The 143,326-nt window shown below is 43.2% G+C and overlaps 6 protein-coding genes across 15 annotated transcripts; 4 read left to right on the forward strand and 2 right to left on the reverse strand.

The window, feature by feature from the left end:
* Window positions 1-486: 486 nt before the first annotated feature.
* On the forward strand, window positions 487-22,612 carry atp10d (ATPase phospholipid transporting 10D). Of its 5 annotated transcripts, none has more exons than XM_062469247.1 (23): window positions 487-765; window positions 2,061-2,488; window positions 2,909-3,103; window positions 7,155-7,359; window positions 8,180-8,265; window positions 9,212-9,318; window positions 10,707-10,838; window positions 11,696-11,808; window positions 13,444-13,696; window positions 13,922-14,115; window positions 14,242-14,418; window positions 14,657-15,353; window positions 16,321-16,427; window positions 16,629-16,755; window positions 17,443-17,627; window positions 17,822-18,077; window positions 18,343-18,419; window positions 18,796-18,921; window positions 19,023-19,223; window positions 19,322-19,402; window positions 19,625-19,729; window positions 20,036-20,223; window positions 21,197-22,612. In XM_062469247.1, the coding sequence occupies exons 2-23, from the start codon at window positions 2,199-2,201 to the stop codon at window positions 21,429-21,431; spliced, it is 4,137 nt and encodes a 1,378-aa protein (XP_062325231.1). In that variant the 5' UTR covers window positions 487-765; window positions 2,061-2,198; the 3' UTR covers window positions 21,432-22,612. The 5 variants fall into 5 exon arrangements, with proteins under 5 accessions (XP_062325231.1, XP_062325233.1, XP_062325232.1 ...); XM_062469249.1 differs by having other exon boundaries at window positions 14,672-15,353; XM_062469248.1 differs by having other exon boundaries at window positions 2,064-2,488.
* A 290-nt stretch (window positions 22,613-22,902) lies between these two features.
* dapp1 (dual adaptor of phosphotyrosine and 3-phosphoinositides) lies at window positions 22,903-27,844 on the forward strand. 3 transcript variants are annotated; one of them, XM_062469259.1, is made up of 9 exons: window positions 22,903-23,147; window positions 24,509-24,631; window positions 24,737-24,870; window positions 25,018-25,148; window positions 25,264-25,311; window positions 25,444-25,506; window positions 25,780-25,865; window positions 27,254-27,341; window positions 27,500-27,844. In XM_062469259.1, exons 1-9 carry the CDS (start codon window positions 23,122-23,124, stop codon window positions 27,521-27,523), a joined length of 723 nt encoding a protein of 240 aa, XP_062325243.1. In that variant the 5' UTR covers window positions 22,903-23,121; the 3' UTR covers window positions 27,524-27,844. The 3 variants fall into 3 exon arrangements, with proteins under 3 accessions (XP_062325243.1, XP_062325242.1, XP_062325244.1); XM_062469258.1 differs by having other exon boundaries at window positions 27,254-27,844; XM_062469260.1 differs by lacking the exon at window positions 25,444-25,506 and having other exon boundaries at window positions 27,254-27,844.
* lamtor3 (late endosomal/lysosomal adaptor, MAPK and MTOR activator 3) lies at window positions 25,325-30,715 on the reverse strand. Its single transcript, XM_062469261.1, has 6 exons — window positions 30,122-30,715; window positions 29,758-29,792; window positions 29,244-29,302; window positions 28,799-28,932; window positions 28,619-28,682; window positions 25,325-28,169 (listed from the first exon to the last, which is right to left on the reverse strand). Exons 1-6 carry the CDS (start codon window positions 30,134-30,136, stop codon window positions 28,096-28,098), a joined length of 381 nt encoding a protein of 126 aa, XP_062325245.1. The 5' UTR covers window positions 30,137-30,715; the 3' UTR covers window positions 25,325-28,095.
* A 62-nt stretch (window positions 30,716-30,777) lies between these two features.
* On the forward strand, window positions 30,778-36,833 carry pomk (protein O-mannose kinase). Of its 3 annotated transcripts, none has more exons than XM_062469256.1 (4): window positions 30,778-30,974; window positions 32,047-32,140; window positions 35,034-35,306; window positions 35,503-36,833. In XM_062469256.1, the coding sequence occupies exons 3-4, from the start codon at window positions 35,046-35,048 to the stop codon at window positions 36,274-36,276; spliced, it is 1,035 nt and encodes a 344-aa protein (XP_062325240.1). In that variant the 5' UTR covers window positions 30,778-30,974; window positions 32,047-32,140; window positions 35,034-35,045; the 3' UTR covers window positions 36,277-36,833. The 3 variants fall into 3 exon arrangements, with proteins under 3 accessions (XP_062325240.1, XP_062325239.1, XP_062325241.1); XM_062469255.1 differs by lacking the exon at window positions 30,778-30,974 and adding an exon at window positions 30,988-31,519; XM_062469257.1 differs by lacking the exon at window positions 30,778-30,974 and adding an exon at window positions 31,027-31,046.
* Window positions 36,834-38,537: 1,704 nt separating this feature from the next.
* hs1bp3 (HCLS1 binding protein 3) lies at window positions 38,538-47,684 on the reverse strand. Of its 2 annotated transcripts, none has more exons than XM_062469254.1 (7): window positions 47,542-47,684; window positions 43,107-43,272; window positions 42,599-42,806; window positions 41,858-42,038; window positions 41,519-41,559; window positions 40,133-40,328; window positions 38,538-39,843 (listed from the first exon to the last, which is right to left on the reverse strand). In XM_062469254.1, exons 2-7 carry the CDS (start codon window positions 43,203-43,205, stop codon window positions 39,615-39,617), a joined length of 954 nt encoding a protein of 317 aa, XP_062325238.1. In that variant the 5' UTR covers window positions 43,206-43,272; window positions 47,542-47,684; the 3' UTR covers window positions 38,538-39,614. The 2 variants fall into 2 exon arrangements, with proteins under 2 accessions (XP_062325238.1, XP_062325236.1); XM_062469252.1 differs by lacking the exon at window positions 47,542-47,684 and adding an exon at window positions 47,124-47,499.
* A 560-nt stretch (window positions 47,685-48,244) lies between these two features.
* apoba (apolipoprotein Ba) lies at window positions 48,245-73,091 on the forward strand. Its single transcript, XM_062468922.1, has 29 exons — window positions 48,245-48,368; window positions 48,583-48,624; window positions 49,545-49,657; window positions 49,833-49,978; window positions 50,055-50,202; window positions 50,511-50,663; window positions 50,897-51,021; window positions 51,156-51,232; window positions 51,394-51,850; window positions 52,210-52,318; window positions 52,500-52,646; window positions 53,069-53,280; window positions 53,439-53,646; window positions 53,723-53,902; window positions 54,628-54,831; window positions 54,951-55,118; window positions 55,940-56,142; window positions 56,618-56,797; window positions 56,884-57,011; window positions 57,297-57,501; window positions 57,591-57,763; window positions 57,870-58,045; window positions 59,346-59,461; window positions 60,182-60,555; window positions 60,863-68,416; window positions 68,528-68,639; window positions 69,077-69,106; window positions 69,700-69,886; window positions 71,416-73,091. The coding sequence occupies exons 1-29, from the start codon at window positions 48,314-48,316 to the stop codon at window positions 72,622-72,624; spliced, it is 13,191 nt and encodes a 4,396-aa protein (XP_062324906.1). The 5' UTR covers window positions 48,245-48,313; the 3' UTR covers window positions 72,625-73,091.
* The last annotated feature ends 70,235 nt before the right edge of the window (window positions 73,092-143,326 follow it).

A 143,326-nucleotide genomic window follows, 5' to 3' on the forward strand; every position in this document is an offset into this window, starting at 1 on the left:
ACATACAGACAGACAGACAGCTAGCCCGTCCAATCATTAGTCTCGGAACGGTCTTAATTATTTCTCCTGTTTATTACAGGCCTGCGACTCCAACATATCGGATTGATTTCATATTACCGTCAAACCTTTAGATGTATTGGTTGCTCTGGATAAGAGCGTCTGCTAAAAAATGACAAAAAATGCTATCAAGATGTGAAATTTATCTTGTAAAATAGCCTGACAAAAACTGCTTCTCAACAACATTCTACCATCTTAAACTGGCATTTTGCTTGGGACATTTATTTTGAACAGCTACGATTTTATTGTCAGTGATGTGTTCCTAAATAGTTGTGAATCAGAATCAGAATAGTGTTTAATCGCCAAGCAAGTGGTCACAAACAAGGAATTTACTTTGGTGGGCAGGTGCATACAATAAACATAAACAAGAGAAATTATGTTTACTGTGTGCACCTGCCCACCAAAATAACAAGTACGTCTTTATGCAATATATACACATCAACCTTCAAAGGTAGGCCTACGTTATAATGAGACCAAGTGTGAAAAGGTAGTTTATGTCATATGACCTACAGAGGCTCGTGATGTACTGGATCCGACGCTGGATACCATATGCTTCGCAAGCGCCTTGTGCGTTTTGGTCGTGTCTGTGCAGTAGCGTTAGTTGGTTAGCTAGCTAGCTACTAGCTTTATTACAGGTGATGCAACGGGTGCGGCAGCTCTGGATCGTTCACCATTCTCAAGACTTAAACACAGGAAAAATAATGCAAGGTACGTTATTGTTTGTTTGGAGCCTACTATAGCATACTATAGAAAGCATAACTATATGCGTTCTCTTTTAGAAGAGTAAGTTGGCTGCTGACAGATTTTCTGTGATGCATCGCAGCTAGTTGGCTAGCTAGCTATAAGTTATAGGAGTAGCAGTACAGTACTCGACATGTCAAACAAACTCCTAGCCTAGATGACAAGGGCAACCACACGTAGCTGCACATGTAAAACACAAAGTGTGCAACGTTCATAATTTAGGTATAGGCTAGCAGGGAATAGGCTAACACTAAACAATTTACGTTTAGCTAGGCTACTTCCCTGACATTTCCGGGGCAACCCCGATACTCAATTTTCTAATATGTTGTCTTTTACAGCAAACAATTGCATGGCACTTTGAAGTGCGTCTGTCAATTCCCTCATGGGTCTATGATTGCCTCGTAAATATGCTGAGCAAATTCATTAAGCGTTGACTGTCATAACGCGCACAGGCACATCAGATGAGCATAATATCGTACCAGGGTGCCAAAGTGGTTGCCCAAGGGAGTTTTGGCCTTGGACAAGTCTCTGTTAATAGCTTAATATTTGTGTATTATAGTGACATAAACAACGTTTTTTACTTCCACAGGAGAACTTAATACATTCTGTTCCTCTTTTTCATGAGTTTAAGAAGGGTTTTGGGCACAAAAAGAAAATTGAGGAAGTTGTCTTAGTCACTGTCTGCCTTAGTCTTTTCAGTTTTGCTTTGGTTTTTATACCTGGCCTGAACATTTAGCTCCAAGTGTATCTGTAATCTAAATCCCTGTTTTTAACATGTGATGTGTGATATGTTCCTTTAGAAAGATCTGGACACAGAGAGACTAATATTGTTGTGTTTTAACAAAGCCTTTGTTAATGACTGCTGGCTGATAAGCAAAGTCAAGTTCTCAATTCACCTTTTGTTTAGGCTAATTTCTTTCAACAAAAAAAAGACTTCTTTCAAAAAAATAAATGATGTTACTAAACGTACAGCTGGATCTATCTTTTAATAGAAAACTAATTAGTCATGTTAACCCCTTAGGTGTTTTCTGGTTGTCACGCATCACTTATTATGAAACATAGACACTTTACATGTTGTTTATATTTTGAAGTGATTAAATAATATTAGATTGGTCTTAGTGTAGATGGGAGCATCAATGGCTTTTTACATGTAGTGACTGCTCTACAAACAGGAAGTAAATAACCTCATAGTTCTGATAATATCTATGTTTTGTACTCCAGTACTTTCAGAGGCCTTCTTGTACCAACATATTTTTTCTCAGCAGGATGATGGAACAGTGAGAAGCAACACAGGGCACCGGAGCAGCATCTTGCCAGCGTGCAGGCGGAGGCAAGGGGAGACAGACACACCCCTACAGGTCCCTTGGTGTCGGCTGCTCCTGTAGCTGCTCACTGTGGTGATGGAGCAGATCCACTGGGTCAGACACCGCTGGCAGCAGCTGGTTTCTGCTGATTCTGGGCGAGGCTGGTACTCTTCCCCTGAAGCTGTGCGGACCAAGAGCTCTCCTGAAGCCCACATGCTGACACACGATCGTTTCACTGGTAAACGCAGAGTGGTTGTTGCCCGTCACGGACCTCTTCAGTCGGAGTACAAAATCATTTCCAAGGGATGCAAGGGCAACGGCATCCGTACTACCAAGTACAACTTGCTGAGTTTTATTCCTATGAATTTGTTCCAACAGTTCCACAGGTGCGAGGAAATTATGTTTGATTTTCTCAAGATTGTCATTGCATCCCTCAGAGTGCATATAACAACCATACCTACCCAATAATGCATCTTTTGCCAAAACATTCTTTGTGGTTTGTCAGCTCAATTTTCAGTCCTTGCCTATTTCATAGCATCAGTTCTATCATGGGAGAATGTACGATTTTATAGTAATATTATTGCTATTTTCTTACTAATTGTTTGGTTGGCACACCATTTAAAATCCAAACATACAGCTAATTAGTAACTCAGATTGCTATCCCATACTGCCACATTGAGGCCGTCACGTCAGTCCCATTGAAAATGAATGACACATTTACGTACTCAGTCATGTTCACAGGTTAACTCAATGAAAGGAGAAGAAGTCCAATATCAAGATCTCTTCTTCCCTGTCTTCTGTCTTAGGGCAGCAAACCTGTACTTCCTGTTCTTAGTGATGCTGAACTGGATACCGGTGGTGGAGGCCTTTCAGAAGGAGATCACCATGATCCCCCTGGTGGTGGTCCTTCTTGTCATCGCATTCAAAGACGCCCTGGAGGACTACAGACGCTACCGCTTTGATAAGATGGTCAACAACAACATTGTCAGCGTCTACAGCGGGTGAGTTATATGAATGCTGTGTATATATCAAGAAAATTTATAGGAACATTTTATATATTTCATTCACTATGATTGCTAGTAATCTGAAGGTTGCCAGTTCGATTCCCGGACGTGAAAAATGACCTTGTGTCCTTGGGCAAGGCACTTCACCCTACTTGCCTCGGGGAGAATGTCCCTGTACTTACTGTAAGTCGCTCTGGATAAGAGCGTCTGCTAAATGACTAAATGTAAATGTAGAACGCAGCAAAATTTGGGTTGGCCCCACGAAATCTCACTCCAAGGTTTTTTGAAAAGTTGGCAGCCCTGTGCCAACGGTAATACATCTAACATGATGGGGTATTGCATACGTTCACAACCAGGACGAACTGGGAGTAAAAATCGGCCCTGGACTTTGATCCAGACCGGCCCACCAGATCCGGCCCCCGTATACGCCACCACAGCTGCCCTGCCAATGCATGCACATTCTGTATTTGATGTGATGCTAGTTCGGCAGTTCCACACAAAATGCAAGCGCGCATGGCGCGCAACATTTTTTGGCTTTTATTTGAGCGCAAAATAGTTTTTGGAGCTTTATGTAAAATAAACATAGCCGTTTTTCAATTGGTAAAACCTTGTCTAGTGAAGGTGATGTCTTTTTGTCTTTTAATTTTTCAGCCCCACCCTTACGTTTCTTAGCCTGGTTTTCCATCGTTATATAGTCTCTACTAGCTAGCTTTCGATTTGTCAGTGTCACTGTTTGTAAGCGAGACAAAGGGGGCGGGGCAAAGGGCTGCATAGACGTTCATTTGGAATAGACCAACCGGCCTGGGGGAAAGGGGGGCCGGCCAACCGTGTCACTCAATCTTCTGCCGACATTTTCATTAGTAGTTAAAAAAAGTTAAAAGGCAAGCGGCCCTCCAGCCCAGAAGTGTTTCGGCCCACCGAGAATTCTCCCGGTGCTCCCGATGGCCAGTCCGCTACTCCTCACAAAGTTCCCTATTCAAAACTACAAATGTCTACAGTTACTAAATTACATATTTGAAATGAAAAATTACATTTGAGTTTGTTTTGACTTTGATCTGTCCTATAAATGCCGAAGCCTCTGTCATTGATTAGTCAACTGTAGGTAGCACTTATTGGGCATTACGCAGATATGGACTAGCAGGGGCTTGGAGATAATGGGACTACAGTAGTACTCCTATAGATCTTATGCAAGAACACCAACCACCAAGCCTAACAGATGGTGGCACAAATATCCAGTTTCTTATTGACCATCCCGGTTGGCCTCTCCTCAATGTTGCAATACGTTTTTGAAGGAAGTTGTAAAGTTCAACTTGGAGTTTGTTTATGACTTGAGGGAGTGTGACCCTTCAAAGGAGTGGCTTCACATTCTGTCTCTAATGTAACTAGATGTAGTGCTAGAGAAGAGTTCTTCGAAGCACTACGACTTAAGGATGGCTTATTCTACAGGGATTCATTTGGCAACTGAACATGAAAATGGACAAAGACGCTAGAAGAAAATCGACATGTATCTTGGAAGTAAGAGCTTGGAGTGGCCTACCGAGGAATACAAGGGTTGAATTACAACAAACTGTAGTGGTCGGTAACAACTTCCTAGTAACAACATAACCGTGAAGACACAAACAGGCACATATACTGAACATACTGGTTTTGTGGACCCGACCAATGAACAGATTGAAACTCTCCCCCTGGTCTCGTTCCCCCAAATATGGACTGGGGATGAGGAGGAGGACAGTTGTTGCTTCCTGCACAGAGGACAAAGAACTGAAGGAACTCCTTGAGTCCTATAGCAACAACAAAATCTCAACCACCAAGTACTCTCTGTTCTCCTTCATCCCTAAGAATCTGTTTGAGCAACTTCACAGATTTGCCAACATTTATTTCATTTTCTTGGCGGCTTTGAACTTTGTGCCTGTGGTCAATGCCTTCCAGGCAGAAATCAGTGTGATTCCCATTGTCTTGGTGTTGGCGGCTAATGCGATGAAGGACCTCTTTGAAGACTACCGAAGACTCAAGTCAGACAATTTAATCAATGGACTCATCTGTGATGTTTACAGCAGGTACAGATTCTGAAACAGCATTTTTTCTTGAATGTTTGTGTGTCAAATGCTGACAATAATTTACAACTAGTCCAACTAAATATATTGTAATGCATGTTATTTCACATTATGATGACACAATAACAGAAGGAAAAATATCTGGTTTTAGTGAATTTCTCCCACTAGGGAGGACTATGTGAGGGATTTGGCTGAACAATGTCACACCTCTATTTGTGGATACTGTGTTACAGGTTGTTTAAACAGTTTGCTGGTGAATTTGTGTGTACAATAGTGTGTATACTAAAGCTATATTGAAGGCAGCAGAATTTAAAGTCGGTACTGCTCTTTTTTTTGTATTATAATATTTTCATTGTGCTAAATAGTTATGCCTATTCACCCATGTTTGTGTCTACTTGGTCTTGTCCATTGAAAGAAATTATCTCCCTGGCTGTGGGTTGCCAATGTGTCTGACGTAGGTTTATCTTTTGTTCTTGTTTTATGAGTATAGGAGGAGACTCAAGATAGTTTGCCAACAGTCTTTTGGCAATAAAGTTATGGTATTGCCTCAGTGATAGCCCCTCTCATAATGAGTTGCGGCAGTTTCTAGTTGTGTGTATGTACATGTTGACTTGGCACAGTAAGTTGGCGCAGCAACTCTTGTCATTGTAATGAAAACCTTAGACTATTCACTCTTTCATTAATATGTAATTGTAGAAACTCATTATGGAAAGTCATTTGTCCTGGGTTGTCATTTGTCCTGGGTTATCTATGTACATTTATTGATGCAATTCTTCTTAGTCATGTGTTTTACAGTACCTTTTGGCTCTGTCATTGCCAGGAAAGGTTGAATAATTAACTAGCTGTTGTATTCACTCTGTGTGGTGTAAAGCTTTCAAGTGTGTATTGTGTCAGAAAAACGTTCAAGTGTGTAAACGTTCATTTAATTGAGTCCTTCCCTCCCTAACATGAGAAACATTAGGGGTTGGTTTATGAAATACTTGCACATACCTTCTGCATCTGGTTCACTGTATTTCATATTTATGGTATCTGTGTCCTAGCCTAGTTTGTTAGGCCTACATTTTTAAAAGATCTGAAGTTTTACATCTGTGCCATTCCAATGTAATGCAGCATCATACCCCCTCAACACCTCAGAGTTGAATGTATGCGCACTATCACAGACGCAATACCTATGCATACATGATCATGCAGAAAAGATTAACCCTCATCTGTCACAATGACGCCAAGATATGGATAAAACACTTTTGCATGCATAAGGTGTCAATTCTAGATAGTATTGGGTTTTCTGGATTGAGTTTATTAGGTTATTTCATTCAAGAATTAAAGATGTAGCAAAACGGTTCCCATCTTTATTTAATCTTGACGTAAACACAGATTGCAGCCTGCCTATGCAGCCAATTCTCCAGATTATCAAGCTCTGATGTCTGTAAGGACCTCCCTAGAGAAGAACATTGTTATTCAGTCAGATGGCTGAGCGGTTAGGGAATCGGGTTATTAATCAGAAGGTTGCCGGTTCGATTTCCGGCGAGCGAAATGACGTTGTGTCCTTGGGCAAGGCATTTCACCCTACTTGCCTCGGGGGGGAATGTCCCTGTACTTACTGTAAATCGCTCTGGATAAGAGCGTCTGCTAAATGACTAAATGTAAATGTGCATGGACTATAGAATTAAACTATACCTATTAGGGGTGGGAATCTTTTGGTACCTCATGATTCGAATCGTTTGTTGGGGTCACGAATCGATTAAAAATAGTTTCACGATAAAAAAAAAAAAAAAATTGTTTATAAAAAATAAATGATAACATAAAAATAAAAAAATAAAACGATTTTTTACATTTGTGAATCGATGTGAATTGCTAGAAGACTGAATCGCGTTTCAAATGTGAATCGAATTTTTCCCCCACCCCTAATACCTATTGCATTTGCTGGATTGCTAAATGCCTTTGCCTGAACTGTTGGTTACATTTACTCAATGTCGGGTTTTTTTGTGCTTCAGAAGGAAACAGGCATATGTAGACCAACGATGGCGGGATGTTCGTGTGGGTGACTTTGTCCATCTGTCTTGTAACGAGATCATCCCTGCTGACATGCTGCTCCTATACTCATCGGATCCCCATGGGGTGTGCTACATCGAGACTGCTAACCTAGATGGGGAAACGAACCTTAAGCAAAGACAGGTGGTCAGAGAACTCCTGCAACAGGTGTGATAGCATTGTAATATCAACATAAGCAGGATTACCATTCAGCATTGTAATATCAACATAAGCAGGATTACCATTCAGCATTGTAATATCAACATAAGCAGGATTACCATTCAGTGTTGTAATATCAACATAAGCAGGATTACCATTCAGTGTTGTAATATCAACATAAGCAGGATTACCATTCAGTGTTGTAATATCAACATAAGCAGGATTACCATTCAGCATTGTAATATCAACATAAGCAGGATTACCATTCAGCATTGTAATATCAACATAAGCAGGATTACCATTCAGCATTGTAATATCAACATAAGCAGGATTACCATTCAGTGTTGTAATATCAACATAAGCAGGATTACCATTCAGTGTTGTAATATCAACATAAGCAGGATTACCATTCAGCATTGTAATATCAACATAAACAGGATTACCATTCAGTGTTGTAATATCAACATAAGCAGGATTACCATTCAGCATTGTAATATCAACATAAGCAGGATTACCATTCAGCATTGTAATATCAACATAAGCAGGATTACCATTCAGCATTGTAATATCAACATAAGCAGGATTACCATTCAGCATTGTAATATCAACATAAGCAGGATTACCATTCAGTGTTGTTTTCAGTGGAATCAATATGGACCCTTATCTAGAACAACAAATGACATGTCATTCATCTTTGTAGAGTAAAGTGTGTATGAAGTATATGACACAGTAAACTGGAACACCTGAAGGGTTCGGAATGAGAAGGCATTGCAATTGCAAAGTGCAGTTGTAGCAATGCACTGTTGACTTTTTGTCTTTTTGTTTGTAGGGATCCGAGTTGGCTCCAGAGAGTTTCAACAGCCGTATCGAGTGTGAAATTCCCAACAACAACCTTGGCAGGTTCCGAGGTTACATGTGAGGCTCATTGTACCCTATGTAACGTATCATACTTGTGAGAGTGTTGAAATTAGGTGTGGCACTGCTGCCTGTATGTTAGTGTTGTAGAAGGTTTTTCCAAAGTTTTGGCTAAGGCCATCCTGTCCTAGATAACCCCAACATGCATGCGCACTCACTATATCTAATGTCCCCTCAAAACATCCCCTCTATGTTCCCATTTTTCCTGAGACCCAAGTTCATCCCATACTTCCTGATCAACCCACGTCCTCCTTAACGAGACCCACATCCTTCTCTCACCACATTCTTGGTTAGGTCAGTTTGACCTGCCACTCTCGCCTCCTATTCCCTCCTTATGGGGCTTCATCGATCCCAGATTTTAAGGCTACTCCTCCATTCCCCCTTCAAACTTAAGTCTTCCCAGCTGCTAACCCTCGGAAGCTTGAAGCCTGAACCGATGTTATTCACTCTTAGCCTCATAACAACTCCTTTTGAGTCCATACAATCCACAACAGTCCCAGATAACTCTTTCACCCCAGTCTCCCTTTCTCCTTCAACAGCATTCCTTTCTGTACTGTTCTTGCTACAGTTTAAGACTTTAGGCATTCTCCTTTCACCTTATGTACCACACAAGCCTTTCACTCTGCCCCATTAATCAATAATCCACAACATTAGTTAACATGCAACTAAAGCTATACACTTACTTACTAATTACAATGCCTAATTTCTGTGCTTACGAGAGTAATGTCCAACTTGATATTATTATTTACTAACAGGATGTTTCATCCATGTCACTTCTGGAGGTGTGTACTCGTTGACACTAACAAGAACAATGTTTCCAAAAACAGCTCAGTTTGTTGTTACTAAAAACCTCAGCAAGGTGTTAATGATTTTGTTACTAAATAGTTTTATTTACATTTGATGGAATTATGTTTGATGTTTAGTAGCTGACTTTGTTGTTCCAAAGGGAGCTCCCTAATAAGGCTCGGGTGGGCTTGCACAATAGCAACCTTCTCCTGCGAAGCTGCACCATTCGCAATACAGAGACTGTGGTTGGCATTGTGGTCTATGCAGGTAAGGTCATATAATTATCCATCATACTCTCTGGTTTACCTGTTGTCTACAGTTGTGTAAATTGGTTTACCATTCATATGTAGTTTATTAAATGTGAAAGTGCCTTTTTACACGATCATACCATGACTTCATGGTATGATCATGACTGATATCAAACGTTTGCGACATAAAATCTATCTAAATTACCCCAATAGAATGATAATAGCTACGTAAATTGTTGTGTAATAACCAGTAATATTGTATCTAAACTCATATGTCTTGATTCTGTTTTGTGACACATATTTTTCACGTGGCCGGGAACATTGCTGCTCTCTCTTTACCATTACTTTGATCGATTTGATCCATATTCGACCTCTCGGGCTGCTTATGAACAGCATGCCTAGCAATTATCTTGACTACAGTACAAGAACCTGTCTTGAATAAGTCTGATTGCGTGAACTTGAATGGATCTATAATTAGAATTCAACCTTGTTAGCCCCTACTGATTTGTTAGGTTCAGTCAAGTCAGGTTTTCAACTTTAATCCCCACTTTTCTTAGTGCATTTTATGGACAGATCCTGGTCTGTCTATTGTTTGTGGCAAAAAGCAGGGTCTGTTTGAGTGCTGCATGGAGGTGGTTTAGGGCTCCTTTAGTTTTTTGGGGTATGTGTGACCTGGTCCTAGTTCCAATGCCAAGTTGATACCATCAACTCCAGGTAGTTGCTGAGGTGTGAGTAACACCAATGACCTGTTGCTTATCTGTATGATCGTAGGCCGGTGTACACCTCCCCTACTTCCTGTTTGCTTTGTTATTACTAGAATCACTACAGAACAAACGTGTTTACATTTACATTTAGTCATTTAGCAGACGCTCTTATCCAGAGCGACTTACAGTAAGTACAGGGACATTCCCCCCCGAGGCAAGTAGGGTGAAGTGCCTTGCCCAAGGACACAACGTCATTTGGTTGGCATAGCCGGGAATCGAACTAGAAACCTTCTGATTACTAGCCCGATTCCCTCACCGCTCAGCCACCTGACTCTTGTTTGGTCAGTCAGGGAATTTAAACTATTAAATCTGACCCGATCTGCTGCAAAAGGAAATGTTTTTTTAATGTTGTGTCTTTAACATATTTTTTGTTGCATTATGTCTGCATTATCTTCTTATAAAATGTAATGTCTTTTTGAGGTGCTATTCATGTTAGTTTAAATAGGCCTGTAACAGTTATTTCATAATTGGTAAACAACAATTGTTTGACATAATGGCGGTTTCTTTGTTGAACCAATTTAGTTTAATAGGATGGGTCAAAGCATGTTCACACTATCATTTGCAACCATCAGCTACGTTGCCAATGCTTGCAAACTCAGTAGGTCCTTTACTAGGTATTGTTTTACGTTATGTTTCCAAACAGGGCACGAGACTAAAGCCATGATGAATAACAGCGGCCCGCGGTACAAGCGTAGTAAACTGGAGCGGAGACTTAATGTGGATGTGATGTGGTGTGTCCTGCTCCTCATTGTTATGTGCGTAACTGGTGCTGTAGGTACGTATCTCAAAATGTATCTGACCATTTTGTGACTAATTGCAGTTTTATCTATCCAACACAATGGCTACATGCTGGGTCATGCCACTTACATTTACATTTACATTTAGTCATTTAGCAGACGCTCTTATCCAGAGCGACTTACAGTAAGTACAGGGACATTCCCCCCGAGGCAAGTAGGGTGAAATGCCTTGCCCAAGGACACAACATCACTTCTGATTACTAGCCCGATTCCCTCACCACTCAGCCATCTGACTCACTTGACCACATGTGGACAAACACACTGTTATTTTACAGGTGCTACCAGTCTTCCCCTTGTGAACATTACCAGCCATATCCTACAAATAATAACTTAGTCACCAATAACCAGATAAAGCTTTATTGAGATTGTATACAGAAAAATAGACTTGTTTACTTCTTGACAGACAGAAATGATTTTGTCTGACGTGTGTGGGGATTTTCCACACCAAGCAAGGAGATCCCATATGTGGGAAAAAACATGGTATTTTTTACTGGGTTAGAGCTAACTTAAAGTACAAAGTCAATTGCAACAACAATGTTTTTTCCTCTACTTTTAACCACTGTATCCTGTAATGTGTGGCCATGCATCTGCATTCATACACACACATTAATTTACAGGAAATGTGCATTTGCTAATACCACGGCACGTAGCAGTAAATGTGTTGTTGCTTAAACCGTGGAATGTGTTGAGCACACCTCCTACCCTGTGGTTCAGATGTATCATATTGGGGCATCTCACAGTCATGATGTTTTGTTTGGCAGCCTACTCAGGCTCTTTGTTTATTTAATTGTTTGGACTTGAGTAGATTGTTAAAAGAACACTCTTGTGCCTTCAGGTCATGGTCTTTGGCTCCAAAACTTGAAGGATTCTCCGTACTTGATCCCTGACCATACCTCTCCAGCCTTGGCTGGTTTTTACCTCTTCTGGACATTGATTATAGTGCTACAGGTAGTACAAATGATATTTAAATTAGGGCTGTCAAGCGATTAAAAATATTTTATTGTGATTAATCGCATTATTTCATATGATTAATCGCGACTAATCGCAAATGTATTAAATGTATTTAATCTGTCCAAATTTTACCCCAATTATAGATTTGTGAAATAACATTAAAAGGGTGTACTTAAAAACTTCAAATAAGGTGTGGGCATTGCTTGCTGGCATTCTGAAGGAGGAGATTTGCATTACATTTACATTTAGTCATTTAGCAGACGCTCTTATCCAGAGCGACTTACAATAAGTACAGGGACATTCCCCTGAGGCAAGTAGGGTGAAGTGCCTTGCCCAAGGATGCAACATCATTTGGCACGAACCAGCAACCTTCTGATTAATAGCCTGATTCCCTAACCACTCAGCCATCTGACCCCCCCACAGATGCCCCCACAGCAACCAGTGCAAACAGCAACGTCTGAACCTCCACAGAAGAAAGCAGCTCTCTTAGCCACTCATGATTCTGAATCTGATGAGGAGGAGGACTGTATTGAAAAATCTCTTGAGCGCTATAGAGCTGAGCCTGTCATCAGCATGGAGGATTGTCCCTTGGAGTGGTGGTCCAAACATGCTGGGGCACACAACAAGTTAGCCTGCCTGCTCGCAAGTACTTGGCAACGCCTGCCTGCTCGCAAGTACTTGGCAACACCTGCCACATCAGTACCATGTGAGACCCGGAGGTTGACGCGTAACATTGCCAAGTGTTGTCTGCGTAGGCCTATACTACCGGAGCGAACGCTGCTGCTCCTACCGCTGTTGCTGCTAGCTGTGTGCTTTGCTTGCATATGATATTTAAGGCTGGAAGTACTCCGGTGATAACTTAAGTCAACCGAGCCATCTGGCAACTTTTTAAAATGAAACTTCCCATTTAAAATCCCTCTCTTCAACATTCACTATCATTCAGTCGAAGTCATATGGGGCGGCTGTGGCTCAGGGGGTAGAGAGGGTCGTCTGTTAATCGCAAGGTTGGCGGTTCGATCCCCAATTCCTCCCAGGCCATGTTTCGAAGTATCCTTGAGCAAGACTCTGAACCCCAAGTTGCTCCTGATGGGCAGGCCAGCGCCTTGCATGGTAGCTCGCTGCCGTCGGTGTGTGAGTGTGAGTATGAATGGGTGAATGAGAGGCAAACGTTGTAAAGCGCTTTGAGTGCCGCTAAGGTAGAAAAGCACTATATAAATGCAGTCCATTTACCATTTACCATGTGACGACAGGTGATTCCCAGGGTAAAAAAGAAACCTGCATTAACGGCACTATTTTTTTTATCGCGTTAACGTGAGATTGCGTTAACACGTTATTATCGCGTTAACTTCGACAGCCCTAAATTAAATATAACAATGCTTTGTCAATATTTCTTGGATGGTTCACAACTAGCATTGCTGCATTTTAAAGACTTGCCAAATTTCATGTCTTCTGCAAAATACAACACATCGTGCATTGGAACTAAGTTAGAAGGGGGAGAGTTTTACGGTATACCTCAGTGGAGCATTAGACTGCACATTAAGAGCTTGCAGTTTCAAAACCCCCTCTGTACATCACTTTAGATAAAAGCGTCTGCTTAATGAATACATACATGTCCCATTTCCTCAATGACAGGTGCTGATCCCCATCTCATTGTATGTGTCCATTGAGATTGTCAAACTGGGCCAGGTTTTCTTCATCCAGAATGACATGGATTTCTACAATGACCATCTGGACTCAAGAATCCAGTGCCGAGCCCTGAACATCACAGAGGACTTGGGACAAGTCCAGTATGTGTTCTCTGATAAGACTGGAACGCTGACTGAGAACAAGATGGTGTTCCGCCGTTGCACCATCTTTGGAGTAGAGTACCCCCATGAAGAAAATGGTGAGATACAAGAGGACTGTTTTTTTACTGAAACTTTCTTACCTTACTGGCATTGTACAATATTTGATTTGAAAATTGCTTTACGTAGAGCTGAGCTGTTGATTTTGTTGTTGTCTGTTTTCCTTTTTGTTTCCCACTTAATCTCTGCCCCCCTCCCCCTACCTCCATCACTGCTCACCCCACATCCATCTCTATTCTTCTGCTCCTCCCCGCCATGTCTGCCAGCAAAGCGATTGGAGTTGTATGAGCCAGAAGAGGATGAGGTGGGCCACTTGCTCACTCTGAAGTCCTGCAGCAGTGCAAAGTCTCTGAGCCGGCGCTCTCTCAGCTGCAAGGTCACAGGCCACGCTGAAGAGGATGGTACGGACCAGCCCCCCAGCCCCACCATACCCTGCCACAGTGCCTTCAGTAGTCGTATGGTCAGTCTCTCTCACATACATAATGTTATTTCTTTCTCTGTGTGGATGAACCTTTAGTGGTAGGTATTGAAATAGTAAGACACAATATTGAGTGGACACTTTATTCTGACTCTTTGTGTCATTCAGGCAAAAGATGTGATCCCAGACCCTCTGCTCGTTCAGAAGCTTAACTGCCTGTCCGTGTCGCCCCTGAGAGAGAGCTCATCCCCCAGCCAAGAGCTCACCTACATTGTGGATTTCTTCCTGGCTCTGGCTATCTGCAACACTGTTGTGGTATCTTCTCCCACTCAACCACGCCATATAGTGAGTAAAGCTATGCAAGAAAATACATGTTTGTGCTAAAGATGTTAAAGAGCTACCTAAACCCTAACCGTTGATATTCTGCTCAAACTCAATTGTGGTCCAGTCTGTAATGATCCACATACAGTATATAATAGCTACAGTCATCTAATCCCCCCCCCCCTGCACCTTGGGGTCTGCCAGAATTTTTCAAACTGCAGTTTTCTCACAGTAGAACAAGGAATTCATGCCATTTGTAAAGGGATTCTATTCACAGGTGCGGGTACCTGAAATATCCCCACTCACATCTCTGGAGGACATCAAGCTCATGTTTCAGCGCTTTGGTCGTTCCCGCTTTTCTACTGCCTCATCTCCCCAGGCCTCAGGTAGCCCCCGCGGCCTGGCCAGCAGGCTGTTTGCCAGGGGCAAGGCTGGGTCCACTCCCAGAGAAGACAGCAACCCAGATCAGGAGCCAGACCTACTGGGACACAAGCCAGGGGTGGACAGAGCCTCTGGAGAGGAGGTGGAGGAGGAAGGTGATGGGAACACAGAGAACAAGGAAGGTGAACAGGAATTATCAATGGTGTACAATAACTTGTTGGTAAACCGGGGAGAGGGAAGGGACAGTGTGGAGGGCTCCACCGGAGGTCATAATCAGCCCAAAGAGCATGGCGTTGAAGACAACACTGTAGTGTACGAGGCCGAGAGTCCGGACGAGGCTGCACTGGTGCACGCTGCCAGAGCCTACCGCTGTACCCTGCAGGGACGCTCTCTAGAGCGCCTCCTGGTGGAGCTGCCGGGGGTGGGCAGTTTAGATGTGCATCTGCTCCACATCCTGCCCTTCGATTCCACACGCAAGAGGATGTCAGTGGTGGTCCAGCACCCACTCACAGGCCAGGTAGTGGTCTATACTAAAGGAGCTGACTCAGTCATCATGGACCTGGCTGAGTTGACTACAGGTGAATGTAATGTAGTGTAGTGGATTGTGTCTGATCGTCACTGTTCAGATTAGTTACTTTAGACAGTAAAATAGCTGCTGTTAAATAGCTTGTTTTATTGTAATAACTTGAGCTGATAGCTTCCTTAATAACATTGGACAAAAACTATTGCCAACAAATGAGAAATATAAGGATAAATTAGATCAATTCCATCCTGGTGTGTGTGGTTAGGGTTAGGGTTAGTGCGACTACTAGCTGACAGAACAGATTACTGAGCTTTAAATAACTTTTTGTCAAAGAAATTGTGTTAATTGTGTACATTCATATTCACTCGTATACATTAATTTACACTCATACACATTCATACACACTCATATACACTCTTATACATTCAAATACACTCATATCCAACAATGGTAACACTATAATAACTAAACAATATGGAGCATTTGTAAAAAAAAAAAAAATGATTTCTTCAAAATGAATAAAACTAATATATTGATACATAATTAAAACATTTCTGGGTTAACCGCTTTACCACTGGTTTGTAACTATTAAAATACTTAACTTAACCATCATTAAGGTATATTTAACAATTTATAAAGTATGTAAATCCAGGTTCATTCAACACCTTGATGAACCTATTAATCAAAAAATAATTATTTTGAACTGTATCAATGCATAGCATAATGTTTACATTTGATTTAAAAACATTTTTATCATATTAAATTGTTTTATAAAATATAAAGTAACCTACCTACTTCTTTACAAATGCTTCATATTGTGTGTTACCATGTAACTTATTTCAGCTTTTTATTTTTGATTATACATATACATATTATACAAATTGGTGTTGCCATGAGTTTACAACTTTATGCTTCCATAGCAGGGATAGTCTAACAGCATTATTATTTCCAGGGCCTAATAGGATATTTGATCCTCTATCCCAGTGCCACCTCCAAGTCACCCTCTTCCATCTCTCCTGCAGATGCAGAGCAGGCAGACAGCAGGCAGGGCCACATCAGAGATCAAACTCAGAAGCACCTGGACAGCTATGCAAGAGAAGGACTCCGCACACTCTGCATTGCAAAAAGGGTGACAACAATTTGATGCTTAAAATAGCTAGCTGTTTCTGGTAACACTTCTCAAAGGCTCATTTAGCATAAAATGTGCAACAACAAAAAAATCCTAATAAGAATGTTAACATGTTTGATGGTGTGTGGATTTGTAACAACAAGAAATCATTGAACGTGTACCAAATGTACTGAAAAGATAACCAGAGCGTTTCTTCATCAGGTTCTGGAGCAAGAGGAGTATGATAATTGGTTAAAGCTTCAGCGTTTTGCAGAGACTAGCATAGAGAACAGAGATGAACTACTACTGGAATCTGCACAGAGACTGGAATGCAAACTCACACTTTTGGGTAGATGCTACTCGTTTCTAATTACATTGAATTGTTGCACCCCTAATACTGATCCAATCAGCCCACGGTTCGGTTTTATGGGTTTCGGTTTCAGTTTGGTTTGTTTAGCACATTAGGGGGAAGAAAAAAACACCATTTCAGTGTTCTCTCTGTAGGGTTAGGGTTAGGGTTAGGGTTAGGGTTAAACATGACCATTTCAGTGTTCTCTCTGTAGGGTTAGGGTTAGGGTTAAACATGACCATTTCAGTGTTCTCTCTGTAGGGTTAGGGTTAGGGTTAGGGTTAAACATGACCATTTCAGTGTTCTCTCTGTAGGGTTAGGGTTAGGGTTAGGGTTAGGGTTAAACATTACCATTTCAGTGTTAGGGTTAGGGTTAGGGTTACCCCATCAAGTACCCCTTTCACGGGTGTTCGCGCGTCTATGTTGCTTCACACCGTGTGCCTGCGCCTCCTCCATTACTGTTTACAACATTAGCGGGACTACATGGTTGGCGTTGCCTTCTCAGTTTGAGAAATACAAGGTGTGGCGTAATTTTCGGGGGTTTGGTTTTGCACCCCTAATCAGTATATTGATTATGGTACTGACATCATGCTGAAATAATTCTACTGTTATCCAATATTGGTCTTTGGAGAAGATATACAGATGGACATGCAGATGGTTGAGTGTGCTTGTCCGTTCTGTATCCAGGGGCAACTGGAATTGTGGACAGACTCCAGGAGGAGGTCCCAGAGACCATTGAGGCACTTCAGAAGGCAGGGGTCAGAATATGGGTCCTCACAGGGGACAAACAAGAGACTGCTATAAATATTGCTTGCGCTTGCAAACTGTTGAGGCCCAGCGACCAACTGCTGATAGCTAACTGTGGTAGTAAAGTAAGTTTGGAAAGTGTGATTGAGACAAAAATTTATCCCATTCAAATAGTTACTCTACTGTATATGATTATAAGGATTTGTTGCTAAAACTAAAAGGGAAGTGCATTATCATCCCCCTTCCTGTAATGGTATTGAAGCCATAGTAATGAAGATACATATTTGACTGTTAACTAATTTAATCTCATATTTTCCAGGAGGCATGTGAGGCCTTGTTCCAAGAATTGCTTGCGGAGGTTGAACACAATCAGCTGACATCAGAGGCGACTGGCTTCACATTGGTCATCAATGGGTACACTCTAGATTTGGTTCTGCAGGGCAAGCTAAAAGAGGAATTCCTGGAACTCAGTAGGCATTGCAAGGCTGTCATCTGTTGCCGCTCCACCCCCTTGCAGAAGAGTCAGGTGGTACAACTCGTGAGGGACCAGCTGGGTGTCATGACCCTAGCCATAGGTAAATATTACAGGGGGTACAGTATAACAATTGCTTGTTATACTTAACACTTTATTTTTTGCCTTGATTTATCATTGTGATGTCTTGTTTTTGAGAAACTGGATTGTCTGCCCTGATTTATCTACAGGTATTTTAGTTGTTGTATCCTTGCTTTGATCTGGTGCAATATGTAAAGTCTGCTTCCTCGTGTCCTCAGAACTGGAAGCTCATGTTACAACTAGACTGGGTGTTTAGATAGATTCAAGTGGATCCTTTTCTTAACCAGGTGATGGAGCCAATGATGTCAGCATGATCCAGGTGGCAGATGTGGGTGTTGGAATATCTGGCCAGGAGGGCATGCAGGTACAGAGATAGGGATAAAATGCAGGTACAGTCCTCCTTGTGATGGTGAGCTGATTATTGATCAATCAGTTAGTCAGTGAACTGTTTAAAAGTTTAAAAAGTTCAAACAATTTTTGTAGTTAAACTAAAGTATGTGCTATAATTTACTTCTGGAAACTCCCATCAACCCATCCTGAAGTTATTCTAAGTAACGTCAATTAAACAATTTGTCAAGAGCTAGGCTATGTTTCCTAGATGCACCTAACTTTGTAATACAGCTTTTTGAACACGCCCTGCTCTGTTGATATTTTTCTTGTAACCCGACATGAATTTACCAACATCATTTATTCTTTTCTCACTCTCTCTTACTGAAACACTTCCCCTTCTCGCTGTCCAGGCTGTTATGTCCAGTGACTTTGCAATCTCCAGGTTCAAGCACCTTCGTAAACTGATGCTGGTTCACGGCCACTGGTGCTACACACGCCTCGCCAACATGGTCCTTTACTTTTTCTATAAGAATGTGGTAAGTTTTCCCCTTCAGTCTGTCCAGGATTTAGGACCATCATGAAGATCTGCCGTATTTATGACTCTTTCTCTCCTATTTTTCCCCCCACCCTTGTCTAGATGTACGTCAACCTGCTGTTCTACTACCAATTCTTCTGTGGCTTTTCTGGAAGTGTCATGACCAACTCCTGGGTCCTCATCTTCTTCAACCTCCTCTTCACCTCAGCCCCTCCACTGCTGTACGGCATCCTGGACAGGGATGTTACTGCCAGCACCCTCATAAAGTTACCACAGCTTTACAAGTTGGGAAATAATTCCATGGTGTGTATTAAGGTGAAAATAACATAAACATAAAATGTGAGTAACATAAAACATTTGTCCATTGAATATGTTTCTGTATGAATGTTGTTTCTCTCTAGGCCTACCAGTCTTCTACCTTCTGGCTCACAATCCTGGATGCTTTCTACCAAAGCCTTGTTTGCTTCTTTGTGCCTTACTTTGTAAGTAGATTGACATTGAAGGGAAAGTTTCGATTAGTAAGGTATCTGGACTTATGTTTAGGACTTTTATCACTTTGCAAAATAAGCAAAAATATATCATGCTTTAAGATGGTACCTGGCTATGGGTCTTTAAGCCATGATTTTTGCCATCTCCTTAAATATAAAAAATAAATACAAAAAACTAAACCTCTAGGCTGGTTATGATGTGTTGTTTTGGGGCAGGCATATGCAGGGTCAGATGTAGACATCCTTTCCTTTGGATCTCCCATCAATGCCTCTGCCCTCCTCATCATCTTGCTGCATCAAGTACTCGAGAGCCACACACTGGTAATACACAAACTTACTCAAATTACATTATGTTACAAGACAAATACAATTCTTTGCTAATGAGTGAATTTGACAAAAAGAATTGGCACCTGGGAGATGCGTAGTGGGCCTATGCCTGCTATAGGGTGTTTCTGAGGTTGTTTGGATGTGGCTGTGAGACAAACAAGTATTTTCTACTCATATTTTTCAAGATTTATTTACTGCACAATGTCTTACCATTCTGTGTGTCTGCAAACCTGGTATTTGGTGTGTGCATTTAGTGTTTGTTTTGTTTTAGAACTGTTTTTATATTTGCTCTTTCCCCAGACATGGTTACATGGGCTGGTGCTATTGGGCAGTGGTCTCTTCTATTTCGGCTTCACCTTGGTCTTCAGCTGCCTGTGTGTGACATGCAGTCCACCGACCAACCCCCTGGGAGTTGAAATGCTGCAAATGTCCCAACCCCTTTTTTATGCTGTATGCACCCTCACCACAGTCCTTGCACTGCTACCAAGGTATGACACTCACTTCTCTCACACACACACACATACCAGGGTTAGGGTCAGGGCTAGGCAGGGTTCTTACCTGGTGAGGGTAATACAAACACCCAGCAGGACAAACTAGGCATGGCCGTATTCCAGAGCACCTGTCTGATGCACATCAGAGGCTACCCAGAATTTTTGACCACATAATTCAATTTATTTGACACTGTAAACAGTTGGGCCTATGTTCCCACCAGGCATGTAAAAAGCAAGAATGTTTTTCAAAATTCTTTACAATATCTCTGATACAAAAACTCATGTCTTCTCCAATCTTTAAAAAATAGAATGTCACAAATCCATGACCAATAGTCACCAAAATTCATGCTTTTTACCCCTGTAATACCTATTAATGTCATGACATGCCTTACTCACTCATACCATACTCACACAACATATAGCCCATATGAAACAAAAATGTGCTTCATAGTTTATTCAATAAAATAATTGTTAAATAGTATTTATACATGCTATACATAAGCTTTGCTTCAAATATAGCCTGAATCCTATACACATCTGAATGACAGAAAACTTGTGTGAGGGAGGGAGCCTCTTGTGACATCTGCTAAGAGAAAAGAGAATCACAACCTTGGAAGCCAGGAAAGAAATTGCCTAATGGGAGGTTGGCAGCAATTTCACAGAAATAGGTGCAACAGGGTTAGGGTTATTGCTTTAAACTAGCTCATCCTTGTTGGATTTTGAAAATGTAAGGATACTGGGTTATAAAACTCCCAAATTGAGGAAAACTCATGAAAAAAGGGTCCTGTAATTTGATTGAATGCAGAATTATTTGTTGTATTTCCCCAACTACGGTCGAATGACTGGCACTTTACACATCTGGTGTTAATGGGGTGCTGGTTAGCAGGGGGCTGTATTTCTTTTAAACTTCCCAAAGTGAGTGAGCATTCGAATATGCTTCTTACTGGTTTCTTCTCCCTCTCTGCTTTAGAATGCTGTTCCATGCCTTGCACAACACAATATCTCCCTCCAGTGCACTGGCTGCTGCTCAGATGGACAAACTGAACCCAGAAGAATACTGGAAAAGGATGCAGCGCTGGAACCACACCCAGGCCGAAGCCAGAAGCCTTCATGTGGACGACCTGGTCCTTCAAAACCCTGATGCGGAACTCATTACCCAGGATCTTCAAGAGTGCAACACAAATACTGGCCCAGTTGTCTCTTGATGTCTTTGCCTTTTGCAAGGAGTGCAAAGCCTCTAAATTTCGGACATTAAAATTGTCCTTTCTCTAGGATTGCTTGTGTCTTGTTTCGAGACATGGAAAACAGAAGAGATGTACCCTTGTTTGATGGGTGAGACAGTTACAGTTGCCTTAGCAACTATAAGCTCTAGCTTAAAGACATGAACACGTTGAAATAAAATGTTTGTTCTCACTGTGAAAGCACATTGATTATATTCTGTGTTTCAATGTGTCCATGTCTCAAACCTAAGAAGGTTCGTTTTGCTGCAATGTGTCGGATATTCTCTAATCAGTTTTGGGTACCAGTTACCAAAGGCTTAGGTACAAGGCCTTGCTACAAATAACTAGCTGGGATGCCAGCTAGGATGAGAAGCTTGTGAGTGTGGGAGAACATGGAGAGGCTAACTCAGAGAAGCTCAACAGAGACAGAGAATATTTGAATGTTTTGTTCATGTTTTTTTTTTCTCCAGATTGGTTGCTGTGTAATAATGTTGTGTTGAATTTAACTCGGTTGAAATAATCTGTGGCTGGCCATAGAAGCAACATTATAGCACTCCACCTTCTCCCAGTCACATCCTTCAGTTGGCTGTTCATGGAATTCTCCACTGCTGGGCGTAAACACAGATACTGGTGCCTGTTAAACCATAAATAATCACAGATGCTGTTAATTATACTGAAGTTACAAAATATGAATGATGAATGAATGAAATTATTTGTCATTTGTTTTTACTGTATTCAGATGACATCGGGTGTCTAAATTGACTCGAATGTAATTGGGGAAAACACTGACACTTGTATTGACTAGTATGACATGAACAAATACAACTCCATAAAGAGCTGGGTTAACTCCATAGGCCATTTATGAAAGAGATTCTAACAGACTGGGGAGGGGGTCTTCTTATACCTTTATTTTGTACTGTTATGAACATGTTGCACTGTTTGCAAAGTGTTTACAATCATTGAAATGTGTACAATGTATCTACTTTCTGTACAATTTATCATGAATACAGCTTTTTTTATCCACAATATTGCATCTTAATGTGCTGAACTGTACTATTATGCATTTTATGTGCTCTGGCACTATGCTGAAAGAAGAACATCTGTACAAGAACAGTATTGTCAAGTTGACAGTGGTGTGATGACATTAAACAGTATCTAAATCCACTACTAAAGCAGCAAGTATCATCACCCTGATATCATCTCTAACCCAGAGTAGGCCTATGCTACATGATTACCGGTTTAACGACCATTCCAGCCTAGAACCATTACCTCCATATGTCAGTTGAAAATTGCTACTAGGCTAAACGATACGAATATTCAGAAAATTGCCTTGGCACAAGTCAGCTAATTTGTATGGGGTTACTATAACAATGTAAACATGTAAAGTAGCCTAGTGAGAGGTAAGAAGAATGACGTAGGAGGATACTTTAACAGAATTCAGATTAAGGAACGATACGGCACGAAATGTCGCAACGCATTTAAACGATTATGTATAACATATTTACAGTAACGTATTTCCTTCATTGCGCGTGCGGGCGGGCGTGTCCTCTCGCTGCTGAAAACCTATTTTAATCCACTGCCGGCTGTGTCCTAGAGCCTTACGGTAGTTCTAAAACTACAGGTGCATTTCGCCGGCATTGATCCACCTCTAGCTTCTAGAACTGGTGTTGTGGATATGGACGATGAATTGGAGACATTGGGGTAAGAGGAAATGAAGAGCCGTGTGTAATATTAGATACATATTGAAATAATTTATTGGAGTTCAAGGTACAGTATAATTGTAATGTTGGTGCGACCGTGGACATGGAGAAAGTGATTTAAAGGCTACGCTCTAGGCTTCATATTTGGATACGTGCCATACTATCATGCCCTGCAGGTTGAGGTTGAACTAAAGCCTACAATTGATAATTTTTTACATTCAATGCATTTAGCAGACACTTGTGCAGCAGAAGATCAAGGATCAGAAGTGTACAGTTCTTCCACAGTGTTTCGGTGGTCAAGGAATAGTCTGTATTTCCTAGTCAGATAGCAAAGTAAACACACCTGACGTGGTGAATCAAAATAAATAAGACTATAGTCACCTAAATGCCCTAAATATGCAACCACAACATCTTGATGAACATCAGCTGATGTGTTTTCTTTGGTCATGCCCCATGTTGTTGACACTAGTCAGCTGGTACTTCTTGAGAAATAGATTTTCAAACTTCAGAAAATAGGTTAGTGGTTTTTAAATTGAAAGTTAATGGTTACGTCGCAACACCAAAATACTTAAAAATCGTTTATTACATGTCTCACTTATTTCCTGAAACTTTATGTGGCATGAACCCTGTAAATCAGAGCACGTCAGAACCAGAAAGTCAATTACATGACATTGCACCCTTTCACATTAGTTATTTATATGTAGGTTAGCAAACCTAGATAGATAGCATATAAACCTACATTATACTCCGCAGGCCACGTATCAAAAATAGCTTATTTGGTTTAGCAGCACACAGCAATGCAAATAGCACAACTTTCACATCCCTATCAATGCCTCTTGCATCTGCAGCTTGTTTTCCTCTGCTAACCTAAAACACAGTACTGACATACATGCCTCAACCACATTGAGTCTGTGTCCAGGAAACCAACCATACAATTGTAGTATTTGATAGTTTTAGATTGAAATTGGAAATAAGGCGACTTATTTTATTTTAATCCAATCAATCACTCATTCCGAAATTGCTTTACTACATCAGTACATGAGTCAATACAACCACAGGGATGGGATCTGAATCCAATCATTCCAGTGTACATCATTACAGATGGCAAATTAACTCACAACTTCATTTCAGAGGTGTTTTGGGTTAGAAGGAATGACTTTCACAACAAATTGGAGTGTTGATATTTTGAATGTGTACATACTAAATATCTGTGCATAAGACTCGCACAAAAAAAGGGTCCGAACGGGACACCCTTGTCTGAACGGGACGCCCTGGTCTGAACGGGACGCCCTGGTCTGAACGGGACGCCCTGGTCTAACAACCTAGCATGCTGCTGCTAGTGACGTGTTTTACACCTCCCAGGTGGTACCACTTGGGCCTGTCCCGTCACACGGCTGAAGCTCTTCTGTTGTCCAATGGCACGGATGGCAGCTACCTCCTGAGGAACAGCAATGAGGGTCCTGGTTGCTTCGCTCTATCTGTCAGGTTGATGCTCCCATCCTTCAAACTTGAGCCCCCTACTTTATCCCCCACCTCCATCTAATATGCAGTTTTACATTGCCTTTGATTCTGTTTTGACCTAATTTACAGGGCTAAAGACTCAGTTAAACATTTCCATGTGACACGAACAAGCAATGGTTACACCTTTGGCTTCAATGAATTCCCATCTCTGCAAGATTTTGTCAAACATTTTGCCAACCAACCACTGCTGGGCAGTGATACAGGTGTATTTGGAATAACTTTCTCACGTTGAAATGTGTGACATTTTATTATATGTTTTTCTTCAAAAGACATTCTCGGCCTTTGGGATAGTCTTGTACTTATCGTCATTATAAAATACCGCAAAACTTCTATCTCTCTTTTTCACCCAGGTACACTCATTGTCCTTAAAGTCCCATATCCATTGCGAGTGGAAGAGCCGTCCATCTATGAGTCTGTGCGGGTTCATACTGCCATGCAGACAGGGAGGACAGAAAAAGACCTGGTGGCTAACGCTCCATCGGTATGACTGCTCGGCTCTTTCCAAACTGCAAAACACTTTTTACTAACTAAATTCTCGCATCAGCCGACCCCACGGGAGTGTGACCTTTATACTAATGCAGTGGAACATTCCACAGCTTGGCACCAAGGAAGGCTATTTGGTGAAGCAAGGAGCCATCATAAAGGTGAGTAAATGAAAAGGGTTTTTAGTTTTTTAATCCTTATTCCATGTGAACGAAAATTTGACACGTGGAATTATTGAGCACACAGGTAGAAAATGTGTATTGCGTGGGTGAGAGCATGTTCATTTTCTACAGAATTGGAAACAGAGATGGTTTACATTAAACAGATATGAACTTAAATACTTCAAAGACAAAATGGTGAGTCTTGCCAGTTTCTCAGCAACACCCTCCAGTACTGCTGTTTTCTACAATACGATTTTAGTCTCTGAATTGCAGTTATCATTGCCATAGTCAATGTAGTGATATTCGGTGATATCAATATAGCTACTAAACACCAGACGGTGTGTGACTATTACATAAATGCTGTACTGTAACCCTAACCCAAGACACACTGGGGTTGGTACATTATTGTATTTAAAATGTTTACAACAAAAAAACAACTGTCTCTCTGATGTGGGGGCCTTCCTGTAGTTAGACGAGCCCATTCGCACCCTGGACCTGACGGCCTGCTCTGCGGTCCAGTTTGACTACACGCAGGACAGAGTGAACTGCTTTTGGTGAGTGGGAAGAGCTCAGTATGTTCTGTGTTAACTGGTGAGATTTAAATAACTAGAATGACTGAATGTTTCCATAGTTCCATATTGGTGTAGAACATTGGCAATACATTTCCAAAGGTGAGTACATTGGGGTCGGTTTTAATCAGCATTGAAGACCTAGATTTGGCATTAATTGCCTGTGTTGTTCTTCAGTCACTTCAGTGAGGCCAGGAAGAAGGCTTGTTTACCATGTGACACTGACAATTTTATAAAGCAGTTATACCTTTCGATCTTTCTGCATTGTGCTACAACCATTCTACTCATCTAGCCTATCTGCCACCATTGTTCTCTGAAGGGATGTTGATCTATGCACTGTTAGACATTCACCAAATGTAACCAGTTGTACCTGAATCAAAACAATTGTCATGAGACTTGAAAACCAACAGGTTTTTTGGCCAATGTGGTGCAAAATGTACATTTAACAACAATATCAGCAGGGAGTTTGAAGGCAATGTTTACAATGTATACACTACATTGTAAACATTACCTGTACTGGTATAGTTTACCTGTACCTGGTATAGTTTACAAAACAAACAATTCTAGAAGTTTCCTATTTAATGGTTTTGTTTGTAGACACTATGTATAATAGAGCTATAAACACTGTGGATGTGGGGGGGGAGGGCGTAGTGTCACTTGGGTCCCAAATAATATCAGAAAACAACCTTTTGATATCATGGTAAGCATTATGTTTAAGGCCTTTAATAGAGGCTTAATATATAGTATAATTAAGTAATAAAGGATTAGTAAATGGAAATAAACCATTTTAAACAAAGTATCATGGATAGTTATAGTAGTATAGTTAACTCTAACCCTAACCCGACAACAAATTCTGTGTACGGTACATCCAATAATTATAATTAGGTTTCAGACTGTATTTATATGAAGCAGCTTTCTACACAGATCAGTTGGTTTCACTTCCTCTGGGAGAAAGATGAAATATTGACACAGTGGCAGAAAAAAAAGAGAAGTATCACTAACAGATCAAATAAACAAATACCCTACTCTTCCAAGATGCTTTTTGTTATAACAATAATTAGTTATTCAAGCTACGGTGCAATAATGAAAGCATATAACATAAAGGACTGTTTTTTAAGTATGAGTATGTTTACCCAGTCCACTTGCATGCTTTTTTTCAAATTTAATGCTACGTGTAATGCAAACCAAGAACTGTTAAAAAGTTTTGAATTGCCTGGATGACATTGCTACAGTTAATTTATGCCTAACACAATTATTTGATTGCCTCTTACGCCATCTTACTATACCAGCGACTTATCTGATATTTGTATTCCCAGTTCTGGGTTGCTGAAATGGGTTAGTTGCCATTCAGTACTAATACTGTGTCTTCTTAGTCTAGTGTTCCCAGAAAGGATATTTTATCTGTGTGCCAAGACTGGTGTGGAGGCAGATGAATGGATCAAGATATTACAATGGAAACTGGTGAGTTGCCTCATAATCTGTAGACTGGCTACAATGCAAGCACATCATCTGGTGTTGTCTCCTTAATTGTACAGAAGTTACATTCTGATGGTGACAAATAAAACATTACCTTAACAAAAAAAATGCTTATAAAGAACTCTATTACCATTTGTTTTCAGTCACAGATTAGAAAGGGACGATGACAGTGGGAAGAGAAGAAGCAGAATATTCCTGTACTGCAAGTTTTAAATTGAAGATAGCAACTTGACTTCAGGCTATATTAATAGTTAATGTGGCTGGTATTGTGACATTATGAGTTGTATTAGTATATCATTAAATGTGACTACACCATGACTAGAACATACATTCAGCAGAGCACTGAGGACTGTTTTGCAGAGCTAGCATAAGTTTAATATTTTACGGTTTCTAAGTAACCTTGCTTTCTGTAGGGCACTTGGCTGAATACATGTCTTAGTACTTGGATGTGTTATTTTAATACAATAATTAAATGATGACATTTCTGTTTTCTGAATATTGTTTGAATGAATACAAAATTATAATCACACTATTTATGAATCTAAAATTAATAGCAAGAGAGGAGCATCTTTCATATATAAAAGATGAAGGAAATTAAACTATAATAATAATAATACAGCATGTTAAGAGAAAAGTCTTTCTTTTGGGTGTTTGTGTTGTGTGTGGAACAGAGTTTCAGGAATATTATTCATGATGTTCTCCAGTCTTGATTCTGCGATGGGCGATTACCATGGTGACCTTAAGCAACCTCCACTACTTGTCTCAACTCCTCAATGAGTGGCACAAGATCATTCTCCAGGGTGATTATCAAACCTGCATCAAAGATGTAAAAGTTCAAGCGTTGCATCCCCAGACATGTTCCTCTCAAATCAATCCAGAGCAGTCATGTACTGATGTTGTTAATACTTCATCTCTGTTTCACAATGCCATAAGGCCTAAAAATATATATAAAATTATTTTGTACAGAAGCTCAAACCCTACAGTGCTTCAGAAGCACATACAATCCATTAATGATACATCAGGCAAGTTTTTATACTAGGTTACAACTAAATGTAACATTTTACCCTGCTTTGCCGACTGAAAAAGCAGTAGGAAATATCCAGGTTAATGTCTTGTCAAGGAGCATTTTGGTATATGTATAATCACAGGTCGACATTCATGCCTCCCAGCCACAGAACTCAGTCACCAGAGTACTGAGTGCTCTCTCTCACACACACCTGCATGTTACAACAAAAAGGTTCTCATGTGAAGTTTGATCTCACCTGTGTTGGCACTACTACATGCAATGAAACTGATAACCAGTGGTAGTCGATTGAACTGCACAATCTGAGAGAGAAAACAACAACCATTGGAAAATGGATTTGACTAATGTGGGCACTAGCCACAAAACCATGTTAAATAGTAAAGTAGCAGAATTGTGTGTGCAAGAGAGGGGACCTCACCTGATATGTGCTGTAGTAGCAGATGATGCTCTTGTTTTTGGAGAGGCCCAGCTTGCTGCCCTGATCAGTGGCCAGGGCGAATGTGGAGAGGAACCCGGGCCGGAGAGCGTATTCGGGAGCGTTGTCATTTGCAACTGCCAGACACACATCAATGTTTGTTAATGACAGCTGCTCAAGTTGTTGATCTGCTCCACTGCCCAACACAATTAAAACATTTTTATTTGTAGTGGACAGTCAGTTATACTGAGCAAGGAATTTAGCAAGGTGACATATTTATGGCCGTCTATACTGAGAAAAGCATGGTAATTGACCAGTGCTCTACTGAATTATTAGTGCATAAACACAAGATATACTGACGGTGACGGGGGCTGCATGTGTGTGTGTGTGTCCTCGGGATGTGTGTGTGGGTGTTGATGGGCGTGTGGCTGTGTGTGTGTGTGTGTACCTTTAATAACTGGGACACCGTCCCTGTCTGTCACCACTATTGCATGAAGACCTTCAACACTGAATGGAAAAACACAAGAGGGTTTCTCAGTTGTCACAGTGAGCACAGTGCTAAATGGAAAACAGTCAATTTGACAGGAGGATTTGGTTAACTCAACCGTATTGGAATCGTCTAATTTAACACCAAAAAAATGTATTGAAGAGCTACAGTACCATCCGGTTCACTCCAACCACAGTGCTAACTAACTTGCTTAATTGAATCTGATTACTGATTATTATAATGCAAACAGGCAGCAGTGGAATGTCCTACTAGGCCAGTGGCATTAAAAGAGCCGCGTCGACGAGTGTACAGAATAATGACATTTTCTGAAGCAATGTTTACAATACCCACACTTTTGGGACAAATCGTTTTTGGTTAACATACTTTGACTGCATTCGACACGAATACCATGACAGTAAACATTTTACTGTTTGACATATAATTGGTCTACGCATGCAATACTTTAGTAACAAACCTTGGTAACTGTTTGTACAGGTATCTCTTCAAATCCTGAAACAAATGTACGTTAAAAAATCATTTTTATATACCACTTACTTAAGCTTTAAGAACGTCAAAGTTGTCTAATGACAACGCAAATTATAGTTACTAGTAAGCTTGCAAACAAACAATAATATTAGCAATAGCGTACAGCAGCTAGAGCTAGCTTGTACAAGTGCCCAAAAATGCTAATCAGAATCAGAATTGTGTATTCATAAACAAGGAATTTGCTGTGGTGGGCAGGTGCATACAGTTAACATACAATAAACATATTGAATCTTAGTAGAGCTAAATATTCAATATTAAATCATGTCAAAGATAATAAATTCAAGACTACTTACATCAGCCAAAGCCATGTTTGGGTTTCTTCGTCGTCCCTTGCTAACTAACCGAGGAAATGTTTGGAAAAGCTGAGCTACAGTAGCTGTTTTAAGCTAGTTTATGCTATTAAACATGCATAAAATGTCCTTCGTTTTAAACAATTAGCCAGCCTAGCAGCACTATCTAGGTTCGTGGATAGCTAGTTAGCTCTAACGTTGGCTAGAAAAGGTTGTCAACAGTTAGGATAGCTGGGTAGCTAGTCTAACATTAGCTTGCCCAACTCCACAGATCCCCCAAAAACGTTTTCTAAAATAATTCTAGACTAATTACATTTTACTGTATCTTTACTGTTTACTTCGTACAAAGGTTCAAACGTTGATCAAGTTAAAATGTTCCTTTGGTGGTTGCGAGAGGGCCACAGTCAGCAATGGAAAATTCTCGAGACAAAGGTCACGTGATAAATGTTTCCGGAAAGAAGTTAAGATTCTAGTGCAGTGTATTCTAGTTCTAGTTTCAAAAAAAACTTTTATGTGCCAAGTTTTGATTTGAGAAATACCACACCAATCTATATAATAACCACCACAACTGTCGTATTCCGACATTCCTATGCAATTATGTGAATGTACCAATACAAATGGAGCTTATCAACGCCTCGCTTCGATTGGGAAAAAAACACGTGATCATCCAAACAAAGCTTCATTACGTCACGCAAGAAGCTGACTGCGTCGAGCTACTTGAACTGGCGTCTAAACCTGTATAGCCTTCTATCTGTTGAGGTTAGGGAAAATTGCAACCACCGTTTATGAGGTGCATCGCGTGATCGAGGCGCACTCCAACGACTATATACAGGAGTCGCCATTGGTTAAATTGAAGGTACCGTTTTTCCACGATTTTTCAATGGAGGTTTTGGAGGAAGAATACAATAACAAATCTGACGATATAGCTGTAAGCCCGAGCCAACGAGCCATTTTAGAATAAACAAAGACGCCTCTCGTGAGAACTTCGATCTGTGTTCTCAAGTAGATGGTAGGCCCAGCGAAAATTACATCTAAGGGAACAAAAGATAATGGTTTTGCAGGTGGTCGCCACAGACAATTGCTCTCTCCTTATCCTTCCTGACTAATTCTCCTCTAGTTTTACATTTTACTAGTGTCCTTTTCACTACTGGTAGCATGAGGCGGTAAATGCAGCCCATTCAGGTTGCACAGGTAGTCCAGCTCTTCGAGGATGGCACATTCATACCTGCCGTCGCAAGAAGGTTTGCTGTGTCCCCAATACAGTGTATTGTGTGGCTCAAGTGACAAGTCCTCCATGCGAGGCATAAGCTCAGTGTTCCATGTACCGCATCTTCAGGTTTTTTACAATAAAAGTCAACTTGTTTTGTACTACAATCATCTGGATTGTTTCACAGAATTCAGGTAATCCAGATAGAGAACTATACAACCCTAACCCTGTTACTAAGGCTAGTTGTATTTTACACTTTTAGTGCGGCACACATGTACCCCGTTTGTATGCTTCTGCTTCACAGCAAGTTAATGCCTTAGGACCCTTGAAGAAACTCAGTTCTGGAGAATGCTCCAAAAAAGAGCTGCTTTGGGCTCAGGATTCTTGTAATTGGAAACCTCTTTTGTATCTTGTTCTGTGATCCAAGTTCGTAAAGCTAAGATAAGCACGAGAGATCTCCATGTAAACCGGTGTCCCTCAAAGTCATGGGCAACAGAAACATGGAAATGGGAGAGTTTTTGTGACATAATACACCTTTACATCGTAATAGTTTAAAAAAATGTCCAGCATGTATTGGACTGACATAGCATTGTTAGTGGCAGCTTCTCAAGTGCAATTGGTCTCCAGATTCAATGTGAAATGTGTGTGCTGATGTGCGAGTATGTGGGTCTTGTTTTTGTATATCTGCACTTCCAAACTACATGTATTTTATTATACCCAGGTCACAGCACCAGAGATCCCAGAGGATCTCACACTGATTGCTGTATACCATACTGCTGTTCCCGGAAAAGACTCAATTCTAGCCTCTTATCTGGGTAATGAAACCTTTTAAATCAAACATTTAAAGGGAATGAAATTGAGTGAATTTCAGTATTGTATGAATGAATGTATAAAGTATTGTATTTAATGAATGTATAAAGTTAGGTGAAAGAAAATCTCTGCATTTTTACCTCAATTGCCCCCGGTCATGATATTGTGGGTTTATTGTAAAAATGCTACACAAAGCTGTGAATGTTGCGTAGCCATCCCTTTAAGTCATTTCGATGGTGCTAATTTACATTTCACACAAGGTTTGAAACATAGTGATGCAGTTTTGGTCATTCAAAGCAAATGTAATATAAGTACATAGAAGCTATCATTGCTCCCCACCCCTACTCCATTGAAACTAGTTCACACCAAACTAGGTGTAGAGTCAACCAGCATCATAAATACACAAATACATCGATTTTTCAGTGTTTTAGTGGTAATTAATATTAATCCTAAATGCAGCTTTTTAAAGAAATATATTGTATTTTCTATACAGCCACAGTGTCGGTGTGGAGCGAGAAGAGACAAAAAAGCTCTACCTCGTGTAAACGGCTCTTTAAACTACTGGTCATACACACCTAATTTGAATTTAAGTCAAATAAAAAAGACGTCTTTTGGAAGTTTCCAAATTTAAAATGATGTCAGTTTTTTATATGTGGACATAGTAAACATATATGAATTGTAAACGATCTTGGTAAACTAACGTTTGACATTGCGTTATATTTAACCAGAGAATGTCTAATATGGTGAGAACTGCCACTCTCGGGAAACTTCCGGGTTCTGAACTGGTTGCAGTTCCACACTAGTTCCAGATGAGGGCGCTAACGGGCGAGTGCAGAATGAATGGAGGTCTATGGAGCTATACCCCTCAAAATCCACATTTCTCAGGATATAAATTTTTGTCAAGTAATTTGAATGTTGCATTCGAAAGAGGAGGCAAAGAAAATACACACTGCTGGGTGTTTGGTATTTTTAAAGTAACTTTTTTGTCTTAAAAAGCCTTTTAAAATGTCAATGACGTCATACACATTGTACGACCAGAGATGCTGCGTTATGGCAAGCTCTGGTCACTTCCTTTTTTCTCTCAAGGCATCGACAACACAGCTGACAGGTTAGGCTCTCCCTGTCCAGTGGCGCCTTAATGCACAGGCTTACCTGGGCTTAAGCCCAGGGCCTCGACCAATCAGGGGCCTCTTAATAATAATACAAAATAATAATAATGATAAACGTCCGTATTCGCGGTGTCATTATGCTCTACAGTCGCATCTGGTGGTGGATGTGGAGGGTTAGGGTAACTTTTCAGATTTGGGAGCAGGTTGTAGCGCTAAAACATCTTAAAATTAGGACTGACGCCCATAATTTTGTATGCGTTTCTCCAAAATCGGCAAGTTAGGAGCTACTTTTAGCCTGAAGATGTTTCGTGAATACGGCCCCAAATCTGTAACATTTGCCTATCGTAACTGTTCCCTGCAGGGTCGTTGTTAGACATAAAACTCATCCCTTTTTTTTCTTTCAAGCTTGCTGCGCACAATGCACTACTAGGCTATAGAAACTCCCCTTGTTTAACCCACTATACACAGTTCAGGGACGCAAGTTTGATATCAGCTTTGGCCAGGGCTGGACTGGGAATCATCTAAAGTGAACCGAAAATCGTCCAGGGCCGATTTTCGGTTCACTTTAGATGAGCCGATTTGATTGGGTCAGGCGAGTGCCAATTAAGGACATTAACCAATGGGCCGCTGTCAGTTCTCTATGGGCCGGCCCGACCAAAAACAAAAAAAAACAATGGGCCGCGGTCAGTTCTCTATGGGCCGGCCCGACCAAAAAAACGAAAAATACAATGGGCCGCAATCAGTTCTTTATGGGTCGGCCCGACCAAAAAACATACATTATATCGGCGAGTCGGCCCAAAAGTGCGTCGGCCCATCGGGCAAATGCCCGGTATGCCAGATGGCCAGTCCAGCCCTGGCTTTGGCAGTGACATCAATAGTTAATGCGAGAGCACACATTTTTTTCGCATTCATTTGAGCGCAAATACTGTTTTTTTGAGCTTCATGTAATATTGTTTTTATGTTTTAGGCAAAATAAGATAATTGGTAGGCCTATCATTTAGAAACTTTCTTTAGTTTTGTAATGTTTTCTTAGCCTATCAATTCTAACTTGTGTGCCGAGTCCGACACCTGGACTTCTGTGTGCGTGCTGCAGTGGCTATTTGGCAAGCTCAGAAGAGCGCGAAGACATGCATCGGTTTGTGTTTTCGGTTAAACTGCTTTGATTTTACAAGCGTTGATTGGGATATTGCGTTTATTTTTTCTGGGATTATCAATCTAAATGAATGCATTGACGAATAAAGTAAATTGTTAAAACTCAAACTTATTAGATTTTACTGGGGCACAGCAGATTTATACTGGGGCAAGTGCCCCAGTAAAAAGGGTCTAACGACGCCCCTGTTTCCCTGCACTTCTGTGATGTGAACAAGTTGTCAGTGTGCTTGGGATAGGCCTACGGTCTCGTCATGAATCAACAGTGTTTGAACTTGTAATTTAACATTTTATATAGTTCACAGTCAAATGTGCATAGCTACTTGAGTATTTACTATATTTACTAACCCTAACACATTAGAAGAAAGTGATTCTTGGGAATAATCAAGATTCTCTCCTCAAATAGCGCAAACAAGCGTTTGCAACCCATATAACCGTATAAGCGATATTGCCTGCTAAGAAAAAAATAAGACATTTATAAATTACTGAGCTGGGTATATTTCTTAGAGTAGGTAGCAATTTTGAAATCCCTTTTCATGCAGCATCTCTGAAAGGTAATACATTTTAAAAGACAACAATAATACAGAAAACACTTGATAATATGTGACCTGATGTAACAGTACTCTCTCTGTTGATGTAGGTGCCGGTCGCGATGGGCCGCGGCAGCCCAGCCCGCAGTGTACCAGTGGTGTTGCTGTGCCTCGGTTCTCTGCTCTTTGGGAATGTGTTAATCTACCTGTACATAGACTCACTGCACCAAACTGGCAACCATCCAATGCAGCCCCATGGCCCTTGCCTGCCTCACCACTTCAAGATTTCATCTATGAAGAACTGCTCCCCATGGTTGCTGTGTCAACAAATTAACACAGAAGTTCGCAAGTTAAAGATGATCGGCCAAGGGGCTGTAAAGAAGGTAAGCCACCTCAAAGGACAGCACAGGTTCCAGGTACAACGTGATGCACGGTAGGGTTTGTGTCTTTCAACCACTTGAGGGAAAATTATTTTGAGGGCTCTGACCATTGGCATTGTAATGAATGTGGGACTGTTAGCCAACATTACTTAAAGACATACACTTGAATATCTAGAACCTTGTTTCACTTTTCTTGCAGATTTATCTCTCTGAGTGGAAAGGTAACAAGGTTGCCCTCTCCCGGCTCTCGTCCCCTGAGTTCCAGCAGGACCTTCTGCACGGCCTCTCCATGCTTCAAGCCCTGCAGGGGCCCCAGGTGGTCCAGCTGGTGGGGCTGTGCCCCGAGGAGTTCAGCCTTGTCACAGAGTACCACCCGCTGGGCTCCCTGCTCAACCTGGACACCGTACTGGCCAGTGAAAGGCATCGCACTCTGGACACCTGGCAGACCCGGCTGCAGCTGGCTCTGGACTATGTTTCCATCCTACACTTCCTTCATACCAGTCCTGCGGGGACACGCGTCATGTGCGATTCAAACAATCTAGAGAAAACACTGTCACAGTTCCTGCTTACTAGTGACTTTCACCTCGTGGTCAATGATTTAGATGCCTTGCCTCTGGCAGACAAGGAAAGGGGCCTACTGGTGAAATGTGGTCATAGAGAGCTCATGGGGGACTTTGTGGCTCCAGAGCAGCTGTGGCCTCATGGCAATGGGCAGCCATTTACAGATGAGCTCATGCCAGGGTATGATGAAAGAACTGATATTTGGAAAATTCCTGATGTGACACGTTATTTAATGGGCAGGGTACCTGGGGGGGATGTGGTCCACTTCCATCTCTTTCACATTCAGAGAGAGTGTAAGAGGAGAGACCCTCAGTTCCGGCCCTCTGCCTCGGACGTGTTGAGCGTGTACAGATCTGTGTATTCCAACATGGTGCGGGACACCCTCAGCCCCGACTCCAGAGACATGCTTTAGTCTCAGACCTTGTGGAATTGAAGATACTTTTCATCCGTGGAAGAAGCAGGTGCCTTTTCAGATGATTTGCACAAAATGACTTATTTTGGGGTTTTGTGAAAAAAGTATGCTGCATTGGAAATAGCTGAAATGAGGTGCAACAGGAATTATAAAGATGGCAAATAAATGAACCAAAATTACGTTTTTGAAAAGTAAAAATATATGACAAACAAATCATGTTGCAGTAGAATTTCAGTATGTACACACATGGTAAAGACAGGAAAGCACAGTATCGTCATGGATATGATGTTATGACGGATTGCAGTATTTATTATGACGAAGGAAAGGTAGTGCTTTAACAATTTTACAGTCAACAAGATGACTTTATAACAAATACCAATAAAACTGATTAAAGAAAGAAAGAATAACTACATCCGAAAGCTGAATGTAATCCCTGACAAGCTAGTGCTGTTTGTAATGAAGACATTGAATGAAATTTCTGCCTTGCTGCATCATCAGTTAAGAGAACGTTAATACGTTCTATGATCTCACGCACAATAAAAACTTTGCCAGACCAATCAGTTAATGTAGATCTTAATTGATAAAAGGTTTATCATTCTTTTGGAATTAGTGTTTAGACCGGACAAAATGAAATTAAGTTTACCAACTGATGCTCTTAATTTTCAAAAGGGCAGCTTTACTCCCCCTTGGGGTTGGAATGCACAAGGCACAAGCGACTCTGCCACAAGGCACCAGCGGCTCTGCCACAAGGCACCAGCGACTCTGCCACAAGGCACCAGCGACTCTGCCACAAGGCACCAGCGACTCTGCCACAAGGCACCAGCGACTCTGCCACAAGGCACCAGCGACTCTGCCACAAGGCACCAGCGACTCTGCCACAAGGCACCAGCGACTCTGCCACAAGGCACCAGCGACTCTGCCACAAGGCACCAGCGACTCTGCCACAAGGCACCAGCGACTCTGCCACAAGGCACCAGCGACTCTGATGCCACAAGGCACATTTCATTACATTATTATTATTAATTAAAGGTCACGACATGCTGTTTTTGGATGCTTTTATATAGGCCTTAGTGGTCCCCTAAATCTGAAGTCTCTTTCCCGAAATTAAGCCTTGGTGCATAATTACAGCCACTACGAGCAGTCCCACAATGAGCTTTCCTCAAGACGCGCTGTTTCTCTGTCTGTAGCTTTAAATGCTAATGAGGAGGAGAGGGGCGGCACCATGCGCTAATGTTTACAATGTATCGTAGCCCCTTTGCTGTAAGATGCCTTGAATTTGCCCATTCTCATCTGATCACCCTGGTTGGCAGAGGTGCACACTCAGTCATTTCAATGAGGGGAAAGGCGAATATCGCGCGCGCCATAACACCAAAAGCAGAACGGTTATCCAAACAACAAAGAAGTGTACAACACTCGCGTTACAGCATGTGTATTCACACACATACTTGATGCTATCTACCTTTACATTAGCGACAGTAACTCAGCTGTTAGATGCAGAGCTAATGTTACAGCCACATTCTAAGGTTAGCAAGCTAGGTAACCATATACAGTAAAGCAACAAAATGATATAGCGTTAGTTAACTACTTGCCCGAGGTTTGTAGCTGGACCAAGGAGAGTTAGTACTGATCCAGAATTTAATTTCAGCAAGGCCAGCTTTGTATTGTCCTGAGCTTTGTCCTGAGCTTTGTAGCTCAGTTTCTCATGGGCGGGCCAGATTATCTGGGCAGGCAAAGCAGAGAGAGGGGAGGTAACCTTCCTCCTTGTAGCTCAGTTTCTCATGGGCGGGCCAGATTATCTGGGCAGGCAAAGCAGAGAGAGGGGAGGTAACCTTCCTCCTTGTAGCTCAGTTTCTCATGGGCGGGCCAGATTATCTGGGCAGGCAAAGCAGAGAGAGGGGAGGTAACCTTCCTCCTTGTAGCTCAGTTTCTCATGGGCGGGCCAGATTATCTGGGCAGGCAAAGCAGAGAGAGGGGAGGTAACCTTCCTCCTTGTAGCTCAGTTTCTCATGGGCGGGACAGATTATCTGGGCGGGCAAAGCAGAGAGAGGGGAGGTAACCTTCCTCCTTGTGACGTCACAAGGAGGAGATTTTCAAACAGAGCAATTGAGCCTTCATTTTCTCAAAGGCGGAGAAGAACACCCAGGCCTTGGTTTACACCTATCGAAAATTCTAGCCACTGGGGGACCAAAGGCAGGCTAGGGGAACTCATATTAATGTTGAATAACCTCCTAAAGTGAAGTTTTCATGTCATGTGACCTTTAAGCATTACAGTATGCTGCATAGGTTAAATGGTCTGCAGTTTAAGAACCACCTTTGCAGGTTGCTGATGTGATAGCTCAACACCAGTGATCCTCCCTGCTGCTATCTTTTTCTCTGAACAGCCTTCATGTCCTGGGGCGTTTCTGTGGCTTCTTCTACTCTACTTGTTTGTAGCTTTTACTAAACAATCGTGAGATTGGGCCTGCACCATCTTTCATCAACTCACGTTTAAAGATTATGTTTGCAAATAGTTATAATAATTTGTATAAATCGGTGTGCGGTATAATTATTTCAGCCTATTGAAACTATTACCCGACGGCAACACTAGAGCATGTGTGACTGTTTTGGAAAATACTCAGCTGATTACTTATCACTAGGATACGAAACCAATGTGGAATTAAACCACTTAGCACAGCTGTAAGCCCAATTGTCATGGCTAAATATGAATGTATTGATAAAGTATTGACTATTCATTTTATAGGCAGGGAAACTGCCTTCTGATTACCAGTTTCCGTCAGGTTACGACAACAATTATGAAGATAATTAAAATATAAAATATATATTTAGGTTACTGTGGGGATACATTTTAGACCCCCGTGGTGGAAATTTCTCTACTAAAGGCTCACAAATCAGTGTCTTCAGTTTAATTATGCTTGCAAGCAGGCACATAGAACCATCAACAAAGTCTCTAATTGAATGAAGAGCATTCCACTTTGTTTCTATGTATACCTTGCCCATGTTCATCTTATTGAGTTAATGCTGCTATTTTCTATATGGAAGACCATAAGAGGACCAGACTGGACATCTAGATCCCAGCTGAAGACACTTAGTTCAGAGCTGGGATCCAACTATTATGAAAACAAGAACACTATTAGGAAATTGAGAACTGTGCCAGCCATTTCTGAAAATAATAGGAAAGGTATTTTAATATATATTATTAAATGGTGAAGCATTCATATAGTATATTATTATCATATCATATATTATTAAATGGTCCATGAGTATTATTCTTGCCACTATCAATCGATACCACAGCTCCAATCAGCATAGTCAGTTAATATTGAACATTAAAACAGATATTAAAACAGTTCCAGATCATTAGCAGCAGTTGACTCATTCTCTTGGATGTATTTTAAAACATCAATTTGATCCTTTAACTGATCTACAATCAGAGATTGACCCCCACTAGAGATAGAAGTTTCTGGCTTCTTAAACAGTGCTGGTTTTGGATTTGTCTTTGGTACTGAGGTTAGCTCATCTTTGATACATTTCTTGATTTGGAGAAGTTTGTCAAAGTCATCCTCTATCCTGGAAAATACACACAGTAATGATGTTGAGGTAAATTAAGTATTAAGGTGTTTCTCTGTCAAAATAGAATACTATATATAACACCACCTCTATGATACTTCCATATATTGTGCAATTTGCACAATAGTAATTGTCATAATATTATTTGGGGCATAAATGACAATATAATTTAGCACACAATGAGGCAACTGGAAGGAAATGCCATTTGAGCAGTTTTAGTGGGATGCATTATTAACATAAACCAATTTTCGCAACTGTTGTCCTTTGTCAAAATAGCTGGCATATTTACCTGAATAGTTCATTTGCATCATCATCCGCACCACAACCAGCAGATGCCCCTGCTGGGGGCAGCAGAGAAACTGGGGGCAGCAGAGAAGCCCTTGCTGGGGGCAGCAGAGAAGCCCTTGCTGGGGGCAACAGAGATGCCCTTGCTGGGGGCAACAGAGATGCCCCCAGCTCTGGCTCCTCAAGCAGCTTCACATCACCTACAATTATACGCAATATGTTATATTTCAAATATTTAGTTTAGTGATAAAAACAGTGACTATAGCAGGGGTTTACCCAACTATCATGAGCAATTATTGCCTTTAACATATATAAACAGTATCTGTATGAACAGTTCATACTATATGAACATTAGTTTCTTTGGTGTTCCAGACAAACATTGTTATAGACAAGGAAAGTATCTCAAACAATCAGGGGCGTCTTAATAGCACTTGAGGCCCATGGGCTATGGACTTTTTTTTTCATTTTTTGAGGCCCCCCACACGCTAATCGCACGAGTTGCTTGTATTGTTATTTACATTCCGTTGCACGGTTTAGGCTGAAATTCAAGGCAAAAAGTGCCTTGTGTCAACGAAGGGAACTCAGTGCTAGCCTACGTCACAACGTCAGCACACGTTAGCAACGACGCATGGATACAACGTGCATTGCTGTTGCACAGCAAGTATCGTATCGTGCCGTGGTGTACTAGCAGCATTATACATTTAAGCAATTCAAGACTTGCATGTACAGTAAGTAATGTCACAATAAATTATGTATTTAAACTCAAGCTTGTGTGGTGCGTCCCTGTATTCAATGCCACAGCCTAAACTTTATGTCAAAAGAAACGTTTTTAATTTCTGGCGCATTCAAACAATCCCCTCAGTGAGGTTTGGCTAGCAACAGCAGATTCCATCTGAAAAATACTGCCGGTGACAACGTTGTTAGAATAGCTTGTCTCAAAGGGGGTTCAGCTTGTTTCATATTAAATGGACCCATCTGCAACCGACGCAAGCAAGCACACCCTACAAATTGTACCCTCTCTAGTTTTTGTTACATTTTGGGGGGGGGGGGGGGCTCCCCTCCCTCCACCTCCACCACCAGATGCCACTGTAGAGCAGAGTAATGACACCGCGAATACGGACGTTTATCATCATTATTATTTTGTATTATTATTAAGAGGCCCCTGATTGGTCGAGGCCCCGGGCTTAAGCCCAGGTAAGCCCGTGCATTAAGGCGCCACTGCAAACAATATGGTTTCTACAAGTCAATTAATTAGCTTTTTTCTCTCCTGATGATAAATAAAAGTGCCACTTATTGAGAATTCCAATGTTCATATATGCCAAGTATTGTATGTTTTGCAATTTATGATATTCCTTGTGATGTAAATTTAACGGACAAGTGAAGTACTCACTGCTGTTGTCTTCTGGAAGCAAGTTCTTCTGGCTATGGTGCCTGGAGAAGTGATTTAATTATCCTCCATCAGATTGCTTTACAAGAATCTACAATATTTCTTTTTTGTAAAGATAGCATTCATTGAAGAGATACATTTTACTGTGAAGAGGTCAATAGATTTTTTTTCTTGGTTAGGTATTCATTCAATAATTGATAAGATGATTGCATAGGCTGTTCTCTTTGGACATATTACAATGAATTACCCTTAAATACTACACCCAATCATTCAAGACATCCCTCTCTTACATTTTTTAATGTTTTAATCTTTTTAAACTGTATTTTTCTATATAAGTCTTACTTGACATTCCCCTGCTCTGTGGAGTCTTGTTCATCCCCATTAATAGGCTTCATATCACTTCTATCTTCTCTTGGAACACCAGTGGAGGTTTCTTCTCTTTGAAAGAAACTGACCTCGTTTTCTGAGTCTTCCTCAATAGCAGAATTCCTGTTACTAAAATCATTTCCATTCATTTTGGCACCTACAAGAAAAATGCTGTGTTAAATTTTGTGAAAGAGTTAAACACAAAACATTTGTTTAGTAAAATGTTAGAGTATGCAATGTACAGCAAATGTATTGTACTGGTATTTTCAGTAATGGAAATAGGCCAGTAACTCAAGGCAATGTTTGCATGTTATTGGCAGTTGCCAGCTGACATGCACAAATATAGGCATACAGGAATGCTCACTATCACTGTTTTACACATATGGATGTAACAATACACTCAACTCATGATTCGATACATTTCATGATCTTGGGTTCATGATGAGATTTGTGTGTGTATCTTCACATATTTGTGACAATTTAACCACTTTGCGATGTATCGTTACATTCCTCGTTACACATGTACAGTATACACCATCAGTCAGGGAGTAAGCACACATGAGCTCATAGCAAACCTCTTTAACTCATTGCGCTTGAACCAAAATGTACTATACTTTTTATTCAATACATTGTTTGAATGAATCAACAGCTGCATGTAAAAGGAATTTTTACATGAAATGTAAAAAAGATACTTTTTTGGGTGTTGTCTTACATCACCTAAGAACTCCAGTAGCTCTGGACATGCAGCAAGTGTTGAGTTCTTGGAGATGAACTTGACCAGCGCATCAAAGGCCAACCTGCGTTCGCGGATGTCTGCCTCACTGACAAATAGAACTTTCCGAGGCATTGCAGGCAAGGAGATACTTGAATATTGGGCATGAAGTCGGTTGTAAAATTCATTGAATTCACTGTACTTCTTTGAAACCTGCAAAACATATTGGCTGAATTATTTACTCCATTAACTAAATAATTCATAGGTATTTACCGTATATTAATCTTACAGTTGAATGCATAATTCAAGTATAGGGTGGCATAGGATAGGCATTCAAATGGGTGGCACATGCCCTGTTAAAATGTGCTAATGAAAGAAGGTTTCTTTGCAATCCTAATTCACATCCCATCCCACAAGGCTTTGGCACTGCTTATCTAAGCAATACAGAATTATATTAAGACTGTGCACGATGAGAACAATAATCAATATCACTCAGAAGGACTAATTACCCACCAGCAGCTGTATAGTATCTTCTTGTTTATGTTTTGAAGACTTGAAGGCAGCCAACCGTGTCACCACAATGATCTGGTATTCAACATGGCCTGTCATCATGGTCCCCCGGACCTCATTGTAAAGAGGGACCTGAAGGTCTATGCCAGTTACCTCATTCTGCAATGACCTGGGATTAAGAATAGTGGAGTATTTAGTATGATGCAGACAGGACACATCATTTCAAGAAAGGTATTTTAGAATGACGAAAATCAGAGTTTCACTATATTGTGCAAACCATGCAATTTACTCAATTCAACTCAGTTAAATACTCCATATACAGTGAATAACATTAGTCCTCTTGAGCTATGAACCACACCATTTACATTACCTATCCACACAATAAGTAGGGAAAACCACCTTGCGCTTCTAGTGTTATCCATTCTAATCATTCGGATATTGAATGGTATTGATTGCTATACAGGACTTATGATCATCTTCATTTGATGCCCCTCTTGTGGTTTATTGCGTTAATAATCTATCAGTCCCACCACAATACTAGCTTAACAGCACAAATACAGGGAACAAAACTGACAAAGGATTAGCTAACTGGTTGGTACCTAGTAATGTGTAGCTGGCTACCAGCTGGTACATTCGGTGCTTTGGAGAATATCAGCTACAGAAGAGCACCTCTTAGCAGGCATATGTACTCGATATTGCTCACCTGGAGAAGCCGGCTGTGCTCCGTTATGCTCCTTGCGTAAGGCTTGACCCCCGGAACAGTAAGTAGGCTAACTTGTACAGCTAAGCTAGTCTATTAGCGGACTATTAGCATTGCTAGTCTACTACTACTGTGTTGGATTGCTAGAGCAAACCAGTACGAAGGGATGGAAACATAGCTAGCTACATAAGATGTTTTCACCCTGGCCTGTGCCTGTGGTGTTTCTGCAGCTGTCTCTTTGCAGCTTCTTACATAGAGAACATTAGTGACATTTGTGACTGTGGCTACTAGCTAGTTAGCTACTGTTAGCTTAACTTTTTGCCACCAAAACTTAAATTATGCCTAAACCATGCCTATGCAACGGAACATTCCAGTGAATACAAGCAACGCTTTCAGGAACAAGACACACATTTTGACACCAACACTGTCTATATATAGTGCAAAAATAGAGGGACTAGTTAGGGTGGGATATAATAATAAATAAATAATAAGAATATATGCCTTGCCAAAGGCAACACACCCAATAACAAGACATATTATTAAAAAATTGATGCGTTTTATCTCTGACTAACTAAAGAATGAATAAAAATCGTAATATTAGAATAAAAATCATTTGAATAATTAGGTTGATGAACAAAGTTCTAGACCTGGCCGTGGTAGTTACGCAGCTCTCTTTACAATGTGTGCTTACTATGTCGCTGATGGACACTTTGTCTTATTTAATCGCTCCCAAAAAAATATTGCCGTGAAAGCAAACTGTTCGGCTCCCGTGGTGTTGTTCAACATGTGTGATAAGCGTGAAGTAAAGGCAGGGTAGGCAAGTTGCGCCAAGCTAGCTATTTTAGCTTATTTTTGACACGATTCAAACCTAAATATCCCACCTCTTCCCTTCAAAGCCACTCCCACAAAACTACAGTAACGAGCATTGAGTGGAGGGGCAGAGTGCGCGCAGGTAGGTAAGTATCAGACAATTAGCCCGTCCAATCAATAGTCAGGGTAACCCTTAATGATTGGTCGTGTTTATTACAGTATTGCGACGCCCACAGATGTCTGAATGATTTCATATTACTGTCAAACCTTTAGATATACTGGTTGCAGTAGGGCTGAACGATTAATTGCATTTGCGATAATATCGCGATGTGACAAAACAAGATTTTGTAATCGCAAAGGCTGCGATTTTACTTTGGTCACGTGACACGCGAGAGTAACGCAGTTTGCAGACGAAGGATCAACTTTGCACGTTACACATTACCTTGACCTGTACGATGGCCTCAGGCTCGACAGAACCTGACACTACAGACACTTTGCCAATTTTGCCTTAAAAAAATGATGCTGTGCAGTGTCAAGTATTGTGCAAAACCTGCCTGGCTAACGTTGCTAGCTCACGGGGCAACACTACCAACCTAATTCGGCCCTAAAAAAAAACACACAACGCCATGTACGATGCATAGCTAAAATGCTGAACACCAGTGTGTCAAATAAGCCAAATAACACCCGACAGGATCACTGATCGAAATGTTTCAAAGCCTAACTCCATATTAATGTACTACTAAATTACTCAAGCAGCAACAGCGTTCATCACGAAAGATATGATGCCCCTCGGTGATACACATACAGTAGGATCACTACGCAAGTTATTTTTCCGAAACGGTAGCTAGCTAGCTAGCTTTAGATAAGAAACTGCAACTAAAGCGTATACGTTTCTAGTCTAGCTTTGATTTACCAAAATATTTTCTATGAGGTAGGCTACTTTGTGTGTTATGTTGCTGACTGGAGATCAGTAGGCTAGTATATATCTATATTAATGATAGGCCTACATCATATAATAATCGCATATTAAATCGCAATTGCAAATTAATCGCGATCATGTTATTTTCCGAAATCGTTCAGCCCTAGGTTGCAGTAGCGAACCGTGACTCTTAAACCTTGGCCCTCTGACCCCAATTACTCTGCGGAAAAAAACACGATACAGCGCTCACACAGCATAAGGCCTACATGAAATTGTGTTGGTCATTACACACTATTTGAGCCTGCCCTTGCGGCACTATTCACGGTAATTGTGCATATTGACGTTGTTGCGTTTATGGTTCTCCGTAGGCTGTGGGTGCTGAAAACAATTCACCGCCAGAAGAGTAAGTGGCACAACGTTTTTTTGTAAATCGTCGTGGAGTGTTTATTTACCTAGGTTATCGAGAAGTCGGAGCAAATTTACAAATTAGCCGTTTCATCAATAAAATACGCACATTTTCAGCAACTACACTGCCTATTTCTCGTCACATTTTAATTCAGATGCTGATTTACATGTACTGTTTAGCTGAAATATGAATTGTGAAAACTTACAGCAATGGCGGTCAAAGGATTCTGTTCGTCCTGTTTATCCCGGCAACCCCGCCCCTGACGCAAGCGATTCTTAATACTGACCAATCACAGCCAAGGGGGTCTCCGTAGCTCTCCGTCGCTCACGACGGATAGTTAGAAAATTCAGGAGGTGCACGTCGAGCTCTCCGGGGCTCTCCGAGGGCTGACGGAGAGCTCGTAGAGGGCGTTCCTCGGAGAAGAGGGCGTTCCCATGTGTCCGTTTTTAGAAAAACGCAGAAGCATATATAAGCCTTTAGTCTACAGATTGATCGGTCATTGTGCACAACACTATAACATATAGGCTCTCAAAAGCTTTGGTTTTCTGCACAAAATTAGGTTCTGGTGTAGGTCTTCCTTTGCCGATTAACTCCAACTTCTCATTAAAAGTTAACCTTGAAAACGGTGCATATAACAAATGTGAAACAATGTCCTCCTCACTAGGGGGAACGTTACTCGCAGCTTCTATTGTGAAGTGAATGAACAAGCTGACGTTAGCTAGTTTATTCGCTTGTGATCGCGTTCCCCACAGCGGGCGGAACTTGTCATAAAGCGATAACAAAGCCCACCCATTTAGAGGGAAGATATGATTGGTCAATTTTACTGTCAATGGAAATGAGTCTTTCATTGAATTACTATTAATTGGCCCTTTGTAAATTCATAGCTGGACCACCAATCACATAGTTGCATAGCATATACCTCCCAACAACGGAGGCAGCAAAATTCTGATGGGGTGACAAAAGGGGATTTTTTCATTTAACTCTTCACATTCCAACACAAACTGAATAGGCAGGATTGATGGGTTTATTTCAGAAACATTGTCTTTGGATGTGATTTTTTTCAGTTTCTAACCACCTGGAACCACCTTTCTTACAGCAACTGAAAAAAATCACATCCATATAGTTAGCCCACTTACAACGTGTTATCTCCTGGATTGGTACCACTGAGCTGTTTCTTTTACCTACCTTTTAGTTACAAGTCCGCCAGACATCGTCCAAACTGTACCTTCTTAAAAACAAGACAACACATATAAAACGTTAAACAGAGTTTTGTAGCCTCTCTTTCCCTTTCCTCCGCTACTGCAAATCACGTGAAACAATAAAAAGGTAACTACGTGTTCGATGGCTGTCATAGACGCGTCTTGACTTTTGTAATTGTACTTTCGATAAGTTAACTTAAATTGCTTGAATTGCCTTAAAAGAAAAACGTATGCCACTTGTGCTACGCCCCATGAATGCCAGTCTTTCAATTTGTCCACTGTTTAGTTTCAATCCGCGTGCATGTGAATAGATTTACTTATGCGGAATGGTAAAGGTGGCAGATTCGTCGATTTCGATCTTTAAGAGATTCACCACTTGTAAAGTCTTTAAAGTTCCAATATACCTCCTCTGTATCAATGTTGAATTAGCTGGTCTCCACTAAGCCAAAGTAAATCTGCTGGTAGTGATGGTGCCTTTGATCCCTATAGATGTGGCATAGATGAATACAAATGTTGCAGTTGAAATGTTTTTGCACTGTGGCTGGTAAAAGATGACCATTCCTTGGCTCTAACCACTAAACTACAGCTGGAACTCTGGTCCTTGATGTTGCTGCTGTACTTCCTGTACTATTTCTCTTTGAATGAAAATGTCTGAAAGGAATAAAATAGCCTAGATATAATGTAATGCATTACAATTCTTACAATAATAAATTAAATGTAGGAAGTTACACAGAACACATTGTCATTTACCATTTTAAATAATTTAAATTAACTTTATTTCTGAAATATTTAAATCTAAAGAAATAGCATATCTGAGGCTTGAACCTGGAACCATTAAATAGTTTTTAGTAAGTATATAGTATGTTTTGTATCTCCCAGCAACAGTAGCAGACCCTGGACTGTGTCCATTAGAATAAATAAAGGAAAACTGACACTACACTGATAGTGAAGGGATGATGGTATAACTTGGGTATACAGTAACTCATGAACTTTGGATTGGCTTCACAACATTGATTGCTCTTTATCTATATTTGGGACTACTGTGGGAGGAGCTAGATTTAAAGTAAGGTATACTTTATAAAAGAGAGAGTCAGAAAACTGATATATTTACATGAAGTTAAGTTGAGAGAGCTCAACAATACTGTTAAAGGCTAAAGTGCCTTTTTGCCTCCCAACATGGGTGACATTAAACTCTGTCTGTTACTACTGGTGAGCAGTTACTCCTTGGCTCGTAAGTGTGTTTTCTTGTTAGCTAAGGTGCTTCTCTGAGTGTGCATTAAGTTCCTGTGTACCATGCATTTTTATTATGATTTCGTTTTTTTATTGTTGTTTTTTTCTGACAATTGTTATGATAACAATGAATGTTCTTTGTTGTACATGTCTTTCTTAATGTTTATATGATATTTTATCACTTCTTTCTGCACCATTCTGTATTCACTTTGCAGAACAAAATGACAATGTTGATGACCAGACACCGACATGCCTGTGTAAGTTTGTCTCATTATCCTACTGACAGGAGATACCAAATCTTTGGCAACACTTTGCATTACTTTTAGCAAAACTTATATTGAAAACAATGTATTTCTATAGGAACTGTTATGCAATTCAATGGTGTTATAGTTTAGGTTATAAGACATACCATGGTCTTATACTTCTAATACGTGTAGACCATGTGTGATGGGAATCTCCAGATCAGTGAAAATTAAAGGGAAAGGGCAACTATTTTTACATTTTTAAAATGTATTAATTAAGCAGATACTTTTATCCAAAAGTACTTGCAAATAATACAGAAAGTACAACAGAAAATCAAAGATCAGAAGTGCCTAGTTCTAATAGTATTATGGTGGTCAGAGTGAAGGAACGGTCTGTATTTACTAGCCACAGCACAAAGTATAAAAGCACTGACACTTTTTATCCAGCCATTTATTAAGTGCAAGCCTTCAGAAAACAGATGCACCACTCAAGACTTACATTGATTGCATTTTCGTAAAGAATAAATTCAAGTGGGAGTTTATTTTGGTATCAGTTGCAATTCCAGTGGCAATTTATGTCCATGTCAAGCATATCAAAGTTTGTTGCAAGTATGCACTGTTTGTTCGTTGACCTCAGAATGGATCAATGACATCTGGTCATGACCTGCTTTTAAGAGATAACATATTTGAACCCTTGCTCCATGGTGTTCAGCATGATTCAGTGCAATTGATGTTATTGATTGAGCACATTGCCAGTGTTAGTTAAGGCTCCAAAGGTCTCCTGTGATGATGTGGACATTTGACTGTGGACCCAGAATGTGAGAAAACAATTACCACAGCCTGTGGGCATCAACCGATCAGTACAAATGTGAAACTTGAGAGTTAAACTCGGTTCATGTCATATTGTGTTTGTCTTTTTATCTTTGTATCTCTAGTGGCAACAAAGTTTAGGACCTTCAAGAAATATGTCTACCAGTATACAACAGAAAGTCGAAATGGGGTGACTGGCACAGCCAACCTCAGAAATGGTCCCAAAGTCACTTGTCAGGTATGTAGGTGTGATTGTAAATCCCCCTCTGTGAGTTTCACTGATAATTTTGTATGATTGACTTCAGGTGTCTTTTACCATGATCATGTTGTATGATTGACTTCCTGTGTCTTTTACCATGAAAATGTTGGATGATTGACTTCCTGTTTCTTTTACCATGATCATGTTACTTCAGGTGGAGATCGAAGTCCCACAGACATGCAGCTTCCTCATGCACACCAGGGACTGTGTTCTCAGCGAGGTGTCAGTCATAGACCTTCAGGGTCAGCCAGTCTACCGACAGGCCACTGGGGCAGAAGCCTTTCAGGCTGCTATGGAAATGTTTGTATAACCATCATATTTACATTTACATTTAGTCATTTAGCAGACGCTCTTATCCAGAGCCGTCTCTTTGCAGGAACTCTTTAAAATTCATGGTGAAAGAGGCCTCTGACGTGAAGCTCTTCCCGGAACCAGATGAGCCTGTAAACATTGTGAACATCAAGAGGGGTATAATTTCTGCCCTCATGGTCCCAGTTCAAGAGGAAGAGCACTACTCGTACATGGTAGGTATCTCCCCAGAACAACATACTCTCACAAGTGTCATTAAAGTATTACTGAAATACAGAAACTGTAATATCTAGAAATAATATTGGTATGGGAAACCATGAATACAACTTTTACATTGTAAAATAAAATTATGCTATGATGATCTAACTAATTGGAGGTGCTTTCCCCTCTAAATTCAGGATTGTATTTTTTGCTCAATTTGGAAGATTTGTACTTCAGAAAAAAGATGAAAGATTTCAGTGAAAATGGTCAAACATTGTGTTTTTACACCCTTGTCATGTGAAATCTTTCACCTTTATTTTAGAACACAGTGCACGGCCTTTGCAAGAGTAAATTAATGGTCAATGCTAGAAAGGACATTGTCACAGATGTTACCGTATTGAGAGATCTTTCAGAGTGTGACCACTTCTACAGCAGGAGGTTGCCACACAGTCCACTTGCACTTCTCCAAGGCTGGGTAAGATCTCTGATCCACTGTAACATTACACCACCAGTCTGTTACCATAGTGACATTACACCCTCAGTCTGCTACCACAGTAACTTTTCACCTATATAGACCCTCAATCTAGACACATTGCTCTCAGTTCGAATATTTACCACAATATGTGTTGCGATTAGACTATGATAAGATGATTAGCAATGTGAGAACGTTTTTCAGCTTTTCAATAAAGTGTATTATGACTTTTTCAGAATGTCCAAATGTCTAGGCTCATCACTAGTTCGCAAGATTGCAACTATCAGTTTGATAACAGGAGAAAGCACATGACTACTGCTGAATGCACGGAAAAACACCTTTACCTTCCCTTCTCACATGAGTTAGTATTTTCTTTCAATATGTGTTTTGCATGTGTATGTCTGCCTATCTGCACAGTTTTAAAGGCTCTTCAATAAAAATCATATGAAATGCAATATGATTTAATTTATCAGTTATCTTGTTTGCTATCTACAGGAATAATGGCATTTCCACTGTGGTCACACAGACTCTGACCTTGCAAGACTCAGCAAAGATCAACAACAAATATTTTGGTAAGGATTTATTTACTAACACAAAACACATAAATTAATAATTGACACAATATTATTAATCTGACATCATGTCACTTAGAACAATCTAGTAACAATATAAATATTGAGCAGTTTGAGATGACAATAATGGCAATTCATAATGACCAATTTTCTGTAAATAGAGGTTGACCCCCGTCACAGTAAACCTCTCTACATGGAGCAACCAGAAGACAAGGCCCCTGTTCAGACCAAAGATGCTACACTCAGCACTCTGCAAGACCTGAAAGGTCTGTCCAACACTGACCAGGGCCAGAGGAGGGCCAGCCTGTTCCACAAGCTGGTCTCAGGTCTTCGCACCCTGAGGAACGAGACCCTCAGCCAGACTATGGACGACATGAGGGAGGTGTCTGGCATGCTCAGCTGGCAGGCTCTGGCTCAGTGTGGAACGCCTGAATGTACCAGTGCCATCCTCCAAGCCATCAGAGCCAAGGATGGTGCGGCTCTGGAGCGGGATGCATTTGTCTACGCCCTTGGTCTCCAGTCCCACCCAGACTCCCACCGTGTCAGGGACATGCTCAGTATGGCAGAGTACAAGCAGAGCAAGGCCATCATGTATGCTCTGGCAAGCACTGTCAGGAGGTGAGTCACATGCCTTGCTGGTCTATCATCAGGACCAAAATTACACATTTACATTTAGCATATGCTCTTATCCAGAGCGACTTACAGTAAGTACAGGGACATTCCCCCCGAGGCAAGTAGGGTGAAGTGCCTTGCCCAAGGACACAACGTCATTTTGCACAGCCAGAATTGAACCGGCAACCTTCTGATTAGTAGCCCGATTCCCTGACCGCTCAGCCATCTGACCCCATTTTCCTCCATAGCATCTGTTAATACAGGAACATATCAGTCCTTTGGAATATGACTAGGACATTTTTGAATACTTGCTGCCCAACACAATTTTATTATTAAGAACTGATCAGATACGTAATTCTCTGCAGGTTTCATGATGGACAGGTCACTCCAGAGGTCACTGAGGTGGCCATGTTCATGAAATATATGCTAGGAGACTGCTTGGAGGATCAAGATGTGACGTTCCTGACACTAAGGGTCTGTTCTGGGAGATAATGTAGAACCCAAAGAAGCTGCATGACGTGATACTTATGTATATTGTTCTCCACCTGGGGGTTAAGGCTGACCATTGATTCACTTCAAACGAAAACATTTTGACTGAATAACTTTCTCAATATTAATCTAGGTTGAATATTTAATATAATTGTTTACATTTTAGGTTATTGGTGTTATGGGTAAAGCCATGCAGGATGTCGACCCATCAATAAAATCACCACTCCTCATCTGCATGCGGCAGTCAGGTGCTTCTCTCTCTGTCCAAAAGGCAGCAATTCAGGCCTTCAGACTGATGAGCATTGATGAAGATGTGAGTATGCACAACACAAGGTTTGCTAACTGAACTTTTCTATGATACCGTTCACTGGTATCACAGATATACAAGATTATTTAGTATTGTTAATTTAAGTGACTTTAGGCAATAGATATCATGTAATAAGTCATGTAACCCTTCAAACATCAATAGAATTTGAGAACCTGCTGATAAATTTTTTTTTTGGCCACATTTCCCTCATATGTCTAGAACAAATATCAATTCCAAGTTCCAACATCTTATTTATTTTTTGTTCAGCATTAGAAATAAGTTAGTAAATGAGTAGGGTGGTGCATACCTGTCCCCTTATGTGCTTGTGCCAATTTCATAAATGGATATTTTTCTAGATATCTTTATTTTTATAAGTATTTAGGCATACAAAAAATCGTTATTTATCTGTTCATTATTTTGCTGAACAGGTTAAAAGTGCACTCTTAGAGGTATACCAGGATGCAGGAAGCTCAGTGCAGAAACGTGTGGCAGCTTACCTGATGCTGATGAAGAGTCCAGACCAAGCACTTGTTACAGAGGTGGTCAATACACTGAAAATTGAGCAGGAGCCACACCTCAGGAACTTTGTGGCTTCCCACCTAGACAACATCTTTCGCTCTAAGGATCCCAACATTCTGGAGTGAGGATCATTTCTATGATCTTCAGTATCTTACATTAGAATTCTAGAGTGAAAATTACTCAGACATTTTATATTGTCATCGCTGCTGTGTTTGGAAAGTGAACAATGAATGAAAAATTATTATATGATTAACTGTGTCTTGATATTGCATCCCAAAGTACAAGACAGTACATTACAGAAGCTTTACAAAAACATGTATCACCAGCCAGCATGGGCTTCTTCACTGGGTCCAGCAACTACAGGATGGACAACCCCCTAGTGTCCACACAGGGAAACATCATCTTCGATTCCAATGAGTCTATGCCAAAAGAAGTCATGCTGAAGACCACTCTGAAAGCATTTGGGTTCAATGTAGACATTTTGGAGGTAAATCTATTTGTCATAAATGTATTTGCAAGGATGGAAATACATTTTCTAAAGTATTTTCTCCTCCCTTATCTAGGTTGGTATTGAAGGAAATGGATTTGAACCAAGTCTTGAAGCCCTGTTTGGGAAAAGAGGTTTCTTTCCTGATTCTGCTTCCAAGGCCATTTACTGGACCAATGAAAAAATTCCAGGCTCACTAAAAGAGGTTTTGGAAAATTGGATTGCTCCAACGCAGAGTGAGAGAATGAAAAGACAGGTAAAAAGCCAAATGTATGGATTTCTTTCTCGTCCATGTTAAGAATTTCAGTGTCTGTTTGGGGTTTGAGAGGGAGCTACACCACTACTGTGCAGTATAGAGCACAATGATGTCAAGGGGCATCGCCATCTCACAGGCTAGTTGATCTTCAATTTTCTAAAACCCCTTACTATGAATATGGCTAATGATATACAAAATGAAGAAGGAAATATTGTTCTATTTAAGCTTACAGAATGAATGTAACGTTTAAGTGTATGCATGAAAACAGAATGGTTAAGAATACTGTCACTTTGTGCTTTAAGTAGGGAGTCAGGTGGCTGAGCGGTTAGGGAGTCGGACTCGTAATCTGAAGGTTACCGGTTCGATCGGCTGTGCAGATTTCTTAAATAATTGCAACCAAAAATATGATGGCTATAGCCAAAGAGCTTCACGCAGCTGTTACAGAATAACAGGGTTGTTTCATAGAGCTTCACGCAGCTGTTACAGAATAACAGGGTTGTTTCATAGAGCTTCACGCAGCTGTTACAGAATAACAGGGTTGTTTCATAGAGCTTCACGCAGCTGTTACAGAATAACAGGGTTGTTTCATAGAGCTTCACGCAGCTGTTACAGAATAACAGGGTTGTTTCATAGAGCTTCACGCAGCTGTTACAGAATAACAGGGTTGTTTCATAGAGCTTCACGCAGCTGTTACAGAATAACAGGGTTTTATATCATCATCACAGGCTCCACAGGACCTTTTCCGTTACCTTGGTGAAAACTTCCAGAAGCTTGTTGTGGACTTGGGCTCTCAAAATTCCCCGGAAGTTATGGCCTACCTAAGGTTTCTGGGAAATGAATTAGGATATATCAAGTCCAGCGAGATGCAGGAAATGGCCAATTCTCTTTCCACGTACTACAATGCTTTCTTCAGAGTCCTGCCAACCAAGGTAAACACTAAATACTTATCTGGTTCTAGCAGACGGGGAACATAAAAAACCCAACTAAGATCTTATGAATTAGTCATCGTATTGTTCTTGAAATACATTTTATATCAACCTTTGTGCAGGCCATGGCCGCACTTCTGTCTAGCACTGACAGTGAGCTGTATGCTCAATATATCTTCTTGGAAAATGCCTTTTCCCTGCCGTCGGCATCTGGCCTTCCTCTGAAATTCTCCTTGACTGGTGTTTTTGCTGCTGGCGCCAAAGGAGGCTTCAGTTTCTCCCCTGGCATGGTAAGGTACTGGGAAATGTATGTCAAAACAGGTTACAGCCAGCAAACATTTAACCACAGAGTAGGTTGAACAGCTAATGGGGCAGCGTCAGTGAAGGAATGTCATTAGCGCATAGTTTATTTATATTTTTTTACATATAGACATGGAGACAATTCTCAACATTATTTACTTATATTTCAGGTGTAAATTTATTTTCTTTGCACATCCATCTTACAAATGCTTCTTAACACTAGGTTTTTAAGCCCATAGTTTTAACACCACTATAAATCTTCAAACAGGTTACTTTACCTTCATATAACTTTCAGGCAGCTATGACCTTAATAACATGCTCCAATAAATGTCATGATTGTCACCTTAATGGTGAAGAATCTTTCACCATTAAAGTTACATCTTTGTTTTATTAAGAGTTTAAAGTTCAACATATCATGGTTTTTGAAGAAGAATCAAAGGGCCTTTAGGGATGATAGTAAAACCTGATTATTCCTGAACAGCTGAAGGAATGTACACACAGCATATTGATTTTAGACTACTTTAGCTACTGAAGCTCTGTGTTTTACTCTTAATTCGTTTATTTAAAAAAATAATAGAATACTTTGAAGTGTATCAGAATAGCACAATACATCCATTTCATGTGGTTAATTGTCATAACAATATGGGGCCATCATAAATAACCTTGTACTTTCAATACAACAAAGTGTTAGTTAGTTTTAAAACGTAAATAGGTTCTCACCATATTAGATCAATATTTATTGAACATCCCAAAGGTGTAGACAACTTTTTGATGCTTCAGATGTGTAATATGCTGTTTCTTGTAATTGTAGCAACTGTCTTTCATGCCATCTGTTGGTGTGGAATTCATTACACAAATGGGTATACACGTTCCTGAATTTGTGGTATCTGGGGTTGAGATGCACACCAATGTGTATCACGAGAGTGCTGTGAATTCCAAGATCACTGTCAGCAGCAACCAGATCAAGCTGTCCATCCCCGCCCCCAAAGGACACACACAGCTCCTCAGTGTCAGGTGGGTTTCTGAAGTTGTTTTTGCTTAACCTTTATTTAAGCAGGTTATGCCATAGAGAAAAAAATATATTTTACTATAATACATGTAAAATATAGAGACATGCAAAACATTTAAGCAAAAACCAACATAAAGTGTCCTAATTTTTGTTTTGTGCTGTTCATTAAGATTTGATTTAGTTCTATATTTCAAGACCAGTTACACTCAACTTGAACTTCTTGTCCACATTTAAAGTGTATGATCAAATATCCTTCTCTAATGCCAATATTTGAGGAAAGAAAAAGTTTCCACTATAATTATCATTGCGAACAACAAAACCCAAATTCATTATTTTTCCTGTTTATAATGATGTATATGCACCACCAACTTGGTGTGTGTTCTGTGTTTCTCTCCCTTGGGTGTCAACACACTACAGCACACACCCCATGTTGAACTAAGCTTAAATGTTGTCTTTTTCTTTACTGCTTTAATGATAAAGCAACCAACTGCTATCAGTCGCCAGCCACACCATGATAGTACCATCTGTGGTGGAAGACAGAACAGATTCCTCTGAATGTCAGCCCCTCTTTACCGGTTTGAAATACTGCACAATACTGCGGTACTCCAATGCCAGCTCAACCAATGATGCTCCTTACTATCCTCTGACAGGAGAGACCAGGTGAGCAATGTTTTGTATATATTTTTTTTATACATTTATTTTTACTTTGTAGACAGTTTCCTGTAATAGAGTTGGATGTTCGACAGGTTTGCAGTTGAGATCCAACCCACAGGCGAGGTTTCAGAATATTCCGCTGCCATTGCCTCTGAAACTCTAAGAGATGAGGAAGGACGTTGGGAAATGGAAACTCTGAAGCTGACCTTGAAGGCTGAAGGTATTTGTGTTGAAGAAATACACATTTACAAAGAGATGCAATTCATATCCTTTTATTATTTCACAGCCTAACCAGAACACACAAGAAACACACACAAAACAACTGTGCATTACCCTGTTTAAGTAAATCTTACTTTTGTTTTCCACATACTGAAACACAAAAATACAGAGGGTTTCTCTGTTGCTCAAAACCATTTCACAATCATCTAGTGTTTCATTCATGCTGTAGGACTATTGAGGCTGTCAAATGATTCACAAATAAAACACTGTTGTGCACAAATATCAGGGGCTGAACCCACAGAGGCAAGTGCAACACTGAAGTACAACAGAAACACTCTTGACACCGAGATTAATATCCCTGATTTTGACTTGGAGGCTGGGATTAAGCTAGCCATCACAGACAGTATGGTCAAAGGAACGAAGATGCGTGGCATCACAGTAGATGTCACTAACAAGAATATTCCACAGTTCACCCTGATTGGACGTGTCAGGTAAAAAAAAGCATGAAATGTTTGAATTTTTTTTATATAAATATGCATAGCCCACAAAAGTGTGAATAAAGTTATGTTTCTTTCATTAGACTAGAGACAATGAATGATGGCATGCTGCAAATCCAAATGGCTATCCCCAGTCTGAGTACGGAAGCCTCTGCTACAGCAGTTCTGAAGAACTCTGAAGGTCTTGTGATGCAATTTAGCACGGCCATCAATATGCCACAGTCCACTTCCCTGCAAAACGTCATAGTCAGATATGGTAACTGTCCTTAGGATTGGGGAATGACCACTTTGCCCACTTTTATTAACATTGGGGAAACTTCACATTCTGTGTGTATACTGGAGTGTGTTTTTCTACTTAACAGATAACTATAAGTTTGAGGTTGAGATGATGTCTGATATCAAATCTGATATCCAAAAGCTCATCCCAAACACTGACAACTACCAGAGGCAGCTGCAAGAGCTCATAGACAACATCCTAGATCAGAAGGTGGCAAAGACAGATATGAAATTGCGTCATATTGTTTCTAAAGGCATTGAGGTAAGTGGAAATAGCTAAACAGCTACACTCTATTGTCAAAGGAATGTAGAACCCAGCTCAACCATGATCAATCATTTCACTTCTTTTAATAATTGAATTGATTTAACTTATCAACTAACAATACATCAAGTTTCAGTATTGCTGTGGAATATCCCATTTTATTATATTATATTATTTTAAATGACAATCAAGGACATTCCTAAAAAGGAATATCCCAGTTCCATTTAATTTCTAGTTTTGGACACCAGTATGCAGAGCTGATAATATAGTTCTATTGTATATGTACTAGTGCTGTCAGTTTAACGCGTTATTAACGGCGTTAACGCAAACCCATTTTAACGGCGTCAACGTTCTTTTTGGCCTAGCAAACGTTGTCGTTTTTTTTCACATGTTGTTGCAACAACTACTGACGTTAGAAAAACGATCTAGCTATACTGGAAACAAAACAACAGGCACGCCGCACACACTTGTTTGGGCTTGCGAGCCGGCTAAAGAGTAGTAGGCTAACGTTACGTTTTGAGTGGATGGCAAGCGCGAGACGCCGAAATGGATGCCAATAAAATTCTGAATGGAAAGTTTACTTTCAAAAAAGTTGCCAAATAGTTCCATTGACAAGACCAAAGTGATCTGTGTGTTTTGTCGTTGTGAACTGAGCGATCATGGCAGCACGTCCAGTCTGAAATACCACTTGATGGCCAACCACACAGCTGATGCGAATTCTCCGCCCCCTCGTCAAAGCCAGGCGATTGCAATGTTGTTTTAAAAAAACAAAAAACATTTGCACTATTTGCACGATCCACTTTTCCATGTTGATAAGAGCATTAAAATGAGAAAAAATAATGGGACAAAAAGAAATCAAGGGACATTAAGAATAGATAAAAATGTGCAATTAATTGCGATTAATCGCTAGTTAACTATGACATTAATGTGATTAATCGCGATTAAATATTTTAATCGTTTGACGGCACTAATCTGTACATAATTAAATAGTGTTATAATCCACTACACCCACCACACTTTATGCTTCCCTTTTCTAATAGGGTTGTTATTCATGAATTAGCCATGAATTGTTATTGATTCTGGGGGTCAGATGGCTGAGCGGTTACGGAATAGGGCTATTAATCAGAAGGTTCCCGGTTCGATTTCTGGCCTTGCAAAATGAAGTTGTGTCCTTGGGCAAGGCACTTCACCCTACTTGCCTCGGGGGAATGTCCCTGTACTTACTATAAGTTGCTCTGAATAAGAGCGTCTGCTAAATGACTAAATGTAAATGTATTTGATAATTTTTCATTGTTTTTAGGCAGGCAAGATTTGGCTAGATAAATTTGGTGTCCCATATGTTGAGATTCTCCGAAACAAGAGGGATATTGCTGAGTTCACTCTACCAAAGCTGCCTGAGATGTTGTTTCTGCAATGGTGAGTGCCTTATTTTGTGCATTGAAGACTGTTGCTGCTTTGGACAACACTGTTGCTGCTTTTTTTACATTGAGGTTACATTAACTACCATGTAACTGCATAGCAATACCTACAGTAACCACATATAGTCACATATGAACTACTATGTAGTAATGTGTTACATTAAGGTTAAACTAGCTACCATAACTGCATAGACATATTAACAATGTTGTAGTCACATAGGAACTGTTATGTTATTAACTTAACGTAATAATAACAACAGTAGATCACATGTAACAAACACAATCAACAATTAAAAAGAACCATGAACTTTTCAGATTGACTAGATACGTATGTCACCTTTAGAATAAAGGCTTAAAGCTTTGGATGAGTATGATCAAGTAAACTGTACCAAAATGTTTTCCACTCCATTGTGGATGTTTGTTACACATACACCCACTTTTTGAAAAGTGTGAGTATTTATAATTTGATAGGTCGATGTCATCTAATTACTTTTAACCTATGCTGAATAAATGTATTGTAATAGTTGTAATTGATTATACTTTATTATACTGTGGAGGAATCACAAGTTTTGAGCAGGATCTGACAATGCAACACAATGTTACCTCTTACACCTGAGTAGCCTTCTCATTTCTCTTTTTAATGTTGATCAAAAGTATGGAGACATTCAAAATCCCAAACTAATACATTTAAAGCCTTTTATCTGTTTTCTTTTAACAGTGACAGCTTTTTCAGGTACCAGTTTAATCAGAACACAATGACCATCTCACTTCCTGTCCCACTCGGAGGGAGTTCATCCGAAGATCTGAACATTCCCACTACTTTGTCCGTTCCACTCATGCGTGTACCTTTAATAGGCATTGAAATACCTGCCAATGACTACCCAGTTCCATCGTTCACCATACCACACACCTTTGATTTTAAACTACCTCTCATTGGCCTTGCTGAGGTATCGACCAAGATTAACAGTAACTTCTACAGCTGGGAAGGATCCATCTCTGGAGGCAACAACACCAAAGATATTCCCAACTACATTGCCCAGTACACAGTCATGGCTCAATCTCCCATCAACCCACTCTCTTACAAGCTTGAAGGTAAATTATCTGTACTTTACAGGATATAAAACGGGGAAAATGTAAGGTTTAGTACTGCCAAGTGTTTGTTCCTCTCATGCACTGAGCCGGCTGGTCTAATCTGTCTAAGATTGTGCTAATATGCAGGTTTGGTGATGAGCTGTGTCACTGCATGATCCCATTGTAGTACTACTTTTCTTAACCTGAACTCATCCATCTCTGAAGACAAATATATGTTCAGTTTAACATTGTTGCATAATAAGTTGTTTGGAATTATTCCTTGTTTTGACAATGGTTCCATTTCTCCCGTTCTGTCATTCATTTAAAGGAACAGGAATGATCTCTGGGACAGTTGAAGATAATCTGAAATATCTTGTGAATGGCTCCTTCAGCCACAGCCTGTTTGATGCCAGCTTTAGTGTCCTTGAAACCTTAAGTGTGACGGATAATGTGAAGGCAAGGGCCAACTACAAAATGGAAGCCTCAAGTCCTTTAGGTCTGCACACTTCTCTGTACTATTCTGCTAAATCAGCTTCTACTGCGGAGGAAGTCACAGGAGATGGCACTTTGGATGGAAGCATTTGCGTGGGCTCATTTTATACCAACTCAACCTACAGTCATAATTATGTTGTTCGTCCCCTTGAAAGAGAAGGAAGAGGAGAGTCAAACCTGCGTGTGTACTCACCATTGATCCAGGCTCACAACATAATCCAAGGAGTGTACTCAAATTCAGAGTTGTCCATATTGTCTAAAACAAATGTGCAGAATGATGCATTAAAGCATGTGGCAGAGCTAAAATACAAAAATGCGCAACTAACTCTTAAATGTGATGCTGCTTCAACTGCCTTCGACAAAGCATTTAGTCACAAAGTTGAGCTTGGTCTGTCCAGTGAAGTAGCCATTCTAAGAGTTGAGTCACAAGCTGATGATGCAACAAATCGTGCTTACTCTCTTATTACCGGAACACTGAATTACAATGGGCTTGAAGTCAATTCTGAAGGCTCCCTTACCTTCACAGGTGGCCGTGGATTGCACAAGGCCTCTGCAACAGCTAACAGAAATGGCATGGTCACCAGTGGCACCACCAGCTTGCAGTGCAGTCCCGTAACATTTGAGAGCATCTTTGATGGGGGCTTGGATAGCAACGGACTCTCACTGTCGTTCTCGTCTAAAGGAATGGCTGAGGAAAGCAGAGGAGAGTTCACCATAGAGGGTTCTGTTTCAACTGCTGCCGCTTCCTTAAACAGCGTCTTGAAAGGCAATGCTGCTGATGCAAGCATACGAAACACTGTGGATCTTAAGCTGGACAGGCATGCTTTAAAGTTCTCTAACAATATGATGGGATCTTTGAAGACAATGAAAACTGAGAACACCCATACTTTGACTCTTACACTTTGGACCCTAGCTCTCCGCTCGAAGGTGGACAACTATATCTGTGAGGATGCTGCCTACAAACATAATATCATGCTTGACATGAAGCCTTTTGTCACCTCCATGAACATGAAAAATGATCTCAAGCTGTTTGATGTCACTCTAAACAATGAGGGCCAAGTCAAAGTTGAGCTGTACAAGATGGACCTGTCAGGAAGTTTCAGAGGAGCTTACGGAGAGGACCAGGAGCTCAGACACACTTATGAAATCCACTATGCAGACCTCACTGGCACACTGAAGTGCAGCACAACTGGAAATCTAATGGATGCACAATATCGGCAGAACTGTGAACTTGAGTTTGCAGGACTTGCGTCTAAGTCTAACTGTGAGGCACGCATCGATTCCAAATCCCTTCGTTTTGACAGCACTATTCGCACCTTGGCAGTGCCATTCAGCCTCACCATTGATGCCATCATTAACAGTGACAGTGAGATGAATCTTTATGGGGAGCACACTGGGCAGCTCTATAGCAAGTTACTTGTTAAAGCGGAGCCCCTGGCGCTAGCATACTCACATCATTGCAGGGCCTCAACCTCACACCTACTGGAAAGAAGTAAATATGATACACACCTGGATAACAAGTGTGATAGTGTTGTTACACCCAGTGAACAATCATTGACCTGGAAGACTAAATCCAAGCTTAACAACCATGCTTACAACCAAGACATTAACACTTACAACAATCCTAAGAAACTTGGTCTAGAATTTTCTGGGTTGATGTCCACAGACTTTTTCAGCAAAACCAGAGAAGGTAGAGATAGAAGGTCTGAGAAAGAGAATGCAGAATTCAGTATATCTGGCTTCTTGAAGTATGATAAGAACAGTGACTCACATATAATTGAGCTTCCTTTTATCAAAAGCCTTCCTGTTGCATTTGATCAGTTTAAAACAACCATTATAAATGCCCTGGAATCCATGAACCAATATATCAAAAGTTTAAACATTGACCAATTAATACATGAATTTAGGTCCAATTTAAACCAACTGCCTCACCAAGTAAGTGACTTCATGGAAGAGATTGACTTGGAAAGCAAGGTAAAAGAGATTAAAAATACACTTAATTATCTGACACAAGAGTATGCCTTAACACTGGATGATTTAGAGAACTCTGTGGAAAATCTAAGGATAAACCTTGAACAAACTTTGATTAATGTTGCAAGCCAAATAACCAATATAATAGCTTCTGTTAAGGAATACATTGACAATGGTGATTTATCTACCACCCTTTCAAATGTCCTCTCTCAGATTGGAGATGAACTTAGGTCCTTTGATGACAGGTATGAGTTCAGACAGACTATTGTCAGAGCAATTGATGCAGCTGAAGATATAATCAGACAAATGGATGTCAGCAAGCTCCAAGATAGCAGTGTAGCCTGGTTTCAGGATCTTGATGCTAAATTTAGAATTTTAGCCAAGCTTCAAGAGAAACTGGACGGATTAAAACAAGTTATTGACACCTTTGATGTCACCATGTTTTTACAGGACCTGAAGGATTATATTCTCTCAATTAATTTTTCTAAATATATTGAGCATCTTAACTTTCAAATTTCATCTGAGCAGGTGACTAGAGTTCTAGAGTCCGCTAAAGATGTTATTGTCAACTGGATTGAAGAATATGCAATAGAGCAAAAAATCAATGCTGTTTATTTTTATGTCAGAGATCTACTTCTTAGGTATGATGTTGATGAGAAAATAGGGGCACTCTTGCAACAAGTTGTAGTGCTTATTCAAGAATTCAGAATTGAACAGACATTGCAAACACTGGTTGATAATTTTAAAACTATTTACGTAGAAGAATTCTATGACAAGTTTATGGAGTTCCTGGATAGTTTCATACAACAATTGAACGCAATTGACTTCAAGCAAAGCATTGATAGGCTAAATGAACACATCTCCTTATTAATTAAGGCCATTAAATCATTTGACTACAATGTGTTTGTTGATGATGCAAACCAGAAAATAATTGACATAACAAACTATGTAAATGAGCAGATCAAAGAGTATGAAATTGCACAAAAGATAGAGGCATCCAGAGAGTTTGTCAGAGAGATCCAGGGATCTATCTTCAATTACTTGGAACAACTGAAAAATACTAAAATAGCAGAAATTGTCAAAATGATGATGGATTTAATTGACACAACAGCCTACAATGATATAAAGATGAAGGCAGAGGAAATCCTTGAAGATATGAGGCAGAGAGTCATTGACATGGACATCCGAAAGGAAATGTATATCTATCTTGGAAGGGCAAGTGAATCCTACAGCAATATGATTGCTTACATTTCTGTCCAGTTTAACAAAGTAATTGAACAGATCCGCAAACTGGACAAATACCAAGAGATTGTGAACCAGATCAGTCAGGCAGTTGATGGTGTCTTCAATGCACTAAAGTCAGCAAAGATTGAGATTCCATCTTTTGTTATTCCCATTACTGACCTTGTCATACCCACCTTTGAAGTTAACCTGAATAAACTGCAGGATATTAATATCCCTGCTGACATTTCAATCCCTGAGTTCACAATTGTCGGTACTTACACTGTCCCAGCCTTTACTATAGATTTGTATGAAATCAAAGCAAAGATAATTGCACTAATTGATCGCATCAGAGAAATTGATATCTCAATCCCAGAACCTGATCAAATATTTGGAGACCTAAAAGCATTGTACATGCCTAGCCTCCCAGACTTAACATTCCCAGAAATAACTTTATCAGAGATAAGGTTTCCAGCAATAAATATTCCTAAATTGAATCTTGAAAACTTTGAAATCACAATGCTTCCAATTTCAGAAATCAAGTTGCCAGAGGTCCCCAGTGAAGTTCAAATACCAGCTTTCGGCAAGCTCTATGGTGAACTAAGAATAAACTCTCCTCATTACACTCTTGTGACAGCAGCAGGTCTAGAGAACTCAACACTTACACCAAAAACCCCACAGTTCACAGCTACTCTCACCTCTCAGGCCAAATCAACCATTGAGTTCCTTGACTACTCTTTGGATGCCACTGCTCGTCTTGAAGCTCCAAGGATGAAAAAATTGGTGTTCACTGAAAGTGTTAAAGCTACACATATGACCTTCACTGTTGATCATGAGGGATCATTAACTCTCAGTGGCCCATCAGCAGAGGCATCAGCAAAGACCACTGCTAAAGCCACTACGAATATGTATGCAGCAGATGCAGTCACTAACTTTGGATTTTCCTTGAAGAGTGGAATATCTGCATCCATGGACACTACCTATAACCACAATTTGAATATCCCAACTAATGACATCTCAAGCCAAGTCACCATGACTCAAACTGCAGCTGCCAGTCTCGAGTCGGGAACTATTTCTGTGACTGTTGGAAACATAGGAAGTGGGAAGTGGTCCTTTCAGGATTACTCTGATGAGGGCACGCACAAAAGTGATATTGAGTTCAATATAAATTTTGGCACAGCAAAGTTCATTTTTGGTGGAGAAACTAAGAGCAAGGCTGTTAACATGAAGCAAACTGTGACTGCAGAATCTGTCATCTTCAGCCATATTACTGTTGAAGGAAGAGCTGAGACAGAGCTTCCTTTTATCAAAAGCAGCGTCATGATTTTAAATGGAGAGGTTCATGTAGGGGATTTGAAAATTGCACTGACTGCCTCCAACAATGCAGAGATCATTGGAAGAATAAGTGGAAATCTTTCCAACTCTTTGGAACTTTTGGTGAAGCCTTTTGAGATTGTCCTGGATTACAGAAACAAAGTACATTCAAAGACCATCTTCCCCTTGAAACTTACTGGAAAGGTTGATCTCCAACAGGATTATGGGGTAATTCTTAATTCTGAGGTGCAGCGTGTCTGCTGGACTGGTCTTGCTCGATTTAATCAATATAAGTACAATCACAACTTCAGCCTGGGCAACAATCCTGAAGACATAACCATCCATGCAACAATGAATGGGGAAGCAAATTTGGAGTTTTTGACTGTTCCCCTCACCATTCCAGAGATGACAATGCCTTATCTTGAAATACAAACACCTGCAATTAAAGATATGTCTCTTTGGGAACATGCTGGTCTGAAGATTCTGCTAACCACTCCACGGCAGTCATTTGACATGAACCTCAAGCTTCAGTATCAGAAGAATCCAGACATGCATGCTATTTATTTTGATCTGGAACCTATCTACAATGCACTTCATGGAAATGCAGATGTTCTTCGGGCACACTTTGAATTAGGTCGAGATAAATTAGTAGACCTTCTTACAAATTCTTACAACAAAGCCAAGAAACAGTTAGATAAATACAAGATTTCCACCGCCAAGAATCCTCCTAGAATCTTCACTGTCCCTGGTTACAAAATCCCCATGCTGAATATTGAGGTATCTGCTTTCAGGGCAGAGTTACCTGCATTTAGCTTTGTCATCCCCAAGGAGGTTAGTACCCCAAGCTTTAAGGTTCCAACAATGGGATTTTCTGTGCCATCCTATACTTTAGTGTTGCCATCTCTGGAGCTGCCTGTCCTCCACGTTCCTGAGACACTGAGTGAGTTGACTCTTCCCACTTTCACACTACCTGCCATTAAAAACAATATCATGCTTCCAGCCATGGGCAACATTACCTATGATTTCTCATTCAAATCAACTGTGATCACCATGACCACTAATGCAGGCCTTTACAATCAGTCTGACACTGTGGCCAAATTTGGAGCAACCTCAACGTCTGTATTTGACATTTTGAATGGGAAGATTAGTGGAACCACCAGTCTGACAAAAAAGAGGGGTATAAAACTGGCTTCTGCTGTGACCTTGGAGCATAAGAACATGGAGGGAAGCCATGACTGCACTATCAGCCTCTCAAGGCGGGGCATTGAAGCTTCTATGGCAAATGTTGCAAAAGTTAATTTGCCATTCATGACTCTGGAATTAAATCAGGAACTATTTGGGAACACCAAGGCCAAACCTAATGCAGCCTCCAAGATTAAACTGAAATACATGTTTAACATTCCAGTAATCGAGGCTATAGGCAAGGGGATCATTGAGCAGAACTTGGCATTGGAGGGATTGTCATCTTACTTCTCATTGGAAACCACCACCAAAGGAATGATTGATATAACAGTGATGGAGAGTTGCAATGTTGCTGGACGAATAGACAATGACGGTAACTTGTACCTCAATACAAATGGCCTGCGAACAACAGTGAAGACGGATCTAAGGTCAAACATTGATCACAAAACTGAAAACATTTTGTCTTTGGATGTAAATGAAAATCTTGCTCTTGAGGCATCTCTACGACGTGTGTATGCAACATACAATTACACCAGCAATAACAATGCAAACATTGGACCTTTAAGCTCAAAAGGAAAACACTTTGTTAAAGCAACCCTAGATTTTGTACCGTTAACTACCTTAACAGCACAAGTGGAAATAGACTTCACCCAGCCATGCAGTTTTGGGGATGCTGTAATCATTCAACACATTGACCTTGCCATCACCTCAGACAAGCAAACCTTCAGCTGGAGCAGCAAGGAACAGATCATTTCAGTGATTCATGCTTGTGAGTTACAGCTGACAAATGATGAGGCTGAGGTGCGTCTGGAAGCGACTGGCTCTTTGGAAGCGCACTTGGCTTTTCTGAAGTCTGTTAAGATCCCTGTCTACCAGAAGACGGTCTGGGACATACTCAAGTTTGATCAGGCTACCAGCATAGATAAACTGCAGTTCCTTAATGTGTCATCATCTGTAGTTTATGCAAAGAACATGGATGGATTAACGTTTGACTTACCAGCAAAATTATTTGAAAATGGAGTCATCTTTAGTATTTCAGAATATACATTTTCTGTTCCTACTTGGATTAAAGAAATACCACAGATCATTAGGAAGATTGACATGCGATTTGAAAATGTTGATTTGCCTGATCAAGTCCCTGTACCACCAGTCATCTCTTTTCCACCTTTTGATGTACCCTTCACTACTCTCCATGTGGCAGCCTTTACAATTGATTTGAAGAATTTAGAAATACCTAAAGTAATAACCACCACAGCCTTCGACATCATGCTCCCTTATCTGCTAAAAATGGAGGTCCCCAGTTTTGATATTAACACAGAGTATCTTCAAAACAAAATGTCTTTTCTGTCAATGAAGATACCACAGTATGAAATTATCATCTCCTCTCTCACCTTTCCTAAATCCTTGACCATTGGGGAGCGTATAATCCACCTGGATGATATAACAAATTACATTTCCAACTTTGAAATACCAACTATTACCATCCCTGAGCAAAACATGGAAATCCCTGAAATCACTCTAAACCTGCCTGTGAGTGTTTTTATCCCTGCCTTTGGCACCCTCTCCACTACTGTAAAGGTTTCCTCCCCAATTTACAATATTACGTCAACTGCAAAGCTGGAAAAGAAGGATTCCAGCCTCGTCACCTCACTAAAGTCCACCTGCACCTCCACTATGATTTTTGTGGAGTACGATCTGGATGGTAAGAATTAATATTCTCAAATAACAATAGTCTTTTGTTATTTTGATCTATTTCAGCTTCATTCAATAATGTAATTTTTAAGAATATTATATTCTCCATCTGTACCTGCAGCCACAACAACCCTTGAGTTTGAGAATGGAGTGATCAGTCTAAATGGAAAGTGCAACTTGATTCACAGTGATGTAAACGTTGACTGGCAGCATGTTTTTGCACAAAACTTAAGGTATAAAATGTTTTCAATTTGCTCCACTGCATGACATGCTATGTTAATTTATTTAATTTGTACTTTGTGCATTTAATAACCTATAATTTGATAAGTGTTATTTGCTTCATAATTTTTCCAGTTAGTTTCATTGCAAAATGTTCAGATCTAGAGATTGATTGATGTGTCAGAGGCTGAGGCATGGTGCGATAGATGCTGTACCCATGCGTACAAGATCACTTGTTTCAATCACAACAATTTAGTCTTCATAAGGGAGAGATTGTTTTGAATTGACATTAAGAAGTGACACCATAAAATAAGTCCCATAAAACAAGACATAACTGAAATGTGAATCTGGGGTGGTCTCATCTGCATATTACTCAGCAGTGTGAGTTTTCATGTTTAGTGGAGTGAAATCAAGGGTTAATAGAACTGTTCACTTCCTCATTGCCTTTCAGGATGAAACGCCAAACTTCTCCTGATGTTGTGTAAGTATTTCCACTGCATGGAAACATTTTCATGAGACTTGGCCATTTAAGGGAATGGGTCATGATTGTAATAAAAAATAAAGGGAAGCATTTTCTTTTAACCTTCGTGCTGTGGGGGGTCTGAGACGCGCGACGGTTAAAAGAAAATGCTTCACTTTATTTTTGAATAAGCTAAAGTTGTTGCAACACGACGATGGGTCACAATGACCTGAAGGTTCACAATGACCCAAAGGCAGCACAAGGGTTAAGATTATCATATGTTAAATTTTTACTAATTTAGCAGACTCTTTATCCAAAGCAACATACAAATAGTGCATGTAGCAAGTACTGTATTGCAGGTGACAAACAAGTCCACAGTTCAAACCGTATTTTAGTGGTTAGTTCCAATGAACTGTCTGTAGTTTAACGAGAAGTATTACATAATTATGATGATACAACTATTCAACAACATCATCTAAAACTAAATATCAGAAAACATTTTGTACAAAACAACTACAACAATATCTCAAATTAGAAATTGTATTTCTGTAAATCATATTGGCAGTCAATGATTTGTTAAATATACTAGCCCAGGGCTTTTTCTTTTCTTTCAGTGTCTCCCGTCATACTCTGGAAATAGACCTTACTAGTCCCACCTTTGTTGATGTCAACTTCCGCTATGCATCTCGCAAGGATGGCATCACTGCCTCCGTGTCTTCACCATCATCTGGCTTCCTTGGATTCCTTTTTCAGCGGAGATCACCATCACAGGTGTATGGAAAAATATTCAGCCGTTATCTGGTATGTAATATAAATGCAGCACAATACATCCTGTATATTTCCATGATTAGAAGTGGTGGTGCTGTAAATTACATCACCATGCTAACAGTAAGTAAAGAAGTGGGGAAAACAGGCTGGTATGATAGCAAGCTGCTGTGATAACAGGCTTGTGTGATAACAGGCTGGTGTGATAACAGGCTGGTTTGATAGCAGGCTGGTGTGATGGCAGGCTGGTGTGGCAGCAGGCTGGTGTGATGACAGGCTGGTGTGATGACAGGCTGGTGTGATGACAGGCTGGTGTGATGACAGGCTGGTGTGATGACAGGCTGGTGTGATGGCAGGCTGGTGTGGCAGCAGGCTGGTGTGATGACAGGCTGGTGTGGCAGCAGGCTGGTGTGATGACAGGCTGGTGTGATGACAGGCTGGTGTGATGACAGACTGGTGTGATGACAGGCTGGTTTGATGACACGCTGGTGTGATGACAGGCTGGTGTGATGACAGGCTGGTGTGATGGCAGGCTGGTGTGATGACAGGCTGGTGTGATGACAGGCTGGTGTGGCAGCAGGCTGGTGTGATGACAGGCTGGTGTGATGACAGGCTGGTGTGATGACAGGCTGGTGTGATGACAGGCTGGTGTGATGGCAGGCTGGTGTGGCAGCAGGCTGGTGTGATGACAGGCTGGTGTGATGACAGGCTGGTGTGATGGCAGGCTGGTGTGATGACAGGCTGGTGTGGCAGCAGGCTGGTGTGATGACAGGCTGGTGTGATGACAGGCTGGTGTGGCAGCAGGCTGGTGTGATGACAGGCTGGTGTGATGACAGGCTGGTGTGATGACAGGCTGGTGTGATGACAGGCTGGTGTGATGACAGACTGGTGTGATGACAGGCTGGTTTGATGACACGCTGGTGTGATGACAGGCTGGTGTGATGACAGGCTGGTGTGATGACAGGCTGGTGTGATGGCAGGCTGGTTTGATGACAGGCTGGTGTGATGACAGGCTGGTGTGATGACAGGCTGGTGTGACGGCAGGCTGGTGTGATGACAGGCTGGTGTGGCAGCAGGCTGGTGTGATGACAGGCTGGTGTGATGACAGGCTGGTGTGATGACAGGCTGGTGTGATGACAGGCTGGTTTGATGACAGGCTGGTGTGGCAGAAGTAACATCCATCAACTATTTCCTTATAACAAACCAGCCTACACAAAGTCTTTCTAGCCTATACCTTATCTTACAGATATAACAGATATTGGCTATGCAATGACACTAGTTGGTTAGAACAATGTCACTTCAGCCATGCTACAGCTGACTCCAAGAGGGTTGGAGAACCGCAGCACTTATAGTTGGCCTCATGCTACTTCATGCTCCCATGTGCCACCTGTTGGCTGAAGGGCCAAAACAAGCTACATACAAATTAAATGTTAGAAAATATTATAGGGTTCATTTGGATTTATAGACTGTATACATTTTTGGCTGATAACATACTTTTATATGTCAGTGCATTATTTCTGCCAATGCAAGAATTGATCCCCTCTAACTTATTGCTTTTTTTTCAGTCTACACCTGACAAGGATACTGATATTCTGAGTGTCAAAGCCACTCTAAGAAACTCTGAGAAGTTGAGCCTTCAGACCGCTTGGAACCTGGATGGCCTACATCAAATGATTGAAGGGTCTAAAGAGAGGATTCCTGCCGTGACTGAGGCACTGCTCAAATTCATGAACAAGTATCACACAGCTCACTTTGGTTATGATGTCAACCGAGCTTTCATGAAGCTGAAGAACTCCATCTCTAATGTCATAGAGAGAGCTTATCATGAAGTCCCAATGACTTTTGATACAGTAAAGATTTCAATCCAACAGCTCAGTGATCAATTCAGTGACCAGAGTAGAGATATGTACATGAAGACTATTGACAACATACCCACTGTAAAAATTGAAGATTTTAGAGACCATTTTCTCATGAGAGCTAAGCACGTTCTACAACACTGTGAGCAGAACATCAAAATTATGTTGGATGCCGTGAGTAAGTTTCTGAGTGAAACTAAATTCAGTCTTCCTGGATTTGATGAGAAACTTTCTGGACAGGAAATCTACCAGAGTGTCAGTCAATCTTTATCTACAGCCACTGACAGGGCTGGCCAAAGGTTATCAAACCTCATGGAAACTCTAACTGAAACCACTAGAAGTGGAATTGGAGATACTGAGTTTAAGGTCCCCGGCTTCAATTTATTTGTTAATGGAAAGTTGATACTGGAAAAAGTCAGCTATTCAATGGGTGCCATTCAGGATCTCAGGGACAACATGAGCTTAGAGAGGCTCTTCCAGAAAGTAACTGATTTCTTACAGCTATGCATTCAAAAGACAGAGGAGGTTATTGCCTCTTTCAGGGCTGAAAATCGGGAGTTTGTGTCTCACATCGACAGCATCTCTGCAGAAATTCGCAACACTCTGCACTCTACAGAGTATCAACTGGAAAAAGCTAGGAAAAGTGCAGCCGAGTATAAAGATTTTGCCAAACTGAAAGTACAGGAAGTCTATAATGGCATGACATTGGACCGTGTCAATAATGACCTTAATTACTTCATTGGTGTCTTCCAATCTCAGTTGTTTGGGATGATCCATGGAATGATTGACCTAACAAGGCATGCAACACAGAACACAGCTCCGTATGTCAGAGTGAGCAGCAAAAAGATGGACGTTGATGTTCCCCTTCCCTTCTTTTGGAAATCTTTCAGTGAATGGCCAGCACAGATAAGGCAGTGAGAAAGGAAAGTACCTCCACTTCATTGGAAATTGCTGTCAACATTGTTATTAGGAAATTAATTTGAATATATTTAAAGTTGTTACTCACCCTCAAGATTTGGTTTTGTTGTTACAGTGTTACATCTCTGTTTAACTAACTGCACATAGCAACATACTCTCCAAAACTGAGTTCTGAATAAAATACCTCAGTGCAAAGCATTTCCCTGTTAACTGAACATTTTCTTTAAAGGTATTATTTGACAGTAGAATACTTTGGTTACCTTAAGATAGAAGAAAAGTATTACATTTACATTTATAATAATTTACATATCGTTTGGTAACACTTAATATAAATAATTTAATCGATTTCCAAACTTTTTAATGATAATTACATAAATGTTTATTAGTTAGTTGATACTTAAGCCAAACTGTTTGTCAACAATTGATAATGATCTATGTTATGAAGGCATACCAACAGTTGAGCCTAATTTCTCTGTGATCTTGTCTTGGTAAAGATGCTTGGATAAATAAACCCATTGATGTTTTCACTACACAGACAGCACACCAGACAGGCTTTAGGCTTGGCACAGAAAACATTAGTAAAACAAACAATGCTCAGAATAAAAGTCACACAAACCTCCAGACACTCTAATGCACTCAGCCCTATCACTAGACACTCTAATCCCACTTAGCCATGTGCGACTCCCCAGTCAACACTGTGGAGTCCTTCAGCTTCCTGAGGCCTGTTCCATAAAGGCCGCTTAAAAAAGCTGGACTTAAAGTCCCAAACCTGACTTGAATTAGCTTAACAAGTCAAGCGGTGCTAAAGCGGTTCCATAAAGGCCAGCTCACGCAATCCTACTAATTCAAGTCTGATTTAAGTAGTCAAGCTAATTGTGCGTGCACCCTATTCTTAAGCAGCCTGACAGGTAAAACATGGATCATACAATCCATCACGGCAAAAAGCAATGCACACGGCCACATGACTTCTTCCAGAAAGAACGTTCCCTTTAAGCCGTGTACTATGACAGCTCCCTCATCTCATCCACCACTTCATCAAAATAAAATGACACGCCATGATTGACATAAACGATAGGCTACGTAGGTCGAGGTCCTTTTTTTATAGACCTTATAACCCTTAAAAAAAACAGACACCCTCTAAACACATCTAAATTGACTTTTTTTACATTGTTTTCAATAAATAGCCTACTATTAATCAATACATTATCCAGTAGCATAACTTTTTAACATGGTTTTTGTGTTGGGAAAATGGAGGATAGATGTATAGATTTAGGTTTGTTTTGCTATTGTAGGCTACTGTTAACAAGTATGTAGCTATGTTAATTATACTCAGATATAGGCCTATGCATGCCTAAACATTTGAAATCACAAACTAGCATATAGCCATATGTTTAACATAGGCTGTGGTGTTTATTAAATCATTGTTCATCATTGTTTAATGCATTAGGCTAAATGTTGTAGCCTATGTATTTAAGTTGATTTTCTATAAATGTAGCCTACTGAGGGAGAATGAGAAAATGAGAATGTTTGTGGTAAATCATCGTTTTCCCATTGGGTCAGTATTACAGTAACGTCTGATTAAACAGCAACATGGGCTAGGCCTGACAGTTAGCCTTCCCCCGGATCAGGCTAGTTTCGAAGCGTACACTGTAAAAAATAAACTAGTAAAAAAACAGGAACAATCTGGCAGCTGGGACACCAGATTAAACCCATTAAATTACAGTAAAAAGACAAAAAAAATATTAACACGAATTAACCGTAAAATAATTGTAATTTTCCTGTACCAAATTTACAAGATATATCTGTAATATTACATTACAGGCTGTTCTTTGCCGGTAAATATTACTTTTATTAATGGAACTTCTCTGTAAATCAAATCCAAAACACGCCTGTAGAGGGGGCTCTGATGAGCAGATGGCCTTTTGTATGTTGTATGAGTTATGGGCCGGACAAAAAGGGAAGACAAATATGGTCAAAAATCTCAAAATCCAATCCAAAACACGCCCATAGAGGGGACTCTGATGAGCAGACCAGACCAAGTTTGGGGCATGTAGGGAATTTCTAGGTAGAGTTATGGGCCGGACAAAAAGGGAAGACAAATATGGTCAAAAATCTAAAAATCCAATCCAAAACACGCCCGTAGAGGGGACTCTGATGAGCAGACCAGACCAAGTTTGGGGCATGTAGGGCCTTTCTAGGCAGAGTTATGGGCCGGACAAAAAGGGAAGACAAATATGGTCAATTTAAAAAAAAATCCAATCCAAAACATGCCCGTAGAGGGGACTCTGATGAGCAGACCAAGTTTGGGGCATGTAGGGCCTTTCTAGGCAGAGTTATGGGCCGGACAAAAAGGGAAGACAAATATGGTCAAAAATCTTAAAATCCAATCCAAAACACGCCCGTAGAGGGGACTCTGATGAGCAGACCAGACCAAGTTTGGGGCATGTAGGGCCTTTCTAGGCAGAGTTATGGGCCGGACAAAAAGGGAAGTCAAATATGGTAATTTTTTATTTAAATCCAATCCAAAACACGCCCGTAGAGGGGACTCTGATGAGCAGACCAGACCAAGTTTGGGGCATGTAGGGCCTTTCTAGGCAGAGTTATGGGCCGGACAAAAAGGGAAGACAAATATGGTCAATTTAAAAAACAAATCCAATCCAAAACATGCCCGTAGAGGGGACTCTGATGAGCAGACCAGACCAAGTTTGGGGCATGTAGGGCCTTTCTAGGCAGAGTTATGGGCCAGACAAAAAGGGAAGACAAATATGGTCAAAAATCTTAAAATCCAATCCAAAACACCCCTGTAGAGGGGACTCTGATGAGCAGACCAGACCAAGTTTGGGGCATGTAGGGCCTTTCTAGGCAGAGTTATGGGCCGGACAAAAAGGGAAGGCAAATATGGTAAACAAATCTTAAAATCCAATCCAAAACATGCCCGTAGAGGGGACTCTGATGAGCAGACCAAGTTTGGGGCATGTAGGGCCTTTCTAGGCAGAGTTATGGGCCGGACAAAAAGGGAAGACAAATATGGTCAAAAATCTTAAAATCCAATCCAAAACACGCCCGTAGAGGGGACTCTGATGAGCAGACCAGACCAAGTTTGGGGCATGTAGGGCCTTTCTAGGCAGAGTTATGGGCCGGACAAAAAGGGAAGTCAAATATGGTAATTTTTTATTTAAATCCAATCCAAAACACGCCCGTAGAGGGGACTCTGATGAGCAGACCAGACCAAGTTTGGGGCATGTAGGGCCTTTCTAGGCAGAGTTATGGGCCGGACAAAAAGGGAAGACAAATATGGTCAATTTAAAAAACAAATCCAATCCAAAACATGCCCGTAGAGGGGACTCTGATGAGCAGACCAGACCAAGTTTGGGGCATGTAGGGCCTTTCTAGGCAGAGTTATGGGCCAGACAAAAAGGGAAGACAAATATGGTCAAAAATCTTAAAATCCAATCCAAAACACCCCTGTAGAGGGGACTCTGATGAGCAGACCAGACCAAGTTTGGGGCATGTAGGGCCTTTCTAGGCAGAGTTATGGGCCGGACAAAAAGGGAAGGCAAATATGGTAAACAAATCTTAAAATCCAATCCAAAACACGCCCGTAGAGGGGACTCTGATGAGCAGACCAGACCAAGTTTGGGGCATGTAGGGCCTTTCTAGGCAGAGTTATGGGCCGGACAAAAAGGGAAGACAAATATGGTCAATTAAAAAAAAAATCCAATCCAAAACATGCCCGTAGAGGGGACTCTGATGAGCAGACCAGACCAAGTTTGGGGCATGTAGGGCCTTTCTAGGCAGAGTTATGGGCCGGACAAAAAGGGAAGACAAATATGGTCAATTTTTGTTTTAATCCAATCCAAAACATGCCCGTAGAGGGGACTCTGATGAGAAGACCAGACCAAGTTTGGGGCATGTAGGGCCTTTCTAGGCAGAGTTATGGGCCGGACAAAAAGGGAAGACAAATATGGTCAAAAATCTCAAAATCCAATCCAAAACACGCCCGTAGAGGGGACTCTGATGAGCAGACCAGACCAAGTTTGGGGCATGTAGGGCCTTTCTAGGCAGAGTTATGGGCCGGACAAAAAGGGAAGACAAATATGGTCAAAAAAAAAAATAATCCAATCCAAAACATGCCCGTAGAGGGGACTCTGATGAGCAGACCAAGTTTGGGGCATGTAGGGCCTTTCTAGGCAGAGTTATGGGCCGGACAAAAAGGGAAGACAAATATGGTCAAAAATCTTAAAATCCAATCCAAAACACGCCCGTAGAGGGGACTCTGATGAGCAGACCAGACCAAGTTTGGGGCATGTAGGGCCTTTCTAGGCAGAGTTATGGGCCGGACAAAAAGGGAAGTCAAATATGGTAATTTTTTATTTAAATCCAATCCAAAACACGCCCGTAGAGGGGACTCTGATGAGCAGACCAGACCAAGTTTGGGGCATGTAGGGCCTTTCTAGGCAGAGTTATGGGCCGGACAAAAAGGGAAGGCAAATATGGTAAACAAATCTTAAAATCCAATCCAAAACACGCCCGTAGAGGGGACTCTGATGAGCAGACCAGACCAAGTTTGGGGCATGTAGGGCCTTTCTAGGCAGAGTTATGGGCCGGACAAAAAGGGAAGACAAATATGGTCAATTAAAAAAAAAATCCAATCCAAAACATGCCCGTAGAGGGGACTCTGATGAGCAGACCAGACCAAGTTTGGGGCATGTAGGGCCTTTCTAGGCAGAGTTATGGGCCGGACAGAAAGGGAAGACAAATATGGTCAATTTTTGTTTTAATCCAATCCAAAACATGCCCGTAGAGGGGACTCTGAAGAGAAGACCAGACCAAGTTTGGGGCATGTAGGGCCTTTCTAGGCAGAGTTATGGGCCGGACAAAAAGGGAAGACAAATATGGTCAAAAATCTCAAAATCCAATCCAAAACACGCCCGTAGAGGGGACTCTGATGAGCAGACCAGACCAAGTTTGGGGCATGTAGGGCCTTTCTAGGCAGAGTTATGGGCCGGACAAAAAGGGAAGACAAATATGGTCAATAAAAAAAAAAATCCAATCCAAAACATGCCCGTAGAGGGGACTCTGATGAGCAGACCAAGTTTGGGGCATGTAGGGCCTTTCTAGGCAGAGTTATGGGCCGGACAAAAAGGGAAGACAAATATGGTCAAAAATCTTAAAATCCAATCCAAAACACGCCCGTAGAGGGGACTCTGATGAGCAGACCAGACCAAGTTTGGGGCATGTAGGGCCTTTCTAGGCAGAGTTATGGGCCGGACAAAAAGGGAAGTCAAATATGGTAATTTTTTATTTAAATCCAATCCAAAACACGCCCGTAGAGGGGACTCTGATGAGCAGACCAGACCAAGTTTGGGGCATGTAGGGCCTTTCTAGGCAGAGTAATGGGCCGGACAAAAAGGGAAGACAAATATGGTCAATTTAAAAAAAAATCCAATCCAAAACATGCCCGTAGAGGGGACTCTGATGAGCAGACCAGACCAAGTTTGGGGCATGTAGGGCCTTTCTAGGCAGAGTTATGGGCCGGACAAAAAGGGAAGACAAATATGGTCATTTAAAAAAAAAATCCAATCCAAAACATGCCCGTAGAGGGACCTCTGATGAGCAGACCAGACCAAGTTTGGGGCATGTAGGGCCTTTCTAGGCAGAGTTATGGGCCGGACAAAAAGGGAAGACAAATATGGTCAAAAATCTTAAAATCCAATCCAAAACACGCCCGTAGAGGGGACTCTGATGAGCAGACCAGACCAAGTTTGGGGCATGTAGGGCCTTTCTAGGCAGAGTTATGGGCCGGACAAAAAGGGAAGACAAATATGGTCAATTTAAAAAACAAATCCAATCCAAAACACGCCCGTAGAGGGGACTCTGATGAGCAGACCAGACCAAGTTTGGGGCATGTAGGGCCTTTCTAGGCAGAGTTATGGGCCGGACAAAAAGGGAAGACAAATATGGTCTAAAATCCAATCCAAAACACGCCTGTAGAGGGGACTCTGATGAGCAGACCAGACCAAGTTTGGGGCATGTAGGGCCTTTCTAGGCAGAGTTATGGGCCAGACAAAAAGGGAAGACAAATATGGTCAAAAATCCTAAAATCCAATCCAAAACACGCCTGTAGAGGGGACTCTGATGAGCAGACCAGACCAAGTTTGGGGCATGTAGGGCCTTTCTAGGCAGAGTTATGGGCCGGACAAAAAGGGAAGACAAATATGGTCATTTAAAAAAAAAATCCAATCCAAAACATGCCCGTAGAGGGACCTCTGATGAGCAGACCAGACCAAGTTTGGGGCATGTAGGGCCTTTCTAGGCAGAGTTATGGGCCGGACAAAAAGGGAAGACAAATATGGTCAAAAATCTTAAAATCCAATCCAAAACACGCCCGTAGAGGGGACTCTGATGAGCAGACCAGACCAAGTTTGGGGCATGTAGGGCCTTTCTAGGCAGAGTTATGGGCCGGACAAAAAGGGAGAACAATTATGGTCAATTAAACAAAAAATCCAATCCAAAACACGCCCGTAGAGGGGACTCTGATGAGCAGACCAGACCAAGTTTGGGGCATGTAGGGCCTTTCTAGGCAGAGTTATGGGCCAGACAAAAAGGGAAGACAAATATGGTCAAAAATGTTAAAATCCAAAACACGCCTGTAGAGGGGACTCTGATGAGCAGACCAGACCAAGTTTGGGGCATGTAGGGCCTTTCTAGGCAGAGTTATGGGCCGGACAAAAAGGGAAGACAAATATGGTCAATTTTTGTTTTAATCCAATCCAAAACATGCCCGTAGAGGGGACTCTGATGAGCAGACCAGACCAAGTTTGGGGCATGTAGGGCCTTTCTAGGCAGAGTTATGGGCCAGACAAAAAGGGAAGACAAATATGGTCAAAAATTTTAAAATCCAAAACACGCCTGTAGAGGGGACTCTGATGAGCAGACCAGACCAAGTTTGGGGCATGTAGGGCCTTTCTAGGCAGAGTTATGGGCCGGACAAAAAGGGAAGACAAATATGGTCAATTTTTGTTTTAATCCAATCCAAAACATGCCCGTAGAGGGGACTCTGATGAGCAGACCAGACCAAGTTTGGGGCATGTAGGGCCTTTCTAGGCAGAGTTATGGGCCGGACAAAAAGGGAAGACAAATATGGTCAATTTTTGTTTTAATCCAATCCAAAACATGCCCGTAGAGGGGACTCTGATGAGCAGACCAGACCAAGTTTGGGGCATGTAGGGCCTTTCTAGGCAGAGTTATGGGCCAGACAAAAAGGGAAGACAAATATGGTCAACAATTTTAAAATCCAAAACACGCCTGTAGAGGGGACTCTGATGAGCAGACCAGACCAAGTTTGGGGCATGTAGGGCCTTTCTAGGCAGAGTTATGGGCCGGACAAAAAGGGAAGACAAATATGGTCAAAAATCTTAAAATCCAATCCAAAACACGCCCAAAGAGGGGACTCTGATGAGCAGACCAGACCAAGTTTGGGGCATGTAGGGCCTTTCTAGGCAGAGTTATGGGCCAGACAAAAAGGGAAGACAAATATGGTAAAAAATCTTAAAATCCAATCCAAAACACGCCCATAGAGGGGACTCTGATGAGCAGACCAGACCAAGTTTGGGGCATGTAGGGCCTTTCTAGGCAGAGTTATGGGCCGGACAAAAAGGGAAGACAAATATGGTCATTTAAAAAAAAAATCCAATCCAAAACATGCCCGTAGAGGGACCTCTGATGAGCAGACCAGACCAAGTTTGGGGCATGTAGGGCCTTTCTAGGCAGAGTTATGGGCCAGACAAAAAGGGAAGACAAATATGGTCAACAATTTTAAAATCCAAAACACGCCTGTAGAGGGGACTCTGATGAGCAGACCAGACCAAGTTTGGGGCATGTAGGGCCTTTCTAGGCAGAGTTATGGGCCGGACAAAAAGGGAAGACAAATATGGTCAAAAATCTTAAAATCCAAAACACGCCTGTAGAGGGGACTCTGATGAGCAGACCAGACCAAGTTTGGGGCATGTAGGGCCTTTCTAGGCAGAGTTATGGGCCGGACAAAAAGGGAAGACAAATATGGTCAATTTTTGTTTTAATCCAATCCAAAACATGCCCGTAGAGGGGACTCTGATGAGCAGACCAGACCAAGTTTGGGGCATGTAGGGCCTTTCTAGGCAGAGTTATGGGCCGGACAAAAAGGGAAGACAAATATGGTCAAAAATCTTAAAATCCAATCCAAAACACGCCTGTAGAGGGGACTCTGATGAGCAGACCAGACCAAGTTTGGGGCATGTAGGGCCTTTCTAGGCAGAGTTATGGGCCAGACAAAAAGGGAAGACAAATATGGTCATTTAAAAAAAAAATCCAATCCAAAACATGCCCGTAGAGGGACCTCTGATGAGCAGACCAGACCAAGTTTGGGGCATGTAGGGCCTTTCTAGGCAGAGTTATGGGCCGGACAAAAAGGGAAGACAAATATGGTCAAAAATCTTAAAATCCAATCCAAAACACTCCCGTAGAGGGGACTCTGATGAGCAGACCAGACCAAGTTTGGGGCATGTAGGGCCTTTCTAGGCAGAGTTATGGGCCGGACAAAAAGGGAAGACAAATATGGTCAATTTTTGTTTTAATCCAATCCAAAACATGCCCGTAGAGGGGACTCTGATGAGCAGACCAGACCAAGTTTGGGGCATGTAGGGCCTTTCTAGGCAGAGTTATGGTCCGGACAAAAAGGGAAGACAAATATGGTCAATTTTTGTTTTAATCCAATCCAAAACATGCCCGTAGAGGGGACTCTGATGAGCAGACCAGACCAAGTTTGGGGCATGTAGGGCCTTTCTAGGCAGAGTTATGGGCCAGACAAAAAGGGAAGACAAATATGGTCAACAATTTTAAAATCCAAAACACGCCTGTAGAGGGGACTCTGATGAGCAGACCAGACCAAGTTTGGGGCATGTAGGGCCTTTCTAGGCAGAGTTATGGGCCGGACAAAAAGGGAAGACAAATATGGTCAAAAATCTTAAAATCCAATCCAAAACACGCCCAAAGAGGGGACTCTGATGAGCAGACCAGACCAAGTTTGGGGCATGTAGGGCCTTTCTAGGCAGAGTTATGGGCCAGACAAAAAGGGAAGACAAATATGGTAAAAAATCTTAAAATCCAATCCAAAACACGCCCATAGAGGGGACTCTGATGAGCAGACCAGACCAAGTTTGGGGCATGTAGGGCCTTTCTAGGCAGAGTTATGGGCCGGACAAAAAGGGAAGACAAATATGGTCATTTAAAAAAAAAATCCAATCCAAAACATGCCCGTAGAGGGACCTCTGATGAGCAGACCAGACCAAGTTTGGGGCATGTAGGGCCTTTCTAGGCAGAGTTATGGGCCGGACAAAAAGGGAAGACAAATATGGTCAAAAATCTTAAAATCCAATCCAAAACACGCCCAAAGAGGGGACTCTGATGAGCAGACCAGACCAAGTTTGGGGCATGTAGGGCCTTTCTAGGCAGAGTTATGGGCCAGACAAAAAGGGAAGACAAATATGGTCAAAAATCTTAAAATCCAATCCAAAACACGCCCATAGAGGGGACTCTGATGAGCAGACCAGACCAAGTTTGGGGCATGTAGGGCCTTTCTAGGCAGAGTTATGGGCCGGACAAAAAGGGAAGACAAATATGGTCATTTAAAAAAAAAATCCAATCCAAAACATGCCCGTAGAGGGACCTCTGATGAGCAGACCAGACCAAGTTTGGGGCATGTAGGGCCTTTCTAGGCAGAGTTATGGGCCGGACAAAAAGGGAAGACAAATATGGTCAAAAATCTTAAAATCCAATCCAAAACACTCCTGTAGAGGGGACTCTGATGAGCAGACCAGACCAAGTTTGGGGCATGTAGGGCCTTTCTAGGCAGAGTTATGGGCCGGACAAAAAGGGAAGACAAATATGGTCAAAAATCTTAAAATCCAAAACACGCCTGTAGAGGGGACTCTGATGAGCAGACCAGACCAAGTTTGGGGCATGTAGGGCCTTTCTAGGCAGAGTTATGGGCCGGACAAAAAGGGAAGACAAATATGGTCAATTTTTGTTTTAATCCAATCCAAAACATGCCCGTAGAGGGGACTCTGATGAGCAGACCAGACCAAGTTTGGGGCATGTAGGGCCTTTCTAGGCAGAGTTATGGGCCGGACAAAAAGGGAAGACAAATATGGTCAAAAATCTTAAAATCCAATCCAAAACACTCCCGTAGAGGGGACTCTGATGAGCAGACCAGACCAAGTTTGGGGCATGTAGGGCCTTTCTAGGCAGAGTTATGGGCCGGACGAAAAGGGAGAACAATTATGGTCAATAAAAAAAAAAATCCAATCCAAAACACGCCCGTAGAGGGGACTCTGATGAGCAGACCAGACCAAGTTTGGGGCATGTAGGGCCTTTCTAGGCAGAGTTATGGGCCAGACAAAAAGGGAAGCCAAATATGGTCAAAAATTTTAAAATCCAAAACACGCCTGTAGAGGGGACTCTGATGAGCAGACCAGACCAAGTTTGGGGCATGTAGGGCCTTTCTAGGCAGAGTTATGGGCCGGACAAAAAGGGAAGACAAATATGGTCAATTTTTGTTTTAATCCAATCCAAAACATGCCCGTAGAGGGGACTCTGATGAGCAGACCAGACCAAGTTTGGGGCATGTAGGGCCTTTCTAGGCAGAGTTATGGGCCGGACAAAAAGGGAAGACAAATATGGTCAATTTTTGTTTTAATCCAATCCAAAACATGCCCGTAGAGGGGACTCTGATGAGCAGACCAGACCAAGTTTGGGGCATGTAGGGCCTTTCTAGGCAGAGTTATGGGCCAGACAAAAAGGGAAGACAAATATGGTCAACAATTTTAAAATCCAAAACACGCCTGTAGAGGGGACTCTGATGAGCAGACCAGACCAAGTTTGGGGCATGTAGGGCCTTTCTAGGCAGAGTTATGGGCCGGACAAAAAGGGAAGACAAATATGGTCAATTTAAAAAACAAATCCAATCCAAAACACGCCCGTAGAGGGGACTCTGATGAGCAGACCAGACCAAGTTTGGGGCATGTAGGGCCTTTCTAGGCAGAGTTATGGGCCGGACAAAAAGGGAAGACAAATATGGTCTAAAATCCAATCCAAAACACGCCTGTAGAGGGGACTCTGATGAGCAGACCAGACCAAGTTTGGGGCATGTAGGGCCTTTCTAGGCAGAGTTATGGGCCAGACAAAAAGGGAAGACAAATATGGTCAAAAATCCTAAAATCCAATCCAAAACACGCCTGTAGAGGGGACTCTGATGAGCAGACCAGACCAAGTTTGGGGCATGTAGGGCCTTTCTAGGCAGAGTTATGGGCCGGACAAAAAGGGAAGACAAATATGGTCATTTAAAAAAAAAATCCAATCCAAAACATGCCCGTAGAGGGACCTCTGATGAGCAGACCAGACCAAGTTTGGGGCATGTAGGGCCTTTCTAGGCAGAGTTATGGGCCGGACAAAAAGGGAAGACAAATATGGTCAAAAATCTTAAAATCCAATCCAAAACACGCCCGTAGAGGGGACTCTGATGAGCAGACCAGACCAAGTTTGGGGCATGTAGGGCCTTTCTAGGCAGAGTTATGGGCCGGACAAAAAGGGAGAACAATTATGGTCAATTAAACAAAAAATCCAATCCAAAACACGCCCGTAGAGGGGACTCTGATGAGCAGACCAGACCAAGTTTGGGGCATGTAGGGCCTTTCTAGGCAGAGTTATGGGCCAGACAAAAAGGGAAGACAAATATGGTCAAAAATGTTAAAATCCAAAACACGCCTGTAGAGGGGACTCTGATGAGCAGACCAGACCAAGTTTGGGGCATGTAGGGCCTTTCTAGGCAGAGTTATGGGCCGGACAAAAAGGGAAGACAAATATGGTCAATTTTTGTTTTAATCCAATCCAAAACATGCCCGTAGAGGGGACTCTGATGAGCAGACCAGACCAAGTTTGGGGCATGTAGGGCCTTTCTAGGCAGAGTTATGGGCCAGACAAAAAGGGAAGACAAATATGGTCAAAAATTTTAAAATCCAAAACACGCCTGTAGAGGGGACTCTGATGAGCAGACCAGACCAAGTTTGGGGCATGTAGGGCCTTTCTAGGCAGAGTTATGGGCCGGACAAAAAGGGAAGACAAATATGGTCAATTTTTGTTTTAATCCAATCCAAAACATGCCCGTAGAGGGGACTCTGATGAGCAGACCAGACCAAGTTTGGGGCATGTAGGGCCTTTCTAGGCAGAGTTATGGGCCGGACAAAAAGGGAAGACAAATATGGTCAATTTTTGTTTTAATCCAATCCAAAACATGCCCGTAGAGGGGACTCTGATGAGCAGACCAGACCAAGTTTGGGGCATGTAGGGCCTTTCTAGGCAGAGTTATGGGCCAGACAAAAAGGGAAGACAAATATGGTCAACAATTTTAAAATCCAAAACACGCCTGTAGAGGGGACTCTGATGAGCAGACCAGACCAAGTTTGGGGCATGTAGGGCCTTTCTAGGCAGAGTTATGGGCCGGACAAAAAGGGAAGACAAATATGGTCAAAAATCTTAAAATCCAATCCAAAACACGCCCAAAGAGGGGACTCTGATGAGCAGACCAGACCAAGTTTGGGGCATGTAGGGCCTTTCTAGGCAGAGTTATGGGCCAGACAAAAAGGGAAGACAAATATGGTAAAAAATCTTAAAATCCAATCCAAAACACGCCCATAGAGGGGACTCTGATGAGCAGACCAGACCAAGTTTGGGGCATGTAGGGCCTTTCTAGGCAGAGTTATGGGCCGGACAAAAAGGGAAGACAAATATGGTCATTTAAAAAAAAAATCCAATCCAAAACATGCCCGTAGAGGGACCTCTGATGAGCAGACCAGACCAAGTTTGGGGCATGTAGGGCCTTTCTAGGCAGAGTTATGGGCCAGACAAAAAGGGAAGACAAATATGGTCAACAATTTTAAAATCCAAAACACGCCTGTAGAGGGGACTCTGATGAGCAGACCAGACCAAGTTTGGGGCATGTAGGGCCTTTCTAGGCAGAGTTATGGGCCGGACAAAAAGGGAAGACAAATATGGTCAAAAATCTTAAAATCCAAAACACGCCTGTAGAGGGGACTCTGATGAGCAGACCAGACCAAGTTTGGGGCATGTAGGGCCTTTCTAGGCAGAGTTATGGGCCGGACAAAAAGGGAAGACAAATATGGTCAATTTTTGTTTTAATCCAATCCAAAACATGCCCGTAGAGGGGACTCTGATGAGCAGACCAGACCAAGTTTGGGGCATGTAGGGCCTTTCTAGGCAGAGTTATGGGCCGGACAAAAAGGGAAGACAAATATGGTCAAAAATCTTAAAATCCAATCCAAAACACGCCTGTAGAGGGGACTCTGATGAGCAGACCAGACCAAGTTTGGGGCATGTAGGGCCTTTCTAGGCAGAGTTATGGGCCAGACAAAAAGGGAAGACAAATATGGTCATTTAAAAAAAAAATCCAATCCAAAACATGCCCGTAGAGGGACCTCTGATGAGCAGACCAGACCAAGTTTGGGGCATGTAGGGCCTTTCTAGGCAGAGTTATGGGCCGGACAAAAAGGGAAGACAAATATGGTCAAAAATCTTAAAATCCAATCCAAAACACTCCCGTAGAGGGGACTCTGATGAGCAGACCAGACCAAGTTTGGGGCATGTAGGGCCTTTCTAGGCAGAGTTATGGGCCGGACAAAAAGGGAAGACAAATATGGTCAATTTTTGTTTTAATCCAATCCAAAACATGCCCGTAGAGGGGACTCTGATGAGCAGACCAGACCAAGTTTGGGGCATGTAGGGCCTTTCTAGGCAGAGTTATGGGCCGGACAAAAAGGGAAGACAAATATGGTCAATTTTTGTTTTAATCCAATCCAAAACATGCCCGTAGAGGGGACTCTGATGAGCAGACCAGACCAAGTTTGGGGCATGTAGGGCCTTTCTAGGCAGAGTTATGGTCCGGACAAAAAGGGAAGACAAATATGGTCAATTTTTGTTTTAATCCAATCCAAAACATGCCCGTAGAGGGGACTCTGATGAGCAGACCAGACCAAGTTTGGGGCATGTAGGGCCTTTCTAGGCAGAGTTATGGGCCAGACAAAAAGGGAAGACAAATATGGTCAACAATTTTAAAATCCAAAACACGCCTGTAGAGGGGACTCTGATGAGCAGACCAGACCAAGTTTGGGGCATGTAGGGCCTTTCTAGGCAGAGTTATGGGCCGGACAAAAAGGGAAGACAAATATGGTCAAAAATCTTAAAATCCAATCCAAAACACGCCCAAAGAGGGGACTCTGATGAGCAGACCAGACCAAGTTTGGGGCATGTAGGGCCTTTCTAGGCAGAGTTATGGGCCAGACAAAAAGGGAAGACAAATATGGTAAAAAATCTTAAAATCCAATCCAAAACACGCCCATAGAGGGGACTCTGATGAGCAGACCAGACCAAGTTTGGGGCATGTAGGGCCTTTCTAGGCAGAGTTATGGGCCGGACAAAAAGGGAAGACAAATATGGTCATTTAAAAAAAAAATCCAATCCAAAACATGCCCGTAGAGGGACCTCTGATGAGCAGACCAGACCAAGTTTGGGGCATGTAGGGCCTTTCTAGGCAGAGTTATGGGCCGGACAAAAAGGGAAGACAAATATGGTCAAAAATCTTAAAATCCAATCCAAAACACGCCCAAAGAGGGGACTCTGATGAGCAGACCAGACCAAGTTTGGGGCATGTAGGGCCTTTCTAGGCAGAGTTATGGGCCAGACAAAAAGGGAAGACAAATATGGTCAAAAATCTTAAAATCCAATCCAAAACACGCCCATAGAGGGGACTCTGATGAGCAGACCAGACCAAGTTTGGGGCATGTAGGGCCTTTCTAGGCAGAGTTATGGGCCGGACAAAAAGGGAAGACAAATATGGTCATTTAAAAAAAAAATCCAATCCAAAACATGCCCGTAGAGGGACCTCTGATGAGCAGACCAGACCAAGTTTGGGGCATGTAGGGCCTTTCTAGGCAGAGTTATGGGCCGGACAAAAAGGGAAGACAAATATGGTCAAAAATCTTAAAATCCAATCCAAAACACTCCTGTAGAGGGGACTCTGATGAGCAGACCAGACCAAGTTTGGGGCATGTAGGGCCTTTCTAGGCAGAGTTATGGGCCGGACAAAAAGGGAAGACAAATATGGTCAAAAATCTTAAAATCCAAAACACGCCTGTAGAGGGGACTCTGATGAGCAGACCAGACCAAGTTTGGGGCATGTAGGGCCTTTCTAGGCAGAGTTATGGGCCGGACAAAAAGGGAAGACAAATATGGTCAATTTTTGTTTTAATCCAATCCAAAACATGCCCGTAGAGGGGACTCTGATGAGCAGACCAGACCAAGTTTGGGGCATGTAGGGCCTTTCTAGGCAGAGTTATGGGCCGGACAAAAAGGGAAGACAAATATGGTCAAAAATCTTAAAATCCAATCCAAAACACTCCCGTAGAGGGGACTCTGATGAGCAGACCAGACCAAGTTTGGGGCATGTAGGGCCTTTCTAGGCAGAGTTATGGGCCGGACGAAAAGGGAGAACAATTATGGTCAATTAAAAAAAAAATCCAATCCAAAACACGCCCGTAGAGGGGACTCTGATGAGCAGACCAGACCAAGTTTGGGGCATGTAGGGCCTTTCTAGGCAGAGTTATGGGCCAGACAAAAAGGGAAGCCAAATATGGTCAAAAATTTTAAAATCCAAAACACGCCTGTAGAGGGGACTCTGATGAGCAGACCAGACCAAGTTTGGGGCATGTAGGGCCTTTCTAGGCAGAGTTATGGGCCGGACAAAAAGGGAAGACAAATATGGTCAATTTTTGTTTTAATCCAATCCAAAACATGCCCGTAGAGGGGACTCTGATGAGCAGACCAGACCAAGTTTGGGGCATGTAGGGCCTTTCTAGGCAGAGTTATGGGCCGGACAAAAAGGGAAGACAAATATGGTCAATTTTTGTTTTAATCCAATCCAAAACATGCCCGTAGAGGGGACTCTGATGAGCAGACCAGACCAAGTTTGGGGCATGTAGGGCCTTTCTAGGCAGAGTTATGGGCCAGACAAAAAGGGAAGACAAATATGGTCAACAATTTTAAAATCCAAAACACGCCTGTAGAGGGGACTCTGATGAGCAGACCAGACCAAGTTTGGGGCATGTAGGGCCTTTCTAGGCAGAGTTATGGGCCGGACAAAAAGGGAAGACAAATATGGTCAAAAATCTTAAAATCCAATCCAAAACACGCCCAAAGAGGGGACTCTGATGAGCAGACCAGACCAAGTTTGGGGCATGTAGGGCCTTTCTAGGCAGAGTTATGGGCCAGACAAAAAGGGAAGACAAATATGGTAAAAAATCTTAAAATCCAATCCAAAACACGCCCATAGAGGGGACTCTGATGAGCAGACCAGACCAAGTTTGGGGCATGTAGGGCCTTTCTAGGCAGAGTTATGGGCCGGACAAAAAGGGAAGACAAATATGGTCATTTAAAAAAAAAATCCAATCCAAAACATGCCCGTAGAGGGACCTCTGATGAGCAGACCAGACCAAGTTTGGGGCATGTAGGGCCTTTCTAGGCAGAGTTATGGGCCGGACAAAAAGGGAAGACAAATATGGTCAAAAATCTTAAAATCCAATCCAAAACACGCCCGTAGAGGGGACTCTGATGAGCAGACCAGACCAAGTTTGGGGCATGTAGGGCCTTTCTAGGCAGAGTTATGGGCCGGACAAAAAGGGAGAACAATTATGGTCAATTTAAAAAAAAATCCAATCCAAAACATGCCCGTAGAGGGGACTCTGATGAGCAGACCAGACCAAGTTTGGGGCATGTAGGGCCTTTCTAGGCAGAGTTATGGGCCAGACAAAAAGGGCAGACAAATATGGTCAAAAATTTTAAAATCCAAAACACGCCTGTAGAGGGGACTCTGATGAGCAGACCAGACCAAGTTTGGGGCATGTAGGGCCTTTCTAGGCAGAGTTATGGGCCGGACAAAAAGGGAAGACAAATATGGTCAAAAATCTTAAAATCCAATCCAAAACACGCCCAAAGAGGGGACTCTGATGAGCAGACCAAGTTTGGGGCATGTAGGGCCTTTCTAGGCAGAGTTATGGGCCAGACAAAAAGGGAAGACAAATATGGTCAAAAATCCTAAAATCCAATCCAAAACACGCCTGTAGAGGGGACTCTGATGAGCAGACCAGACCAAGTTTGGGGCATGTAGGGCCTTTCTAGGCAGAGTTATGGGCCGGACAAAAAGGGAAGACAAATATGGTCAAAAATCTTAAAATCCAATCCAAAACACTCCCGTAGAGGGGACTCTGATGAGCAGACCAGACCAAGTTTGGGGCATGTAGGGCCTGTCTAGGCAGAGTTATGGGCCGGACAAAAAGGGAGAACAATTATGGTCAATTAAAAAAAAAATCCAATCCAAAACACGCCCGTAGAGGGGACTCTGATGAGCAGACCAGACCAAGTTTGGGGCATGTAGGGCCTTTCTAGGCAGAGTTATGGGCCAGACAAAAAGGGAAGACAAATATGGTCAAAAAAATCCAATCCAAAACACGCCCGTAGAGGGGACTCTGATGAGCAGACCAGACCAAGTTTGGGGCATGTAGGGCCTTTCTAGGCAGAGTTATGGGCCGGACAAAAAGGGAAGACAAATATGGTCAATTTTTGTTTTAATCCAATCCAAAACATGCCCGTAGAGGGGACTCTGATGAGCAGACCAGACCAAGTTTGGGGCATGTAGGGCCTTTCTAGGCAGAGTTATGGGCCGGACAAAAAGGGAAGACAAATATGGTCAATTTTTGTTTTAATCCAATCCAAAACATGCCCGTAGAGGGGACTCTGATGAGCAGACCAGACCAAGTTTGGGGCATGTAGGGCCTTTCTAGGCAGAGTTATGGGCCAGACAAAAAGGGAAGACAAATATGGTCAACAATTTTAAAATCCAAAACACGCCTGTAGAGGGGACTCTGATGAGCAGACCAGACCAAGTTTGGCGCATGTAGGGCCTTTCTAGGCAGAGTTATGGGCCGGACAAAAAGGGAAGACAAATATGGTCAAAAATCTTAAAATCCAATCCAAAACACGCCCAAAGAGGGGACTCTGATGAGCAGACCAGACCAAGTTTGGGGCATGTAGGGCCTTTCTAGGCAGAGTTATGGGCCAGACAAAAAGGGAAGACAAATATGGTAAAAAATCTTAAAATCCAATCCAAAACACGCCCATAGAGGGGACTCTGATGAGCAGACCAGACCAAGTTTAGGGCATGTAGGGCCTTTCTAGGCAGAGTTATGGGCCGGACAAAAAGGGAAGACAAATATGGTCATTTAAAAAAAAAATCCAATCCAAAACATGCCCGTAGAGGGACCTCTGATGAGCAGACCAGACCAAGTTTGGGGCATGTAGGGCCTTTCTAGGCAGAGTTATGGGCCGGACAAAAAGGGAAGACAAATATGGTCAAAAATCTTAAAATCCAATCCAAAACACGCCCGTAGAGGGGACTCTGATGAGCAGACCAGACCAAGTTTGGGGCATGTAGGGCCTTTCTAGGCAGAGTTATGGGCCGGACAAAAAGGGAGAACAATTATGGTCAATTTAAAAAAAAATCCAATCCAAAACATGCCCGTAGAGGGGACTCTGATGAGCAGACCAGACCAAGTTTGGGGCATGTAGGGCCTTTCTAGGCAGAGTTATGGGCCAGACAAAAAGGGCAGACAAATATGGTCAAAAATTTTAAAATCCAAAACACGCCTGTAGAGGGGACTCTGATGAGCAGACCAGACCAAGTTTGGGGCATGTAGGGCCTTTCTAGGCAGAGTTATGGGCCGGACAAAAAGGGAAGACAAATATGGTCAAAAATCTTAAAATCCAATCCAAAACACGCCCAAAGAGGGGACTCTGATGAGCAGACCAAGTTTGGGGCATGTAGGGCCTTTCTAGGCAGAGTTATGGGCCAGACAAAAAGGGAAGACAAATATGGTCAAAAATCCTAAAATCCAATCCAAAACACGCCTGTAGAGGGGACTCTGATGAGCAGACCAGACCAAGTTTGGGGCATGTAGGGCCTTTCTAGGCAGAGTTATGGGCCGGACAAAAAGGGAGAACAATTATGGTCAATTTAAAAAAAAATCCAATCCAAAACATGCCCGTAGAGGGGACTCTGATGAGCAGACCAGACCAAGTTTGGGGCATGTAGGGCCTTTCTAGGCAGAGTTATGGGCCAGACAAAAAGGGCAGACAAATATGGTCAAAAATTTTAAAATCCAAAACACGCCTGTAGAGGGGACTCTGATGAGCAGACCAGACCAAGTTTGGGGCATGTAGGGCCTTTCTAGGCAGAGTTATGGGCCGGACAAAAAGGGAAGACAAATATGGTCAAAAATCTTAAAATCCAATCCAAAACACGCCCAAAGAGGGGACTCTGATGAGCAGACCAAGTTTGGGGCATGTAGGGCCTTTCTAGGCAGAGTTATGGGCCAGACAAAAAGGGAAGACAAATATGGTCAAAAATCCTAAAATCCAATCCAAAACACGCCTGTAGAGGGGACTCTGATGAGCAGACCAGACCAAGTTTGGGGCATGTAGGGCCTTTCTAGGCAGAGTTATGGGCCGGACAAAAAGGGAGAACAATTATGGTCAATTAAAAAAAAAATCCAATCCAAAACACGCCCGTAGAGGGGACTCTGATGAGCAGACCAGACCAAGTTTGGGGCATGTAGGGCCTTTCTAGGCAGAGTTATGGGCCAGACAAAAAGGGAAGACAAATATGGTCAAAAAAATCCAATCCAAAACACGCCCGTAGAGGGGACTCTGATGAGCAGACCAGACCAAGTTTGGGGCATGTAGGGCCTTTCTAGGCAGAGTTATGGGCCGGACAAAAAGGGAAGACAAATATGGTCAATTTTTGTTTTAATCCAATCCAAAACATGCCCGTAGAGGGGACTCTGATGAGCAGACCAGACCAAGTTTGGGGCATGTAGGGCCTTTCTAGGCAGAGTTATGGGCCGGACAAAAAGGGAAGACAAATATGGTCAATTTTTGTTTTAATCCAATCCAAAACATGCCCGTAGAGGGGACTCTGATGAGCAGACCAGACCAAGTTTGGGGCATGTAGGGCCTTTCTAGGCAGAGTTATGGGCCAGACAAAAAGGGAAGACAAATATGGTCAACAATTTTAAAATCCAAAACACGCCTGTAGAGGGGACTCTGATGAGCAGACCAGACCAAGTTTGGCGCATGTAGGGCCTTTCTAGGCAGAGTTATGGGCCGGACAAAAAGGGAAGACAAATATGGTCAAAAATCTTAAAATCCAATCCAAAACACGCCCAAAGAGGGGACTCTGATGAGCAGACCAGACCAAGTTTGGGGCATGTAGGGCCTTTCTAGGCAGAGTTATGGGCCAGACAAAAAGGGAAGACAAATATGGTAAAAAATCTTAAAATCCAATCCAAAACACGCCCATAGAGGGGACTCTGATGAGCAGACCAGACCAAGTTTGGGGCATGTAGGGCCTTTCTAGGCAGAGTTATGGGCCGGACAAAAAGGGAAGACAAATATGGTCATTTAAAAAAAAAATCCAATCCAAAACATGCCCGTAGAGGGACCTCTGATGAGCAGACCAGACCAAGTTTGGGGCATGTAGGGCCTTTCTAGGCAGAGTTATGGGCCGGACAAAAAGGGAAGACAAATATGGTCAAAAATCTTAAAATCCAATCCAAAACACGCCCGTAGAGGGGACTCTGATGAGCAGACCAGACCAAGTTTGGGGCATGTAGGGCCTTTCTAGGCAGAGTTATGGGCCGGACAAAAAGGGAGAACAATTATGGTCAATTTAAAAAAAAATCCAATCCAAAACATGCCCGTAGAGGGGACTCTGATGAGCAGACCAGACCAAGTTTGGGGCATGTAGGGCCTTTCTAGGCAGAGTTATGGGCCAGACAAAAAGGGCAGACAAATATGGTCAAAAATTTTAAAATCCAAAACACGCCTGTAGAGGGGACTCTGATGAGCAGACCAGACCAAGTTTGGGGCATGTAGGGCCTTTCTAGGCAGAGTTATGGGCCGGACAAAAAGGGAAGACAAATATGGTCAAAAATCTTAAAATCCAATCCAAAACACGCCCAAAGAGGGGACTCTGATGAGCAGACCAAGTTTGGGGCATGTAGGGCCTTTCTAGGCAGAGTTATGGGCCAGACAAAAAGGGAAGACAAATATGGTCAAAAATCCTAAAATCCAATCCAAAACACGCCTGTAGAGGGGACTCTGATGAGCAGACCAGACCAAGTTTGGGGCATGTAGGGCCTTTCTAGGCAGAGTTATGGGCCGGACAAAAAGGGAGAACAATTATGGTCAATTAAAAAAAAAATCCAATCCAAAACACGCCCGTAGAGGGGACTCTGATGAGCAGACCAGACCAAGTTTGGGGCATGTAGGGCCTTTCTAGGCAGAGTTATGGGCCAGACAAAAAGGGAAGACAAATATGGTCAAAAAAATCCAATCCAAAACACGCCCGTAGAGGGGACTCTGATGAGCAGACCAGACCAAGTTTGGGGCATGTAGGGCCTTTCTAGGCAGAGTTATGGGCCGGACAAAAAGGGAAGACAAATATGGTCAATTTTTGTTTTAATCCAATCCAAAACATGCCCGTAGAGGGGACTCTGATGAGCAGACCAGACCAAGTTTGGGGCATGTAGGGCCTTTCTAGGCAGAGTTATGGGCCGGACAAAAAGGGAAGACAAATATGGTCAATTTTTGTTTTAATCCAATCCAAAACATGCCCGTAGAGGGGACTCTGATGAGCAGACCAGACCAAGTTTGGGGCATGTAGGGCCTTTCTAGGCAGAGTTATGGGCCAGACAAAAAGGGAAGACAAATATGGTCAACAATTTTAAAATCCAAAACACGCCTGTAGAGGGGACTCTGATGAGCAGACCAGACCAAGTTTGGCGCATGTAGGGCCTTTCTAGGCAGAGTTATGGGCCGGACAAAAAGGGAAGACAAATATGGTCAAAAATCTTAAAATCCAATCCAAAACACGCCCAAAGAGGGGACTCTGATGAGCAGACCAGACCAAGTTTGGGGCATGTAGGGCCTTTCTAGGCAGAGTTATGGGCCAGACAAAAAGGGAAGACAAATATGGTAAAAAATCTTAAAATCCAATCCAAAACACGCCCATAGAGGGGACTCTGATGAGCAGACCAGACCAAGTTTGGGGCATGTAGGGCCTTTCTAGGCAGAGTTATGGGCCGGACAAAAAGGGAAGACAAATATGGTCATTTAAAAAAAAAATCCAATCCAAAACATGCCCGTAGAGGGACCTCTGATGAGCAGACCAGACCAAGTTTGGGGCATGTAGGGCCTTTCTAGGCAGAGTTATGGGCCGGACAAAAAGGGAAGACAAATATGGTCAAAAATCTTAAAATCCAATCCAAAACACGCCCGTAGAGGGGACTCTGATGAGCAGACCAGACCAAGTTTGGGGCATGTAGGGCCTTTCTAGGCAGAGTTATGGGCCGGACAAAAAGGGAGAACAATTATGGTCAATTTAAAAAAAAATCCAATCCAAAACATGCCCGTAGAGGGGACTCTGATGAGCAGACCAGACCAAGTTTGGGGCATGTAGGGCCTTTCTAGGCAGAGTTATGGGCCAGACAAAAAGGGCAGACAAATATGGTCAAAAATTTTAAAATCCAAAACACGCCTGTAGAGGGGACTCTGATGAGCAGACCAGACCAAGTTTGGGGCATGTAGGGCCTTTCTAGGCAGAGTTATGGGCCGGACAAAAAGGGAAGACAAATATGGTCAAAAATCTTAAAATCCAATCCAAAACACGCCCAAAGAGGGGACTCTGATGAGCAGACCAAGTTTGGGGCATGTAGGGCCTTTCTAGGCAGAGTTATGGGCCAGACAAAAAGGGAAGACAAATATGGTCAAAAATCCTAAAATCCAATCCAAAACACGCCTGTAGAGGGGACTCTGATGAGCAGACCAGACCAAGTTTGGGGCATGTAGGGCCTTTCTAGGCAGAGTTATGGGCCGGACAAAAAGGGAAGACAAATATGGTCATTTAAAAAAAAAATCCAATCCAAAACATGCCCGTAGAGGGACCTCTGATGAGCAGACCAGACCAAGTTTGGGGCATGTAGGGCCTTTCTAGGCAGAGTTATGGGCCGGACAAAAAGGGAAGACAAATATGGTGAAAAATCTCAAAATCCAATCCAAAACACGCCCGTAGAGGGGACTCTGATGAGCAGACCAGACCAAGTTTGGGGCATGTAGGGCCTTTCTAGGCAGAGTTATGGGCCGGACAAAAAGGGAAGACAAATATGGTCAATTTAAAAAAAAATCCAATCCAAAACATGCCCGTAGAGGGGACTCTGATGAGCAGACCAAGTTTGGGGCATGTAGGGCCTTTCTAGGCAGAGTTATGGGCCGGACAAAAAGGGAAGACAAATATGGTCAAAAATCTTAAAATCCAATCCAAAACACGCCCGTAGAGGGGACTCTGATGAGCAGACCAGACCAAGTTTGGGGCATGTAGGGCCTTTCTAGGCAGAGTTATGGGCCGGACAAAAAGGGAAGTCAAATATGGTAATTTTTTTTTTAATCCAATCCAAAACACGCCCGTAGAGGGGACTCTGATGAGCAGACCAGACCAAGTTTGGGGCATGTAGGGCCTTTCTAGGCAGAGTTATGGGCCGGACAAAAAGGGAAGACAAATATGGTCAATTTAAAAAACAAATCCAATCCAAAACATGCCCGTAGAGGGGACTCTGATGAGCAGACCAGACCAAGTTTGGGGCATGTAGGGCCTTTCTAGGCAGAGTTATGGGCCGGACAAAAAGGGAAGACAAATATGGTCAAAAATCTTAAAATCCAATCCAAAACACGCCCAAAGAGGGGACTCTGATGAGCAGACCAAGTTTGGGGCATGTAGGGCCTTTCTAGGCAGAGTTATGGGCCAGACAAAAAGGGAAGACAAATATGGTCAAAAATCCTAAAATCCAATCCAAAACACGCCTGTAGAGGGGACTCTGATGAGCAGACCAGACCAAGTTTGGGGCATGTAGGGCCTTTCTAGGCAGAGTTATGGGCCGGACAAAAAGGGAAGACAAATATGGTCATTTAAAAAAAAAATCCAATCCAAAACATGCCCGTAGAGGGACCTCTGATGAGCAGACCAGACCAAGTTTGGGGCATGTAGGGCCTTTCTAGGCAGAGTTATGGGCCGGACAAAAAGGGAAGACAAATATGGTCAAAAATCTTAAAATCCAATCCAAAACACGCCCGTAGAGGGGACTCTGATGAGCAGACCAGACCAAGTTTGGGGCATGTAGGGCCTTTCTAGGCAGAGTTATGGGCCGGACAAAAAGGGAGAACAATTATGGTCAATTTAAAAAAAAATCCAATCCAAAACATGCCCGTAGAGGGGACTCTGGTGAGCAGACCAGACCAAGTTTGGGGCATGTAGGGCCTTTCTAGGCAGAGTTATGGGCCAGACAAAAAGGGCAGACAAATATGGTCAAAAATGTTAAAATCCAAAACATGCCTGTAGAGGGGACTCTGATGAGCAGACCAGACCAAGTTTGGGGCATGTAGGGCCTTTCTAGGCAGAGTTATGGGCCGGACAAAAAGGGAAGACAAATATGGTCAAAAATCTTAAAATCCAATCCAAAACACGCCCAAAGAGGGGACTCTGATGAGCAGACCAAGTTTGGGGCATGTAGGGCCTTTCTAGGCAGAGTTATGGGCCAGACAAAAAGGGAAGACAAATATGGTCAAAAATCCTAAAATCCAATCCAAAACACGCCTGTAGAGGGGACTCTGATGAGCAGACCAGACCAAGTTTGGGGCATGTAGGGCCTTTCTAGGCAGAGTTATGGGCCGGACAAAAAGGGAAGACAAATATGGTCATTTAAAAAAAAAATCCAATCCAAAACATGCCCGTAGAGGGACCTCTGATGAGCAGACCAGACCAAGTTTGGGGCATGTAGGGCCTTTCTAGGCAGAGTTATGGGCCGGACAAAAAGGGAAGACAAATATGGTGAAAAATCTCAAAATCCAATCCAAAACACGCCCGTAGAGGGGACTCTGATGAGCAGACCAGACCAAGTTTGGGGCATGTAGGGCCTTTCTAGGCAGAGTTATGGGCCGGACAAAAAGGGAAGACAAATATGGTCAATTTAAAAAAAAATCCAATCCAAAACATGCCCGTAGAGGGGACTCTGATGAGCAGACCAAGTTTGGGGCATGTAGGGCCTTTCTAGGCAGAGTTATGGGCCGGACAAAAAGGGAAGACAAATATGGTCAAAAATCTTAAAATCCAATCCAAAACACGCCCGTAGAGGGGACTCTGATGAGCAGACCAGACCAAGTTTGGGGCATGTAGGGCCTTTCTAGGCAGAGTTATGGGCCGGACAAAAAGGGAAGTCAAATATGGTAATTTTTTTTTTAAATCCAATCCAAAACACGCCCGTAGAGGGGACTCTGATGAGCAGACCAGACCAAGTTTGGGGCATGTAGGGCCTTTCTAGGCAGAGTTATGGGCCGGACAAAAAGGGAAGACAAATATGGTCAATTTAAAAAACAAATCCAATCCAAAACATGCCCGTAGAGGGGACTCTGATGAGCAGACCAGACCAAGTTTGGGGCATGTAGGGCCTTTCTAGGCAGAGTTATGGGCCGGACAAAAAGGGAAGACAAATATGGTCAAAAATCTTAAAATACAATCCAAAACACGCCCAAAGAGGGGACTCTGATGAGCAGACCAGACCAAGTTTGGGGCATGTAGGGCCTTTCTAGGCAGAGTTATGGGCCAGACAAAAAGGGAAGACAAATATGGTAAAAAATCTTAAAATACAATCCAAAACACGCCCATAGAGGGGACTCTGATGAGCAGACCAGACCAAGTTTGGGGCATGTAGGGCCTTTCTAGGCAGAGTTATGGGCCAGACAAAAAGGGAAGACAAATATGGTAAAAAATCTTAAAATCCAATCCAAAACACGCCCAAAGAGGGGACTCTGATGAGCAGACCAAGTTTGGGGCATGTAGGGCCTTTCTAGGCAGAGTTATGGGCCAGACAAAAAGGGAAGACAAATATGGTCAAAAATCCTAAAATCCAATCCAAAACACGCCTGTAGAGGGGACTCTGATGAGCAGACCAGACCAAGTTTGGGGCATGTAGGGCCTTTCTAGGCAGAGTTATGGGCCGGACAAAAAGGGAAGACAAATATGGTCATTTAAAAAAAAAATCCAATCCAAAACATGCCCGTAGAGGGACCTCTGATGAGCAGACCAGACCAAGTTTGGGGCATGTAGGGCCTTTCTAGGCAGAGTTATGGGCCGGACAAAAAGGGAAGACAAATATGGTGAAAAATCTCAAAATCCAATCCAAAACACGCCCGTAGAGGGGACTCTGATGAGCAGACCAGACCAAGTTTGGGGCATGTAGGGCCTTTCTAGGCAGAGTTATGGGCCGGACAAAAAGGGAAGACAAATATGGTCAATTTAAAAAAAAATCCAATCCAAAACATGCCCGTAGAGGGGACTCTGATGAGCAGACCAAGTTTGGGGCATGTAGGGCCTTTCTAGGCAGAGTTATGGGCCGGACAAAAAGGGAAGACAAATATGGTCAAAAATCTTAAAATCCAATCCAAAACACGCCCGTAGAGGGGACTCTGATGAGCAGACCAGACCAAGTTTGGGGCATGTAGGGCCTTTCTAGGCAGAGTTATGGGCCGGACAAAAAGGGAAGTCAAATATGGTAATTTTTTTTTTAAATCCAATCCAAAACACGCCCGTAGAGGGGACTCTGATGAGCAGACCAGACCAAGTTTGGGGCATGTAGGGCCTTTCTAGGCAGAGTTATGGGCCGGACAAAAAGGGAAGACAAATATGGTCAATTTAAAAAACAAATCCAATCCAAAACATGCCCGTAGAGGGGACTCTGATGAGCAGACCAGACCAAGTTTGGGGCATGTAGGGCCTTTCTAGGCAGAGTTATGGGCCGGACAAAAAGGGAAGACAAATATGGTCAAAAATCTTAAAATACAATCCAAAACACGCCCAAAGAGGGGACTCTGATGAGCAGACCAAGTTTGGGGCATGTAGGGCCTTTCTAGGCAGAGTTATGGGCCAGACAAAAAGGGAAGACAAATATGGTCAAAAATCCTAAAATCCAATCCAAAACACGCCTGTAGAGGGGACTCTGATGAGCAGACCAGACCAAGTTTGGGGCATGTAGGGCCTTTCTAGGCAGAGTTATGGGCCGGACAAAAAGGGAAGACAAATATGGTCAAAAATCTTAAAATCCAATCCAAAACACGCCCAAAGAGGGGACTCTGATGAGCAGACCAGACCAAGTTTGGGGCATGTAGGGCCTTTCTAGGCAGAGTTATGGGCCAGACAAAAAGGGAAGACAAATATGGTAAAAAATCTTAAAATCCAATCCAAAACACGCCCATAGAGGGGACTCTGATGAGCAGACCAGACCAAGTTTGGGGCATGTAGGGCCTTTCTAGGCAGAGTTATGGGCCGGACAAAAAGGGAAGACAAATATGGTCATTTAAAAAAAAAATCCAATCCAAAACATGCCCGTAGAGGGACCTCTGATGAGCAGACCAGACCAAGTTTGGGGCATGTAGGGCCTTTCTAGGCAGAGTTATGGGCCGGACAAAAAGGGAAGACAAATATGGTCAAAAATCTTAAAATCCAATCCAAAACACGCCCGTAGAGGGGACTCTGATGAGCAGACCAGACCAAGTTTGGGGCATGTAGGGCCTTTCTAGGCAGAGTTATGGGCCGGACAAAAAGGGAGAACAATTATGGTCAATTTAAAAAAAAATCCAATCCAAAACATGCCCGTAGAGGGGACTCTGATGAGCAGACCAGACCAAGTTTGGGGCATGTAGGGCCTTTCTAGGCAGAGTTATGGGCCAGACAAAAAGGGCAGACAAATATGGTCAAAAATTTTAAAATCCAAAACACGCCTGTAGAGGGGACTCTGATGAGCAGACCAGACCAAGTTTGGGGCATGTAGGGCCTTTCTAGGCAGAGTTATGGGCCGGACAAAAAGGGAAGACAAATATGGTCAAAAATCTTAAAATCCAATCCAAAACACGCCCAAAGAGGGGACTCTGATGAGCAGACCAGACCAAGTTTGGGGCATGTAGGGCCTTTCTAGGCAGAGTTATGGGCCGGACAAAAAGGGAAGACAAATATGGTCATTTAAAAAAAAAATCCAATCCAAAACATGCCCGTAGAGGGACCTCTGATGAGCAGACCAGACCAAGTTTGGGGCATGTAGGGCCTTTCTAGGCAGAGTTATGGGCCGGACAAAAAGGGAAGACAAATATGGTGAAAAATCTCAAAATCCAATCCAAAACACGCCCGTAGAGGGGACTCTGATGAGCAGACCAGACCAAGTTTGGGGCATGTAGGGCCTTTCTAGGCAGAGTTATGGGCCGGACAAAAAGGGAAGACAAATATGGTCAATTTAAAAAAAAATCCAATCCAAAACATGCCCGTAGAGGGGACTCTGATGAGCAGACCAAGTTTGGGGCATGTAGGGCCTTTCTAGGCAGAGTTATGGGCCGGACAAAAAGGGAAGACAAATATGGTCAAAAATCTTAAAATCCAATCCAAAACACGCCCGTAGAGGGGACTCTGATGAGCAGACCAGACCAAGTTTGGGGCATGTAGGGCCTTTCTAGGCAGAGTTATGGGCCGGACAAAAAGGGAAGTCAAATATGGTAATTTTTTTTTTAAATCCAATCCAAAACACGCCCGTAGAGGGGACTCTGATGAGCAGACCAGACCAAGTTTGGGGCATGTAGGGCCTTTCTAGGCAGAGTTATGGGCCGGACAAAAAGGGAAGACAAATATGGTCAATTTAAAAAACAAATCCAATCCAAAACATGCCCGTAGAGGGGACTCTGATGAGCAGACCAGACCAAGTTTGGGGCATGTAGGGCCTTTCTAGGCAGAGTTATGGGCCGGACAAAAAGGGAAGACAAATATGGTCAAAAATCTTAAAATACAATCCAAAACACGCCCAAAGAGGGGACTCTGATGAGCAGACCAAGTTTGGGGCATGTAGGGCCTTTCTAGGCAGAGTTATGGGCCAGACAAAAAGGGAAGACAAATATGGTCAAAAATCCTAAAATCCAATCCAAAACACGCCTGTAGAGGGGACTCTGATGAGCAGACCAGACCAAGTTTGGGGCATGTAGGGCCTTTCTAGGCAGAGTTATGGGCCGGACAAAAAGGGAAGACAAATATGGTCATTTAAAAAAAAAATCCAATCCAAAACATGCCCGTAGAGGGACCTCTGATGAGCAGACCAGACCAAGTTTGGGGCATGTAGGGCCTTTCTAGGCAGAGTTATGGGCCGGACAAAAAGGGAAGACAAATATGGTCAAAAATCTTAAAATCCAATCCAAAACACGCCCGTAGAGGGGACTCTGATGAGCAGACCAGACCAAGTTTGGGGCATGTAGGGCCTTTCTAGGCAGAGTTATGGGCCGGACAAAAAGGGAGAACAATTATGGTCAATTTAAAAAAAAATCCAATCCAAAACATGCCCGTAGAGGGGACTCTGGTGAGCAGACCAGACCAAGTTTGGGGCATGTAGGGCCTTTCTAGGCAGAGTTATGGGCCAGACAAAAAGGGCAGACAAATATGGTCAAAAATTTTAAAATCCAAAACATGCCTGTAGAGGGGACTCTGATGAGCAGACCAGACCAAGTTTGGGGCATGTAGGGCCTTTCTAGGCAGAGTTATGGGCCGGACAAAAAGGGAAGACAAATATGGTCAAAAATCTTAAAATCCAATCCAAAACACGCCCAAAGAGGGGACTCTGATGAGCAGACCAAGTTTGGGGCATGTAGGGCCTTTCTAGGCAGAGTTATGGGCCAGACAAAAAGGGAAGACAAATATGGTCAAAAATCCTAAAATCCAATCCAAAACACGCCTGTAGAGGGGACTCTGATGAGCAGACCAGACCAAGTTTGGGGCATGTAGGGCCTTTCTAGGCAGAGTTATGGGCCGGACAAAAAGGGAAGACAAATATGGTCATTTAAAAAAAAAATCCAATCCAAAACATGCCCGTAGAGGGACCTCTGATGAGCAGACCAGACCAAGTTTGGGGCATGTAGGGCCTTTCTAGGCAGAGTTATGGGCCGGACAAAAAGGGAAGACAAATATGGTGAAAAATCTCAAAATCCAATCCAAAACACGCCCGTAGAGGGGACTCTGATGAGCAGACCAGACCAAGTTTGGGGCATGTAGGGCCTTTCTAGGCAGAGTTATGGGCCGGACAAAAAGGGAAGACAAATATGGTCAATTTAAAAAAAAATCCAATCCAAAACATGCCCGTAGAGGGGACTCTGATGAGCAGACCAAGTTTGGGGCATGTAGGGCCTTTCTAGGCAGAGTTATGGGCCGGACAAAAAGGGAAGACAAATATGGTCAAAAATCTTAAAATCCAATCCAAAACACGCCCGTAGAGGGGACTCTGATGAGCAGACCAGACCAAGTTTGGGGCATGTAGGGCCTTTCTAGGCAGAGTTATGGGCCGGACAAAAAGGGAAGTCAAATATGGTAATTTTTTTTTTTAATCCAATCCAAAACACGCCCGTAGAGGGGACTCTGATGAGCAGACCAGACCAAGTTTGGGGCATGTAGGGCCTTTCTAGGCAGAGTTATGGGCCGGACAAAAAGGGAAGACAAATATGGTCAATTTAAAAAACAAATCCAATCCAAAACATGCCCGTAGAGGGGACTCTGATGAGCAGACCAGACCAAGTTTGGGGCATGTAGGGCCTTTCTAGGCAGAGTTATGGGCCGGACAAAAAGGGAAGACAAATATGGTCAAAAATCTTAAAATACAATCCAAAACACGCCCAAAGAGGGGACTCTGATGAGCAGACCAGACCAAGTTTGGGGCATGTAGGGCCTTTCTAGGCAGAGTTATGGGCCAGACAAAAAGGGAAGACAAATATGGTAAAAAATCTTAAAATACAATCCAAAACACGCCCATAGAGGGGACTCTGATGAGCAGACCAGACCAAGTTTGGGGCATGTAGGGCCTTTCTAGGCAGAGTTATGGGCCAGACAAAAAGGGAAGACAAATATGGTAAAAAATCTTAAAATCCAATCCAAAACACGCCCAAAGAGGGGACTCTGATGAGCAGACCAAGTTTGGGGCATGTAGGGCCTTTCTAGGCAGAGTTATGGGCCAGACAAAAAGGGAAGACAAATATGGTCAAAAATCCTAAAATCCAATCCAAAACACGCCTGTAGAGGGGACTCTGATGAGCAGACCAGACCAAGTTTGGGGCATGTAGGGCCTTTCTAGGCAGAGTTATGGGCCGGACAAAAAGGGAAGACAAATATGGTCATTTAAAAAAAAAATCCAATCCAAAACATGCCCGTAGAGGGACCTCTGATGAGCAGACCAGACCAAGTTTGGGGCATGTAGGGCCTTTCTAGGCAGAGTTATGGGCCGGACAAAAAGGGAAGACAAATATGGTGAAAAATCTCAAAATCCAATCCAAAACACGCCCGTAGAGGGGACTCTGATGAGCAGACCAGACCAAGTTTGGGGCATGTAGGGCCTTTCTAGGCAGAGTTATGGGCCGGACAAAAAGGGAAGACAAATATGGTCAATTTAAAAAAAAATCCAATCCAAAACATGCCCGTAGAGGGGACTCTGATGAGCAGACCAAGTTTGGGGCATGTAGGGCCTTTCTAGGCAGAGTTATGGGCCGGACAAAAAGGGAAGACAAATATGGTCAAAAATCTTAAAATCCAATCCAAAACACGCCCGTAGAGGGGACTCTGATGAGCAGACCAGACCAAGTTTGGGGCATGTAGGGCCTTTCTAGGCAGAGTTATGGGCCGGACAAAAAGGGAAGTCAAATATGGTAATTTTTTTTTTAAATCCAATCCAAAACACGCCCGTAGAGGGGACTCTGATGAGCAGACCAGACCAAGTTTGGGGCATGTAGGGCCTTTCTAGGCAGAGTTATGGGCCGGACAAAAAGGGAAGACAAATATGGTCAATTTAAAAAACAAATCCAATCCAAAACATGCCCGTAGAGGGGACTCTGATGAGCAGACCAGACCAAGTTTGGGGCATGTAGGGCCTTTCTAGGCAGAGTTATGGGCCGGACAAAAAGGGAAGACAAATATGGTCAAAAATCTTAAAATACAATCCAAAACACGCCCAAAGAGGGGACTCTGATGAGCAGACCAAGTTTGGGGCATGTAGGGCCTTTCTAGGCAGAGTTATGGGCCAGACAAAAAGGGAAGACAAATATGGTCAAAAATCCTAAAATCCAATCCAAAACACGCCTGTAGAGGGGACTCTGATGAGCAGACCAGACCAAGTTTGGGGCATGTAGGGCCTTTCTAGGCAGAGTTATGGGCCGGACAAAAAGGGAAGACAAATATGGTCAAAAATCTTAAAATCCAATCCAAAACACGCCCAAAGAGGGGACTCTGATGAGCAGACCAGACCAAGTTTGGGGCATGTAGGGCCTTTCTAGGCAGAGTTATGGGCCAGACAAAAAGGGAAGACAAATATGGTAAAAAATCTTAAAATCCAATCCAAAACACGCCCATAGAGGGGACTCTGATGAGCAGACCAGACCAAGTTTGGGGCATGTAGGGCCTTTCTAGGCAGAGTTATGGGCCGGACAAAAAGGGAAGACAAATATGGTCATTTAAAAAAAAAATCCAATCCAAAACATGCCCGTAGAGGGACCTCTGATGAGCAGACCAGACCAAGTTTGGGGCATGTAGGGCCTTTCTAGGCAGAGTTATGGGCCGGACAAAAAGGGAAGACAAATATGGTCAAAAATCTTAAAATCCAATCCAAAACACGCCCGTAGAGGGGACTCTGATGAGCAGACCAGACCAAGTTTGGGGCATGTAGGGCCTTTCTAGGCAGAGTTATGGGCCGGACAAAAAGGGAGAACAATTATGGTCAATTTAAAAAAAAATCCAATCCAAAACATGCCCGTAGAGGGGACTCTGATGAGCAGACCAGACCAAGTTTGGGGCATGTAGGGCCTTTCTAGGCAGAGTTATGGGCCAGACAAAAAGGGCAGACAAATATGGTCAAAAATTTTAAAATCCAAAACACGCCTGTAGAGGGGACTCTGATGAGCAGACCAGACCAAGTTTGGGGCATGTAGGGCCTTTCTAGGCAGAGTTATGGGCCGGACAAAAAGGGAAGACAAATATGGTCAAAAATCTTAAAATCCAATCCAAAACACGCCCAAAGAGGGGACTCTGATGAGCAGACCAAGTTTGGGGCATGTAGGGCCTTTCTAGGCAGAGTTATGGGCCAGACAAAAAGGGAAGACAAATATGGTCAAAAATCCTAAAATCCAATCCAAAACACGCCTGTAGAGGGGACTCTGATGAGCAGACCAGACCAAGTTTGGGGCATGTAGGGCCTTTCTAGGCAGAGTTATGGGCCGGACAAAAAGGGAGAACAATTATGGTCAATTAAAAAAAAAATCCAATCCAAAACACGCCCGTAGAGGGGACTCTGATGAGCAGACCAGACCAAGTTTGGGGCATGTAGGGCCTTTCTAGGCAGAGTTATGGGCCAGACAAAAAGGGAAGACAAATATGGTCAAAAAAATCCAATCCAAAACACGCCCGTAGAGGGGACTCTGATGAGCAGACCAGACCAAGTTTGGGGCATGTAGGGCCTTTCTAGGCAGAGTTATGGGCCGGACAAAAAGGGAAGACAAATATGGTCAATTTTTGTTTTAATCCAATCCAAAACATGCCCGTAGAGGGGACTCTGATGAGCAGACCAGACCAAGTTTGGGGCATGTAGGGCCTTTCTAGGCAGAGTTATGGGCCGGACAAAAAGGGAAGACAAATATGGTCAATTTTTGTTTTAATCCAATCCAAAACATGCCCGTAGAGGGGACTCTGATGAGCAGACCAGACCAAGTTTGGGGCATGTAGGGCCTTTCTAGGCAGAGTTATGGGCCAGACAAAAAGGGAAGACAAATATGGTCAACAATTTTAAAATCCAAAACACGCCTGTAGAGGGGACTCTGATGAGCAGACCAGACCAAGTTTGGCGCATGTAGGGCCTTTCTAGGCAGAGTTATGGGCCGGACAAAAAGGGAAGACAAATATGGTCAAAAATCTTAAAATCCAATCCAAAACACGCCCAAAGAGGGGACTCTGATGAGCAGACCAGACCAAGTTTGGGGCATGTAGGGCCTTTCTAGGCAGAGTTATGGGCCAGACAAAAAGGGAAGACAAATATGGTAAAAAATCTTAAAATCCAATCCAAAACACGCCCATAGAGGGGACTCTGATGAGCAGACCAGACCAAGTTTGGGGCATGTAGGGCCTTTCTAGGCAGAGTTATGGGCCGGACAAAAAGGGAAGACAAATATGGTCATTTAAAAAAAAAATCCAATCCAAAACATGCCCGTAGAGGGACCTCTGATGAGCAGACCAGACCAAGTTTGGGGCATGTAGGGCCTTTCTAGGCAGAGTTATGGGCCGGACAAAAAGGGAAGACAAATATGGTCAAAAATCTTAAAATCCAATCCAAAACACGCCCGTAGAGGGGACTCTGATGAGCAGACCAGACCAAGTTTGGGGCATGTAGGGCCTTTCTAGGCAGAGTTATGGGCCGGACAAAAAGGGAGAACAATTATGGTCAATTTAAAAAAAAATCCAATCCAAAACATGCCCGTAGAGGGGACTCTGATGAGCAGACCAGACCAAGTTTGGGGCATGTAGGGCCTTTCTAGGCAGAGTTATGGGCCAGACAAAAAGGGCAGACAAATATGGTCAAAAATTTTAAAATCCAAAACACGCCTGTAGAGGGGACTCTGATGAGCAGACCAGACCAAGTTTGGGGCATGTAGGGCCTTTCTAGGCAGAGTTATGGGCCGGACAAAAAGGGAAGACAAATATGGTCAAAAATCTTAAAATCCAATCCAAAACACGCCCAAAGAGGGGACTCTGATGAGCAGACCAAGTTTGGGGCATGTAGGGCCTTTCTAGGCAGAGTTATGGGCCAGACAAAAAGGGAAGACAAATATGGTCAAAAATCCTAAAATCCAATCCAAAACACGCCTGTAGAGGGGACTCTGATGAGCAGACCAGACCAAGTTTGGGGCATGTAGGGCCTTTCTAGGCAGAGTTATGGGCCAGACAAAAAGGGAAGACAAATATGGTCAAAAATCCTAAAATCCAATCCAAAACACGCCTGTAGAGGGGACTCTGATGAGCAGACCAGACCAAGTTTGGGGCATGTAGGGCCTTTCTAGGCAGAGTTATGGGCCGGACAAAAAGGGAGAACAATTATGGTCAATTAAAAAAAAAATCCAATCCAAAACACGCCCGTAGAGGGGACTCTGATGAGCAGACCAGACCAAGTTTGGGGCATGTAGGGCCTTTCTAGGCAGAGTTATGGGCCAGACAAAAAGGGAAGACAAATATGGTCAAAAAAATCCAATCCAAAACACGCCCGTAGAGGGGACTCTGATGAGCAGACCAGACCAAGTTTGGGGCATGTAGGGCCTTTCTAGGCAGAGTTATGGGCCGGACAAAAAGGGAAGACAAATATGGTCAATTTTTGTTTTAATCCAATCCAAAACATGCCCGTAGAGGGGACTCTGATGAGCAGACCAGACCAAGTTTGGGGCATGTAGGGCCTTTCTAGGCAGAGTTATGGGCCGGACAAAAAGGGAAGACAAATATGGTCAATTTTTGTTTTAATCCAATCCAAAACATGCCCGTAGAGGGGACTCTGATGAGCAGACCAGACCAAGTTTGGGGCATGTAGGGCCTTTCTAGGCAGAGTTATGGGCCAGACAAAAAGGGAAGACAAATATGGTCAACAATTTTAAAATCCAAAACACGCCTGTAGAGGGGACTCTGATGAGCAGACCAGACCAAGTTTGGCGCATGTAGGGCCTTTCTAGGCAGAGTTATGGGCCGGACAAAAAGGGAAGACAAATATGGTCAAAAATCTTAAAATCCAATCCAAAACACGCCCAAAGAGGGGACTCTGATGAGCAGACCAGACCAAGTTTGGGGCATGTAGGGCCTTTCTAGGCAGAGTTATGGGCCAGACAAAAAGGGAAGACAAATATGGTAAAAAATCTTAAAATCCAATCCAAAACACGCCCATAGAGGGGACTCTGATGAGCAGACCAGACCAAGTTTGGGGCATGTAGGGCCTTTCTAGGCAGAGTTATGGGCCGGACAAAAAGGGAAGACAAATATGGTCATTTAAAAAAAAAATCCAATCCAAAACATGCCCGTAGAGGGACCTCTGATGAGCAGACCAGACCAAGTTTGGGGCATGTAGGGCCTTTCTAGGCAGAGTTATGGGCCGGACAAAAAGGGAAGACAAATATGGTCAAAAATCTTAAAATCCAATCCAAAACACGCCCGTAGAGGGGACTCTGATGAGCAGACCAGACCAAGTTTGGGGCATGTAGGGCCTTTCTAGGCAGAGTTATGGGCCGGACAAAAAGGGAGAACAATTATGGTCAATTTAAAAAAAAATCCAATCCAAAACATGCCCGTAGAGGGGACTCTGATGAGCAGACCAGACCAAGTTTGGGGCATGTAGGGCCTTTCTAGGCAGAGTTATGGGCCAGACAAAAAGGGCAGACAAATATGGTCAAAAATTTTAAAATCCAAAACACGCCTGTAGAGGGGACTCTGATGAGCAGACCAGACCAAGTTTGGGGCATGTAGGGCCTTTCTAGGCAGAGTTATGGGCCGGACAAAAAGGGAAGACAAATATGGTCAAAAATCTTAAAATCCAATCCAAAACACGCCCAAAGAGGGGACTCTGATGAGCAGACCAAGTTTGGGGCATGTAGGGCCTTTCTAGGCAGAGTTATGGGCCAGACAAAAAGGGAAGACAAATATGGTCAAAAATCCTAAAATCCAATCCAAAACACGCCTGTAGAGGGGACTCTGATGAGCAGACCAGACCAAGTTTGGGGCATGTAGGGCCTTTCTAGGCAGAGTTATGGGCCGGACAAAAAGGGAAGACAAATATGGTCATTTAAAAAAAAAATCCAATCCAAAACATGCCCGTAGAGGGACCTCTGATGAGCAGACCAGACCAAGTTTGGGGCATGTAGGGCCTTTCTAGGCAGAGTTATGGGCCGGACAAAAAGGGAAGACAAATATGGTGAAAAATCTCAAAATCCAATCCAAAACACGCCCGTAGAGGGGACTCTGATGAGCAGACCAGACCAAGTTTGGGGCATGTAGGGCCTTTCTAGGCAGAGTTATGGGCCGGACAAAAAGGGAAGACAAATATGGTCAATTAAAAAAAAAATCCAATCCAAAACATGCCCGTAGAGGGGACTCTGATGAGCAGACCAAGTTTGGGGCATGTAGGGCCTTTCTAGGCAGAGTTATGGGCCGGACAAAAAGGGAAGACAAATATGGTCAAAAATCTTAAAATCCAATCCAAAACACGCCCGTAGAGGGGACTCTGATGAGCAGACCAGACCAAGTTTGGGGCATGTAGGGCCTTTCTAGGCAGAGTTATGGGCCGGACAAAAAGGGAAGTCAAATATGGTAATTTTTTTTTTAAATCCAATCCAAAACACGCCCGTAGAGGGGACTCTGATGAGCAGACCAGACCAAGTTTGGGGCATGTAGGGCCTTTCTAGGCAGAGTTATGGGCCGGACAAAAAGGGAAGACAAATATGGTCAATTTAAAAAACAAATCCAATCCAAAACATGCCCGTAGAGGGGACTCTGATGAGCAGACCAGACCAAGTTTGGGGCATGTAGGGCCTTTCTAGGCAGAGTTATGGGCCGGACAAAAAGGGAAGACAAATATGGTCAAAAATCTTAAAATACAATCCAAAACACGCCCAAAGAGGGGACTCTGATGAGCAGACCAAGTTTGGGGCATGTAGGGCCTTTCTAGGCAGAGTTATGGGCCAGACAAAAAGGGAAGACAAATATGGTCAAAAATCCTAAAATCCAATCCAAAACACGCCTGTAGAGGGGACTCTGATGAGCAGACCAGACCAAGTTTGGGGCATGTAGGGCCTTTCTAGGCAGAGTTATGGGCCGGACAAAAAGGGAAGACAAATATGGTCATTTAAAAAAAAAATCCAATCCAAAACATGCCCGTAGAGGGACCTCTGATGAGCAGACCAGACCAAGTTTGGGGCATGTAGGGCCTTTCTAGGCAGAGTTATGGGCCGGACAAAAAGGGAAGACAAATATGGTCAAAAATCTTAAAATCCAATCCAAAACACGCCCGTAGAGGGGACTCTGATGAGCAGACCAGACCAAGTTTGGGGCATGTAGGGCCTTTCTAGGCAGAGTTATGGGCCGGACAAAAAGGGAGAACAATTATGGTCAATTTAAAAAAAAATCCAATCCAAAACATGCCCGTAGAGGGGACTCTGGTGAGCAGACCAGACCAAGTTTGGGGCATGTAGGGCCTTTCTAGGCAGAGTTATGGGCCAGACAAAAAGGGCAGACAAATATGGTCAAAAATTTTAAAATCCAAAACATGCCTGTAGAGGGGACTCTGATGAGCAGACCAGACCAAGTTTGGGGCATGTAGGGCCTTTCTAGGCAGAGTTATGGGCCGGACAAAAAGGGAAGACAAATATGGTCAAAAATCTTAAAATCCAATCCAAAACACGCCCAAAGAGGGGACTCTGATGAGCAGACCAAGTTTGGGGCATGTAGGGCCTTTCTAGGCAGAGTTATGGGCCAGACAAAAAGGGAAGACAAATATGGTCAAAAATCCTAAAATCCAATCCAAAACACGCCTGTAGAGGGGACTCTGATGAGCAGACCAGACCAAGTTTGGGGCATGTAGGGCCTTTCTAGGCAGAGTTATGGGCCGGACAAAAAGGGAAGACAAATATGGTCATTTAAAAAAAAAATCCAATCCAAAACACGCCCGTAGAGGGGACTCTGATGAGCAGACCAGACCAAGTTTGGGGCATGTAGGGCCTTTCTAGGCAGAGTTATGGGCCGGACAAAAAGGGAAGTCAAATATGGTAATTTTTTTTTTAAATCCAATCCAAAACACGCCCGTAGAGGGGACTCTGATGAGCAGACCAGACCAAGTTTGGGGCATGTAGGGCCTTTCTAGGCAGAGTTATGGGCCGGACAAAAAGGGAAGACAAATATGGTCAATTTAAAAAACAAATCCAATCCAAAACATGCCCGTAGAGGGGACTCTGATGAGCAGACCAGACCAAGTTTGGGGCATGTAGGGCCTTTCTAGGCAGAGTTATGGGCCGGACAAAAAGGGAAGACAAATATGGTCAAAAATCTTAAAATACAATCCAAAACACGCCCAAAGAGGGGACTCTGATGAGCAGACCAAGTTTGGGGCATGTAGGGCCTTTCTAGGCAGAGTTATGGGCCAGACAAAAAGGGAAGACAAATATGGTCAAAAATCCTAAAATCCAATCCAAAACACGCCTGTAGAGGGGACTCTGATGAGCAGACCAGACCAAGTTTGGGGCATGTAGGGCCTTTCTAGGCAGAGTTATGGGCCGGACAAAAAGGGAAGACAAATATGGTCATTTAAAAAAAAAATCCAATCCAAAACATGCCCGTAGAGGGACCTCTGATGAGCAGACCAGACCAAGTTTGGGGCATGTAGGGCCTTTCTAGGCAGAGTTATGGGCCGGACAAAAAGGGAAGACAAATATGGTGAAAAATCTCAAAATCCAATCCAAAACACGCCCGTAGAGGGGACTCTGATGAGCAGACCAGACCAAGTTTGGGGCATGTAGGGCCTTTCTAGGCAGAGTTATGGGCCGGACAAAAAGGGAAGACAAATATGGTCAATTTAAAAAAAAATCCAATCCAAAACATGCCCGTAGAGGGGACTCTGATGAGCAGACCAAGTTTGGGGCATGTAGGGCCTTTCTAGGCAGAGTTATGGGCCGGACAAAAAGGGAAGACAAATATGGTCAAAAATCTTAAAATCCAATCCAAAACACGCCCGTAGAGGGGACTCTGATGAGCAGACCAGACCAAGTTTGGGGCATGTAGGGCCTTTCTAGGCAGAGTTATGGGCCGGACAAAAAGGGAAGTCAAATATGGTAAAAAAAATTTTAAATCCAATCCAAAACACGCCCGTAGAGGGGACTCTGATGAGCAGACCAGACCAAGTTTGGGGCATGTAGGGCCTTTCTAGGCAGAGTTATGGGCCGGACAAAAAGGGAAGACAAATATGGTCAATTTAAAAAACAAATCCAATCCAAAACATGCCCGTAGAGGGGACTCTGATGAGCAGACCAGACCAAGTTTGGGGCATGTAGGGCCTTTCTAGGCAGAGTTATGGGCCGGACAAAAAGGGAAGACAAATATGGTCAAAAATCTTAAAATACAATCCAAAACACGCCCAAAGAGGGGACTCTGATGAGCAGACCAGACCAAGTTTGGGGCATGTAGGGCCTTTCTAGGCAGAGTTATGGGCCAGACAAAAAGGGAAGACAAATATGGTAAAAAATCTTAAAATACAATCCAAAACACGCCCATAGAGGGGACTCTGATGAGCAGACCAGACCAAGTTTGGGGCATGTAGGGCCTTTCTAGGCAGAGTTATGGGCCGGACAAAAAGGGAAGACAAATATGGTCATTTAAAAAAAAAATCCAATCCAAAACATGCCCGTAGAGGGACCTCTGATGAGCAGACCAGACCAAGTTTGGGGCATGTAGGGCCTTTCTAGGCAGAGTTATGGGCCGGACAAAAAGGGAAGACAAATATGGTCAAAAATCTTAAAATCCAATCCAAAACACGCCCGTAGAGGGGACTCTGATGAGCAGACCAGACCAAGTTTGGGGCATGTAGGGCCTTTTTAGGCAGAGTTATGGGCCGGACAAAAAGGGAGAACAATTATGGTCAATTTAAAAAAAAATCCAATCCAAAACATGCCCGTAGAGGGGACTCTGATGAGCAGACCAGACCAAGTTTGGGGCATGTAGGGCCTTTCTAGGCAGAGTTATGGGCCAGACAAAAAGGGCAGACAAATATGGTCAAAAATCTTAAAATCCAATCCAAAACACGCCCAAAGAGGGGACTCTGATGAGCAGACCAGACCAAGTTTGGGGCATGTAGGGCCTTTCTAGGCAGAGTTATGGGCCAGACAAAAAGGGAAGACAAATATGGTCAAAAATCCTAAAATCCAATCCAAAACACGCCTGTAGAGGGGACTCTGATGAGCAGACCAGACCAAGTTTGGGGCATGTAGGGCCTTTCTAGGCAGAGTTATGGGCCGGACAAAAAGGGAAGACAAATATGGTCATTTAAAAAAAAAATCCAATCCAAAACATGCCCGTAGAGGGACCTCTGATGAGCAGACCAGACCAAGTTTGGGGCATGTAGGGCCTTTCTAGGCAGAGTTATGGGCCGGACAAAAAGGGAAGACAAATATGGTCAAAAATCTTAAAATCCAATCCAAAACACGCCCGTAGAGGGGACTCTGATGAGCAGACCAGACCAAGTTTGGGGCATGTAGGGCCTTTCTAGGCAGAGTTATGGGCCGGACAAAAAGGGAGAACAATTATGGTCAATTAAACAAAAAATCCAATCCAAAACACGCCCGTAGAGGGGACTCTGATGAGCAGACCAGACCAAGTTTGGGGCATGTAGGGCCTTTCTAGGCAGAGTTATGGGCCGGACAAAAAGGGAGAACAATTATGGTCAATTAAACAAAAAATCCAATCCAAAACACGCCCGTAGAGGGGACTCTGATGAGCAGACCAGACCAAGTTTGGGGCATGTAGGGCCTTTCTAGGCAGAGTTATGGGCCAGACAAAAAGGGAAGACAAATATGGTCAAAAATTTTAAAATCCAAAACACGCCTGTAGAGGGGACTCTGATGAGCAGACCAGACCAAGTTTGGGGCATGTAGGGCCTTTCTAGGCAGAGTTATGGGCCGGACAAAAAGGGAAGACAAATATGGTCAATTTTTGTTTTAATCCAATCCAAAACATGCCCGTAGAGGGGACTCTGATGAGCAGACCAGACCAAGTTTGGGGCATGTAGGGCCTTTCTAGGCAGAGTTATGGGCCAGACAAAAAGGGAAGACAAATATGGTCAAAAATTTTAAAATCCAAAACACGCCTGTAGAGGGGACTCTGATGAGCAGACCAGACCAAGTTTGGGGCATGTAGGGCCTTTCTAGGCAGAGTTATGGGCCGGACAAAAAGGGAAGACAAATATGGTCAAAAATCTTAAAATCCAATCCAAAACACGCCCGTAGAGGGGACTCTGATGAGCAGACCAGACCAAGTTTGGGGCATGTAGGGCCTTTCTAGGCAGAGTTATGGGCCGGACAAAAAGGGAGAACAATTATGGTCGATTAAAAAAAAAATCCAATCCAAAACACGCCCGTAGAGGGGACTCTGATGAGCAGACCAGACCAAGTTTGGGGCATGTAGGGCCTTTCTAGGCAGAGTTATGGGCCGGACAAAAAGGGAGAACAATTATGGTCAATTAAAAAAAAAATCCAATCCAAAACACGCCCGTAGAGGGGACTCTGATGAGCAGACCAGACCAAGTTTGGGGCATGTAGGGCCTTTCTAGGCAGAGTTATGGGCCAGACAAAAAGGGAAGACAAATATGGTCAAAAATTTTAAAATCCAAAACACGCCTGTAGAGGGGACTCTGATGAGCAGACCAGACCAAGTTTGGGGCATGTAGGGCCTTTCTAGGCAGAGTTATGGGCCGGACAAAAAGGGAAGACAAATATGGTCAAAAATCTTAAAATCCAATCCAAAACACGCCCAAAGAGGGGACTCTGATGAGCAGACCAGACCAAGTTTGGGGCATGTAGGGCCTTTCTAGGCAGAGTTATGGGCCAGACAAAAAGGGAAGACAAATATGGTAAAAAATCTTAAAATCCAATCCAAAACACGCCCATAGAGGGGACTCTGATGAGCAGACCAGACCAAGTTTGGGGCATGTAGGGCCTTTCTAGGCAGAGTTATGGGCCGGACAAAAAGGGAAGACAAATATGGTCATTTAAAAAAAAAATCCAATCCAAAACATGCCCGTAGAGGGACCTCTGATGAGCAGACCAGACCAAGTTTGGGGCATGTAGGGCCTTTCTAGGCAGAGTTATGGGCCAGACAAAAAGGGAAGACAAATATGGTCAAAAATTTTAAAATCCAAAACACGCCTGTAGAGGGGACTCTGATGAGCAGACCAGACCAAGTTTGGGGCATGTAGGGCCTTTCTAGGCAGAGTTATGGGCCGGACAAAAAGGGAAGACAAATATGGTCAAAAATCTTAAAATCCAATCCAAAACACGCCCAAAGAGGGGACTCTGATGAGCAGACCAGACCAAGTTTGGGGCATGTAGGGCCTTTCTAGGCAGAGTTATGGGCCGGACAAAAAGGGAGAACAATTATGGTCAATTTAAAAAAAAATCCAATCCAAAACATGCCCGTAGAGGGGACTCTGATGAGCAGACCAGACCAAGTTTGGGGCATGTAGGGCCTTTCTAGGCAGAGTTATGGGCCAGACAAAAAGGGCAGACAAATATGGTCAAAAATTTTAAAATCCAAAACACGCCTGTAGAGGGGACTCTGATGAGCAGACCAGACCAAGTTTGGGGCATGTAGGGCCTTTCTAGGCAGAGTTATGGGCCGGACAAAAAGGGAAGACAAATATGGTCAAAAATCTTAAAATCCAATCCAAAACACGCCCAAAGAGGGGACTCTGATGAGCAGACCAAGTTTGGGGCATGTAGGGCCTTTCTAGGCAGAGTTATGGGCCAGACAAAAAGGGAAGACAAATATGGTCAAAAATCCTAAAATCCAATCCAAAACACGCCTGTAGAGGGGACTCTGATGAGCAGACCAGACCAAGTTTGGGGCATGTAGGGCCTTTCTAGGCAGAGTTATGGGCCAGACAAAAAGGGAAGACAAATATGGTCAAAAATCCTAAAATCCAATCCAAAACACGCCTGTAGAGGGGACTCTGATGAGCAGACCAGACCAAGTTTGGGGCATGTAGGGCCTTTCTAGGCAGAGTTATGGGCCGGACAAAAAGGGAGAACAATTATGGTCAATTAAAAAAAAAATCCAATCCAAAACACGCCCGTAGAGGGGACTCTGATGAGCAGACCAGACCAAGTTTGGGGCATGTAGGGCCTTTCTAGGCAGAGTTATGGGCCAGACAAAAAGGGAAGACAAATATGGTCAAAAAAATCCAATCCAAAACACGCCCGTAGAGGGGACTCTGATGAGCAGACCAGACCAAGTTTGGGGCATGTAGGGCCTTTCTAGGCAGAGTTATGGGCCGGACAAAAAGGGAAGACAAATATGGTCAATTTTTGTTTTAATCCAATCCAAAACATGCCCGTAGAGGGGACTCTGATGAGCAGACCAGACCAAGTTTGGGGCATGTAGGGCCTTTCTAGGCAGAGTTATGGGCCGGACAAAAAGGGAAGACAAATATGGTCAATTTTTGTTTTAATCCAATCCAAAACATGCCCGTAGAGGGGACTCTGATGAGCAGACCAGACCAAGTTTGGGGCATGTAGGGCCTTTCTAGGCAGAGTTATGGGCCAGACAAAAAGGGAAGACAAATATGGTCAACAATTTTAAAATCCAAAACACGCCTGTAGAGGGGACTCTGATGAGCAGACCAGACCAAGTTTGGCGCATGTAGGGCCTTTCTAGGCAGAGTTATGGGCCGGACAAAAAGGGAAGACAAATATGGTCAAAAATCTTAAAATCCAATCCAAAACACGCCCAAAGAGGGGACTCTGATGAGCAGACCAGACCAAGTTTGGGGCATGTAGGGCCTTTCTAGGCAGAGTTATGGGCCAGACAAAAAGGGAAGACAAATATGGTAAAAAATCTTAAAATCCAATCCAAAACACGCCCATAGAGGGGACTCTGATGAGCAGACCAGACCAAGTTTGGGGCATGTAGGGCCTTTCTAGGCAGAGTTATGGGCCGGACAAAAAGGGAAGACAAATATGGTCATTTAAAAAAAAAATCCAATCCAAAACATGCCCGTAGAGGGACCTCTGATGAGCAGACCAGACCAAGTTTGGGGCATGTAGGGCCTTTCTAGGCAGAGTTATGGGCCGGACAAAAAGGGAAGACAAATATGGTCAAAAATCTTAAAATCCAATCCAAAACACGCCCGTAGAGGGGACTCTGATGAGCAGACCAGACCAAGTTTGGGGCATGTAGGGCCTTTCTAGGCAGAGTTATGGGCCGGACAAAAAGGGAGAACAATTATGGTCAATTTAAAAAAAAATCCAATCCAAAACATGCCCGTAGAGGGGACTCTGATGAGCAGACCAGACCAAGTTTGGGGCATGTAGGGCCTTTCTAGGCAGAGTTATGGGCCAGACAAAAAGGGCAGACAAATATGGTCAAAAATTTTAAAATCCAAAACACGCCTGTAGAGGGGACTCTGATGAGCAGACCAGACCAAGTTTGGGGCATGTAGGGCCTTTCTAGGCAGAGTTATGGGCCGGACAAAAAGGGAAGACAAATATGGTCAAAAATCTTAAAATCCAATCCAAAACACGCCCAAAGAGGGGACTCTGATGAGCAGACCAAGTTTGGGGCATGTAGGGCCTTTCTAGGCAGAGTTATGGGCCAGACAAAAAGGGAAGACAAATATGGTCAAAAATCCTAAAATCCAATCCAAAACACGCCTGTAGAGGGGACTCTGATGAGCAGACCAGACCAAGTTTGGGGCATGTAGGGCCTTTCTAGGCAGAGTTATGGGCCGGACAAAAAGGGAAGACAAATATGGTCATTTAAAAAAAAAATCCAATCCAAAACATGCCCGTAGAGGGACCTCTGATGAGCAGACCAGACCAAGTTTGGGGCATGTAGGGCCTTTCTAGGCAGAGTTATGGGCCGGACAAAAAGGGAAGACAAATATGGTGAAAAATCTCAAAATCCAATCCAAAACACGCCCGTAGAGGGGACTCTGATGAGCAGACCAGACCAAGTTTGGGGCATGTAGGGCCTTTCTAGGCAGAGTTATGGGCCGGACAAAAAGGGAAGACAAATATGGTCAATTTAAAAAAAAATCCAATCCAAAACATGCCCGTAGAGGGGACTCTGATGAGCAGACCAAGTTTGGGGCATGTAGGGCCTTTCTAGGCAGAGTTATGGGCCGGACAAAAAGGGAAGACAAATATGGTCAAAAATCTTAAAATCCAATCCAAAACACGCCCGTAGAGGGGACTCTGATGAGCAGACCAGACCAAGTTTGGGGCATGTAGGGCCTTTCTAGGCAGAGTTATGGGCCGGACAAAAAGGGAAGTCAAATATGGTAATTTTTTTTTTAAATCCAATCCAAAACACGCCCGTAGAGGGGACTCTGATGAGCAGACCAGACCAAGTTTGGGGCATGTAGGGCCTTTCTAGGCAGAGTTATGGGCCGGACAAAAAGGGAAGACAAATATGGTCAATTTAAAAAACAAATCCAATCCAAAACATGCCCGTAGAGGGGACTCTGATGAGCAGACCAGACCAAGTTTGGGGCATGTAGGGCCTTTCTAGGCAGAGTTATGGGCCGGACAAAAAGGGAAGACAAATATGGTCAAAAATCTTAAAATACAATCCAAAACACGCCCAAAGAGGGGACTCTGATGAGCAGACCAAGTTTGGGGCATGTAGGGCCTTTCTAGGCAGAGTTATGGGCCAGACAAAAAGGGAAGACAAATATGGTCAAAAATCCTAAAATCCAATCCAAAACACGCCTGTAGAGGGGACTCTGATGAGCAGACCAGACCAAGTTTGGGGCATGTAGGGCCTTTCTAGGCAGAGTTATGGGCCGGACAAAAAGGGAAGACAAATATGGTCATTTAAAAAAAAAATCCAATCCAAAACATGCCCGTAGAGGGACCTCTGATGAGCAGACCAGACCAAGTTTGGGGCATGTAGGGCCTTTCTAGGCAGAGTTATGGGCCGGACAAAAAGGGAAGACAAATATGGTCAAAAATCTTAAAATCCAATCCAAAACACGCCCGTAGAGGGGACTCTGATGAGCAGACCAGACCAAGTTTGGGGCATGTAGGGCCTTTCTAGGCAGAGTTATGGGCCGGACAAAAAGGGAGAACAATTATGGTCAATTTAAAAAAAAATCCAATCCAAAACATGCCCGTAGAGGGGACTCTGGTGAGCAGACCAGACCAAGTTTGGGGCATGTAGGGCCTTTCTAGGCAGAGTTATGGGCCAGACAAAAAGGGCAGACAAATATGGTCAAAAATTTTAAAATCCAAAACATGCCTGTAGAGGGGACTCTGATGAGCAGACCAGACCAAGTTTGGGGCATGTAGGGCCTTTCTAGGCAGAGTTATGGGCCGGACAAAAAGGGAAGACAAATATGGTCAAAAATCTTAAAATCCAATCCAAAACACGCCCAAAGAGGGGACTCTGATGAGCAGACCAAGTTTGGGGCATGTAGGGCCTTTCTAGGCAGAGTTATGGGCCAGACAAAAAGGGAAGACAAATATGGTCAAAAATCCTAAAATCCAATCCAAAACACGCCTGTAGAGGGGACTCTGATGAGCAGACCAGACCAAGTTTGGGGCATGTAGGGCCTTTCTAGGCAGAGTTATGGGCCGGACAAAAAGGGAAGACAAATATGGTCATTTAAAAAAAAAATCCAATCCAAAACATGCCCGTAGAGGGACCTCTGATGAGCAGACCAGACCAAGTTTGGGGCATGTAGGGCCTTTCTAGGCAGAGTTATGGGCCGGACAAAAAGGGAAGACAAATATGGTGAAAAATCTCAAAATCCAATCCAAAACACGCCCGTAGAGGGGACTCTGATGAGCAGACCAGACCAAGTTTGGGGCATGTAGGGCCTTTCTAGGCAGAGTTATGGGCCGGACAAAAAGGGAAGACAAATATGGTCAATTAAAAAAAAAATCCAATCCAAAACATGCCCGTAGAGGGGACTCTGATGAGCAGACCAAGTTTGGGGCATGTAGGGCCTTTCTAGGCAGAGTTATGGGCCGGACAAAAAGGGAAGACAAATATGGTCAAAAATCTTAAAATCCAATCCAAAACACGCCCGTAGAGGGGACTCTGATGAGCAGACCAGACCAAGTTTGGGGCATGTAGGGCCTTTCTAGGCAGAGTTATGGGCCGGACAAAAAGGGAAGTCAAATATGGTAAAAAAAAATTTAAATCCAATCCAAAACACGCCCGTAGAGGGGACTCTGATGAGCAGACCAGACCAAGTTTGGGGCATGTAGGGCCTTTCTAGGCAGAGTTATGGGCCGGACAAAAAGGGAAGACAAATATGGTCAATTTAAAAAACAAATCCAATCCAAAACATGCCCGTAGAGGGGACTCTGATGAGCAGACCAGACCAAGTTTGGGGCATGTAGGGCCTTTCTAGGCAGAGTTATGGGCCGGACAAAAAGGGAAGACAAATATGGTCAAAAATCTTAAAATACAATCCAAAACACGCCCAAAGAGGGGACTCTGATGAGCAGACCAGACCAAGTTTGGGGCATGTAGGGCCTTTCTAGGCAGAGTTATGGGCCAGACAAAAAGGGAAGACAAATATGGTCAAAAATCTTAAAATCCAATCCAAAACACGCCCAAAGAGGGGACTCTGATGAGCAGACCAGACCAAGTTTGGGGCATGTAGGGCCTTTCTAGGCAGAGTTATGGGCCGGACAAAAAGGGAGAACAATTATGGTCAATTTAAAAAAAAATCCAATCCAAAACATGCCCGTAGAGGGGACTCTGATGAGCAGACCAGACCAAGTTTGGGGCATGTAGGGCCTTTCTAGGCAGAGTTATGGGCCAGACAAAAAGGGCAGACAAATATGGTCAAAAATTTTAAAATCCAAAACACGCCTGTAGAGGGGACTCTGATGAGCAGACCAGACCAAGTTTGGGGCATGTAGGGCCTTTCTAGGCAGAGTTATGGGCCGGACAAAAAGGGAAGACAAATATGGTCAAAAATCTTAAAATCCAATCCAAAACACGCCCAAAGAGGGGACTCTGATGAGCAGACCAAGTTTGGGGCATGTAGGGCCTTTCTAGGCAGAGTTATGGGCCAGACAAAAAGGGAAGACAAATATGGTCAAAAATCCTAAAATCCAATCCAAAACACGCCTGTAGAGGGGACTCTGATGAGCAGACCAGACCAAGTTTGGGGCATGTAGGGCCTTTCTAGGCAGAGTTATGGGCCAGACAAAAAGGGAAGACAAATATGGTCAAAAATCCTAAAATCCAATCCAAAACACGCCTGTAGAGGGGACTCTGATGAGCAGACCAGACCAAGTTTGGGGCATGTAGGGCCTTTCTAGGCAGAGTTATGGGCCGGACAAAAAGGGAGAACAATTATGGTCAATTAAAAAAAAAATCCAATCCAAAACACGCCCGTAGAGGGGACTCTGATGAGCAGACCAGACCAAGTTTGGGGCATGTAGGGCCTTTCTAGGCAGAGTTATGGGCCAGACAAAAAGGGAAGACAAATATGGTCAAAAAAATCCAATCCAAAACACGCCCGTAGAGGGGACTCTGATGAGCAGACCAGACCAAGTTTGGGGCATGTAGGGCCTTTCTAGGCAGAGTTATGGGCCGGACAAAAAGGGAAGACAAATATGGTCAATTTTTGTTTTAATCCAATCCAAAACATGCCCGTAGAGGGGACTCTGATGAGCAGACCAGACCAAGTTTGGGGCATGTAGGGCCTTTCTAGGCAGAGTTATGGGCCGGACAAAAAGGGAAGACAAATATGGTCAATTTTTGTTTTAATCCAATCCAAAACATGCCCGTAGAGGGGACTCTGATGAGCAGACCAGACCAAGTTTGGGGCATGTAGGGCCTTTCTAGGCAGAGTTATGGGCCAGACAAAAAGGGAAGACAAATATGGTCAACAATTTTAAAATCCAAAACACGCCTGTAGAGGGGACTCTGATGAGCAGACCAGACCAAGTTTGGCGCATGTAGGGCCTTTCTAGGCAGAGTTATGGGCCGGACAAAAAGGGAAGACAAATATGGTCAAAAATCTTAAAATCCAATCCAAAACACGCCCAAAGAGGGGACTCTGATGAGCAGACCAGACCAAGTTTGGGGCATGTAGGGCCTTTCTAGGCAGAGTTATGGGCCAGACAAAAAGGGAAGACAAATATGGTAAAAAATCTTAAAATCCAATCCAAAACACGCCCATAGAGGGGACTCTGATGAGCAGACCAGACCAAGTTTGGGGCATGTAGGGCCTTTCTAGGCAGAGTTATGGGCCGGACAAAAAGGGAAGACAAATATGGTCATTTAAAAAAAAAATCCAATCCAAAACATGCCCGTAGAGGGACCTCTGATGAGCAGACCAGACCAAGTTTGGGGCATGTAGGGCCTTTCTAGGCAGAGTTATGGGCCGGACAAAAAGGGAAGACAAATATGGTCAAAAATCTTAAAATCCAATCCAAAACACGCCCGTAGAGGGGACTCTGATGAGCAGACCAGACCAAGTTTGGGGCATGTAGGGCCTTTCTAGGCAGAGTTATGGGCCGGACAAAAAGGGAGAACAATTATGGTCAATTTAAAAAAAAATCCAATCCAAAACATGCCCGTAGAGGGGACTCTGATGAGCAGACCAGACCAAGTTTGGGGCATGTAGGGCCTTTCTAGGCAGAGTTATGGGCCAGACAAAAAGGGCAGACAAATATGGTCAAAAATTTTAAAATCCAAAACACGCCTGTAGAGGGGACTCTGATGAGCAGACCAGACCAAGTTTGGGGCATGTAGGGCCTTTCTAGGCAGAGTTATGGGCCGGACAAAAAGGGAAGACAAATATGGTCAAAAATCTTAAAATCCAATCCAAAACACGCCCAAAGAGGGGACTCTGATGAGCAGACCAAGTTTGGGGCATGTAGGGCCTTTCTAGGCAGAGTTATGGGCCAGACAAAAAGGGAAGACAAATATGGTCAAAAATCCTAAAATCCAATCCAAAACACGCCTGTAGAGGGGACTCTGATGAGCAGACCAGACCAAGTTTGGGGCATGTAGGGCCTTTCTAGGCAGAGTTATGGGCCGGACAAAAAGGGAAGACAAATATGGTCATTTAAAAAAAAAATCCAATCCAAAACATGCCCGTAGAGGGACCTCTGATGAGCAGACCAGACCAAGTTTGGGGCATGTAGGGCCTTTCTAGGCAGAGTTATGGGCCGGACAAAAAGGGAAGACAAATATGGTGAAAAATCTCAAAATCCAATCCAAAACACGCCCGTAGAGGGGACTCTGATGAGCAGACCAGACCAAGTTTGGGGCATGTAGGGCCTTTCTAGGCAGAGTTATGGGCCGGACAAAAAGGGAAGACAAATATGGTCAATTAAAAAAAAAATCCAATCCAAAACATGCCCGTAGAGGGGACTCTGATGAGCAGACCAAGTTTGGGGCATGTAGGGCCTTTCTAGGCAGAGTTATGGGCCGGACAAAAAGGGAAGACAAATATGGTCAAAAATCTTAAAATCCAATCCAAAACACGCCCGTAGAGGGGACTCTGATGAGCAGACCAGACCAAGTTTGGGGCATGTAGGGCCTTTCTAGGCAGAGTTATGGGCCGGACAAAAAGGGAAGTCAAATATGGTAATTTTTTTTTTAAATCCAATCCAAAACACGCCCGTAGAGGGGACTCTGATGAGCAGACCAGACCAAGTTTGGGGCATGTAGGGCCTTTCTAGGCAGAGTTATGGGCCGGACAAAAAGGGAAGACAAATATGGTCAATTTAAAAAACAAATCCAATCCAAAACATGCCCGTAGAGGGGACTCTGATGAGCAGACCAGACCAAGTTTGGGGCATGTAGGGCCTTTCTAGGCAGAGTTATGGGCCGGACAAAAAGGGAAGACAAATATGGTCAAAAATCTTAAAATACAATCCAAAACACGCCCAAAGAGGGGACTCTGATGAGCAGACCAAGTTTGGGGCATGTAGGGCCTTTCTAGGCAGAGTTATGGGCCAGACAAAAAGGGAAGACAAATATGGTCAAAAATCCTAAAATCCAATCCAAAACACGCCTGTAGAGGGGACTCTGATGAGCAGACCAGACCAAGTTTGGGGCATGTAGGGCCTTTCTAGGCAGAGTTATGGGCCGGACAAAAAGGGAAGACAAATATGGTCATTTAAAAAAAAAATCCAATCCAAAACATGCCCGTAGAGGGACCTCTGATGAGCAGACCAGACCAAGTTTGGGGCATGTAGGGCCTTTCTAGGCAGAGTTATGGGCCGGACAAAAAGGGAAGACAAATATGGTCAAAAATCTTAAAATCCAATCCAAAACACGCCCGTAGAGGGGACTCTGATGAGCAGACCAGACCAAGTTTGGGGCATGTAGGGCCTTTCTAGGCAGAGTTATGGGCCGGACAAAAAGGGAGAACAATTATGGTCAATTTAAAAAAAAATCCAATCCAAAACATGCCCGTAGAGGGGACTCTGGTGAGCAGACCAGACCAAGTTTGGGGCATGTAGGGCCTTTCTAGGCAGAGTTATGGGCCAGACAAAAAGGGCAGACAAATATGGTCAAAAATTTTAAAATCCAAAACATGCCTGTAGAGGGGACTCTGATGAGCAGACCAGACCAAGTTTGGGGCATGTAGGGCCTTTCTAGGCAGAGTTATGGGCCGGACAAAAAGGGAAGACAAATATGGTCAAAAATCTTAAAATCCAATCCAAAACACGCCCAAAGAGGGGACTCTGATGAGCAGACCAAGTTTGGGGCATGTAGGGCCTTTCTAGGCAGAGTTATGGGCCAGACAAAAAGGGAAGACAAATATGGTCAAAAATCCTAAAATCCAATCCAAAACACGCCTGTAGAGGGGACTCTGATGAGCAGACCAGACCAAGTTTGGGGCATGTAGGGCCTTTCTAGGCAGAGTTATGGGCCGGACAAAAAGGGAAGACAAATATGGTCATTTAAAAAAAAAATCCAATCCAAAACATGCCCGTAGAGGGACCTCTGATGAGCAGACCAGACCAAGTTTGGGGCATGTAGGGCCTTTCTAGGCAGAGTTATGGGCCGGACAAAAAGGGAAGACAAATATGGTGAAAAATCTCAAAATCCAATCCAAAACACGCCCGTAGAGGGGACTCTGATGAGCAGACCAGACCAAGTTTGGGGCATGTAGGGCCTTTCTAGGCAGAGTTATGGGCCGGACAAAAAGGGAAGACAAATATGGTCAATTTAAAAAAAAATCCAATCCAAAACATGCCCGTAGAGGGGACTCTGATGAGCAGACCAAGTTTGGGGCATGTAGGGCCTTTCTAGGCAGAGTTATGGGCCGGACAAAAAGGGAAGACAAATATGGTCAAAAATCTTAAAATCCAATCCAAAACACGCCCGTAGAGGGGACTCTGATGAGCAGACCAGACCAAGTTTGGGGCATGTAGGGCCTTTCTAGGCAGAGTTATGGGCCGGACAAAAAGGGAAGTCAAATATGGTAAAAAAAAATTTAAATCCAATCCAAAACACGCCCGTAGAGGGGACTCTGATGAGCAGACCAGACCAAGTTTGGGGCATGTAGGGCCTTTCTAGGCAGAGTTATGGGCCGGACAAAAAGGGAAGACAAATATGGTCAATTTAAAAAACAAATCCAATCCAAAACATGCCCGTAGAGGGGACTCTGATGAGCAGACCAGACCAAGTTTGGGGCATGTAGGGCCTTTCTAGGCAGAGTTATGGGCCGGACAAAAAGGGAAGACAAATATGGTCATTTAAAAAAAAAATCCAATCCAAAACATGCCCGTAGAGGGACCTCTGATGAGCAGACCAGACCAAGTTTGGGGCATGTAGGGCCTTTCTAGGCAGAGTTATGGGCCGGACAAAAAGGGAAGACAAATATGGTCAAAAATCTTAAAATCCAATCCAAAACACGCCCGTAGAGGGGACTCTGATGAGCAGACCAGACCAAGTTTGGGGCATGTAGGGCCTTTTTAGGCAGAGTTATGGGCCGGACAAAAAGGGAGAACAATTATGGTCAATTTAAAAAAAAATCCAATCCAAAACATGCCCGTAGAGGGGACTCTGATGAGCAGACCAGACCAAGTTTGGGGCATGTAGGGCCTTTCTAGGCAGAGTTATGGGCCAGACAAAAAGGGCAGACAAATATGGTCAAAAATCTTAAAATCCAATCCAAAACACGCCCAAAGAGGGGACTCTGATGAGCAGACCAGACCAAGTTTGGGGCATGTAGGGCCTTTCTAGGCAGAGTTATGGGCCAGACAAAAAGGGAAGACAAATATGGTCAAAAATCCTAAAATCCAATCCAAAACACGCCTGTAGAGGGGACTCTGATGAGCAGACCAGACCAAGTTTGGGGCATGTAGGGCCTTTCTAGGCAGAGTTATGGGCCGGACAAAAAGGGAAGACAAATATGGTCATTTAAAAAAAAAATCCAATCCAAAACATGCCCGTAGAGGGACCTCTGATGAGCAGACCAGACCAAGTTTGGGGCATGTAGGGCCTTTCTAGGCAGAGTTATGGGCCGGACAAAAAGGGAAGACAAATATGGTCAAAAATCTTAAAATCCAATCCAAAACACGCCCGTAGAGGGGACTCTGATGAGCAGACCAGACCAAGTTTGGGGCATGTAGGGCCTTTCTAGGCAGAGTTATGGGCCGGACAAAAAGGGAGAACAATTATGGTCAATTAAACAAAAAATCCAATCCAAAACACGCCCGTAGAGGGGACTCTGATGAGCAGACCAGACCAAGTTTGGGGCATGTAGGGCCTTTCTAGGCAGAGTTATGGGCCGGACAAAAAGGGAGAACAATTATGGTCAATTAAACAAAAAATCCAATCCAAAACACGCCCGTAGAGGGGACTCTGATGAGCAGACCAGACCAAGTTTGGGGCATGTAGGGCCTTTCTAGGCAGAGTTATGGGCCAGACAAAAAGGGAAGACAAATATGGTCAAAAATTTTAAAATCCAAAACACGCCTGTAGAGGGGACTCTGATGAGCAGACCAGACCAAGTTTGGGGCATGTAGGGCCTTTCTAGGCAGAGTTATGGGCCGGACAAAAAGGGAAGACAAATATGGTCAATTTTTGTTTTAATCCAATCCAAAACATGCCCGTAGAGGGGACTCTGATGAGCAGACCAGACCAAGTTTGGGGCATGTAGGGCCTTTCTAGGCAGAGTTATGGGCCAGACAAAAAGGGAAGACAAATATGGTCAAAAATTTTAAAATCCAAAACACGCCTGTAGAGGGGACTCTGATGAGCAGACCAGACCAAGTTTGGGGCATGTAGGGCCTTTCTAGGCAGAGTTATGGGCCGGACAAAAAGGGAAGACAAATATGGTCAAAAATCTTAAAATCCAATCCAAAACACGCCCGTAGAGGGGACTCTGATGAGCAGACCAGACCAAGTTTGGGGCATGTAGGGCCTTTCTAGGCAGAGTTATGGGCCGGACAAAAAGGGAGAACAATTATGGTCGATTAAAAAAAAAATCCAATCCAAAACACGCCCGTAGAGGGGACTCTGATGAGCAGACCAGACCAAGTTTGGGGCATGTAGGGCCTTTCTAGGCAGAGTTATGGGCCGGACAAAAAGGGAGAACAATTATGGTCAATTAAAAAAAAAATCCAATCCAAAACACGCCCGTAGAGGGGACTCTGATGAGCAGACCAGACCAAGTTTGGGGCATGTAGGGCCTTTCTAGGCAGAGTTATGGGCCAGACAAAAAGGGAAGACAAATATGGTCAAAAATTTTAAAATCCAAAACACGCCTGTAGAGGGGACTCTGATGAGCAGACCAGACCAAGTTTGGGGCATGTAGGGCCTTTCTAGGCAGAGTTATGGGCCGGACAAAAAGGGAAGACAAATATGGTCAAAAATCTTAAAATCCAATCCAAAACACGCCCAAAGAGGGGACTCTGATGAGCAGACCAGACCAAGTTTGGGGCATGTAGGGCCTTTCTAGGCAGAGTTATGGGCCAGACAAAAAGGGAAGACAAATATGGTAAAAAATCTTAAAATCCAATCCAAAACACGCCCATAGAGGGGACTCTGATGAGCAGACCAGACCAAGTTTGGGGCATGTAGGGCCTTTCTAGGCAGAGTTATGGGCCGGACAAAAAGGGAAGACAAATATGGTCATTTAAAAAAAAAATCCAATCCAAAACATGCCCGTAGAGGGACCTCTGATGAGCAGACCAGACCAAGTTTGGGGCATGTAGGGCCTTTCTAGGCAGAGTTATGGGCCAGACAAAAAGGGAAGACAAATATGGTCAAAAATTTTAAAATCCAAAACACGCCTGTAGAGGGGACTCTGATGAGCAGACCAGACCAAGTTTGGGGCATGTAGGGCCTTTCTAGGCAGAGTTATGGGCCGGACAAAAAGGGAAGACAAATATGGTCAAAAATCTTAAAATCCAATCCAAAACACGCCCAAAGAGGGGACTCTGATGAGCAGACCAGACCAAGTTTGGGGCATGTAGGGCCTTTCTAGGCAGAGTTATGGGCCAGACAAAAAGGGAAGACAAATATGGTAAAAAATCTTAAAATCCAATCCAAAACACGCCCATAGAGGGGACTCTGATGAGCAGACCAGACCAAGTTTGGGGCATGTAGGGCCTTTCTAGGCAGAGTTATGGGCCAGACAAAAAGGGAAGACAAATATGGTAAAAAATCTTAAAATCCAATCCAAAACACGCCCATAGAGGGGACTCTGATGAGCAGACCAGACCAAGTTTGGGGCATGTAGGGCCTTTCTAGGCAGAGTTATGGGCCGGACAAAAAGGGAAGACAAATATGGTCATTTAAAAAAAAAAATCCAATCCAAAACATGCCCGTAGAGGGACCTCTGATGAGCAGACCAGACCAAGTTTGGGGCATGTAGGGCCTTTCTAGGCAGAGTTATGGGCCGGACAAAAAGGGAAGACAAATATGGTCATTTAAAAAAAAAAATCCAATCCAAAACATGCCCGTAGAGGGACCTCTGATGAGCAGACCAGACCAAGTTTGGGGCATGTAGGGCCTTTCTAGGCAGAGTTATGGGCCGGACAAAAAGGGAGAACAATTATGGTCAATTAAAAAAAAAATCCAATCCAAAACACGCCCGTAGAGGGGACTCTGATGAGCAGACCAGACCAAGTTTGGGGCATGTAGGGCCTTTCTAGGCAGAGTTATGGGCCAGACAAAAAGGGAAGACAAATATGGTCAAAAATTTTAAAATCCAATCCAAAACACGCCCGTAGAGGGGACTCTGATGAGCAGACCAGACCAAGTTTGGGGCATGTAGGGCCTTTCTAGGCAGAGTTATGGGCCGGACAAAAAGGGAGAACAATTATGGTCAATTAAACAAAAAATCCAATCCAAAACACGCCCGTAGAGGGGACTCTGATGAGCAGACCAGACCAAGTTTGGGGCATGTAGGGCCTTTCTAGGCAGAGTTATGGGCCGGACAAAAAGGGAGAACAATTATGGTCAATTAAACAAAAAATCCAATCCAAAACACGCCCGTAGAGGGGACTCTGATGAGCAGACCAGACCAAGTTTGGGGCATGTAGGGCCTTTCTAGGCAGAGTTATGGGCCAGACAAAAAGGGAAGACAAATATGGTCAAAAATTTTAAAATCCAAAACACGCCTGTAGAGGGGACTCTGATGAGCAGACCAGACCAAGTTTGGGGCATGTAGGGCCTTTCTAGGCAGAGTTATGGGCCGGACAAAAAGGGAAGACAAATATGGTCAATTTTTGTTTTAATCCAATCCAAAACATGCCCGTAGAGGGGACTCTGATGAGCAGACCAGACCAAGTTTGGGGCATGTAGGGCCTTTCTAGGCAGAGTTATGGGCCAGACAAAAAGGGAAGACAAATATGGTCAAAAATTTTAAAATCCAAAACACGCCTGTAGAGGGGACTCTGATGAGCAGACCAGACCAAGTTTGGGGCATGTAGGGCCTTTCTAGGCAGAGTTATGGGCCGGACAAAAAGGGAAGACAAATATGGTCAAAAATCTTAAAATCCAATCCAAAACACGCCCGTAGAGGGGACTCTGATGAGCAGACCAGACCAAGTTTGGGGCATGTAGGGCCTTTCTAGGCAGAGTTATGGGCCGGACAAAAAGGGAGAACAATTATGGTCGATTAAAAAAAAAATCCAATCCAAAACACGCCCGTAGAGGGGACTCTGATGAGCAGACCAGACCAAGTTTGGGGCATGTAGGGCCTTTCTAGGCAGAGTTATGGGCCGGACAAAAAGGGAGAACAATTATGGTCAATTAAAAAAAAAATCCAATCCAAAACACGCCCGTAGAGGGGACTCTGATGAGCAGACCAGACCAAGTTTGGGGCATGTAGGGCCTTTCTAGGCAGAGTTATGGGCCAGACAAAAAGGGAAGACAAATATGGTCAAAAATTTTAAAATCCAAAACACGCCTGTAGAGGGGACTCTGATGAGCAGACCAGACCAAGTTTGGGGCATGTAGGGCCTTTCTAGGCAGAGTTATGGGCCGGACAAAAAGGGAAGACAAATATGGTCAATTTTTGTTTTAATCCAATCCAAAACATGCCCGTAGAGGGGACTCTGATGAGCAGACCAGACCAAGTTTGGGGCATGTAGGGCCTTTCTAGGCAGAGTTATGGGCCGGACAAAAAGGGAAGACAAATATGGTCAATTTTTGTTTTAATCCAATCCAAAACATGCCCGTAGAGGGGACTCTGATGAGCAGACCAGACCAAGTTTGGGGCATGTAGGGCCTTTCTAGGCAGAGTTATGGGCCAGACAAAAAGGGAAGACAAATATGGTCAAAAATTTTAAAATCCAAAACACGCCTGTAGAGGGGACTCTGATGAGCAGACCAGACCAAGTTTGGGGCATGTAGGGCCTTTCTAGGCAGAGTTATGGGCCGGACAAAAAGGGAAGACAAATATGGTCAAAAATCTTAAAATCCAATCCAAAACACGCCCAAAGAGGGGACTCTGATGAGCAGACCAGACCAAGTTTGGGGCATGTAGGGCCTTTCTAGGCAGAGTTATGGGCCAGACAAAAAGGGAAGACAAATATGGTAAAAAATCTTAAAATCCAATCCAAAACACGCCCATAGAGGGGACTCTGATGAGCAGACCAGACCAAGTTTGGGGCATGTAGGGCCTTTCTAGGCAGAGTTATGGGCCAGACAAAAAGGGAAGACAAATATGGTAAAAAATCTTAAAATCCAATCCAAAACACGCCCATAGAGGGGACTCTGATGAGCAGACCAGACCAAGTTTGGGGCATGTAGGGCCTTTCTAGGCAGAGTTATGGGCCGGACAAAAAGGGAAGACAAATATGGTCATTTAAAAAAAAAAATCCAATCCAAAACATGCCCGTAGAGGGACCTCTGATGAGCAGACCAGACCAAGTTTGGGGCATGTAGGGCCTTTCTAGGCAGAGTTATGGGCCGGACAAAAAGGGAAGACAAATATGGTCATTTAAAAAAAAAAATCCAATCCAAAACATGCCCGTAGAGGGACCTCTGATGAGCAGACCAGACCAAGTTTGGGGCATGTAGGGCCTTTCTAGGCAGAGTTATGGGCCGGACAAAAAGGGAGAACAATTATGGTCAATTAAAAAAAAAATCCAATCCAAAACACGCCCGTAGAGGGGACTCTGATGAGCAGACCAGACCAAGTTTGGGGCATGTAGGGCCTTTCTAGGCAGAGTTATGGGCCAGACAAAAAGGGAAGACAAATATGGTCAAAAATTTTAAAATCCAAAACACGCATGTAGAGGGGACTCTGATGAGCAGACCAGACCAAGTTTGGGGCATGTAGGGCCTTTCTAGGCAGAGTTATGGGCCGGACAAAAAGGCAAGACAAATATGGTCAATTTTTGTTTTAATCCAATCCAAAACATGCCCGTAGAGGGGACTCTGATGAGCAGACCAGACCAAGTTTGGGGCATGTAGGGCCTTTCTAGGCAGAGTTATGGGCCAGACAAAAAGGGAAGACAAATATGGTCAAAAAATTTTAAATCCAAAACACGCCTGTAGAGGGGACTCTGATGAGCAGACCAGACCAAGTTTGGGGCATGTAGGGCCTTTCTAGGCAGAGTTATGGGCCGGACAAAAAGGGAAGACAAATATGGTCAAAAATCTTAAAATCCAATCCAAAACACGCCCAAAGAGGGGACTCTGATGAGCAGACCAGACCAAGTTTGGGGCATGTAGGGCCTTTCTAGGCAGAGTTATGGGCCAGACAAAAAGGGAAGACAAATATGGTCAAAAATTTTAAAATCCAAAACACGCCTGTAGAGGGGACTCTGATGAGCAGACCAGACCAAGTTTGGGGCATGTAGGGCCTTTCTAGGCAGAGTTATGGGCCGGACAAAAAGGGAAGACAAATATGGTCAAAAATCTTAAAATCCAATCCAAAACACGCCCGTAGAGGGGACTCTGATGAGCAGACCAGACCAAGTTTGGGGCATGTAGGGCCTTTCTAGGCAGAGTTATGGGCCGGACAAAAAGGGAGAACAATTATGGTCAATTAAAAAAAAAATCCAATCCAAAACACGCCCGTAGAGGGGACTCTGATGAGCAGACCAGACCAAGTTTGGGGCATGTAGGGCCTTTCTAGGCAGAGTTATGGGCCAGACAAAAAGGGAAGACAAATATGGTCAAAAATTTTAAAATCCAAAACACGCCTGTAGAGGGGACTCTGATGAGCAGACCAGACCAAGTTTGGGGCATGTAGGGCCTTTCTAGGCAGAGTTATGGGCCGGACAAAAAGGGAAGACAAATATGGTCAATTTTTGTTTTAATCCAATCCAAAACATGCCCGTAGAGGGGACTCTGATGAGCAGACCAGACCAAGTTTGGGGCATGTAGGGCCTTTCTAGGCAGAGTTATGGGCCGGACAAAAAGGGAAGACAAATATGGTCAATTTTTGTTTTAATCCAATCCAAAACATGCCCGTAGAGGGGACTCTGATGAGCAGACCAGACCAAGTTTGGGGCATGTAGGGCCTTTCTAGGCAGAGTTATGGGCCAGACAAAAAGGGAAGACAAATATGGTCAAAAATTTTAAAATCCAAAACACGCCTGTAGAGGGGACTCTGATGAGCAGACCAGACCAAGTTTGGGGCATGTAGGGCCTTTCTAGGCAGAGTTATGGGCCGGACAAAAAGGGAAGACAAATATGGTCAAAAATCTTAAAATCCAATCCAAAACACGCCCAAAGAGGGGACTCTGATGAGCAGACCAGACCAAGTTTGGGGCATGTAGGGCCTTTCTAGGCAGAGTTATGGGCCAGACAAAAAGGGAAGACAAATATGGTAAAAAATCTTAAAATCCAATCCAAAACACGCCCATAGAGGGGACTCTGATGAGCAGACCAGACCAAGTTTGGGGCATGTAGGGCCTTTCTAGGCAGAGTTATGGGCCGGACAAAAAGGGAAGACAAATATGGTCATTTAAAAAAAAAATCCAATCCAAAACATGCCCGTAGAGGGACCTCTGATGAGCAGACCAGACCAAGTTTGGGGCATGTAGGGCCTTTCTAGGCAGAGTTATGGGCCAGACAAAAAGGGAAGACAAATATGGTCAAAAATTTTAAAATCCAAAACACGCCTGTAGAGGGGACTCTGATGAGCAGACCAGACCAAGTTTGGGGCATGTAGGGCCTTTCTAGGCAGAGTTATGGGCCGGACAAAAAGGGAAGACAAATATGGTCAAAAATCTTAAAATCCAATCCAAAACACGCCCAAAGAGGGGACTCTGATGAGCAGACCAGACCAAGTTTGGGGCATGTAGGGCCTTTCTAGGCAGAGTTATGGGCCAGACAAAAAGGGAAGACAAATATGGTAAAAAATCTTAAAATCCAATCCAAAACACGCCCATAGAGGGGACTCTGATGAGCAGACCAGACCAAGTTTGGGGCATGTAGGGCCTTTCTAGGCAGAGTTATGGGCCAGACAAAAAGGGAAGACAAATATGGTAAAAAATCTTAAAATCCAATCCAAAACACGCCCATAGAGGGGACTCTGATGAGCAGACCAGACCAAGTTTGGGGCATGTAGGGCCTTTCTAGGCAGAGTTATGGGCCGGACAAAAAGGGAAGACAAATATGGTCATTTAAAAAAAAAAATCCAATCCAAAACATGCCCGTAGAGGGACCTCTGATGAGCAGACCAGACCAAGTTTGGGGCATGTAGGGCCTTTCTAGGCAGAGTTATGGGCCGGACAAAAAGGGAAGACAAATATGGTCATTTAAAAAAAAAAATCCAATCCAAAACATGCCCGTAGAGGGACCTCTGATGAGCAGACCAGACCAAGTTTGGGGCATGTAGGGCCTTTCTAGGCAGAGTTATGGGCCGGACAAAAAGGGAGAACAATTATGGTCAATTAAAAAAAAAATCCAATCCAAAACACGCCCGTAGAGGGGACTCTGATGAGCAGACCAGACCAAGTTTGGGGCATGTAGGGCCTTTCTAGGCAGAGTTATGGGCCAGACAAAAAGGGAAGACAAATATGGTCAAACATTTTAAAATCCAAAACACGCATGTAGAGGGGACTCTGATGAGCAGACCAGACCAAGTTTGGGGCATGTAGGGCCTTTCTAGGCAGAGTTATGGGCCGGACAAAAAGGGAAGACAAATATGGTCAATTTTTGTTTTAATCCAATCCAAAACATGCCCGTAGAGGGGACTCTGATGAGCAGACCAGACCAAGTTTGGGGCATGTAGGGCCTTTCTAGGCAGAGTTATGGGCCAGACAAAAAGGGAAGACAAATATGGTCAAAATTTTTTAAATCCAAAACACGCCTGTAGAGGGGACTCTGATGAGCAGACCAGACCAAGTTTGGGGCATGTAGGGCCTTTCTAGGCAGAGTTATGGGCCAGACAAAAAGGGCAGACAAATATGGTCAAAAATCTTAAAATCCAATCCAAAACACGCCCGTAGAGGGGACTCTGATGAGCAGACCAGACCAAGTTTGGGGCATGTAGGGCCTTTCTAGGCAGAGTTATGGGCCAGACAAAAAGGGAAGACAAATATAGTCATTTAAAAAAAAAAATCCAATCCAAAACACGCCCGTAGAGGGGACTCTGATGAGCAGACCAGACCAAGTTTGGGGCATGTAGGGCCTTTCTAGGCAGAGTTATGGGCCAGACAAAAAGGGAAGACAAATATAGTCATTTAAAAATAAAAAATCCAATCCAAAACACGCCCGTAGAGGGGACTCTGATGAGCAGGCCAGACCAAGTTTGGGGCATGTAGGGCCTTTCTAGGCAGAGTTATGGGCCAGACAAAAAGGGAAGACAAATATGGTCAAAAATCTTAAAATCCAATCCAAAACACGCCCGTAGAGGGGACTCTGATGAGCAGACCAGACCAAGTTTGGGGCATGTAGGGCCTTTCTAGGCAGAGTTATGGGCCGGACAAAAAGGGAAGACAAATATGGTCAAAAATCTTAAAATCCAATCCAAAACACGCCCAAAGAGGGGACTCTGATGAGCAGACCAGACCAAGTTTGGGGCATGTAGGGCCTTTCTAGGCAGAGTTATGGGCCAGACAAAAAGGGAAGATAAATATGGTCAAAAATCTTAAAATACAATCCAAAACACGCCCGTAGAGGGGACTCTGATGAGCAGACCAGACCAAGTTTGGGGCATGTAGGGCCTTTCTAGGCAGAGTTATGGGCCAGACAAAAAGGGAAGACAAATATGGTCAAAAATCTTAAAAAACAATCCAAAACATGCCCGTAGAGGGGACTCTGATGAGCAGACCAAGTTTGGGGCATGTAGGGCCTTTCTAGGCAGAGTTATGGGCCGGACAAAAAGGGAAGACAAATATGGTCAAAAATCTTAAAATCCAATCCAAAACACGCCCAAAGAGGGGACTCTGATGAGCAGACCAGACCAAGTTTGGGGCATGTAGGGCCTTTCTAGGCAGAGTTATGGGCCAGACAAAAAGGGAAGACAAATATGGTAAAAAATCTTAAAATCCAATCCAAAACACGCCCATAGAGGGGACTCTGATGAGCAGACCAGACCAAGTTTGGGGCATGTAGGGCCTTTCTAGGCAGAGTTATGGGCCGGACAAAAAGGGAAGACAAATATGGTCATTTAAAAAAAAAATCCAATCCAAAACATGCCCGTAGAGGGACCTCTGATGAGCAGACCAGACCAAGTTTGGGGCATGTAGGGCCTTTCTAGGCAGAGTTATGGGCCGGACAAAAAGGGAAGACAAATATGGTCAAAAATCTTAAAATCCAATCCAAACACGCCCGTAGAGGGGACTCTGATGAGCAGACCAGACCAAGTTTGGGGCATGTAGGGCCTTTCTAGGCAGAGTTATGGGCCGGACAAAAAGGGAGAACAATTATGGTCAATTTAAAAAAAAATCCAATCCAAAACATGCCCGTAGAGGGGACTCTGATGAGCAGACCAGACCAAGTTTGGGGCATGTAGGGCCTTTCTAGGCAGAGTTATGGGCCAGACAAAAAGGGAAGACAAATATAGTCATTTAAAAATAAAAAATCCAATCCAAAACACGCCCGTAGAGGGGACTCTGATGAGCAGGCCAGACCAAGTTTGGGGCATGTAGGGCCTTTCTAGGCAGAGTTATGGGCCAGACAAAAAGGGAAGACAAATATGGTCAAAAATCTTAAAATCCAATCCAAAACACGCCCGTAGAGGGGACTCTGATGAGCAGACCAGACCAAGTTTGGGGCATGTAGGGCCTTTCTAGGCAGAGTTATGGGCCGGACAAAAAGGGAAGACAAATATGGTCAAAAATCTTAAAATCCAATCCAAAACACGCCCAAAGAGGGGACTCTGATGAGCAGACCAGACCAAGTTTGGGGCATGTAGGGCCTTTCTAGGCAGAGTTATGGGCCAGACAAAAAGGGAAGATAAATATGGTCAAAAATCTTAAAATACAATCCAAAACACGCCCGTAGAGGGGACTCTGATGAGCAGACCAGACCAAGTTTGGGGCATGTAGGGCCTTTCTAGGCAGAGTTATGGGCCAGACAAAAAGGGAAGACAAATATGGTCAAAAATCTTAAAAAACAATCCAAAACATGCCCGTAGAGGGGACTCTGATGAGCAGACCAAGTTTGGGGCATGTAGGGCCTTTCTAGGCAGAGTTATGGGCCGGACAAAAAGGGAAGACAAATATGGTCAAAAATCTTAAAATCCAATCCAAAACACGCCCAAAGAGGGGACTCTGATGAGCAGACCAGACCAAGTTTGGGGCATGTAGGGCCTTTCTAGGCAGAGTTATGGGCCAGACAAAAAGGGAAGACAAATATGGTAAAAAATCTTAAAATCCAATCCAAAACACGCCCATAGAGGGGACTCTGATGAGCAGACCAGACCAAGTTTGGGGCATGTAGGGCCTTTCTAGGCAGAGTTATGGGCCGGACAAAAAGGGAAGACAAATATGGTCATTTAAAAAAAAAATCCAATCCAAAACATGCCCGTAGAGGGACCTCTGATGAGCAGACCAGACCAAGTTTGGGGCATGTAGGGCCTTTCTAGGCAGAGTTATGGGCCGGACAAAAAGGGAAGACAAATATGGTCAAAAATCTTAAAATCCAATCCAAACACGCCCGTAGAGGGGACTCTGATGAGCAGACCAGACCAAGTTTGGGGCATGTAGGGCCTTTCTAGGCAGAGTTATGGGCCGGACAAAAAGGGAGAACAATTATGGTCAATTTAAAAAAAAATCCAATCCAAAACATGCCCGTAGAGGGGACTCTGATGAGCAGACCAGACCAAGTTTGGGGCATGTAGGGCCTTTCTAGGCAGAGTTATGGGCCAGACAAAAAGGGCAGACAAATATGGTCAAAAATTTTAAAATCCAAAACACGCCTGTAGAGGGGACTCTGATGAGCAGACCAGACCAAGTTTGGGGCATGTAGGGCCTTTCTAGGCAGAGTTATGGGCCGGACAAAAAGGGAAGACAAATATGGTCAAAAATCTTAAAATCCAATCCAAAACACGCCCAAAGAGGGGACTCTGATGAGCAGACCAAGTTTGGGGCATGTAGGGCCTTTCTAGGCAGAGTTATGGGCCAGACAAAAAGGGAAGACAAATATGGTCAAAAATCCTAAAATCCAATCCAAAACACGCCTGTAGAGGGGACTCTGATGAGCAGACCAGACCAAGTTTGGGGCATGTAGGGCCTTTCTAGGCAGAGTTATGGGCCGGACAAAAAGGGAAGACAAATATGGTCATTTAAAAAAAAAATCCAATCCAAAACATGCCCGTAGAGGGACCTCTGATGAGCAGACCAGACCAAGTTTGGGGCATGTAGGGCCTTTCTAGGCAGAGTTATGGGCCGGACAAAAAGGGAAGACAAATATGGTGAAAAATCTCAAAATCCAATCCAAAACACGCCCGTAGAGGGGACTCTGATGAGCAGACCAGACCAAGTTTGGGGCATGTAGGGCCTTTCTAGGCAGAGTTATGGGCCGGACAAAAAGGGAAGACAAATATGGTCAATTTAAAAAAAAATCCAATCCAAAACATGCCCGTAGAGGGGACTCTGATGAGCAGACCAAGTTTGGGGCATGTAGGGCCTTTCTAGGCAGAGTTATGGGCCGGACAAAAAGGGAAGACAAATATGGTCAAAAATCTTAAAATCCAATCCAAAACACGCCCGTAGAGGGGACTCTGATGAGCAGACCAGACCAAGTTTGGGGCATGTAGGGCCTTTCTAGGCAGAGTTATGGGCCGGACAAAAAGGGAAGTCAAATATGGTAATTTTTTTTTTAAATCCAATCCAAAACACGCCCGTAGAGGGGACTCTGATGAGCAGACCAGACCAAGTTTGGGGCATGTAGGGCCTTTCTAGGCAGAGTTATGGGCCGGACAAAAAGGGAAGACAAATATGGTCAATTTAAAAAACAAATCCAATCCAAAACATGCCCGTAGAGGGGACTCTGATGAGCAGACCAGACCAAGTTTGGGGCATGTAGGGCCTTTCTAGGCAGAGTTATGGGCCGGACAAAAAGGGAAGACAAATATGGTCAAAAATCTTAAAATACAATCCAAAACACGCCCAAAGAGGGGACTCTGATGAGCAGACCAGACCAAGTTTGGGGCATGTAGGGCCTTTCTAGGCAGAGTTATGGGCCAGACAAAAAGGGAAGACAAATATGGTAAAAAATCTTAAAATACAATCCAAAACACGCCCATAGAGGGGACTCTGATGAGCAGACCAGACCAAGTTTGGGGCATGTAGGGCCTTTCTAGGCAGAGTTATGGGCCAGACAAAAAGGGAAGACAAATATGGTAAAAAATCTTAAAATCCAATCCAAAACACGCCCAAAGAGGGGACTCTGATGAGCAGACCAAGTTTGGGGCATGTAGGGCCTTTCTAGGCAGAGTTATGGGCCAGACAAAAAGGGAAGACAAATATGGTCAAAAATCCTAAAATCCAATCCAAAACACGCCTGTAGAGGGGACTCTGATGAGCAGACCAGACCAAGTTTGGGGCATGTAGGGCCTTTCTAGGCAGAGTTATGGGCCGGACAAAAAGGGAAGACAAATATGGTCATTTAAAAAAAAAATCCAATCCAAAACATGCCCGTAGAGGGACCTCTGATGAGCAGACCAGACCAAGTTTGGGGCATGTAGGGCCTTTCTAGGCAGAGTTATGGGCCGGACAAAAAGGGAAGACAAATATGGTGAAAAATCTCAAAATCCAATCCAAAACACGCCCGTAGAGGGGACTCTGATGAGCAGACCAGACCAAGTTTGGGGCATGTAGGGCCTTTCTAGGCAGAGTTATGGGCCGGACAAAAAGGGAAGACAAATATGGTCAATTTAAAAAAAAATCCAATCCAAAACATGCCCGTAGAGGGGACTCTGATGAGCAGACCAAGTTTGGGGCATGTAGGGCCTTTCTAGGCAGAGTTATGGGCCGGACAAAAAGGGAAGACAAATATGGTCAAAAATCTTAAAATCCAATCCAAAACACGCCCGTAGAGGGGACTCTGATGAGCAGACCAGACCAAGTTTGGGGCATGTAGGGCCTTTCTAGGCAGAGTTATGGGCCGGACAAAAAGGGAAGTCAAATATGGTAATTTTTTTTTTAAATCCAATCCAAAACACGCCCGTAGAGGGGACTCTGATGAGCAGACCAGACCAAGTTTGGGGCATGTAGGGCCTTTCTAGGCAGAGTTATGGGCCGGACAAAAAGGGAAGACAAATATGGTCAATTTAAAAAACAAATCCAATCCAAAACATGCCCGTAGAGGGGACTCTGATGAGCAGACCAGACCAAGTTTGGGGCATGTAGGGCCTTTCTAGGCAGAGTTATGGGCCGGACAAAAAGGGAAGACAAATATGGTCAAAAATCTTAAAATACAATCCAAAACACGCCCAAAGAGGGGACTCTGATGAGCAGACCAAGTTTGGGGCATGTAGGGCCTTTCTAGGCAGAGTTATGGGCCAGACAAAAAGGGAAGACAAATATGGTCAAAAATCCTAAAATCCAATCCAAAACACGCCTGTAGAGGGGACTCTGATGAGCAGACCAGACCAAGTTTGGGGCATGTAGGGCCTTTCTAGGCAGAGTTATGGGCCGGACAAAAAGGGAAGACAAATATGGTCAAAAATCTTAAAATCCAATCCAAAACACGCCCAAAGAGGGGACTCTGATGAGCAGACCAGACCAAGTTTGGGGCATGTAGGGCCTTTCTAGGCAGAGTTATGGGCCAGACAAAAAGGGAAGACAAATATGGTAAAAAATCTTAAAATCCAATCCAAAACACGCCCATAGAGGGGACTCTGATGAGCAGACCAGACCAAGTTTGGGGCATGTAGGGCCTTTCTAGGCAGAGTTATGGGCCGGACAAAAAGGGAAGACAAATATGGTCATTTAAAAAAAAAATCCAATCCAAAACATGCCCGTAGAGGGACCTCTGATGAGCAGACCAGGCCAAGTTTGGGGCATGTAGGGCCTTTCTAGGCAGAGTTATGGGCCGGACAAAAAGGGAAGACAAATATGGTCAAAAATCTTAAAATCCAATCCAAAACACGCCCGTAGAGGGGACTCTGATGAGCAGACCAGACCAAGTTTGGGGCATGTAGGGCCTTTCTAGGCAGAGTTATGGGCCGGACAAAAAGGGAGAACAATTATGGTCAATTTAAAAAAAAATCCAATCCAAAACATGCCCGTAGAGGGGACTCTGATGAGCAGACCAGACCAAGTTTGGGGCATGTAGGGCCTTTCTAGGCAGAGTTATGGGCCAGACAAAAAGGGCAGACAAATATGGTCAAAAATTTTAAAATCCAAAACACGCCTGTAGAGGGGACTCTGATGAGCAGACCAGACCAAGTTTGGGGCATGTAGGGCCTTTCTAGGCAGAGTTATGGGCCGGACAAAAAGGGAAGACAAATATGGTCAAAAATCTTAAAATCCAATCCAAAACACGCCCAAAGAGGGGACTCTGATGAGCAGACCAAGTTTGGGGCATGTAGGGCCTTTCTAGGCAGAGTTATGGGCCAGACAAAAAGGGAAGACAAATATGGTCAAAAATCCTAAAATCCAATCCAAAACACGCCTGTAGAGGGGACTCTGATGAGCAGACCAGACCAAGTTTGGGGCATGTAGGGCCTTTCTAGGCAGAGTTATGGGCCGGACAAAAAGGGAGAACAATTATGGTCAATTAAAAAAAAAATCCAATCCAAAACACGCCCGTAGAGGGGACTCTGATGAGCAGACCAGACCAAGTTTGGGGCATGTAGGGCCTTTCTAGGCAGAGTTATGGGCCAGACAAAAAGGGAAGACAAATATGGTCAAAAAAATCCAATCCAAAACACGCCCGTAGAGGGGACTCTGATGAGCAGACCAGACCAAGTTTGGGGCATGTAGGGCCTTTCTAGGCAGAGTTATGGGCCGGACAAAAAGGGAAGACAAATATGGTCAATTTTTGTTTTAATCCAATCCAAAACATGCCCGTAGAGGGGACTCTGATGAGCAGACCAGACCAAGTTTGGGGCATGTAGGGCCTTTCTAGGCAGAGTTATGGGCCGGACAAAAAGGGAAGACAAATATGGTCAATTTTTGTTTTAATCCAATCCAAAACATGCCCGTAGAGGGGACTCTGATGAGCAGACCAGACCAAGTTTGGGGCATGTAGGGCCTTTCTAGGCAGAGTTATGGGCCAGACAAAAAGGGAAGACAAATATGGTCAACAATTTTAAAATCCAAAACACGCCTGTAGAGGGGACTCTGATGAGCAGACCAGACCAAGTTTGGCGCATGTAGGGCCTTTCTAGGCAGAGTTATGGGCCGGACAAAAAGGGAAGACAAATATGGTCAAAAATCTTAAAATCCAATCCAAAACACGCCCAAAGAGGGGACTCTGATGAGCAGACCAGACCAAGTTTGGGGCATGTAGGGCCTTTCTAGGCAGAGTTATGGGCCAGACAAAAAGGGAAGACAAATATGGTAAAAAATCTTAAAATCCAATCCAAAACACGCCCATAGAGGGGACTCTGATGAGCAGACCAGACCAAGTTTGGGGCATGTAGGGCCTTTCTAGGCAGAGTTATGGGCCGGACAAAAAGGGAAGACAAATATGGTCATTTAAAAAAAAAATCCAATCCAAAACATGCCCGTAGAGGGACCTCTGATGAGCAGACCAGACCAAGTTTGGGGCATGTAGGGCCTTTCTAGGCAGAGTTATGGG

The sequence above is a fragment of the Osmerus eperlanus genome, chromosome 9, assembly GCF_963692335.1.
Source record: "Osmerus eperlanus chromosome 9, fOsmEpe2.1, whole genome shotgun sequence".
NCBI classification, from domain to species: Eukaryota; Metazoa; Chordata; class Actinopteri; order Osmeriformes; family Osmeridae; genus Osmerus; species Osmerus eperlanus.

Bases quoted from the DNA above. Each gene is read 5' to 3' on its own strand.
- atp10d (XM_062469247.1), top strand. From the start codon at position 2,199: ATGGAGCAGATCCACTGGGTCAGACACCGCTGGCAGCAGCTGGTTTCT. The intron at 9,319-10,706 runs GTAAGGTCATAT...GTTTCCAAACAG, and splicing joins TGGCATTGTGGTCTATGCAG to GGCACGAGACTAAAGCCATG. The intron at 13,697-13,921 runs GTGAGATACAAG...CATGTCTGCCAG, and splicing joins GTACCCCCATGAAGAAAATG to CAAAGCGATTGGAGTTGTAT.
- dapp1 (XM_062469258.1), top strand. From the start codon at position 23,122: ATGGACGATGAATTGGAGACATTGGG. The intron at 24,632-24,736 runs GTTGATGCTCCC...CCTAATTTACAG, and splicing joins TGCTTCGCTCTATCTGTCAG to GGCTAAAGACTCAGTTAAAC. The intron at 25,149-25,263 runs GTATGACTGCTC...AACATTCCACAG, and splicing joins TGGTGGCTAACGCTCCATCG to CTTGGCACCAAGGAAGGCTA.
- lamtor3 (XM_062469261.1), bottom strand. The intron at 29,303-29,757 runs GTTTGTTACTAA...TTTTCCATTCAG, and splicing joins CTGTACAAACAGTTACCAAG to TGTTGAAGGTCTTCATGCAA. The intron at 28,683-28,798 runs GTGAGGTCCCCT...TTTCTCTCTCAG, and splicing joins GCTACTACAGCACATATCAG to ATTGTGCAGTTCAATCGACT.
- pomk (XM_062469256.1), top strand. From the start codon at position 35,046: ATGGGCCGCGGCAGCCCAGCCCGCAGTGTACCAGTGGTGTTGCTGTGC. The intron at 35,307-35,502 runs GTAAGCCACCTC...CTTTTCTTGCAG, and splicing joins GCCAAGGGGCTGTAAAGAAG to ATTTATCTCTCTGAGTGGAA.
- hs1bp3 (XM_062469252.1), bottom strand. From the start codon at position 47,149: ATGTCTGGCGGACTTGTAACTAAAAG. The intron at 42,039-42,598 runs GTGATGTAAGAC...TTTTTCTTGTAG, and splicing joins AGAGCTACTGGAGTTCTTAG to GTGCCAAAATGAATGGAAAT. The intron at 41,560-41,857 runs GTAAGACTTATA...TCACTTCTCCAG, and splicing joins ACAGAGCAGGGGAATGTCAA to GCACCATAGCCAGAAGAACT.
- apoba (XM_062468922.1), top strand. From the start codon at position 48,314: ATGGGTGACATTAAACTCTGTCTGTTACTACTGGTGAGCAGTTACTCC. The intron at 51,233-51,393 runs GTAAGGATTTAT...TTCTGTAAATAG, and splicing joins GATCAACAACAAATATTTTG to AGGTTGACCCCCGTCACAGT. The intron at 56,798-56,883 runs GTGAGCAATGTT...GATGTTCGACAG, and splicing joins CCTCTGACAGGAGAGACCAG to GTTTGCAGTTGAGATCCAAC.